General features: G+C 44.0%; 2 long non-coding RNA genes across 3 annotated transcripts; one reads left to right on the top strand and one right to left on the bottom strand.

Moving 5' to 3' along the window:
* Nucleotides 1-78,289: 78,289 nt before the first annotated feature.
* LOC120399020 lies at nucleotides 78,290-80,757 on the bottom strand. The gene is made up of 3 exons (XR_005594888.1): nucleotides 80,696-80,757; nucleotides 80,491-80,581; nucleotides 78,290-79,837 (listed from the first exon to the last, which is right to left on the bottom strand). It is a non-coding gene; the product is annotated as an uncharacterized LOC120399020 (long non-coding RNA).
* A 590-nt stretch (nucleotides 80,758-81,347) lies between these two features.
* Nucleotides 81,348-138,793, top strand: LOC120398772. Of its 2 annotated transcripts, none has more exons than XR_005594694.1 (4): nucleotides 81,348-81,389; nucleotides 85,992-86,044; nucleotides 87,871-87,966; nucleotides 138,601-138,793. It is a non-coding gene; the product is annotated as an uncharacterized LOC120398772 (long non-coding RNA). The 2 variants fall into 2 exon arrangements; XR_005594693.1 differs by lacking the exon at nucleotides 138,601-138,793 and adding an exon at nucleotides 110,472-110,581.
* The last annotated feature ends 5,386 nt before the right edge of the window (nucleotides 138,794-144,179 follow it).

Below are 144,179 nucleotides of genomic sequence, written 5' to 3'. Positions count from 1 at the left end.
TGCACCCTGGAGTGTGATATGCTGTGATTCATCACACAGGTATCCTGTGCAGAGGGGTAAGGGAGTGCCTTATGCACAATTGTTTCTTCAGAGATTGCTATAACTTGTCAGCTGCCTCAGAGCCCCCACTGCCCGGATGAGGTGGCTATGCTCTCTTTCTGAAAGGTCTACTCTCTTCACTACATTGAGCAAGAATTGCAGATGGAGGAACTTGATTTATTTTGACTACAAAGCACAGTAAAATCTAAACTATTTAAAACAATAATAAAAGCAATGAGTATCAGAAGGACAAGTCTTCACCAACCCTAATGATTACTTTAAATTACTCTCAAAATCCTAGCAGCTGGATGAAAACATCAGGGAGGGCAATAGAAATATCTCCAAGGAAAAGTTGTTTGCCTGCAATTCCAGGCATCATACTTGCATCATAGGAAACAGTAGAAAGAGAAATGTTATGCCAATCATTGTTTTCAATATCGTCCCACACAACAACTGCTTCTATTCAGGCTTCCTATTGTTAAAGCACTTATTTTATTATAAACAGATAGAACTCTTAGCAAGTCTTAGCTACTGGCACTGAAAATTGTTAGTCAAAGCAGTTCTATTAAAACTTGTTAATATTTTCTTTTCTGGCTGGCTACAGTACTCAATGAGTCAGAAACTTGGATGCTCTGAGCAGTGTTCTGACACTGCAGAGGGATAGGGAGTTAGATCTGGCTCCTAGATTCTCAGGCTGGCTCCAACCACAGGCATGGTTCAGAGGAGCTTGCAGGTTATTCTAAAAACTAGTTCAGCTTGTAATAGTTCCCAGTTGACTGTATGCCAGCAGGGCATTGGCCTCATCCCTACCCATACCCTGCATTCCCTCTTCTGGCACTAGGAAGGGGGTGTCATAGGAAGCAACTATGCACCACAGCCGAGAACCACCCCAGACAGGGGGATTCTCCACGAGCCAGATCTAGGTGTTTTCAGCCCCTTTGCAACACCCTACTTATATTATTAGAAATGAACCCAGATTTGCACACCATAAATCAGACCATGCCTGAATATGGAAAAGGTTTGGATTGGAAATTTGCAGTTTGAGCCCATCTTTAGTTTATGTAAAGTTATGGACTTAAGAGCAGTACTGGAAAGAAAATACATTCTTTAATAAATGAGGAGTTCAATGATGACTCAAAAATGCCTGAGAGACTGAGCTCCTGTTTAAGGCCTGGTCTACACTAGGACTTTAATTTGAATTTAGCAGCGTTAATTCAAATTAACCGTGCACCCGTCCACACCAGGAAGCCATTTAATTCGACATAGAGGGCTCTTTAGTTCGAATTCTGTACTCCTCCCCGACGAGGGGAGTAGCGCTAAATTCGACAGGGCTATGTCGAATTAGGCTAGGTGTGGATGCAAATCGAACTTAGTAGCTCCGGGAGCTATCCCACAGTGCACCACTCTGTTGACGCTCTGGACAGCAGTCCGAGCTTGGATGTTCTGACCAGCCACACAGGAAAAGCCCTGGGAAAATTTGAATTCCTTTTCATGTCTGGACAGTTTGTGGTTGGACATCGGGGCGAGCTCAGCAGCACTGGCAGCAATGCAGAGCTCTCCAGCAGAGGAGTTCATGTAATCTCTGAATAGAAAGAGGGACCCAGCATAGACTGACCGGGAAGTCTTGGATCTGATCGGTGTGTGGGGCGAGGAGTCTGTGCTTTCGGAGCTGCGCTCCAAAAAACGGAATGCAAAGACCTACGGGAAGGTCTCCAAAGCCATGAGAGACAGAGGATACAGGCGGGATGCAACGCAGCGCCGCGTGAAATCAAGGACCCCAGTCAAGGCTACCAAAAAATCAAAGCGGCAAACGGACGCTACGGAGCCTGCCACCACTGCCCCACCAGTGACCATGGACTTTGACGATGGGACAGTGTCGACGGCCAATTCCTCGGTGATGTTCGCGGACGGGGAAGATGAGGAAGGGTTTGTGGAGGACAAGGCAGGCGACAGCGCTTACAACGCTGGTTTCCCCGACAGCCAGGATCTCTTCATCACCCTCACGGTAGCACACCTTTCCACCCCAGGCTTTATTGAAGTTTTCTGGGAGCATTGCCTCCATAATACTGGCAGCATAGGCCCCTGCTTTGTGCTGGCTTTCACGCAGCATGCGCTCTCTATCTCCTTCAGTGACCCTCCTCAGGGCGATCTCACTCGGCGACTCTTGCATCTAATTAGGAAAATTACCGTAATGTTACGCCTGGTCCAAAGTATTTTAAAAAATCTCCGGACAGACGGCGTAGCAGAGAGTCAGCACGCTGCTGCGTGACAAGCGTAACGGAAAGCCAAAGAATCAAATGGACGCTCATGGAGGGAGGGAGTGGGGGGGGGGACTGAGGACGCAAGCTATCCCACAGTTCCCGCTGTGTCCGAAAATCATTTGCATTCTTGGCTGAGCTCCAAATGCTTCTAGGGTCAAACACAGTGTCCGCGGTGGTTCAGGGCATAGCTCGTCAATGTACAGCCACCCCCCACCCCCAGAAGGAAAAGGGAAAGAAATCGTCTCTTGACTCTTGTAAATGTCACCCTATGTGTACTGAATGCTGCTGGTAGATGCGATGCTGCGGCACGCTACGGTAGCATCCTCGCCCCCCCCCCCGCCTCATGGGTGACTGACGGTGCAAAACGACTGGTACCCGTCCTCATCATCAGCCTTGTGGTAGATGGTGTAGTGCAATAGGACTGCTACCTGTCCTCGGCATCAGCCCATAAGTAGACGGCCTGCTAACCATCTTCATCATAGCAACAGGGGGCTGAGCTCCATCAGCCCCCGCCCTTCATGTGTAAAGAAAAGATTCTGTACTGCCTGGACTATCATAGCAGCTGGAGGCTGCCTTACCCTCATTTCATTTCCCTAACAAGTCACTGTTTCTTATTCCTGCATTCCTTATTACTTCAGCATACAAATGGGGGGGACACTACAACGGCAGCCCAGGAAGGCTGGGGGAGGAGGGAAGCAACAGGTAGGGTTGTTGCAGGGGCACCCCCTCTGAATGGCATGCAGCTCGTCATTCCTGCGGGATCTGACACAGAGCGGCTGTGCTCTGTAGTTCTCTGATACACTGCAACCCTAGTACAGTTGCCCCATATTCTAGGCGGGATTGTTTCTATTTTTACATACCATAAAGGAGGGATTGACTCGGGGAGTCATTCCCAGTTTTGTCTTTTGCGCCCCCGGCTGATCTCGGCCAGGGGCACCTATGACAGCAGCAGAAGGGGTAGTGCAGTAGGACTGCTACCCGTCATCACCTTGCCAATTTACATTGGCGTGGTTGATGGTGCAATATGGCTGATAACCATCTCTGCTGTCATGCAAAAGCAAATGAATGCTGCTGTGTAGCGCTGCTGAATCGCCTCTGTCTGCGGCATCTAGTACACATACGGTGACAGTGACAAAAGGCAAAACAGGCTCCATGGTTGCCATGCTATGGCGTATGCCAGGGCAATCCAGGGAAAACGGGCTCGAAATGATTGTCTGGCGTTACTTTCCCGGAGGAAGGAATGACTGACTACATTTACCCAGAACCACCCGCGACAATGAAATTTGCACCATCAGGCACCGGGATCTCAACCCAGAAGTGCAAGGGTCGGGGGACACTGCGATGGGGTAGAACAGGGGCAGAGTTTATGCTTTCAGGATTGCCTGCTGCAGGAGTGCGGACGAGATAGGTGCTGTGCATGGTGTTGTTCACAGACACAGACTAGACTGTGTTCATTGTTCGCAAAAATGTATCTTTGCAAGGAATTCACTCCCTTTTTCCCCATCACACAGCTTCGACTGTCTCCAGACCTGCCACAGCATCCCCCTCACAGAGGCTGGCAAAGATTAGGCGGCGAAAGAACAAGACACGGGACGAGATGATCGCTGAAGTTATGGTGTGCTCCCGAGGTGGACCAGCAGAGCCAGTGGAGGGAGACCCTCTCTCTGTACCAGCGCTCACACAGCGAACGGGAGGAGAGGTGGCGTGAGGAAGACAAGCAGGCGACTCAAACGCTGCTTGGACTAATGAGGGAGCAAACGGACACGCTCCGGCGCCTTGTGGATGTTCTGCAGGACCGCAGCCAGGAGGACAGAGCCCCCCCGCAGTGTATCTGCAACCGCCCTCCCCCGCCACAAAGTCCCATACCTCCCGTCACCCAAAGTAACCAGAAGGAGTGGCGCCAGGGGCCGTGAAAACTGTCACTGCACCCCAGCAGAGTGCTCAAGTACCCAAAAGCTCTCATACCCTACTTTTTGAGAATTCCTTCCCTTCCTGACTCACCCAAGCCCCAATCCCAGTTTCATCCCCTGACTGTCTGGTTAATTATTAAAAATACTTTGCTGTTAATTACTGTTTCCATCATGCTTTTTTACACAACGCTGTGTTTGAAGGGGTGGGTGGGTAGGGAAGGGGATAGGGTATTGCATAGGACAGTCACCTTTAGTAGGGTACAGAGACAGGGGCAGGATCAGCAGCAGGTCACACACACAGTGCAGTCAGTAGGCACCCTGGTCGGTATGGGAGGTGGTTTGCAGATTCTGTGTGGGTGGGCGGGGTATGTGACTTTGTAGCGGGGGAGGAGGGTTACAGATCTCATGCAACGGTCCCTGTCCTGGATCACAGAGCCATGCAGCAGAGGAATCTGTATCCGTCCTCCCCCGCCACAAGGCCACATAGCCCCCGCACACAGAGTCCCAAAAAGGAGGGATGGCAGGCTCCGTTGAAACAAGCAGTCCGGCACTGCGGACCGCTCTGGGAGCAGGAGCCTGTCATTCCTCGAGTTTAGAGGTGGTCTTTACATCACCGCACACCCTACCCAGCACAGTCTGCGTCCCAGTTTCAACCCTTTAATGCAAAGTCATCAATAAAGAAACCTTTGTAAAGTTACAGTGGAACATGTTTAAAAATAAAATACGTGTGTTGGAAGTGGGGGAAGCGGGGTGGACGGGGTACGTAACTGCAGATGCTAGTCAACAGTAACTTGGTAAAGAAACAGGGACAGGTTCAGCTTCTCTGTAAAGAAACTGAACAGTCACAGGTCAAGCTTCTCGCTGCTCACTGGTACTTGAAGAGTTCCTTGTCGCTGTGCAAGGCGCCTGCATAGGGCTTCACGAGCCAGGGCATTAGTGGGTAGGCTGGGTCCCTGAGGATCACTATAGGCATCTGCACATCCCCAAGAGTTATTTTGTGGTCCGGGAAGAAACTACCTTCCTGCAGGCGTCTAAACAGACCAGAGTTCCTGAGAACACGCGCGTCATGAACTTTGCCTGGCCACCCGACGTTGATGCTGGTAAAACGTCCCCCATGGTCCACCAGTGCTCGCAGCACCATTGAAAAGTAGCCCGATTTCTCAGCAGCTGACTGTGGAAGAGGTGGACGATAAGGTGCGAGGAGTTGACAATGGCCATAACTGCAGCGGGCTCCGTGCTCGTAGTGCTGTGGCGCCCGCGCTGTCACTGAGCAGAAAAGTGCACAAACAGATTGCCCGCAGGCGCTTTCGGGGAGGGAGGGAGGGCGTGACTGACGGTTCAATGATGACAGTTACCCAAAACCACCCTCGACACATTTTTTCCCCCAGCATGCATTGGGGGGAAATCCCAGAATTCCAATGGGCAGCGGGGAGTGCAGGAACTGTGGGATAGCTTCCCACAGTGCACCGCTTCCAAAGTCGATGCTTGCCCCGTTACTGTGGACTCTCACAGTCGAATTAGTGTATTTAGTGTGGATACACAAATTCGACTTCATAAGGTCGATTCCACAAATTCGACTTAAGTTGATTTGAAATAGTCTTGTAGTGTAGACATACCCTAAAAATCTGTGTTTTAGTTAGAAAAATATGAAAGCAGAAGTATGGTCAATCAGTAAGGGAGACTCTGTGAAAACAACTATTGATAAAGAACAGGTAAGGGAATGCTCGAAAAATCAGAAGGCAGCAGTCCCAGACAATATGTAGTCCATAGCTAATTCCTGTAGTGCTAACTTTCTGTAACACTGATTTACTTTTGAAAGATCATGGGCACATGGGAAAGTAACAGAAAGGGGGGAAAAGCAAAACTACCACCAGTTTTCAAAGAAAGAGAATAGTAAAGCCTGGCAATAACCACACATTTTTCTTCTAGCTGTCATAAAATAATGAACTGATCCCCTGGACTACCAAAGAGGAAAAGGAGCACTGAAAGAGAGTAAGGCCACCGAAGAGAAGTTAAATGATGTTTCAGCATCTGTCTTTACCACAGAGAATGTTGGGGAGATACACTTCCCCCATACCCACTATTTTAAATAAGTGGAGGTTCCGTCAGAAACCGAGCATCAAACAGATGCTGGAAGAAACTCAGACACTGAAAAGCAACCAGTCACCAGGACCCAGTGGTATCCAGGAGTTCTGAAGGAACTTAAAAAATGAAATGCCGAGCTGCTAACATTAATATGCAGCCAATAAAATCTACTGCCGTCCAGTACTCTGGTGTTGTAGATAAAGTCATAAAGATGATGGGGGTGATCCTAGATATTACAGGCTAGCAAGCCTTGCTTCAGTAATGGGTAAATTGGTTGAAATAATAATTAAAAATAGAATTGTAAAACATTTAGAGGATTATGATAAAACAGGACAAACCAGCATGGTTCCTGTAAAGGAAAATCATGCATTTCTAATCTCCCAGACTTGCTTGAGTGTGTCGTCAAAATAGTGGACAAAAAGAGAAATGTTATATATACTTTATTCAGCCCTTCAGAAAGCTTTTGACAAAGTTGCTCATGAAGCTATGAAAGAAACTAAAGTAGCTATGCAATAACACTGGGAACTGGTCAAGGTACAGAAAGAGGAGGTATATATTTTTTTAACATAGCTTAGAGCAGTTTCAAACGTTTAGTGTGCACCAGCATGGTCTACATGGACCAATGTACAACATGTTAGTGCACTTTAGAAATTACACCCTTACAGAGGGTGCATTACAACACTGCATAGACAAGGTGTATGCCTGTATATAATATTGTGGCCCTCTGTGCCTCAAAGCAGCAACCAGGAACCCTCATATTGACCATGTTGATATAATTATATGTTGTATACAAAGTATGTCTTGTAAGGTATCATTTTAAAAGTCTTGATCTGTTGAACTTTAATATCCTGTTGGATTGTATGTGCTATCATTGCACAGGAAGTTATGAAGAAGTTTTGCTATGTATGTGTTACTGAAATATGTTGTAAGGTCAGGAACACCCATAAGGCTTTCAGGTACAACAATGGAGCATCCAGATACTAATGATGGCCCATTAAGGGGAATTCACTCTCACAAGGACTACCCCCCGGAACTGTATACAATGGAGACTTCTCAGGGAGAGCATGTAGACAATGGAAACTGCTTGACTCATGTCATAGCAAAGGATCTTTGCAGAAAGCTGGAAGAAACTATAAAAGAGGGGAAGCGATATCATCACTTGGCCTCTTTTCCCCCCACAACTCAACATCTGGAAACATGTCTGGAGGACAAAGACTGAACTGGGGAGGTGGTCTCAGTCTGAAGAAGACTTCCAGCCTGTTTATCGAAGATCTGTGACCGTTTGTATTGTCTATCAGGGTGAGACACTGCTTGATTCAAATCCTGTCTAGTCTATAGAACTCAAATTGAGATGTTACTTTTATTTCTTAGGTAACCACATTTGATCTGTATATTTACTACTTATAATCACTTAAAATCTATCTTTCTGTAGTTAATAAATCTGTTTTATGTGTTTTAAGTAAAACAGTGTGATCTGGTTGAAGTGCTTGGGAAATCTGCTCAGGAAGAAAAGCAGGTGCATATCCTTTCCACATTGAAGGAGGGGTGGGCTGTGTTATAAATGTACACTGATCGGACCTCTGATCAGGGCAGGACAGTATAGCCCTGGGGACCTAGGCTGGTGAAATTGGGTGGAGCCTCTCTATTGTTAGTTCATGAGTGGCTAGGAGAAGCATTCATGTAACACAGCGGGGTGTGACCTGTGGATGTCTATGTAAGTGCAGTATGTGGAGAGGTTTGCAGCTTGTCACAACATCACAGTGTGAGAGGGAGCCCAGATTGGTAAACCAGAGGGCTCAGTGGTACCCTAGTTCCAGATTGCACCCCAGAAACCAGTCAAATATATAATGAATGACATAGAGAAGGTAACTCATGTGTTCCTATTTATCTTTCTCTCATAATACAAGAGCAAGGGGACATCCAATGAAATTGGAAGGTAATAAATCTAAAACCTATAAATACTTTTTACCACAACTCACCGTTAACCTGTGGAATTCATGCCCCAAGATACTAGAAAGACTAAGAGCTTTGTAGGATTTTAAAAAGGATTAAACATTCATTAATTAATGGAGACAAAAGTTATATTGTACTGTCACTAACACTGGTAATTAAATTCCCTTTGTCATGAAAATATTCATTGTAGCCTTTAAAAAAGTGACACCAAAATGGTCCTTTTACACAATCTGTTTGTACTGGTTATTCTCATTATAAGGCAGGAAGCTGGTAATTGAAGGGTTATTAAGGAGTTAAAATTTGTTTCAAAATATCCTGCTCACAGAGGAGTCTTTTATTGGATTTTTTTAAATCTAGATCCCAGCTCTGATCTTTATCACTGCTGCAGTATGCTTTGTATGTGAGAGTATCTCACACTAGTACTGTTTGATTAAGTAGTTGCCAATAGACTAGATTTTTGATAGACTGTGCTTAATGAACTTAACTGGAGAAAGCTGAAGTAAAACAGTACCTTCCTTGGCCAAAACAAACCTTTGCTAAGTCTTGGAGCCCTTGCATTTGGGTTGAGGTGGCTAATGGAGACACTGCAGAAAACATTATTTCCAGGGTGTCAAATGACTAAGATGCTGAAAATATTTGGCCTGAGATTTTAAAGGGACAGATTTAATTTACTGCTTGTATTTTAAAAGTACGGATGGGCCCAAACCAAAAGTCTAAATTGGAATGTCCCTGAATTCTGGGAAAGCCTGGAGCCAGTGTCTGAGGCTCTTGCCTGTCTTTATTTAAAAATACCGTCTTTCAGTTTTCCCTTCTGTACCTTATAAATACTGTGTCTTGAACATACGCAGTGGAATAAAACTGTGTGTTCCAAAACTGCGTACACTCAGAGCCATGCTTTGTCCACAAGGCAGCAGTGCACATCCACAAAACTACAAAAGCATCCCTTAGCAGGATGCATTCTGAACATTCTTCAACTCTAATGTGGTTAATACAGTTAGCTCCTGCATGGGCATTTACATATAGGGTGTAAGAACATGAAACAGCACTCTTTGGTTAAACAACAGTGCATTATTTGCTTATTATACTACTGCTTTGGTAATGTCCTTGAGAGTGCCACTCATTCCTCTCCTATCTTGAAAGGTGAACACTTGTGGGTCATTGTCACACACACAGCCAAGTGTCACAGGATAAAACTGGCATTTATGCCTTTAGATTTGACTCTTAACATCGACAATATGAGCTTAGATTTCTTCTATCCTCAGTGCAAGTAATTATAGCCTCCCACTACTTTAAACAAAAATACATTCTTCTCTTTCAAATAGTCAGATTTTGATAACTTCTGCCCACCTTAGCTCGTGTCAGTCAGGCTTTATGTAACCATGCTGCATTTCCAGAGATGAGACCCACTCTTCAGAACAGCTATTAGTGGAAGAAGGCTTCAAAAGAAAAGCAGATCTTGATATTGTATGTCATATTCTGGCTATACACAGAATTTCATGAACAACTAAAAGGAAGATCTGGTTTGGATGGAAAACTGTGCAGCAGAGAACTACTTAGCAGTAAAGGGGATTCAGCTTTTTAGAACAAATACTGACTATGCTGGAATAAAACATTTTAAGTATTCTTTCATTCTCAGTGCACTACAGAAGAGGGCAGTGTAAACTACTTCTAAATATTTTGAGCATAGTAAATAAAATGCTTCTGTAGTCACATTAACTGATTTAAACCTCAAATCAGTGGGTCTATAAATGCACAATGGAGTGATTTATTAGACGTCTGTACCAGCCTATGTAATCTGAGGGTTCAGGTTATAAGAGATTTTCTATACTGACTCATGTCTTGGAACTCTGATTTGGTAACCTTTTTCAGTCTGTCTGTTCTGTGTGCATGGTCTTTAAGTCAAGATTTCATTTTGCCTGTGAAATAGATGCCGAAACAAAATAAGGGGGGAAATCCAGGGGTAATTGCTTAACAAGGATGATGGTAGGTAACTGCAGAACTATGCTCCCTCTTAAGGCAAGTACAGAGGAAGCCTGCATCACAGAAATGTCTTGGACAGATCTTATTCTGTTTGTGGCCTGATCCTGTAAATGCTTGAGATGAAACATCAATTGATCATAATGGGATTACATTGGTGGAGCAATTGCAGGATCAAGTTCATAATGTAACGTCTTTAACATTCAATATTTCAGCGAGAATTTAGGAGTCTAGGACAGGAGGGGGTAGGTGAGGTTCTGTGGCCTGCAATGTGCAGGAGCTCAGACTAGACGATCATTATGGTTCCTTCTGACCTTAAAGTCTATGAGTCTACATAAGTTCCTATACCACTTTCAGTGTAATATCTGAGCACCATGAAGTACCTCATTAAGTGACACAATTAACATTGAAATCAATAAATAAGTTGTGTGCAAAATGGTTTCAGTTACAGAATAGCGTTGTTTTCCTTGATTACTTTCCAAAACATTCTCCTTTTACACAAGTATCAGAGGGGTAGCCGTGTTAGTCTGGTTCTGTAGAAGCAGCAAAGAATCCTGTGGCACCTTATAGACTAACAGATATAGTCTGTTAGTCTATAAGGTGCCACAGGATTCTTTGCTGCTTCCTTTTACACAGAAATTTTCTATGCCTAATCTCTGTCCAAAAATAAACTTATCTGGGAAGTTTGAGGAAAGTCTTTTTAGTGGTTTTTGAGTTACTTGTATTTAAGTTAAAAAAAAAAGTTTTCTCTTTGGGTTGGGAAAAAAAATGGTGAAATTACTGCTCATTTTTCCAGTTAATCCACATGGCTGAATGTTGAAACTTGGCATTTAAATATTCCTCTTTGGGAAATATGTGCAAGTTTAATTTTAACAAGATAATTGGATACAATAGAAATGTAGTAGGGTTCTGTAGACTTTAGAAGTATATCCTTTTATGAACCATCTTTTAGAAATCTATATACAGTGTGACAAAGTTCCTCCTCTACCTTGGTGGGTCCTGCACTTATTGGCAGATTTGCTCACCTCAGAGATCTTTCCCTCTGGTGGAACCCACAGTCTGGGTCAATTCCTCCTGTATTTGATCAGGAGTTGGGAGGTTTGGGGGAACCCGGGCCTGCCCTCTACTCCGGGTTCCAGCCCAGGGCCCTGTGGATTGCAGCTGTCTATAGTGCCTCCTGGTACAGCTGCATGACAGCTGCAACTCCCTGGGCTACTTCCCCATGGCCTCCTCCAAACACCTTCTTTATCCTCACCACAAGACCTTCCTCCTGGTGTCTGATAATGCTTGTACTCCTCAATCCTCCAGCATCTCTCCCTCCCCTTTGCACCTCTTGCTCCCAGCTCCTCACACGCGCACCACAAACTGAAGTGAGCTCCTTTTTAAACCCAGGTGCCCTGATTAGCCTGCCTTGATTGGCTGCAGGTGTTCTAATCAGCCTGTCTGCCTTAATTGGTTCTAGCAGGTTCCTGATTACTCTAGTGCAGCCCCTGCTCTGGTCACTCAGGGAACAGAAAACTCTTTCTCCAGTGGCCAGAAGACCTCCTTTCTGCTCCTCTGCTGTGGAGGGTAGGAGGGAGAGGGCTGCTGCTGCTGTTGCTGTTCCTGCTGGGCCCTCACTGCTGCTACTGCTCCGGCTGCTCCCCTGGCTGGGCTAGACACCACCACCCACCCCCTTTCTCTGCTGTCTGCTTGCTGGCTGGCTAGTAGATTTCCCCCCCACCGCCCAGTTGCTGCTGTTGCTCCACCCACAGCCCCTTTGGGGGGGGGGCTGCTGGCCCGCTCCCCAGAGGAGGGGAGTGAGGGACCCCAGCTCCAGGCCTTGTTGCTGAGGAAGCCACCACCACCATCTTCTGGGCGGGGTCCCTCCTGCCTAGCCACCAGACCACCACCTGGAGCTGCTGTGTTAGCTGCTGTGTTAGCTGCTGGAGCCCCGAGGAGAAGGCGAATGCTGCCTGCTGCTGCTGGAGGACCTCGTAGAGACTCTGAAGGCCACCGTGGAGGGGGCACCTAAGGACTGAGTATTTTTCGGACTGTGCTCTTGTGGTGGGGGCTTGGACTGTGTCTGTTGGGACACTGGGGGTGTGGCGTGGAGCCTGCCCCCGGTCCATCTGTGTCCCCCTTCGCCCCCACCACCGTCGTTGCCCCCTCCACCGCCCCCGCTGGTTGTTTTCCATCTGCCTCATTCTCCTGCCTCTGGGACTGAGCTGCTCACCTGGCTTGCCACGCCCACCTCCACCATTTGGGCCTGCAGCAGCAGCCAGCTGCATTGACTTTTTGCACAAGTGCCCGTGGGCGCACCCCCCACCCCCACCCCCTTGGCCTGGCCCCCTCTCCTTTGCCACATTTGTCTGCCCCGCCCATTTCCTCTGTGGCCCTGACTGTCCTGCCCCAGCCCTGCAGCTAGCCCCGTGGTCCCACTGCCCTGTTCCTAGTTTGATTTTCCCCCCGGCCCTGTGATCCCCCAGCCCTGATTGGCCCCTCCCCTCGTGCGCCCATGCCCCCTCCCGTGCGCTTGTGCCGTTCCCCCATTTGAGTTTGCCCTTGTTCACTGCACCACCCCCCCAATGTTGTTAGCCCCCCTGGTCCCCTAGTGCAACTAGAGGAGCCGGAATTCCCCTCTGGGTTGGTGGCCTGCCACCCTCCCGCCCCTGGGTCCTTGCTTGCTCCCCACGCCCCTTTGGCCTTCCCTTTTTGGCACCCTCCTCCCCTGCCTGCAGCCTAGCGGGGAGGGGTGGTCGCCTCCTTTCCCTCCCCTCCCCTCGCTGTTTGTCCCCCTTCCCGCTCTCGTTATGGCGGGGGATGCGGCGGGGGAGACCCCTCGCGATGCTCCCACCACCCCTCCTCCCAAAACCCCCGTGTCCACTCCCCAAGCCTCTACCTCGACCGCCGCTGCCGGTTTACCTGCCACTGCCCCCGCTGGGGCACCGGCACCGGCGAGTATCGGGGAGACGTCCGCTGCTGCCACGTCCTTCGCCCCTTCCGATTTGGAGGGAGCCCCCCCAGCCGGTCGGAAAGGTCGGGGTGGGAAGAAGGGTAAGGGCCCAGCTATAAAGACCAGGCCCTCCATGGCGGGGACTACCCCCGCTGCCGTGGTCCCGGTACCGGCCGCGGCATCCCTCCCCGCTGTTCCCTCTACCAGCTCCGCAGGTGTCCCTCCCCCGGCCCCCAGGGCATATGCCCAGGTGGCGGCGGCCCCCCCGCCTGCCGCTACTCCTCCGCCTGCCACTTCCACTACCATCTCTAGCGGCCGGGGCCCCTTTCCCACCTTGACTAGGAAGCATGGCGTCCGTTGCCTCCTGGTGCCCGCCTCGCCCCACGTCGACACCTATGTGAGGGCGTTGGCGAGGGTAGTGGGGCCCACGGCCATTGTGGCGGCCTCCAAAATGTACGGGAAGGTGGTCTTCTTCCTGGCGTCGGAGGCCGCCGCCCAGGAAGCGGTAGAGACGGGTCTGGCGGTGGGGGGCGTGTTTGTGCCCCTGGAGCCCTTGGAAGACCTGGGGGTCCGCTTGGTCCTGACCTCCGTCCCTCCCTTCCTGCCCAATGCCGCCCTGCTGCCCGCCCTTTCTGCCCTGGGGCACCCTATTTCTGTCATCAGCCCTCTCCCGTTGGGCTGCAAGGACCCCGCCCTCCGTCACGTCCTCTCGTTCCGCCGGCAAGTGCAGCTTCAACTGCCGCCGGCGGCACGTGACGGAGAGGCGTTCGAGGGGTCCTTTGTGGTCCCCTACCAGGGAGCCCGCTACCGGGTGCATTATTCAACGGGGGAGGCCCGGTGCTACCTCTGCCGGGCGATGGGGCACGTCCGGAGGGACTGCCCCTTGGCCCGGCACGGAGGAGCGTCCGGGACCCCCGAGCCCCGGTATGGCGCCGGCCCCGTCACCGCCAATGCCCCTAGCTGCCCAGCACCTGAAGCTGCCCCTCCTCCTTCTCAGTCCACCGCTGTGGAGGAGGGTGTGGCGGAGATAACGCCGGGCGTGGGAGAGGGCCCGCCCCAGGGAGACTCCTCCCTCGTTCCTGTTGCCCCTCCATTGCCTCCCCGAGTCCCTAAGCTGCTGCCCTTGCCCCCAGACCTGACCCCTGTTAGCCAGCCCCTGGATGATGCCATGGAGGGCTGGTCCTTAGTGCAGGGGAAGCGGGGCAAGCGGAAGGCTCCGGTCCCATTACATCTTTCGGATTCGGAGGCCCCCCGGAAGAGCAGGAAGGGGGTCTCTGATGACGAGCCTTCCGCCTTGCCCCCCGACGACGCCCGTTTTGTGGTGCCGGCTGGGCGCGACGTGGCAGCACCGGACGGTGACGCTGCCCCTCCTCCAGGGTCCCTTCCTGAGGAAGCCCTCGAGGGAGCCCCCCTTGCCCGCTTGCCATCCGCAGCCTCCGCGAGGACTGAGGTGGGCGTCGCTTCGGGTGTTGGCGGGGAGGGCCCCGGGGTGGCGGACGGCGATCTCCCCTCCATCTACGAGGAGATCGAGGCCCTGGGTCTGACCCCGGTTACGCAGGGGGAGGACGACCCTTTACTAGCGGGCCTCGATCTGAGTGACCTCACCTCGGTCCCCCTGTCCCCGGTTTCCCCTCCCCTGACTGCCGCTTCTGCTCCTGCCTCTGCGGGTCCCCTGGGATCCTCCATCATCCCGGCTGCGGGTGGCACCCCGCTGACGGCCGCCGAGCCCATCGAGGCGACGGCCGATGCCCCGCTGCCCGGACCTGATTCCCAGGGGGTGTCCCTCTTGGGTGTGGGCCAACCGACCCCTTGCCCTACTCTTGTCCCCTCCACCTCCCGTGATGCCATTGCCGCCTCGGGATACTCCCCAGGGTGCGGCCTTAGTTGTTTTTCCCTGCTCTGACCCATCAGGGGCTGCTGCTCTCCTTCCGCCGCCCCCTGTTGAACTGGGGAGCGGGGCGGGCCGCGTGGCGTCGGCCCATCGGACGCCACGTCGAGGGTCTGCCCCCTGCCTGCCCGCCTTGGTGGGCCACGGGGCTGTGACGGGGGCCCCGCTGGGGGACGGTCATCGGTCCGTTACCCCGCCCCCCCATGCGCTGAGGGAGGAGCTGCGGGCGTTCCTTGAGGACGTCCGTGGCTCCCGTAACAAAGTCCAACTCGCGCTCCAGCGGTGGGGGGATTTCCATCTAATCCTCCGGGCCGCAAAGGCCCTCATAGGGGAGGGTAAGGGGACCGGGAAGCAGGCCGCGACCTACCGGCGGGTCTGCCTCTTCCGTGACTCTCTCCTCACCCACGGGTTTGGTCACGGATTGCTGCGCGGCCCGACGGAGGCCGTGGGCGTGTCTGCCAGCGAGGATCCCCCCCAGCACTCCTCATGGCGACGATCATCTTTGCCACTTTGAACGCCCGGGGCTGTAGGATGGGTCTCCGCAGGAGCCAGGTGCTCTCCTTCCTTCGGGTCGGGGGGTACTCTGTGGTTTTCCTGCAGGAGACCCATACGGATCCGGCCGCTGAAGCTAGCTGGCGGCTGGAGTGGGGGGACAGGGTCTACTTTAGCCACCTCTCGGTTCGCTCGGCGGGAGTGGCGACCCTGTTCTCCCCCGACCTACGGCCCGAGGTGCTGGGGGTCGCCGAGGCTGTGCCGGGCCGCCTGCTGGACATCCGGGTCCGGATTGAGTGGCTTGTGGTTAATCTCGCCAACGCGTCTATGCCCGACATCGGGCCCGGAGAGGTTGCGTTTTTATCGGCAGGCGTCCGCCTTCCTCGGCTCCCTGGATCCTCGTGAGTGCCTGGTCCTGGGCGGGGACTTTAACACCACCCTCGAGGAACGAGACCGCTCGGGGACCGAGCAGTGCCCGGCCGCAGCGGACGTCCTCCGGGAGATCATCGAACGCCACTCCCTGGTGGACGTCTGGCGCGACCACCACCCGGACGACGTCTCGACTTTCACCTTCGTCCGGGTGGAGGCCCATCGGTCGCGCCACTCCCGGCTGGACCGCAGTTATCTGTCACGTTTCCACCTTTCACGAGCCCACTCTCCAGCGTTCGCCGGCCCTTTTCTGATCACCACCGTGCCACCGTGACGGCCTCTCTCTGCGCGGAGAGGCCGGGGCCGGCCTACTGGCATTTTAATAATAGTTTGCTGGAGGACGTGGGCTTCTTGGCGTCCTTCCGGGAGTTCTGGCTGGCCTGGCGAGGGCAGAGACGCGCCTTTCCCTCGGCGCGGCGATGGTGGGACCTGGGGAAGGTACGCGCCTGGCTCTTCTGCCGCGACTACACCCGGGGCGCCAGCCGACGGAGGGATGCGGCGATAGAGCAGTTGGAACGGGAGGTTTTGAAGCTGGAGAGGCGTCTGGCCGCCAGCCCCGAGGATCCATCCCTCTGCGGAGCGTGCCGAGAAGCGGAGGAGCTCCGGGCCCTCGAGGATCATCGAGCCCGGGGTGCCTTTGTTCGATCCCGCATCCGCCTCCTTCGGGAGATGGATCGCGGCTCCCGCTTCTTCTACGCCCTGGAGAAAAGGAGGGGGGCCAAAAAGCACGTCACCTGCCTCCTGGCGGAGGACGGCACCCCCCTCACGGATCCGACGGGGATCTGCGGGAGGGCCAGGGCCTTCTACGGCTCTTTTCTCCCGGATCCGACCGATCCTAACGCTTGCAAAGTGCTCTGGGACGGACTCGACGGTCAGCGCGGGCGACCGGGACCGGCTAGAGCTGCCTCTCACTCTGGCCGAGTTCTCAGAAGCCCTCCGTCGCATGCCCACCAATAAATCTCCGGGCATGGACGGGCTGACCGTGGAGTTCTACCGCGTGTTCTGGGACGTCCTCGCCCAGACCTAGTCACCGTCTGGGCCGAGTCTTTGCGAGCGGGTCCTCCTCTTTCGTGCAGGCGAGCCGTGCTCGCCTTATTGCCGAAGAGGGGGGACCTCCGCGATTTACGGAATTGGCGTCCCATCTCGCTCCTCAGCACGGACTATAAAATCGTTGCGAAGGCCATTTCGATTCGGCTAGGGTCCGTGCTGGCGGACGTGGTCCACCCGGACCAGACCTACACCGCCCCGGCCGCACGATCTTTGATAACTTGTATCTGGTCCGGGACCTTCTGGAATTAGGGTGTAGGGATGGACTGTCGTTCGCCATCCTGTCCCTGGATCAGGAGAAGGCGTTCCACAGGGTGGATCACGGGTATCTCCTGGGCACTCTGCAAGCGTTAGGCTTCGGACCCCAGTTTGTGGGTTTTCTCCAGGTGCTGTACGCTTCCGCGGAGTGTCTGGTCAGGCTCAACTGGACCCTGACCGAGCCGGTCAGCTTCGGGCGAGGAGTACGGCAGGGGTGTCCCCTCTCGGGTCAGCTGTACGCTCTGGCGATCGAGCCCTTCCTCTGTCTCCTCCGTCGGAGGTTGACGGGGTTGGTGCTCCGGGAGCCGGAGCTGCGGCTGGTCCTGTCGGCGCACGACGATGTGCTCCTCGTGGTCCAGGACCCGAGCGACTTGGCGCGGGTGGAGGCTTGCCAGGCCATTTATTCGGCGGCCTCCTCCGCCCGGGTCAACTGGGTCAAGAGCTCTGGCCTGGTGGTAGGGGACGGGTGGCAGGCGAGCTCCCTCCCACCCGCGCTTCAGGCCATCCGGTGGAGCGCGGGTCCGCTGCTCTATCTCGGCGTTTACCTTTCTGCCACGCATCCGTCTCCGCCGGAGAACTGGCATGGTTTAGAGGGCGGGGTGAGGCGCGGCTCCGGAAATGGACAGGACTACTCCGGTGCCTCTCTTCGGGAGGGCGCTGGTGCTGAATCAATTAGTCCTGTCCATGCTCTGGTACCGGCTCAACACCCTGGTCCTGGCCCCGATTTCCTGGCCAACCTCCGGACGGCGGTTCTGGAGTTCTTCTGGCCAGGAACGCACTGGGTCTCTGCAGGGGTCCTCCACCTGCCCCTGGAGGAGGGGGGGCAGGGCCTGAAGTGCCTGCGCACTCAGGTCCACGTCTTCCGCCTCCAGGCCCTGCAGAGGCTCCTGTACAGTGTGGGTAGTCCGGCGTGGAGCGTATTGGCACACACCTTCCTCCGCCGCTTCCGAGGGCTCCGATACGACCGGCAGCTCTTTTCTCTCCATCCGAGAGGTCTTCCGCGAGACCTCTCTGGGCTGCCGGTCTTCTACCAAGACCTCCTCCGGACCTGGAAGCTCTTTTCAACGACCAGGTCCGTGGCGGCCACCGTGGGGTCGATCTCTCGCGAGCCCCTGCTACACAACCCCAGCTCCGTGTGCAGGTGGCGGAGTCCCCCGCGGTGCGCCAGAGGCTGGTCTTGGCAGGAGTCACCAGGGTCAGAGACCTCCTGGATTACGACCGGGGAGACTGGCTGGATCCCCTGACGCTCGCTCAGCGCATGGGGCTCTCCAGCCTTCGTACCCCCCGGCGTGTACTTCAGGAGGTGAAGGCCGCTTTACTGCCCGCTGCTCGGGTTTATCTCGACCGGGTCCTGCGAGAGGGCACGCCCCACCCACCTTCCACCCCGGGCCCTGTGGATCTTTTTATCGGGCCCCTGCCCCGTGGCCCCACTCACCCCCCTCGCCCTTTCACTGCAAGCCGGCTGCCCGATCTGCAGCCGGTTTTGTTCCAGACCGCGCCAAGGAAACATCTGTACACGCTCGTGCTCCACACACTTCACTACCTCACCCTCGCGTCCCGCCCCGATACAAAATGGCGAGACCTCCTGCCACCTCTCGAGGGTGAGGAGCCCCGGTGGGCCAGCCTGTATTCTGCCCTAGTCCCGAGGCCCGCCGGGGATGTCAGTTGGCGGCTCCTTCACGGGGCCGTGAGCACAGGCGTGTACTTGGCGCGGTTTACCCCTGTCCCCAACACCTGCCCCTTTTGCGGCGTGAAGGAGACCCTGGCGCATGTTTATTTGGAGTGTGCCAGGTTGCAGCCCCTGTTCCGGCTCCTCTTGGATCTCCTATTACGTTTTTGGTTGCACTTTTCCCCTCACCTGTTTGTCTATGCACTCCCTATCCGTGGCCCCACGGAGTCGCGGGATCTCCTTGTCAACCTCCTCTTAGTCCTGGCCAAACTGGCCATCTATAAAACCAGGGAGAGGAGGTTGGCCGATGGGATTTCCTGCGACTGTGGGGCCTATTTCCGCTCCTCCGTCCGTTCACGCATCCGGGCGGAGTTCCTCTGGGCGGCGTCCACTGGCTCCCTTGACGCCTTCGAGGAGCAGTGGGCGTTGTCCGGGGTTCTCTGCTCGGTGTCCCCATCTGGTTCCCTTCGTTTAGCCCTGTGACCTCACTCCCGCTCCTGTTTTTTTTCATTAGTTGTCCCACGTACTTAGTTAGTGTCCCGGACCTGTGGATCCTCTCCTTAGGCTGGGGGGAGGTCCTTTAGCAGTGGGCGGGCTTCACCCGCCCACTTCCTGGATACTAATAGGACCAGACTCCTGTACCCCACTGGCCTGGGTCTGTCACAACAGGGATGGTTAGAAGTATCACAACGTAATTCTCAATTACATTCTGTAGGACTTTTCCAGAGGAGGAAAATATAATTGATAAGATGTTATATTCACTCTAGATGTTTTGCAATGTTGTCTAGGTGGAATCCCGAGCTAGATTCCAAAAGCCCCCAAAGCATGGAGTGTTCAAACCTACTAATATAGTGTCCGCTCATCTTTAGCGGAAAAGTACAGTTATTTATAGATCTATAATCCTCAATTATTTCCAATATTTTCTTACTTTTATTCTTCATAAAGAAACATGTAAAAATCAGTAACTAAATAAGCTCTTTTGGATGTTAACATTGTATTCCTCAATAGATCACAGATCTGAACTCACGCTTTTCCACCATTTAAAAAAAAACAAATGAACCTGAACCTGGCCTCTTTTGAAAGCTTTTGCAATTTCTGTCTGAAAAGCTGTTCAGTAGTTGAATACTTTCAGGCTGTCATCAGAGGGCAGACTGCTGCCTCAGTGTCACCTCGTGGCCTGAGGTCTCTGAAGGCACCTTGCCTTTGTTTGCCCTCTTCTGAGCTTCTTAAGCATTCCACACTCTTAACTTTAGCAACACATTCCTGGGGCTGAATTTATTAACAACAAAATATTGAAAATAAAGGTTCTCAAAGCCCCATCAAGTCTCTAGTCTCATCCCTCCTGCTGGGGTCTCCCAGGCCTTCCTTGCAAACTCAGGATTCTCTCCTGGAGTCAATTTACTCCCAGCAGCCATTGATTCTGCTTGTGTCTCCCTACATAGTCCCCTTCTCTGCAGCTTCCTGCTGTAATTTATAGGAGAATTAGCTCCTCCATCCCCAGCTGGTTTTACTAATTACCACAGCGCTACCAGGTGTGGCAGGTAGGGCTAATTGTATGGAGTGAGCCAGCTCCAGGTCTTAAAGGGGCAGGCCACCCTGTTACACAGCCATCCCAGAGTTTCTAGGAAAAACCCTGTGTTTGGCTTGGAAATGGACAAAACAAAGCAAGAAACCGATTATTTCCAATTTCTCTCTCCTTCCCTTTCCCAGTCTGCTCGCCTCCTTTCATCTCTGTTTCTGATTTAAAAAAAAAAAAGAAGCATAGACAGATATTATAGGGGAGAGGAGTGCTAAAATAATGGTCTTATTCAGGATGGAACCCACCTTTGCAGCTAATCTGGATGTCTTTAGGCTCTCTCTTAGAAGGCATGTTGGTTAAGTACATTTCATACATGGATGAATTCTGTTATTTTTATGTTAGTTGCCTGGACATTTATTGAGCATTCTGTGCCCTTTAATTGTGCTCTTAAGTTGATTTAGGTTTGTTGCATTTCTAAATTCCTGCCCAGCCTGAACAGCTGTGTGTTTAAATAAAGAAATTTGGTCATCACCCAAACTGATCATCAAATGCCATTGTAAAACATCACCCTGACTCTGCAATATATACAGCAGAGAGAGAGATTATATTGCATTCATATTGTGTTATTGGCTGGGACAGTTGGTAACTGTACATTGGCCCCTCTATACTGCAGAGATATAGAAATACTTACAGTGTGAGTCATACAATCTATTTCAGAAAGAAGAGTTAGCATTATGTACAGCAAATTGCTCTATTCTTGAGTTTATTAGTGGCATTTTGAAAAGAGCTGTCTATTCAAATGACAATGTAACATTAGAAAACTTGCATTTAACACTGATTAAATATGATCTGTTGTTGTGCGGACAATCCTACCTTTCCCTTTATGTGTCTCCTGCGGTGGGTGCTTTCTGTTACCACTGAAGGGTGCTGGTGCTAGAGGTAGAAGCAGTGGTGTCCCCATTACCCCTACATCTTCCTGTGGCCCCTTATTTTCCAGCACCACCACCTCCCAGACCCCATAACTTAGGGAGTGAGAGATCTAAGGCAGTAGCCTCATCTATCTCAGAATAGCCTGGAAATGTGTTTTCTCCAGAAGATCCCTCTTTTCTGGAGGATAGCATGCTGGCCTCATCTCTACCATCCCCAGATTGGCTAACCTGTGCCCCATCTCAGTGAGGATGGCAACAATCCCCGACCGCATGCTTGTCCCAGTAAAATTGAGCACTATTTCTCTGTGGTAGCTTGCTGTGGGCTGCACACTAGTATTAGTGCTGCCTCTTGACAATGCCATGCTGGTGCCAATGTCAGAACTGCACTAGAACTGGTCAGGCAAACAATTTCTCTGTCCTTTATTACTGCAAATATTTTCCTCACTGTATGCTGCTGAACAGTGAGGGCCATTAGCATGTTTTATATGGGGTACTGCTGCTTAACGCGGCAGGGGGACAGAGCTCCTAAAAGCCCTGCCAGGACCCTGACACAGAAGCAATTAAATCAGCCAGAGAAATATTGGTCTGCACTCTTCCCAGCTAGGAACACTGTACGCACAATTAATTGGTGTGCATGTGAGGAGGAAGTGTTAAATGGCCTAATTTCTCTAGGAATAATGTACTAAGCAAAGCCCGAGCATTCAGAAAAAGGAAATGTAAAATTCCCTATTCTTGCTTACCAGCTCGCTTCCCTTTAATGCCCCAGTGGCTCCTAGAGCCGCCCTCCTTACTCTATGAGTGAAATGAAGCACTACCATACAAATTATCTGACCAGTCACCGCTAAACAGTTCAAGTTTTGGTTACTGAGTAGTCTGATACTCATTATTAATTACTATTCTGTATTACAGTAGCACCTAGAGAACCCACTCAGGCATTAGAGCCTTCTTGTACCAGGCACTGCACATACTTGTATTTAAAAAAAAAAAAAAGACAGTCCCTGGCCCAAAGAACTTACAATGTTAGCACATTATGAGAACTAATAAATAAATAAAAAAAGACGGGGAGGGGCAATTAGCCTAGCAAGCAGACATGTCAGCACACTATTTCGCTAACGATGGGCACACAAGTTAGGGAGTGCACAGAGCAGCAGAAGGACAATAGATGGAGAGGCAGCAGGTGGGAAGGTGACAGAAGGGGGACAAATATTTTGTTGAGTAAAAATCAAACAAGAAATAAATATGAGACGTGCAACCTGCTCTTGGATATTTTGAGCGCAGAAAAAGATCCTAACTGTGTCTGAGTAAATTATTCCCTGGGAATTATTTGTTCCTCTTTACTAATTGTGGTCCTTCCACATCAGAGTTAGGGCACATTGCTTCTTGTGTAGTTGGGGGAATTCAGATTCCAGAGTTGTCAAATCAGCATTCCCCCCACCCCGACACAATATTAAGTATTAGTTATGTTCAGCCCACACCACAGAAAACATGAGGGCAGGCTGTTAACTTTGAGAAGTAGCATTTTACAACTGAAGTATAAACTTGGTCACTAGAGGGAACCAACACTTCAGGTTTTAACAGAAATATTTCTAAAATGGCTCCAACCATATCACAAATGCAGTTCATGGAAGAAAAAAATCTCATGTTCAGAACTGGCAACTAGTAATCATTGGAAGAAGGAAAAAACTGCCAGTATTAATGGCAGTGCTTTGGAAACAAAGATAAGCTGGACTTTAAAATTGATGTTAAACAAGAAAGTGTCTAGATAACCTTCTAAATTTTAACTGCAAATGCTTATTTATTGACAACTGACAATAGAAAATAACCGATTGTGACTATAGTCATTAAAATAGGACGAGCAATATGTTTTAACTAACTATAACAGGAAGTTGCGTTGCTAAATAACAGTATAATGCTTCAGAAAAAGAATGAACAAAATAATGATCAATTAAGTGAATATGTTCTATAATACTGTCCTGGCTTCTAAGTAGCTTCAGATGTGAATGGAAACACCCTGAGATGGGTCAGGCCCTTTCTCTCAGACTGAACTCAGAAGGGTCTCACAGGTAACTGTTCCTCACCTGTACAGTCTCACAAATTTCTATCCTCTCCCCAGTTCTATTCAGCATTTCTGACACCACTGGAAGAGACAACATAGGCTGAAGTGGCAGTACTGTACAATCAGCCCACATATCCTTACCATCAGAAACAGCCCCATCTCCCAGCCAGCACAGGGATCCTGTTGGCCTACAAAGTATACAAAACAGAGCAAGAGACAGTCCCAACCCTGAAGAGCTTATGCCTGATCCAGCACCCACAGATGTCAATGCGAGTCTTAACTGATTTCACGGTGTTTTGGATCAGGCCTATAGACTCCTAAGAGGCTAGACAAAGGATCTCTCTCTCTCTCTCTCTCTCACACACACACACCACCATTGAAAATCGACATTAAATGAAAATAGCTCAGGAAATCTTGAAACGTGTCTATGGTTAAAAAAATTTAGAAAATGTACAGTGGGCAACAGGAAATGGTAGAACAATGAAATATGTACTTGTGCATTAGTTTGAAAATATATATTGAAGTAACATTTGGAGCCAGATTTTCTGAGAAGGGGAAGATCAGGCCAGCTTCTAAAAAAGCCAACAGTTTTTCACGTTCAAGTTTTTGCACATGCAGGTACCAAGATTTCTGCGTACTCTTATTTGCACCTATAGATCAGGTGCTTAGAATTCTAGTACATGAAACAGTCTATACTCCAGATTCTTATCTCATTTATACCTATATAAATATGGAATAACTCTTTGCAGTTACTCTAGATATACATTAGTGTAAGTGAGAAAAGAATCTAGCTCTACATGCACATAAGACTGTGAATGAGTGTGGGTAAAATCTGGGGTATGAAAAATTGCACATGCAGTTTTGTAGATTTTGCTGGATGCATCTATACAGATGCAATTCCCAGCGTATCCTGTGTCTGATAGAAATTGTATTTGAATGCACATGTATCCTGGCTGATTTAACTCAATGATGTATGGAGGACTGAACTCTATGGGTCTAATGCCGGTCTATTTTTGTACTGTTAACTACACTGATATTAGTCTTCATGATCTACACCAGTGCAAATTATATCTGAGCTATGATCATACAACCAAGATAGGTTATCCTGTCCTGTTTCATCTATTCCTAGAAGTTTCTCTCAGCTGTCAAGCAGGATTTGGCCATGGGTTTTGCTGCTGCACTCCTGAGTCAATGAGAGTCTCCTAGTACAATGATCTGCGCCTTTCTTAATAGGTGCTTTCTTTTTTCTACTATGGAACACTCACACATTTTCAGCCCTAAGTTTACATATGGTTGACTTGGTGCAATATTTTAGCAATTCAACACAGAATTTCAGTCATTTTGTTTAGAGCCATTGCAGTACCACATATGGACATTTGAAAACCTCTGAGCACAGTATACCCACAGGTAAAATGGCTACAGCAGTAAAGTCATCTTTCTTGCTGTCATTCCCAGAAGAAAAAACTCAAAGTCAGGATGCTTAAGAATGCAGTTACCTGAAGTTTTAGCAATGGAGAACAGGTGCTTTTGGGAATAACCATTGCAGCAGGCATGCAATCATGCAGATAGCTGTGGATAGTATATGTTTTAATACCTGTCTGCAATGGGTTACAGATAGAGCTGGAATAAATATTCATAACAAGACATGCTTTGAGTTTGCAAAGTATCTATAGAATGGGAGCAATATAACATTTTTCACTGGAGATTTGAATCGGCTACTTGGATGATGAAGAAACTTTAATATAAGTCATTGCTGTTAAAAGTAATACATATTCTTGAATTTTGGAAAGCTTTGTTAGATGTGTGGATGGTGCCCCAAAGGCATGTGATTTATCAGAATAAATATGGGACTAGATGCTAGAAAGTCCAAAATTCTGTTCTCATCTCTGCTACTATCTGCGCATAAGAGTTTGCACTTATATATAGCACTGTACAAACATACTGATACAGAGAGACTCAGGTGTCACATGACTTGCCCACAGCCACATACAAAGTCAGTGTCAGAACCAGGATTGGAATCCTGAGTCTCTCAGGATGCTGCTGTATGTACTTTACTGTCTGGAGGACATTGAGGCTGTTTTAATCATCTTGGGATTTAAACCTTACCCACTAGCATAACTATCCAGCAAACCCTCCTAGTGGAGACATTTTATTCCAGCATAATTTAAAATCAATTTCCCTGAGGCACATAAATACTGGCAAAAGCACTTTTATGCGTGTGCAAGTGCATCTACACTAGGGCTTAGACTGGTATGGCTGTTGGAATTAAAAAAAACAAACCCGCTCCTGCCCAACTTACACACTCCTAAATGCCATAGCCATGCTGATGTACATTTTAAGTATAGACCAGATACAGTTCCAGACATTTACCATAGGCAAAATCTTAAATTGAGATGGCCAGAGCCACAGGTAATCCAGGAAGGTAGTTAAATAGTTCTACTTCCATTTTCTGGACTAGACTACTAAAATACTGACATCTAGTCAACTGCTGGAGAGGCATACAGTATCCTGCTTGGTCTTTGAGACTTTCATGTGTGACTTTTTGTATATTTACATACAAAAACTGGTGTTTAGCGTTTTGGAATGCTGCTCTGTGAATAATTTCAATTCCCTCTAGTCTTTCCAGGAATCAAGATTTTGAAGGTGCAACACATGACCTTTGCAAAAAATATTCAGTTACTCTCCACTCTAGCTATCCATTTGATTCCACAATCCAAATCTGTGGTCTATTATTTGCTAATAAAGTTAGTCACTTGCTTAGGTACCTTGTTGAATCAGGGGTAAATACAGCAAGGCAACAGTTCAAAGAACATGAAAGAGGGCTTTAACTTAGATGCCTTTTTAATGCAACTCCAATTATTCTTCTCTTTAGCCTTTCTTGACACTCTAATTATGTTTTTGAAATGTATTTTTGTAGTATTAACATGCAAATGAATTTTATGTTTGTAACCATGATTTTTTATACATTTATACTGTGCCCACAGTCATCTTTGGGTTAAGATGGGAAGATCAAAAGACAAGCTAAATGAACAAATATTAGGAAAAAAAAGCCCTGAAGTTGAGAAAACAGAAAATAACTAATGGGAATTAAACTCCATTGGAGGGGGAAAAAAAAAAGGGAATCCAACAGTGGAATAGAAGAAACTTTTAGATCCTACAGTAGCAATGGGATGAAAGCTATATTTAAATTTATTCTGTGAGCTGCCTGATGGGAACATTAGGTAATTTTTGAGGTGTATGGTTTTTAAATGGCTTAATGATTGGTTAATGAATAGCTGAATTCATTGTAATGCCAGTGACCCTAAGCACCGATGTGTTCATACCCTATGCCCTACGGTATTAATCTTTGTACAAAATATGCCTTTGAGGTATCATTTGAAAAAACTAATAACTCACTGATCAATAATATTTTACATGATTTATGCACAGAGTATGTACAAAAAGTTATGAGTGTACACTAGAATTATATTCTTAAAATGTGTTTGGCAAGCAATGCATAAGCAGTCTGTCTTAGAGAAAGGAGTTTGTATTTAGTTCTGTGACCAGCCTGGTCTTCAGGCAGAGACAACGAAGATCCCTTTTTACATATCAGGTAAACAGAGCTGTCAAGCTAACAAGTGGGGGAGGAGACAGTATGGCCTCTGCACTCAGCAGGAGAGGGAAGCTTGATCTGGGTCTAACTTTAAAAAAACAACAACCCGGAAAGGTTTATTGGTCTATAAAGACGAGGGGTTGAACTTCAGCTGATTGTATACAATATTACTGTATTATAAAAATGTACAGTGAGGTCTTTTATGAGAGCCTAGGACACAATGTTGATTAACAGAGTAAAAATAAATGTAAACACTAGCACGAATTATTGATACTCATTGATATTGAACTGTACAGTCTGTGTCCAAACAAAGGGAGAAATAGGTTCCCTCCTAGACAGGAGAAAAGGCAGCTAGTTACCAGTTTCTGATGAGATTAAGCAAGATGTGACCAAAAAACCAATGGAAGCCTCATTTACATAGAAATCAGGAAGGGGACCGGAAGTCCACAGGAAGGGAAGAACAGCATGAGATCATTCTGCCACATGAAGCAAAGCATTGGTCTACACTACCAACTTATGTGGGTATAACTGCATAAGAAAATCCATATCCCTGAGTGATGTAGTTATACCATCCTAACCCCCAGGGCAGACAGCACTATGTTGACAGAAGTGCTTTTCCCATTGACATAGCTACCACCTCTCAGGGAGGTGGAGTACCTACACCAACAGGAACAGCTCAGTTAACTTAAGCTCTGATGCACTTGTGAGCCTTTAGAGAACAATTGAACCTTATTATTTCTCTGAACTGTCCAGGAGAGGGCTACATATCGCAGAGCATGCGGTTTGAGGAAAATTTGGGATGGGGAGTATGTTGGGGGTCACCTTGCTGGTTTTAACCAAGGCTGGTAGAGACCAGGGAGTGTGACTGGTGTGTTGCTGGCAGGCTGCTGGGGTCAGAGTTGCTGAAGTAGATCTGCAGCTATACACAGATATTCAGGGTGTGAGCTGCATGCTTGTTGCAGAATGTGAATGTCTCAGGCACGGCATTACAGAAGCAAAGGACTGTAAGGCACCCAGGGTTGCAGAGCAATTAGTGACAACCCCTCACTGGTCTGAATTTCATACCTGAACATTGGGACAACGCAATTCTCTTAGTTTTCCCAACATTAGTGCAAAGAAACTCCATATACTTGTAGAGAATGGAGAAGACAGTGGGGCACGAAGAGAGAGTTTAGGCAAATTTTCTCAGTAATAAAAAACATCTATGACTGGTTATCAAAAAATGGACACCTCTTAAAGTCCAAGACTTTAATGGGAAAACTAAGGGCTGTATTGTGGTTCTAAGACAACATCTGTGCAATTGAGGGGGAGTGTGAGGAGTGGCTGCATGCCGACTATAGCTCCATGAGCTATTGTACTCAAGCCAGGCATAAGAGTTCAGGGCCGCCCAGAGAATTCCGGGGGCCCGGGGGTCTTCGGCGGCGGGGGGCCCTTCCGTTCCGGGACCCGCCGCCGAAGTGCCCCGAAGACCCGCGGCGGGAGCCCCCCCCCCCGCCGCCGAATTACCGCCGAAGCAGGACCCGCCGCCGACGTGCAGCCCGGTCTTCGGGGCACTTCGGCGGCGGGTCCCGGAACGGAAGGGCCCCCCCGCCGCCGAAGACCGGGCTGCACGTCGGCGGCGGGTCCCGCTTCGGCGGTAATTCGCCGGTGGGGGGGTCCTTCCGCCCAGGAGCAGAAGGACCCCCCGCCGGCGGAGACCGGGAGCGGAAGAAGCTCCTGTGCCCTCTTGCCCCGCCCCCTCTGGGCGGCCCTGACCCTATCCACCCCCCCCAGAACACCCACAATCCAAACCCCCCCATTCCCTGCCCCCTCCCCCAACCTCTGCCCTGACTGTCTCCAGGGCTCCCTGCCCTTTAGCCAACCCCCCCGGCCCCAGCCTCTACCCCGGCTCCTCCTCACGCGCAGCCTCAGCGCCTCGGCTGAACAGCCGCAGTTTTCCCAACGGTGCCTGAGAAACTCCATATACTTGTAGAGAATGGAGAAGACAGTGGGAGCTCCAGGCCCAGCGGAAGAGCAGAGCTCAGGCAAGGGCTCCCAGTAATAAAAACATCTATGACTGGTTATCAAAAAATGGACACCTCTTAAAGTCCAAGACTTTAATGGGAAAACTAAGGGCTGTATTGTGGTTCTAAGACAAGATCTGTGCAATTGAGGGGGAGTGTGAGGAGTGGCTGCATGCCGACTATAGCTCCATGAGCTATTGTACTCAAGCCAGGCATAAGAGTTGAGGGAATGCACATGTTGGGGACATCTGTAACTTCCTTTTATAATGTGCTCTCCTCCAATTCCCCCCATGCGACTGATTTGGATGGAGGAGAGAACAAAAGCCCCACTACTTCCGTGCCACATTTGGTCTATAAGAAATCTTTGGTACATGCTGGCAGTGCTACAGTTTCCAGTTCCCCTCCATTGACCCAGAATAGCAAGTCCAGGGCTAGGACTATCCTAGACAGTGAACAGCGAAAGGAATGAACATCTTACATCATAATTTAGGATTTCACACCAGCTCCATCCAAATCAAAACGTCAGTTCTTAGCATAGCAGAGAGAGCATGAAGACAAAGTACTAGCTCAAATGATGAGCGAGCACTTGCTATAAATGAGGATTCTGAAGGACTGAATAAGTTTAAAAAGAAACTGAAGTTGGTGTATTTAAAGGCTTCAGAATGCAACTTTGTTGGAGCTTTGCACTGAAAGTACTTTGTCTTTTGCTTCATATTGGAACTGGTTACCCTCCTTGATGCTTCCTCAACTCTCCACCATGCTTCACCAGTCCATGATTATCCTCTGCATCCTTCATTCTGCCCTCAATACTGCCTAAAGGAGTTGCCTGCCATGAGAAGCTCCTAAACCCCACAGGAGTGGAGCACTTTTCTTTGGCTGTAATGCAAAAACCATTGAAATTAATAAAAACAACAAGACGTCCGGTGGCACCTTAAAGACTAACACATTTATCTGGGCATAAGCTTTCGTGGGTAAAAAAAACCCTCACTTCTTCAGATGCATGGAGTGAAAATTACAGATGCAGGCATTATATAATGACACATGAAGAGAAGGGAGTTACCTCACAAATGGAGAACCAGTGCTGACAGGACCAATTCAGTCAGGGTGGATGTAGTCCACTCCCAATAATAGATGAGGAGATGTCAATTCCAGGAGAGGCAAAGCTGCTTTTGTAATGAGCCAGCCACTCCCAGTCCCTATTCAAGCCCAAATTAATGGTGTTAAATTTGCAAATGAATTTTAGTTCTGCTGTTTCTCTTTGAAGGCTGTTTCTGAAATTTTTTTTGTTCAAGAATAGTTACTTTTAAATCTGTTATAGAATGTCCAGGGAGATTGAAATATTCACCTACTGGCTTTTGTATGTTACCATTCCTGATGTCCGATTTGTGTCCATTTATTCTTTTACATAGGGACTGTCCAGTTTGGCCAATGAATGTGGCAGAGGGGCATTGCTGGCACATGGTGGCATATATAACATTAGTAGACGTGCAGGTGAACGAGTCCTTGATGGTGCGGCTGATGTGGTTGGGTCCTCTGATGGTGTCACTAGAGTAGATATGGGGACAGAGTAGGCAACGAGATTTGCTGCAGGGATTGGTTCCTGGGGTGGTGTGGTGTGTAGTTGCTGGTGAGTATTTGCTTTAGGTTGGGGGGTTATCTGTAAGCAAGGACTGGCCTGCCTCCCAAGGTCTGTGAGAGTGAGGGATCATTTTCCACAATAGGCTGTAGATTGTTGATAATGCGCTGGAGAGGTTTTAGCTGGGGGTTGTATGTGATGGCCAGTGGTGTTCTGTTATTTTCCTTGTTGGGCCTGTCCTATAATAGATGATTTATGGGTACCTGTCTCACTCTGTCAATCTGTTTCCTCAATTCCCCAGGTGTGTATTGTAGTTTTAAGAATGCTTGATAAAGATCTTGTAGGTGTTTGTCTCTGTGTGAGGGACTGGAGCAAATTTTGTTGTATCTTAGGGCTTGGCTGTAGACAATGGATCATGTGATGTGTCCTGGATGGAAGCTGGAGGCATGTAGGTAAGTATAGCAGTCAGTAGGTTTCCGGTATAGGGTGGTGTTTATGTGCCCATCACTTATTTGTACTGTAGTGTCCAGGAAGTGGATCTCTTGTATGGATTGGTCCAGGCTGAGGTTGATGGTGGGGTGGAAATTGTTGAAATCCAGGTGGAATTCCTCCAGGGCCTTGTTCCCATGGGTCCAGATGATGAAGATGTCATCAATGTAGCGCAAGTAGAGGAGGGGCGCTAGGGGACGAGAGCTGAGGAAGCGTTGTTCTACGTCAGCCATAAAAATGTTGGCATACTGTGGGGACCATAGGAGTGCCACTGACTTGAAGGTATAAGTTGTCCCCAAATTGTTGTGAGTGAGGACAAAGTCACAAAGCTCAGCCACCAGGTGTGTTGTGGCCTCATCAGGGATACTGTTCCCGACATCTTGTAGTCCACTCTCATGTGGAATATTGGTATAAATCGCTTCTACATCCATGGTGGCCAGGATTGGTGTTTTCAGGAAGATCACCAATGCATTTTACTTTCCTCAGGAAGTCGGTGGTGTCTCAAAGATAGCTGGGAGTGCTGGTAGCATAGGGTCTGAGGAGAGAGTCCAAATAGCCAGATAATCCTGCTGTAAGAGTGCCAATGCCTGAGATGATGGGGTGTCCAGGTTTATGGATCTTGGGTAGCAGATAGAATACCCCTGGTCAGGGCTCTGGGGATGTATCCGTGTACATTTGTTCCCATGCTGTTGCAGGGAGTTTCTTGAACAAATGGTGTAGTTTCTTTTGGTACTCCTCAGAAGGATCAGAGGATAGTGGCCTGTAGAATGTGGTGTTGGAGAGTTGCCTGGCAGCCTCCTGTTCATAATCCGACCTGTTCATTATGACTACAGCACCTCCTTTGTCAGCCCCTTTGATTATAATGTCAGAGTTGTTTCTGAGGCTGTGGATGGCATTGCATTCGGTATGGCTGAGGTTATGGGGCAAGTGATGCTGTTTGTTCACAATTTCAGCCTGTGCACATCTGCAGAAGCACTCTATGTAGAGGTCCAGTCTGTCATTTTGATCGTCAGGAGGAGTCCATGCAGAGACTGTGTAGACACTGCATTACTTACATCAGCTGTTGGCTGTCTTACAAGCTTGACTTACATTTCTTGTGTAAAAAGAACAGGAGTACTTGTGGCACCTTAGAGACTAACACATTTATTTGAGCATAAGCTTTTGTGGGCTACAGCCCATTTCATCAGATGCATGCAGTGGAAAATACAGTAGGAAGATATATATATATATATATATATATATATAGACACACACACACACAGAACATGAAACAATGGGTGTTACCATACACACTCTAATGAGAGTGATCATCATTTCATGTTCTCTGTGTGTATATATATATCTTCCTACTGTATTTTCCACTGCATGCATCCGATGAAGTGGGCTGTAGCCCACGAAAGCTTATCTCAAATAAATTTGTTAGTCTCTAAGGTGCCACAATTACTCCTGTTCTTTTTGCGGGTACAGACTAACATGGTTGCTACTCTGAAACCTTTCATTATTTCTTGTGTAGAAACTGTCTAAGGCAGTCACCTCCTGTTCTGAAAACTTCCGCTTACCGACTCTCAGTCCCCTCAAAGACATGGCTTCAGGTCTTTTTGCTGCAGCCTGCCCTCCAGAGCTCCCATTTAGAAGCTGCACAGGTCGTCAGATAATTTTGTAATCAATTATAATCACATCATTCCAAGTTTTCTTAAGATTTCAGTACAACTCTACCACAAAGAGGGGAGTGGGGTGGGTGGGAGAGAAAGAGGGTGTGTCTTGCAACATATTTAGGTCTAAATGTACGGCATAGAACACGGTTTTGAATAAAGCCCATCCCCTTTGAAAATTAACACATTTCACATTGTTCTAACCTGATATCATTTGCAGCTTATTCTTCCATCCAGACTTAGTTTATTTTCACTTACATTGTAAAACTATGTGAGACCTAAAAATAGTTTGTCTTCCCTTGTATTAATAAAAGCTCAAAAGGCAGATAAAGCAAACAAAAAGGGGGGGAATGCCACAAGTTATACTGCTGTTAACTGGCAAAATCTTAGAGCATGCATGTTGAGAAATAACAGGAATTAAGAGGCCACCACTGGGTGATGAGAAACAATAAGAAGCTGCCATCCTTTATTAAGGCTTCCTAGCAGAAATGCCTCTTTTCCCCAGCCTACTTAATCTTCAACCAAACAGTACCTGCAAGAGAAATTCTGGCCCTATTTACCTTTGTTGTCCTTGATTAAAACCCTTGAGATGTACCTTAAATGGACATTGATTCATGTGGTCAGAGCTTCTGAGGACAGCAAGAAAGAGAGGCATAAATAGCAGCATTAAATCAGCAGTTGTTATGAGCCTGTCAACAAACATACTTCAGGGGTTTTCTCTTTAAGCCAGGTTCATATATAGTGGTGGTGCAGGATTTTAAGCTTTGAAATTCTATTTAAAATAGTCCACTGAGGGCTAGTCTACACTGGCAATGCTAAAGCGCTGCCATGGCAGTTCTTTAACGTAGCTTGTATGGTCACAGTGCAGCTCTAAAAAACGCACCTCCATGAGGGGCATAGCTCCCAGACCTGGGGCACTGTCTACACTGGCGCTTTACAGCGCTGAAACTTGCTGTGCTCAGGGGGGTGTTTTTTCACACACCCCAAGTGAAAAAGTTGCAGCGCTGTTAACTGCCAGTGTAGACAAGCCCTGAGTAAGAGGAAAAAAATGCGTATAATAGAACTTCCCCAGGCATCTTTCATGTTGGAGAGTTATGTAAATGCCTATTTTAGCACATCCCCACTGAGAATCATAAGAAAAAAACCCATCTGACAGGATATCACTGAGCAGATGAAACCACACTGTTGATCATTACATTGATTGCTTCAGGAAAAAAATAGACTGCAAAATGCTTAACAAACATCACATCCACCATATCATCTCTTCATCGCTGAGAGGACAGTTACACAGTCCCTGAAATCGAACTACCAGATAGTGATCAAACCAGCAGACAAATGGAGCACCATCGTAGTCCTCAACTGCGATGACTACATTAACGAGGTGAACTAATAACTCTCCAATATCATCTACTATAAAATACTCAATGATGACCCAACACCACAATTTACCCAGGAACTTAAAGATATCATCAAATCCTTCTTCAAGCAATTCCAAGAGAAACCCTACAAACTTATCCCCCATGAACCCACCCCAGGAATCTTCTATGTGCTACCTGAGATACACAAACAAAGGAACCCAGGCAGACCCATCATATCTGACCATGGCACTCTTACCAAGGAATATCAGGATTCAGAGAAATCATCCTCAAAACACTCACCACACAAAGGACCCGATTCCTCTGTGACACAGCTGACTTCCTCCACAAACTCCGCAATATTAGCCACGTTCCTCAGAACACCATCCTCACCACTTCCCTATACACCAACATCCTGCACAATGATGACATAGCTTCCTGCCTCAAATATTTACAAAACAATGGAGAACCCTCAGATAGCCACCCCAAACACATTGCCAAACTCATCCATTTCATTCTCACCCATAACAATTTAACATTCAACAACAAATACTTTGTCCAAACCATGGAAAAAGCTATGGGTACTAGAATGGCTCTCCAATATGCCAACCTCTTCATGGGCTGCCTCGAAGAAGAATTTCTGGACAAATGTACCACAAAACCAATGATATACCTGACATGCATCAATATTTTCATCCTCTGGCCCGATGACCTAAACACTCTCATAGATTTCCACCACAACTTCAGCCACCACCACCACTCCATTAAACTTTCTCTGAAGCACTTCCACACTAGCATCAACTTCCTGAATACCACAATCAGCTTCAGAAATGGAACTCTACAGATAACCATATACAAAAAAAACCCATGGATCACCACCCTACCTTCACAGATCCATGCCAAACACATCAAGAAATCTGGAGACAGGCATTCAGATACCATAGAATATGCTCCAAAGACAAAGTCCAGAATATACACCTTAACACACTTAAAACCATCTTCACTAAACAAGGACACTCCAGAGAAGTAGATCACATCATGGAATGGGGCACCCAAATACCCCAAGAGACTTGCTTCAATACAGAATCTCCCTTCCTCCCTCCAGTCATCACCTACCACCCCACACTGGAATGCATAGGAGATAACAAACAACTACAGACTCATCATACTTAATGAGGATCCCATCCTGAAAGAAATCTTTCCTGCACCCCCCACTGCTGGTCTTCAAATACCCCCACAACCCCTCCATGCTCATCATCAGAAGCAAGCTACTCAACTCAAAGCAGCACCAGACCCTACTAGAACAGGTGATGCAAAACCTGCAGATATATCTCCACTGCTACAATGGTCAATACTCCACACAACACACCTTTCAAGATCAACGGATCCTCCATATGCCTATCACAACATGTGGTGTAGCTCATCCAGTGCACTAAATGTCCCAACAACTATGTGGGTGAAACCAGACAATCACTATGCTCTTGAATGAGCAAAAAGGAAAATGGTAAAAGACAAAAAACACCCTATCACTTGCAGGTGAACATTTTTCATAAAGCGATCACTCTATATCTGACCTATCAGTCCTTGTCCTCAAAGGAAACCTGCAGAACACTTTCAAAAGACACGACTGGAAGCTTAAATTCATTACTCTGCTAGACACTAAAAATCATGGACTGAACAGAGACACTGGATTTATGGCTTATTACAATAATCTGTAGCTCACTAACCCCCTCTTTTTGTCCTAGGACTACAGAGATGTTAACAGGCCACTGTACCTTGAATGGTCCCTTATAATCTGTTCCACCTTGCATTTTGATGTGACACTTGGAATACCTTTCCCAGACCTGAAGAGCAGCTCTGTGTGGCTTGAAAGCATGTCTTTCTCACCTACAAAATTTGGTCCAATAAAAGATATTACCTCACCCACCTTGTCTCTAATATCCTGGGACTGACACAGCTACAACAACACTGCATATTTTAATCAAGTATTTGTTTGATAGTCGTTGGGTTTTGTTGACGACTCCTTGGGCAAACTTTTCACATAAAAGCCCAAGGAAAGCACTTTCATTCCTACTGGCTTGAAAACAGACTCCTCCCCCACATTATTATGCTGAGGAGCCATTTTCAAATACCTCACAGAACAGCCTAAATACAAATATTAAACTCTAGAGTGTGTCCCTCAGTTAAAATTGGTTTGAACTTTTTTCCAAGAAGACTGATGTGTTGCCAACTCTCGAGATTTTATTGTTAGTTTGGCAATAGTTACTGAATTACCTAAATCCCATGTTCCTAGCATCTTCTGATAATGAGACTCCACTTTCTTTTTTTTCCCAAGTGTAAAAAAGCCTTTGATACAGAGAAAAGCTTTAAACTGTGACCTGAGGGCATCCTAAACATTCAAAATTCAAAAGGCAAATAAAAAGCACACCTTTTTAAAAAGAAAAAAGTCATGATTTTTAAGACAGACAACCTCATGTTTGAGGGGCTTGACAATACTGAGTTTCATACTTCCCCAGAGGCTTAATATGTGGATTGAATTACATAAATTATAGCCAAGGTTACTGGGCTGTCATAGTAATGGAAAAGTGCATTGTACATAATAATAATAATATTAAAAAGATAGGTGCAATAAATTGCTAGATATGACTTTCCCAACAGGTTGAAATCATAAGCACTAGTAACCCATAAGGATTTTATATCTTAAAAGGAAATTTTAGGTGAGTTCTCCTGAGTGTTAGTAAGAAACTAAAGATTTTCAAACCTAGGTGCCTAAAGCTAGGCTTTTAAATCCATAATTAGGCTTTTAAATAAGTGGCCTGATTTTCAAAAGTGCTAAGCAACCAGCAGCTACCACTGAAGTCAATGGGATTTAGGAAGACACTTCAGTCAACCATTTTATTCAAATCTTGACCTGAAATTTTATTTCCTAGCCCCAGTCATGTAATCTGGGTCAAGGTTCGGAAGGTAAGTATGCATCACGTACCAGGGGTTACTCTTGATCACATGTTAAGCAAAGTTTACAAAAGCTTCTGTTACTTAGCACTGAGCCAAACTGGTCAAAAGGTTCCCGCACAATTTTTTTGACAGTTTCTTTTGTGCAGTTTTTATATTCTCAGAATATCACTCTCCCTGAAATGTTGGCGAGCTGAAGATTTTTCATAGACCGTCTTGCAAAATGCACTTCTTGCTCAAAACCCCGCGTCTTCAAAATGCTGAGCATTTGTGGTAGTTCATATAACATTGTACGTGTTGGTTTACAGTGATTTTGTGCACTGATCTTTTTGCACTCAGTAAAGTTTTATTTTTGGATAATAAAAGAATTTTTGTTCATTCACAACAAATATTACAGCAGTCAAGAACTGAAACATTGCTTATGAACTCACACCATAGAATTCGCAGTTAGGAAAACAAACACATAGCAGGCACCACACAATTCATAGCAGAAGGCAAAGCCCCAGGACTGGCAGTATTTATATCATTTTCAGCGGGCCCAGAATAGATACCAACAGGCAACCCCCTCAAAAATACATAATTGAAATGACACCGGACAGACACTATCTCAATACAGCAAGAGAGAACACCACTATGGATGCCTGTGAAAACAAACCTTTAAAATAGCCGTCAAACTTATAGCTCCACAGTGGGCTCTTCTAGTTGCCCTGGTGTCTGGCTGATCAAATTCAGTAGACAGCTGCTTCATCTCACCCCTCCACCCTGGCAGCAGCTTTTCCTTCTTTGCCTCACAGATCTTATACAGGACTCAATAGGCAGCAATAACCACTGGATTTGTGTGGGAAAAAAATCCCAATCTAGAGAGTGGAATGACACTGACAGCATTTAATCTATCCAAAGCACATTCCACTGTCATTCTGCACCTATTGAGTGATAGTTGAATCTTTCTCTTTTGCAGTGGAGGTGGCCAGTGTACGGTTTCATGAGCCAGAGGAGCAAAGGATAGGCTGGGTCCTCCAGAATCACTACTGGCACTTCCACATTACCAGTGGTAAATACAAGTGATAATCAGCCATTTGGGAAAATGTCCCTGCCTACAGTTTTCTGGACAGTCCCATGTTCTTAAAGATACAAGCATCATGCCCCTCCCCTAACTGACCTACACTGATATCAGTGAAGCATCACTGGTGATCCACAAGAACTTGCATAACTGTGGGAAAAAGTGTTCCTTTCTGTTGATGACCTCAATAGCAAGGTGGACTGGTGCCAAAATAGAGATGCATGCCATCTATCACCCCCCCCAGTCTTGCAACCCCATTGCTGCAAATTGACCCACACTATTTCATGCACTTTGCCAAGAGAGTTACAGCCCTGTAGAGTTATGGCCCTACACACTTGCATGACAATGACCCCACTATTGATTTGCCAACTCCAAAATGATTTCCCACTGACCAGTAGCAATCTAGAGTTACAAGCTCCCAGAGCACGTTCGCCACTCACTTCTTCACTGCCAATGCAGCTCTCATTCTGATGTCTGTGCTGAAGGGCTAGGGTGAGCTCTGTACACAGATACAGGAATGTGGCCTTTTGCATCTGAAAGTTCTGCAGCCACCGCTCATCATCCCTAACCTGCATTACAATGTGATCCCACCAGTCAGAGCTCATTTCTTGGGTCCTGACACAGTGCTCCACCATCTCCAGCTAGTTGACGAATATCACCCAGCAAAATGGAATTCCTCTCTACCCCACTATGTCCATTAACAAACTCCCCTCAAAGATATCCTCAACTTCCTCATTGTGATCTTGGTTGTTGCAGTACTTTCTGAAAGCCTGCAAATATAGGAGAATTGTGTATCCTGTATTTGCAATATTCAGGAGAACAGTGCTGAGTTCTGCAGGCTCCATGCTTCTGTCATAGGCTGACAAATGCCGTATTTTTGTGTGTGTGTAATACGTATGGGATTGTTCAGTTCTGGTCACCCCCCCCCACACACACTATATATATATACATATATACACATATATACACACACACATATATACACATATATACATACATATATATACATACATATATATATATACATATACATACATACATATACATATATATACATATATATATACATATATATATACATATATATACATACACATATATATATAAAATCTCTCTCCTCTTGGCCTTGAATGCAGGACTGTAAAGTTTATGTATAAACAGTGTGGATCATGATCAACTCCTCCTCCTATTGTATATAGAAGAAAACACACATTATTAGGACAGAAGTTATTTGATTATATATTGCATAATGTGTGCATTCTATATGAGTATGCCTTATACAGCTGTAATATATCTTATCAAATAATTACATCTTTTTTTTTTTTGAGAATCTAGTCTCAGATCAATGAGAAATTTGATTTGCTGTTTTCATGAGGTCACAATTTTCATCATTCAAAAATATATGGGCAATTGCCATATTCATGAAAGGATTTGTGAATCTTGAAATCTTTTATAATTCATACTGGAAGTGCATGGAGTTGTCATTCTCCTGAATAAAAAATGTGTTTGTTTCCTGATTGGATGAATGAAATCAAACAAATCACATATCATAAAATTGCCAACAAATAATGAACTGTGGTTATGAGCAGTTTTGAAAACTGCATATAATCTTAACTATTCAAAAACTATTGAACAAATATAGAAAATTAAATACATAGACCCCCACATAGGGCTCCATCCAGCTGAGCATTGGTCCCTGATCCAGTTTAACTTTAAATGTGAGTAGTCCCACTAATGTCAATGTTCTTTTTAAAATTCCCTTTGCTGTCCTCATCACTTTCCTCCTATTACCGAATTACGGTCTTCAGGGTAGGGTCTTATGTGTTTGTACAGTGCCTAGTACAATGGAGCCCTGATCTTGATTAGCAGCTACACAATATATATATAATTAGTCAATAATTTACATGCATGTGCATATACACACTTGCCAAGGTTGTCAAAAGTGACTAATAACTGTGGGTGTCTCAGTTTTGGGGTACTCAACTTGAGACATCTTAAAAGAGCCTGATTTTTTAGAAAGAATTGATCACCTACCCTCAGAAAATCAGGCAATCTTAAGGTAACTAATCCAAATTAGTGAATTAGTATTCACTTTGGAAGATATTTACCATCATCTATAGTTAAAAGGGTTGTTCTTTTTAAAAAAAGCCATCCAGTTTGTCTAAGATAAAGTTTTAAATGCATTTCAAACGGTTTCCCCCTCAATAATAGGTTTAGATTTTATTGATAGGGCATGCAAAGTTTCTATTATTACATGTTTTTAATGTGAAAATGGCTATTTCATGGAAATGCATGGAAACTAATTTTCTATGTTGTGAAATGGCCCAGAACAGAATCACAGAAAAATACTGTTGTTTTCATGCTGCTCTTTGAGGAATGTGTGCATGTGCTTATTAGGCAGACTGCTAATGGTGTTGCCAACTGTTACCAGTCAGCTCTGTGTTTTTGGGGAACCAGGGCGCAGTACCTGGCCTGTCTGACTCATGAGGGACACCCCCTCCCCATCTCTGCTTGAACCAAGACTGACAAGAGAAAAGGCTTGCAGAGAGCAGTGAAGGGCATTGGGAGACACACCTAGACCCCTCCTGACAAGGGTGACAAGATTAAGACATCTCCATTAGCATACAGAATGGAGAGCAGAGACAACTCCCCTAGCCTTAGCTGCATGAAAGATGGGACAGGGATTAGTATACAGAATGGAGAACAGAGAACAGCACTGAACTCTGGGATCAGAAAAGCAGGGACGTACTGCATCATGGGAATCTCTGCTCCAGGTGTTAATGCCTGCCCACACCCAGCTCAGCAGTTATCAGACCAATTCTAGTAATGAATCCCTGGTTGGTATCCAAAATACTGAAGCAGCCTAGTTGCATTGTGAGCTCCCTGAAAAAAAACACCACCCATAGCCAAGAGTGATCAGCTCCTATTGTCTAGCCTAAAGAAAACCCTTGAGTCATCAGTTTACCCATAACCAAATCTAGTGTGCTCCCTTGAACCATTGTTGTTTCTCTACAAAAAACCTTACCTATGTTCAAGTAAGTGTTCTGATGCTTAGATCCAAACTATGCATCAGTTCCACTGGGACTCCCTCTTCTCCTGACTGATTGTGCTAGGGGCTCTGCCTGTCTCCAGCACTCAATACCCTGAGATACCACCATCACCTGGGAACCTCGAAAAGTTCAAGCCTCATGGAGTGGGTAAGATCCCCCCTCTTTCTCTCTCTCTCTGTTTTCCTTTCTACCTTAGGTATTACCCTTTAATAATGTATGTTATGTTGGTTTAGCCCTCCTTGTGTAGTTATCACTAGTATTCAGTAAATAACTTGTATGGTTAAGCTGTTTGCGTCTCTCTCTCTTGCTGAGCTTTACTCTTTTGTGTTTTTAGCTTCCCCCATTTACTCTGCAGCAATGCTTCTTTTACCTAAGCTAAAGATCCCTGCAGCACCCAAAATACCGTGGGGTTTGTTCATCAGGTAGGTTACTATCAGTACAATTGTGATGCGAGAGTGGGGATAGGGATGTGCTGAATCTGGGACACACAAGGGTGGCAGCTTAAAAGGCCTGCTTGATCCAGCCCAGTGAGTCCAGGGACATATAAGGGGTCAGCTTGAAAATGCTGATTGACCCGGTTCATTCAGACTTGCTCTGTTAATGTATGTGTGGAGGTGTGTGTGTTCATCTGGTTCTGGAGCTGGAGAAACCCAGCCCTAGGGAACCTAGGTCCTGCAGGATAGCTCCATTGGGAGGGGACTTGCATAAGGGAGAAGTAGAGCTCCATATGAAAAACACACATGACACAAGCAGTGCGTTGATAGAATTACAGAACCCACCCCCATGCCGCCACCCCCCAAAGAGTAACCTGAATAAACGAGTATACCCCAAAGTAATGGGGAAATCTGGTAACACAACTCTCACAATTCTATCATTGGTCTTGTAATATTTGATTCCTTTCTTATACATTCTTATTTGATTTCAGCTGCTGGAATCAAGAGACTGCCTGAGAATCTCAGCTTTCATTTAAAATGAAGTAAGTTTTTAGACCATTCTGCTTTGAAATCTTGAATACACTGATGACACTGTCTTGTTGGCCCAGTTTGATGAATTACTGCAGTTGATGGCTGATCTGGTCACACAAGCAGCAGCATGTATTGTGTCCCGATTAATAACCAGACCAACAAAGTCCCTGGCCATTACCATGAAACAGACTTCAGCTCCAGATTACAACCAGCTCACCATTAACCTGTCAGATGGGACATCAAGCAGGTGGCAACTCTCAAATATCTGGGCAGCATCACAGATGGTGCTGGAAGCTGCTTGAAAGATGTGGACACTCATATAAACAGGAGCTACCGCTACGTTTTGGGCCCTTCAGTGGCTTCTGTGGGGATGTTGCGACACCAAGCTTGCTATGAAGCAGAGGCTTTGTAGATCCACAGTTGTACCAACGCTTTTGTGTGGAAGTGAAATGTAGATGCTGCAGAAGAGTGAAAACACACTGGATTGATGTTTTCCCATTCTCATCATATCCGTCAGCTGCTATAGACCAAGTGGAAGGACAAGATCAAAAACAAGGCTATTTGAACTTGAATGCAGCTACTGCCTCCATCAGCACTGATTCAGTTTCGGCAGCTTTCTTAATATGGACATAGCATAGGAATGGAAGACCAATGAAATCCGAAGTACATGTGCTGAGGAATACTGCTGCATAGCCAGCAATCTTGTGGGCACCAAAAGCTTCAGTGGCACAAGATTACATATTCAGTTTCTGTCCATCACTGGCAATGGCAATCAGACCATCGTAAGCACCTTCCCAGAGACGGATCTTCATGGCACTTGATTTGCAAGGCGGCCAGACTCCTTTGTGATTTGCCATAACACTTCTAACCCTTACTGCTGCAGAGAAAAATCTTGAAAGCCATAAACTAAACACACCCTAAAGGCTCAGAAACTGGAAAGCAAATACAAAGAATCCCAAATTTGTTATTTTTAAAAATTATATACTTTTTTTTAGCCAAGCATAATTCTTTGTTGCCTGACATGATTTTTGAATGGTTGGGGTTAACAAATGCTTTTTTTTAAAAACATTCAGATATGAACATAGAATAACACAAGAGGTTATATTGTTTGCAATGCTGTTGTAGCCTTATTGAACCCAGTATATTACAGAGACAAGGTGGGTGAGGTAATATCTTTTATTGGACCAACTTCTGTTGGTGAGGGAGACAAGCTTTCAAGCTACAGAGCTCTTCCTCAGGTTTGGGAAAGATAGTCAAGAGTCCCAGCTAAACACAAGGTGGAACAGATTGTTTAGCATAAGTAGCTAACACATATCCTAAGGGGTTATGCAAGGTGGAGCGACCGGTTAACATCCCCACAGTTAGAGGACAAAAAAAGGGGAGTTTTTAATCAGGCATAAATCCAGTGATTATGTTGTTGTAATATATAACCACAATTTGTTTGTTATACACATATTAAGTTGATAGTCAACAATAAAAATTACAGCCAAAATATCTTGAACTGTAAAAATTACAGATGAAATATCTAACTGATTCTACTTTGAAAATGTTTTGTAACATCCATAAAAGGTATAAAAGAACAAAATACTTTTAAAATAATAACCCACCTGGGTTATTAGATAGATTTCCTTGATCCACAATCTCCTTCTTGTGATGGAAAAAGGAACTGATTGGTGTTATCTGCTCTGCTCTGTCAAGGAGGTGCACTCACCATTTTCAAAGGTAATCTAAGAGTTCTTCCGAATTGTTCCAGGAGTAACAGCAGCAAAGAAAAGCATCTCTTCATGTACATGATTTTCTATGTGGCTGTTATTACATGTATTACAGTAATGTTTAGAAGCCCGACTCATGGATCAAAAGCCCCACAGTGTGCAGTGCTATACAGACATGGAATACAAAGACAATCCCTGCCTCAAATTGCTCACAATCTAAATTTATGACAAGGACATAACAGGGGGGTGACTGGGAGAACAAAGCAACAGTAAAGTGAGAAAGTTTTGCATAATAAGCAACAGTCTTACCCTTTTGACATCTGTGATTTGTTTATTCTGCGTGCACACACACAAAAATTGCTCACTTTGTTGTAACCTCTTTCCCACACCATCACCATACTATAGTTACCCATTCTTCCATTACCTCCGGAGTGAACATGTTCTATTTCCAGCTACCCTTGAAGATAGCCAGTATCAGACAATCTAGGAGATATTCCCTCCCTGGGCAAATTTTTCTTCATATTGTTTGGCACTCCCTGAGGCCAAGATACATTCCCATAGCACTTAACAGGCCAGGCAGGAGGACTGGCAGTAGAGCTGCAAACAGTTTAGTGGTGAAGCTCCACCATATCTTTCGAGTGGGAAAAGTGTTTCCTATTTTGCCTTTCTCCACAGAGACTAGGGGGTGGTGGTGGTGGAAGGGAGCTATTGGAGAAGGGCTACTCTCCTGAGCCTTCCCTCAGGCATAGGAGGTTCTCTCCTATGGTTAGAGATGGAGTGTTCTGAGTCAGGACTGCGTGCATTCACAGCTTGGGTACGCATCTGAAAACAGAACACTTGATTTAATGGAAACTACCCCTCCAAATGTTTGAATTCAGATCCTGATTCCAATCTCATGGGGTTTGTTTGATGCGACACACACTTGACTTCTTGGTCCTTTGTGACTGTTTGATGTTAACTGAACACCACATGTTGAAGTCACCTTTCTGTTTAAGGAACATGATTGTTGACAGGGGAGCTGGTACAAAATAGTGGGTGGTACCGAGAGCCATTGAACCAAACTGCAAACCCGGTATATAATGGAAACCATTTCAAGCCAGGCGGTGCGGCAGCACCCCTAGTTCCTGCACCTGTGATTGCTGATCTTCACTTACTGCAGTGTTCTTCCCGTACCTTTGTCATGTATTTATCGGCCCTGGCAGTTTTCATTGTGTTCTGATAATTAATTAAAGCCTCATTCGTCAAGCCAAACATTTCATTCCCACTATTTGTCTTCCAGCTGCTAGTTGACTGTCACATATTTGACACCTAGACATTACCTACCATCAGTTACATCAAAATGATTTCGGAGCACAAATGCTCTTGTAATCATATGAGTGCTTAGAATGGCAGCTAATAGGTTACAAAGATTGTTCCTCTTTAGCACTTTGGTATGAGAAGTTCTGGTACATTTTAAACCCAGTGCTTTGTCAGTAATTGGCAGGTTGCATAGGCAACCTACTTCCAGACAGCAATGTTTGTTATAGTGACTTTGAGGTAAAGTGGGACTAACATCTATTTCTGTGAACAAGTGTATGTATACTTGTCATAAACAGATAGTTAAGGGTTAATGTCTCTTTTACCTGTAAAAGGTTAAGAAGCTCAGTAAACCTGGCTGACACCTGACCAGAGGACCAATAAGGGAACAAGATACTTTCAAATCTTGGTGGAGGGAAGTCTTTTTTTGTGTTCTTTGTTGTGGGGGTTGTTCGCTCTCGGGGACTGAGAGGGACCAGACATCAATCCAGGCTCTCCAAATCTTTCTAAATCAGTCTCATGTTTCAAATTTGTAAGTACCTAGTCAGGAAGGCGGGTTAGTCTTATGTTTGTTTTCTCAACCTGTAAATGTTTCTTTTGCTGGAAGGATTTTTACCTCTGTTTGCTGTAACTTTGAACCTGAGACTAGAGGGGATTTCTCTGGCTATATAAATTTAAATACCCTGTAAGCATTTCCCATCCTGATTTTACAGAGATAAGTTTTACCTTTTCTTTTTCTTTAATTAAAAGCTTTCTTTTTAAGAACCTGATTGATTTTTCTTTGTTTTAAGATCCAGGAAATTGGGTCTGAACTCACCAGAAGTTGGTGGGGGGGGAAGGAGGGGGGATGGTTAATTCCTCTTTGTTTTAAGATCCAAGGAGTTTGGATCTGTGTGAAGCCTCTCAAGGCAACCCAGGGAGGGGAAAGTCTGGGGGGAAAAGGAGTGGGAATGGTTATTTTCTCCTTGTGTTAAGATCTAAGGGATTTAGATCTGTGTTCCCCAGGGAAGGTTTTGGGGGGACAGGGAGTGTGCCAGACATTAACTTCTGGCTGGTGGCAGTGTACCAGATCTAAGCTAGTAAATTAAGCTTAGAAGTGTCCATGCAGGTTCCCACATCTGTACCCTAAAGTTCAGAGTGGGGAACAAACCTTGACAATACTTCAAGTAGAACACGAAGTCAGAGGCTTGCAGAAAAATCTTCCTCTGTCACTTTCAAGTCTGAGCTGCCTAAATTGGTTGCTGGAGCCTTTATACCATGATCATTAGCCTAGGTACTGTTAAAACTGTGCCTGGCACTGGAAATAGTGTTTGAGCATTTCTGTGACGTGCATCAGGTTTAGAAATCTATTGTTTTGACCACAGTTTCATAGACCCATGCTGGCACCAACCAGCCCTTGCTATTATTAAAGAATCAGGGAGTCAGCAAAGAGGGGACCTTGAATTTATGGCTGCTTCCCAGCACTCTTACTAATAGGTAGACACCATTGTTGTCCCACATGGTTGTTTAAAAAAAAAAAAAAAAGAAGTAGTAACTGCTGCTTTCAAACTTGAGGAAAGGAGTGGAAAGAGGTTTTGAGGCAGCACCTCACCCCTCTCTGAGGAGACAGCGTAGCTACTGCAGGAAGCGCTGGAAAGTAATAATACAAACGTGACATGCATTAGAGGTTTTCCTTCTGCACTTCCATTGGCTTCTCATGCCCAGTGGCCGTGCTTGCTGCGTGACTTTCTGCATGCATGGAGATATTTAAATTGACATGGACATTCCCCCTTTGAACTGATCCTAAACTGATGCCAAAAGCCCATGATAGATTCCTTGTGCCATCCTGAAAAACAGGCTGAAATATAGCACCTTTAAACCAAACGTAAGGGTAAACAATACAGCCTGTACTCTGGTTCATAAACAGTCTTCATTATTACAAAAGGCATTTCAAACGCAGACTTGACCTTAAAAGCTATAGACAATCTAGCAGTGCACAGACGGTTTCTTAAAGTACAATCACTTCCTGGAATTCTTGGGGCAGCACAGCCGGAGCCGTGCAAATCCTGTTTTCCTTGCATTGTTTCCTGCATGTGAATATCATCAGTCTAGCGAGGCTTGTAACCATGGCACTTGTTAAACAGTAGAGGGGAGACTTCTGATAAAGTCATCCACAGCTAGGACTTCAAGGATTTTCATGAAAACAATCTTGATCTGGCAATAGTAGGCATCAGCCTTCATTTTAATTTTTTTTTCTTAACAGTTACTGGTAAAAGTCTGTCAGATAAAAGTTATGTGTCTGTAAAAATGGCAGGAGTACTTGAGAATTCTGTCCTTATTGTGAGGTCAATTTCTGGCCTATGAGCATAATGCTGTCTTTACTTTAGGGGTCTATACCAGGATAGAGCGTGAAGGGTTTCAGGCACATGCCCTGCATGAGAGCTATGCTGCGGACTGCAACTTATGCATGACTTGGGTTGAGGGTTGCTCATGTGCTCGTCTGGGAGACCACTCTGTGATGCTGTACCCCATAATGCTTTATGGGAATATGATATAACTGGAATATGTTTTGTGCTGCCTGTGCCATGTAACATATCTCCGTAAAGGTTATGTTCTACTATATCTATTCATCCTATTGGTACACATATATCATTTTCTACTTGAGGTTAAGAATATGGGCTGTATACTTGCTTGATTTCTAAGTAAGCTTTGTGAGGCATTTGGTCAACTTCTTTAGGAAGGAATTCACAAGGTTAAGTACCCGATCAGGAAGCACTTGGGGAACAATGCATCTTGGAATGCTCCAATCCACATAAGAAGTCTTCCTGGAGACATACAAGATACCATGTGGGCAATGGCTTCTGCCTGTAAGGACTGTGAGTCATGCATGGATATGTGACTTGCCCAGGTGACTCCAGAACTCCATCTTGGAGCTGGACTTTGCATAGGAGTGAGGAGGGGGTCTCCACCCACAAGAAAAAGTCTATTTAAACCCCTGAGAGACCCCTCCATTTTGTCTTCAGCTGGCTAAAGAGAGCGCCTCTCCATCCCTTGCCCCCAGGATACCTGAAAGAAATTGGAACAAAGGACAGTGACTGCAAGGGGTGTGAGTGATTGCTGGACCCAGGCTAAAAGGAGATTAGTCTGTAAAAGGGAGCATTCTGGAACTGGTGAGGATCTTATCTGTATTCAGTTTGATTAGATATAGATTTGCGCGTTTTATTTTATTCTGCTTGGTGACTTACTTTGTTCTGTCTGTTACTACTTGGAACCACTTAAATCCTACTTTCTGTATTTAATAAAATCAATTTTTTACTTATTAACTCAGAGTATGTATTAATACCTGGGTGAGCAAACAACTGTGCATATCTCTCTATCAGTGTTATAGAGGGTGAACAATTTATGAGTTTACCCTGTGTAAGCTTTATACAGGGTAAAATGGATTTATTTGGGTTTAGACCCCATTGGGAGTTGGGCATCTGAGTGTTAAAGACAGGAACACTTCTGTTAGCTGCTTTCAGGTAAACCTGCAGCTTTGGGGAAAATAATTCAGATCTTGGGTCTGTGTTGGAGCAGATGGGAGTGTCTGGCTCAGCAAGACAGGGAGCTGGAGTCCTGAGCTGGCAGGGAAAGCAGGGGTAGAAGTAATCTGGGAACATCAGGTGGCAGCTCCCAGGGGGTTTCTGTGATCCAGCTCGTCACACACTCCCCCTTGAGGCTAAAGTGCATGGGTTGGTATAGTAGCCATGCCCTGTTCCTAACATTCTCTGCAGCATCCATCCTTACATGGGGGTGAGGGGAAGAGGAGGCATTCTACAACCTCTGCCCCAGGGCAAGATCTACTTCAGTATGAGTGGTAGGGTGACCAGACAGCAAGTGTGAAAAATCAGGACAGGGGTGGGGTTAATAGGAGCCTATTTAAGAAAAAGACTCAGAAATCAGGACTGTCCCTATAAAATTGGGACATCCGGTCACCCTAATGAGTGGTTCAATAGATATCATCATCACCATCATTTCTACTGCAGTAGCACTTGTGATCCCAAGTCCCCTTGTACTGGGTATGTGTCCAAGGCCATGCAGGAAGTCTGTGGCAGAGTAGGAAATTAAACCTGGGTCTCCAGATCTCAAGCTAATGCCCTAACCACTAGACTATTCTTCCCTCACTTCTCTTCCTCTTGTTCACACTGAGCTTCAGTCACCTCACTCATCCATTCACCTTTCTTAAGTACTAGGAAAGCACTTTCAATTCTTGAAATCAAGGAAGTCAATGAAATTTCCAGCCCATACTTAGATTTGAAATGTCACTGAAAAGCTAAAGGAAAAGGAGCTAAGATTTGCTTTTTCTTTAAAATATGTATACATGTCTAAAACAGATCAGTGTTACAAAACTTTCTCTGAATACAACATATTAAGAATGCAGTGTGTAATAAGATTCACTGAAATTAGTCAACTTTCAACTTACAAGTATACCACAAGTTATGGTTATATTCTATTGCTGCAACATAATCTATTGCACCATTCCATAAACGTGTGTGTGTGTGTGTGTATACACACACATACATACACACACTCACATTATTATATGTGGCACTGATTGGGCAATGAGACCGGGACAGAGAGCTGGGGTGGGCAGAGACTGGGATCTGGTTGGTGGGGGGGCAGGGAGGGAAGACACTAAAATTGGATGAGGAGCTAGTGGCAGGGGCGGGAGACTGGAACTAGGAACCGCATGAGGGAGAATGGGACATAGGGAAGACAGGCTGTGGAAGAAAGAATTGGCACTGGCTGAGCAAAGAGACTGGGTGAATTTAAGAACGCAGGGTAATTTTATTTACCCATATTTCGATGAATGGCTAGTGAAGGCCTCTTCTGTTAGAGAGCAGGGACAAGCAGCCAGGAATAGGGAAGAGACAGAACCAGGGCAGGTTAGAGGGGACAGGGAAGAAGGGGAACAGGACCAAACAATTCCAGGGTGGATATTTCATTTCAAATTGTAGGTACAAGGGAAATAACAATCACTGCATGTAGCGAGTCGGTGTGGCTCCCCTCCGGTCCAGCAGAGGGAGCTCCTTGCCAGACGCCCGAGTGGGCTGAGACACCACTTCCTGTCCCCGCCCCCCGGAAGTCAAGGGGCGGGACAGGAAGTATAAAAGGAAGACGCCAGAGCTCAGTCAGGAGCCAGCAGCCGCCGGGAGCAGACGTGCCGGCGGGAGCTCCTGACCGGGAGCCTTCTGGGAACCAAGGCAGCTGCCCAGACTGGCCTCCGCTTCCCCGCGCCCACTACGAGGAGGAGGAGCCGCCCGAGCCGCCCCATGACAGGTACTGGGACCACCCGCCGGACCGCCCCTGCGCCCCCCCCCCCCCGAAGAGGAGCCGCCGGGGCTTCCCCGGCCCTGCTTCCCGGAGGAACCGCCGGAGCAGGCCTGGCCGGACTTTCCGGAGGCACTACCAGACCTCCCCCCAAGCCCAGACCCGGAGGAGCCGAGGACCTTTGGCTGGCCCGAACCGGATACAAGTGTGCAGGTAGGCCCCGAGGGGGATATGGAGTGTAGCCCGGGGATAGCCGACCCTTGTCAGGCTACGGACAGTGAGGTACCCATGTCGGTGTGTTTCGGTCTGGACCCCACCGACCAGCAGCCGTGAGAGCCGCTAATAGGGCCCCGGGCTGGAACACAGTGGAGTGGGCGGGCCTGTGTTCCCCCTGCCACCCCATGCACGGGTGGCAGTCTCCCCCTCACCCCAGCGCTCAGGCTTAGGCCTACCTGAACTACTGCTCAGCCCTGCCTAAGGGTCTGAGCCCTCTGTTTGTTGCTGGAACTGCTGCTCAGCCCTGCCTAAGGGTCTGAGCCCTCTGTTTGTTGCCGCCCAGCCCCTGCTCCAGAGGCCTGGGCCTATATTGACTCTGCGGTTGCCCAGCCCCTGCTCCAGAGGCCTGGGCTTATATTGACTCTGCGGTTGCCCAGCCCCTGCTCCAGAGGCCTGGGCTTATATTGACTCTGCTGTTGCCCAGCCCCTGCTCCAGAGGCCTGGGCTTATATTGACTCTGCTGTTGCCCAGCCCCTGCTCCAGAGGCCTGGGCTTATATTGACTCTGCTGTTGCCCAGCCCCTGCTCCAGAGGCCTGGGCTTATATTGTCGCTGCTGTTGCCCAGCCCCTGCTCCAGAGGCCTGGGCCTATATTGTCGCTGCTGTTGCCCAGCCCCTGCTCCAGAGGCCTGGGCCTGTATTGACTTTGCTGTTGCCCAGCCCCCGCTCCAGAGGCCTGGGCTTATACTGACTGTGTGGGTGCCCGGCCCCTGCTATAAGGGTCTGCGCCCAAGGACTGCTGTCCGGCTGCCCGCCCTAACTGAGGGCCGGGGCGTATACTTAGTGACTGTGCCTGGTGCGGCCCCTGCCTGAGGGTCTGAACCTGGACCTACATCGAGACTGATTGTTGTTATCCAGCCCCCCTGCTCCAGAGGGCCTGGATCTATATTGAGACTGATTGCTGTTATCCAGCCCCTCTGCTCCAGAGGGACTGGACTTATATTGAGATTGATTGCTGTTATCCAGCCCCCCCTGCTCCAGAGGGCCTGGACTTCCCACGTAGAGGGGACAAGGGGCGAGTCGGTGTGGCTCCCCTCCGGTCTGCAGGAGGGTTGAGCCCCGACGCGCCAGATTACACTGCAATAAGAAGAAATTAATGCTACTAAAGTGGTGTCAACAACTACAAACATACTACGTTCAGCCCTGGACTCCAACTATGGTTGGAATATAGTTACAGTGTCAGCGGTGAAAAATTATAAACGAGTTAAACCCAAGGCTCTATCAGCTCTGTGCTGCAGCCTCAGGGTACATCAACATTGCAGCTAGAAGCACACTTCCCAGCATGCTTAAACAGGCATGCGCTAGCTCTGCTCCAGCTTGTGCTCTAAAAATCCCGGTGTAGCTGGGGTAACACAGATGGCAGCTCAGGCTAGTCACCCAAGCACATACCCGGTGGAGGAGTGCAGCAGAGCTAGCATGTGTCCGTCTACCCACTCCGGGAAGCTCACGCCTAGCTGCAGTTTACACATAGCCTCTGGGTTATAGCTGAATGCAGCAACATCCTGTGCATCAATGCACTTACATGACTGCCATCATCAGTGTCTGACCACCACACAGAAACATTACATTTATTCTCCTAACACTCCTATGAGGTGGGAAATTTAACTGGAACTGTGGCTTTCCCAAGCTCACACAGGAAGTCTATGGTTGATTCAGGAACAGAGCCAAATTTCTGCAGCCTTGGGTGCAGTGACTTAAGCACGAAATTATCTAAACTGGGTAATGGAATATTTGCTGGAACATTGTGCCATGAAATAGGGCAGCACTGAAGGTTCATATTGCCCTACATAGCAAGTAAATTAAGCAACAATAAACTAGTTAATTAAATGCAGATAATCTGTACTATACCTTGCATGGTCCTCAAAAGGTATCTTTTAATATAATTACAATATGCCTCTTAATATGATTACAACTTTGCATTATTTTATTAGGAACACCCGACCAGGCAAGTTAAAGAAGTATGGGCTGGATGAATGGACTAGAAGGTGGATAGAAATCTGGCTAGATTGGCCGGCTCAACGGGTAGTGATCAATGGCTCAGTGTCTAGTTGGCAGCCGGTTTCAAGCGGAGTGCCCCAAGGGTCAGTCCTGGGGCCGGTTTTGTTCAATATCTTCATTAATGATCTGGAGGATGGTGTGGATTGCTGTCTCAGCAAGTTTGCAGATGACACTAAACTGGGAGGAGTTATAGATATGCTGGAGGGGTAGGGATAGGATATAGAGGGATCTAGACAAATTAGAGGATTGGGCCAAAAGAAACCTGATGAGGTTCAACAAGAACAAATGCATAGTCCTGCACTTGGATGGAAGAATCCCATGCACTGCTACAGACTAGGGACCAAATGGCTAGGAAGCAGTTCTGCAGAAAAAGACCTAGGGGTTACAGTAGACCAGAAGCTGGATATGAGTTAACAGTGTGCCCTTGTTGCCAAGAAGGCTAACGGCATTTTGGGCTGTATAAGTAGGGGCATTGCCAGCAGATCAAGGGACGTGATCATTCCCCTCTATTTGACATTGGTGAAGCCTCAATTGGAGTACTGTGTCCAGTTTTGGGCCCCACACTACAAGAAGGATGTGGAAAAATTGGAAGGAGTCCAGCGGAGGGCAACAAAAGTGATTAGGGATCTGGAGCACATGACTTATGAGGAGAGGCTGAGGGAACTGGGATTGTTTAGTCTGCAGAAGAGAAGGATGAGGGGGGGATTTGATATCTGCTTTCAACTACCTGAAAGGGGGGTCCAAAGAGGATGGATCTAGACTGTTCTCAGTGGTAGCAGATGACAGAACAAGGAGTAATGGTCTCAAGTTGCAGTGGGGGAGGTTTAGGTTGGATATTAAGAAAAACTCTTTCACTAGGAGGGTGGTGAAGCACTGGAATGGGTTTACCTAGGGAGGTGGTGGAATCTCCTTCCTTAGGAGTTTTTAAGGTCAGGCTTGACAAAGCCCTGGCTGGGATGATTTAGTTGCAGATTGGTCCTGCTTTGGGCAGGGGGTTGGACTAGATGACCCCTGAAGTCCCTTTTCACCCTGATATTCTATGATTCTATATAACAGCTCTAAAGGCGTGGGCTTGTCTACACTGGGAAATGTGGACACTATTCTGGAATCGTTATTCTAGAACAAAAGACTACTCACAAAGCAGAGTAGTTTTCAAGAACCCCCCCCCAAAAAAAACCAACCAAAAACCACTTTTATTCTGGAATAGTGTCCATGTGGGGACATTATTCTGGATTGGTATGCCAGACAATCTCCCCCATTTAGGCAAGACTACAGAAACTACTGACCATTGAAGTGGTAATTAACCACAGGAGGCAAGACTGTCCTGTGCTCTGGAGGGAAAGCAGAAGGCATCACTGGACCCCCAAGTGTAATTCTGACTAAGCCCTGCAAATATCAAAGGCTTGCTTGACTTCTTTCCAAAACATTACCAGAAATTTCATTTTCTTTTTAAAGTAAAAAAATGTTGCTGCTTTATTTCTAGTGAGACGTTCATTTTTTCTTTAAAAGCTGCTTAGGTTTTCGTACCAGCATACTGATATGCATTCAAGTATTTTCCCAGAAGCTTAACCCAAACTCTCAGACACACACAGTTCCACTGGAAAGGTTTCAAACTGTAAGATACAGTTCCTTCGTTATTTCTCCAGTAGAAAGTCCACTAATTTCTGATTAAATCTCTGATGTGCATGAATGGTTATTTTTGTTACTAACAATAATAATTCTTAATAGTTTCTAGAGGCTTGTCCGTGGTCAGGTCCCATTGTGATAGGCATGGTACAAACCTATAGTAAGTGGTAGCCCCTACCCCAGGAAGCTTACCATCTAAAAGACAAGATGTAACAGGGTAAGTAAGTGTGGTGAGAGGGAAGAAGGGTTCCAATAATAGGATGCTTTAATATGGGCTAGCTCTGCACACAATTCATAGCCAATCAGCAGCAAAATTCAAGTCTTGCCACCCCTCTAGCTGTTGTCAGATACCAATCTTCTGGCTTTCAGCAGAGATGAGTTTTGAGGAGGGATTTGGAGAAACAGAAGATAGTGGCTTACTGGCTTTTTGGATTTTGACAAAGAAATAACTTAGATATTTTTCTATATTCTGCAGCTTTAAATGGAGAGAAGCCTCTCTCCTGACTCTAGTGACAGGTAGACATTGTGTGTGCTCAGATGCAGCTTTGCTCGAGAAAGAGACATACATAAAGTGAAAACACAAGGAGTCCTTGTGGCACCTTAGAGACTAAAATTTATTTGGGCATAAATTTCATGGAATATAACGCACTTCATCAGATGCATGGGGTGGAAAATACAGTAAGCAGGTATAAATATACAGCACATGAAAAGATGGGAGTTTCCTTACAAAGTTGGGGGGTCAGTGCTAATGTGGCCAATTAGATCAGGGTGGATGTGGCCTATTCTCAACAGTTGACAAGAAGGGGTGAATATCATTGGAGGGGAAATTATTTTTTGTAGTGACCAGCCACTCCCAGTCTTTATTCAGGCCTAATTCATGGTGTCAAGTTTGCAAATTAATTCCAGTTCTGCAGTTTCTCGTTGAAGTCTGTTTTTGAAGTTTTTGTTGTTGTTGAAGAATGGCGACTTAAGACAGTTATTGAGTGTCCAGGGAGATTGAAGTGCTTTCCTACCTGTTTTTGAACATTTCAATTCTTGATGTCTGATTTGTGTCCATCTATTCTTTTGTGCAGAGATTGTCCAGTTTGGCCAATGAACATGGCAGAAGGGCATTGAAGTGCTCTCTCATGGGGGTTTTGCTATCACTTTTTCTTGTTCTCTCAGTAAAATAAAGGCCATTCACATGGAGTATGTGGTTGCTCTTGATGGGAGGTGGGGAACAAAACACTTCAGATTTCTCTGTTGATCGCTACCAGAGCCCTAACAGCATGTAGGCCAACAGCTCTGTTCTAAAACCTAGTTGCCAAAAGGGAGCAAGTGAAAAATGTATAAATGGAATTTCCAAGTTGTCTCAATAAAGTATGAAAAGACATCAGGAGAAGTCAAGTTAAAAATTCAGACGACAACAATAATGACTGTTTCCCTTCCTTTTTTGAAAAATAGAATGACTATTTTGTATGATTGTGTTTGTTAAATGACAGTGCACTGACTTTGTAATGACATTTGGATTAGCTTTTTGTTTGCTCCAGGCTATTTTCATGTTTACACTAAGCCTGAATGGTCAGTGAGCTTCTGGACATTTTTTCAAGTAATAATGGCTGTATCTGTCTGTAGCTCAGCCAAGGTATCCTCTACTTTCCTTAACTAAATTAGCTAGTCCCTCTGACTTGTAGGTTAAGATTCCAAGGAGTGCATTAGACTCAGTAATGCAAAGTAGATGAAAGGGAATCTTGCAGTCCATGAGACTTTTCCTTGCACCATATCAGATGAGGGGCCATGTTGATGGTGTTTGTCCCAAATTCCTTCAAGTCACCGAAGACTTTTGACAGATTAATCACAATGCTGAGGCCTGTCACTCAGAGCCACAGGTGTTCCCTGCAGCAAGATGTCTATTTCACTTCAGGATGGCAGCGCCAGAGAAACATGCTCACTGACTTTGAAAGATGTCAGCAGTTTGCATGCCTTAAAAAGTACACGTTAAATAAATATGCAGGTCCTCAGGCAGTGAGAACAAGGGGATAAAAACCCTCTCATTGCATTTGATATATTGCTGGGTTGAGGAGATTAGAAAAATATGAACAAGGGAGGATCAAGGTAAGGGGGGAAATGTCAGAAACAAAAGCAGTCAACCTACTGAGAAAAAAAATAGCTACTAGCAGACTGATATCCCACTAAGTTTTCTATTGCTATTACTAATACTAATAAGATGGTCACTGATGGCTGCCAAAATCACCTGCAACATCCCTGCACTGTCAGTTTTTTTACCAGTCACTGAGCAGTTCTTTGGGATACACCGGAAGCATGAAAGATGCTGTATTAAAAAATAAATAAAATCAGAGATGGGCTAGACTTAAACCCCAATCCAAACAACCTCATGCTTGGTGGATATCTGATCTTGATCCAGACATCTTTGATGAATCTCATATCTATGACTGGGCCAAAACCCGAGACCCAAACACCCCTGGGCCCTGAAGAAGCTGGGATGCAGGCTGCACAGTTCAGTTTGGCATCTGGGAACCCCTCTATACAGAACCCAACCACTCCTTACAGAAGAGCCTCACTAATTCTTACCTGGGTACCCCCAAAAACACTAGAGCTGATGATCCCACAAAGCCCCTTGATTTGGAGTCACTCGGGGGGGAAAAAGCTTTTTATATCAAGCAAGTTCCTAGATGTGACTGGTAGAAATTTCACATTTTGCATTCCCCACCCCCAATATTTGAGACATTTCCCAGCACCATTTTTACCAACTATATTTCTAGACTTTTCTGCGTTTCTCTCCCCCTCCAGCCCCCTCTCTTTATTTTCTTGTGAAAATGGTCTTGAAAATGCAAACCAGTTGCTAGTGCTGAAAGGGCTCTCCTTCAGCAGAAGGGAAAAATTTAAAGAGGCACACACCTCTTATGTAGAATGAATCTTTTATGTTTAGGGTATATCACAAAGAATCATCTTACTTATTGTCCTCAGTATCCTGGGGTTGACTCTGTGCAATAAAAGTGACAGGTATCTGTTATACTTGGGTCATTCCCTGCCCACCACCCAAAAATGTTTAGCCCAACCCAGGCCATAACTAATCAACACAAACAAAAATCCAACTGCCACTCAATAGATTCGCTCTAGTTCTTAGAAGTTTAATAGCAGATGACGACAGTCTCATATGCTACTGTAAGTGTCAGTGCTTTTCCTATATCTGCAACAGTGCTGACAGTAGTGCATTATCATGTAACAAAATTACATACACGCATTATTAATTTGTGAGATGCAATTTTTCTGTTTCAATTAACTGTTTCTTTTCCTACTTTCAAATCCTCAGAATGTATCTTATTATTATAGGCCTATCGCTCATTAATGCACATTGGTTCTATTGTGGTCCATTTTATAAGATACAGCACAGTGAGACTTTTCTAGTGTGTGTTTCTGTGGACCAATATAAAGTAATCACATGAGAGGATCTGCATTTGACAGTCACTGGACACCTATATTGGATTCATTGAGGCACAGCACCAGAACAAAACTGCCAGCTCACTTAGTCCCAACGAGTTGGCCTATGGGAAAGCTGACTCAAAGAGGAAGAACCCATGTTTAGATATCTCTGACAGCCCATAGCAATACATCAAAAAAAACCAAACCAATTTCAAACCAATACCTAAATTTAGACCCCTTTTCATAGAAGCCTAAGGGTCCGCTTTAGTGCCTAAATAGTTGGTTTGATTTTCAGAGGTTCTCTGAACCAACAATAGTCACTTCAGTCAGTGGGAGCTGTAGGTGCTCAGCACCTCTGAAAATGTAGCTGCTTATTTTGGTCCCTATTTGTGGATTTAGGTGCTTAAATTGAGGCAACCAAGTTTGAAAAGGTTGATACAAGTGCCTACATACTACAGTGATGGGTGCTTTACAAATACCCACATTTATTTCTTTCATTATTATCAACATTGAGAATCCACTAATTGAATAAGTTATTTAGTATTTGTGTTGTGATTGCATCCAGTGACTCCAGTCAGGGACCAGGGCCCACTGTGCTCGGTGCTGTACAGACAAACAACAAAGACAACAGTTCCTGCTGAATAGCTATGCAGACGAACACCTGTCAGGGATGGTCTAGATAATACATAGTCCTGCCCTGAGTGCAGGGGACTGGACAAGATGACTTCTCTAGGACCCTTCCAGTCCTGCGAGTCTATATGCATTATGAAAACAATCTGTAAGTTGCATAAGAACTTTTTTCAGGAGATGTTTTATTCCAAGATATCAACAGGGGATACGTACTCTCCTCAACATGTCTGGGATTTACACATGCAAGCCAAACAAGTAAACAAATCTCAGCTTTTAACTGCTTTGCTATGTGTGGAGCCTGACTGAGTGGATTAACAAAACACATTAATAATTAATTCTTATAAGACGTTATTGGACTTTCACCGCCACTGATTTCTCTCCCAGACTCATTTTAACAGATCTAGTTTCCAGAGCTACCACTTCTCTACAACTAAGTCACATGCCACCTAGTGACAGACTGTGGAGTTATAACTTAGTTAAGAATAATATATGTTGAGAGGGGCAAAAATAACATGCATTTTTCATAGATTGTAGGTCTGGAAGGGACCTCGAGAGGTCATCGAGTCCAGTCCCCTGCCCTCATGTCAGGACCAAATACTGTCTAGACCATCCCTGATAGACATTTATCTAACCTACTCTTAAATATCTCCAGAGATGGAGATTCCGCAACCTCCCTAAGCAGTTTATTCCAGTGTTTAACCACCCTGACAGTTAGGAACTTTTTCCTAATGTCCAACCTAAACCTCCCTTGCTGCAGTTTAAGCCCATTGCTTCTTGTTCTATCCTTAGAGGCTAAGGTGAACAAGTTTTCTCCCTCCTCCTTATGACACCCTTTTAGATACCTGAAAACTGCTATCATGTCCCCTCTCAGTCTTCTCTTTTCCAAACTAAACAAACCCAATTCTTTCAGCCGTAACATTAGCGTCTCTTCTTAATGAGTTTCTGTTACAGGTGAGTGAACAGTGTACAAAATGACAAATAGATGCATGTTATTTATCCCCAGAAGTGAAGAAAACATGACAACAACCTATCAAACCTATAAGTCTCCTGAGAGTCTTCGTCAAGCGGTGTTTTAATGTATTCTGGGATCCACTGGCCCTTGGCGTTGCACAAATTTTATTACACAGGGGAGCCATACTGGAATTTACAGTCTACCCCACATCCACATTCTTGGCTGTTGGAAGACAGGGAATCTCATTACTATTTGCACAATGTAGTGTATTATTTCCATAGGAGAACAATGGCTGTCTACCTAAGCATGGACACAAAAGAATCCTATCGAACAGTGAGCTGTGTTAGTTATGCACCCAAACAAGGGATTTGGAAAATCCAGGGATTCCCTGCATACTTGTCCTATGAGTCATTTAAAAAGAAAAAAAATATATATGAGTAATTTCATCTTATGAATTTTAGTCCCCATTCATTTCTATTTCCTATGGTTTTCTTATCAGAGAAACTTTCAGAGTTCTGTGATTGTATTATCTTTCTTAGATAAGAGAATACAAAGTAGCTCACCATTTTAGACAAAAAAAAAGAGTCACTGTTCTATAAATGCATGGCTTGAAAACCTTGTAAATGAAAAACTACAAAATAACATCTGAGAGTGAGAAATCGGTTTACTGCAGGTTAAGGTTCCAATTTGTCAAGATGCTCAATTATGTGCCTAACTTTAAGCACATGAGCAGTCCCACTGCGGTGCACGTGTTATTTTGCAGTTATTTATCTCCAGAAGTGAAGTAAGCAATGTGACATATATGTGAAAACCTGTTCAGAGTCTTTTTCTAGGTCTGATTAGTCCTATTAACTTCAAAACATGTTTACAGGCAAGCTTACTTTCCTCAGCAAAGAATAAGAGCAGAGTAAAGGTGGTGTTACCGGTAAGGATTAAAGTGCAATGGTAGAGCTCCGTGGGGTAGACTGGAAAGGACATCCTGGATCAGTGAGTCCAGTCCCCTATTGCAGGCAACCTCATCATATATTAAATATATCAGTTATGGAAACTTAAAATTCTACCCAATCTCATTATTAACCAATCAAATTCACTCTGCAGAACCGGAGAATTTTCAAGTGCCTTGTACTCCAAAAAGTGACCATTATGAAAACAGCACCTCAACAGATTAGCTCCCTAAATGTATTCAAATGCATATCTGCTAAACATGGTGCCAAAATCATTTTAAAATTCTCTTAGTCCTTCAGAGACAACACAGTTAAGAGTGTAAGAGCTTCTATTGCATTTTGCACAGAATAGGGTGACCAGATGTCCCGATTTTATAGGGACAGTCCCGATTTTTGGGTCTTTTTCTTATATAGGCTCCTATTACCCCCAATCCCTGTCCCAATTTTTCACACTTGCTGTCTGGTCACTCTAGCACAGAATCAACCGGCAGAATGGTTTACTAAATTTCAAGCCATCACACCTGTGCAGTCCCACTGAAAACAATGTGTCTGCACAAGCATAATGAGGGCCTAATTAAAGACAAACACATGTCACTGATAGTAGAATTTGGCCTGTAGAATCAGGCCATCTCCATGTTAATGTAAACAGGTTTACTGATAAACCCTCCTGACTGTAGTCAACTTATACCACTGAGAAAACGCTTTTGCCAGTACAGCTTATACCAGTTCCCTAAATGAAGTTACTAAGCAACACCAGCAACAGCACTTTATTTTTTTTTTTTGCCAGCATAACTGCATCTACATGCAGGTTTTTGCCAGTATATATCACACCCCAAACTGATATTCCTGTACTAGCAAAAGTTTCTAGTGTTGACTCAGTTACTTGCAAATCTGTGGAAGAGACACCTTGAGGAGTCTCCAATCTCACCTGCCAAGCACCCTTCTAACTAAATCCCTTCTTACATTACACGTCCTCCAGCAATACCTCCTCACCTCCCACTATTCATAATGCTCGCAGCTGCTCTCTCTTGAGCTAGCATCCCAAGCCTCATCTTTTCTTCACCTAGATCATGGGTTCTCAAACTGGGGGTCAGGACCCCTTAGGGGGTCATGAAGTTATTATGGGGGTGGGGGTCATGAGCTGTTAGCCTCCACCCCAAACCCCGCTTTGCCTCCAGCATTTATAATAGTGTTAAATATATAAACAAGTGTTTTTAATTTATAAAGGGGGGTCACACTCAGAGGCTTGCTATGCGAAAGGGGTCACCAGTACAAAAGTTTGAGAACCACTGACCTAGACTGACACAAGGCCTTGTCTTGTGAGATGCTGGCCACTTTCATTTCCCACTGACTCCCAATGGGAGCGAAGGGTACTCAGTACCTCACATGATCAGCCCCTTAAATTGTGAGCCCTTTGGTACGGGGAACACATCAAGCTCTGGACCAAACCTGGAACGTAGGAACTGACATACTGCATTAGATCCAAGGCCCATCTAGTCCTGTATCCTGTCTCTGAGAGCAGCCAGCACCAGATACTTCAGAGAAAGGTGTTAAGAACCCTATGGTAGGCAGATGTGGGATATAACCTGCCCCTGTAAGCCCTTTAAAGTTATAAAGATCAGCTTAAGACCTGGAGCACAAAATTCTTTTATAGTGTTAGATATTATAACTTTGGATATTGTTGTTAAGCCATATCAATGTCTAATCACTTTTTAAATCTTGCTAAATTCTTGGCTTCAGCGACATCCTATGGGAACAAGTTCCACAATCTACTTATTCATTGTGGGAAAAATATTTCCTTTTGTTATGTTTGAAGTTGCCACCTTTTGATTTAATCAGGTGTCCCTTTATCATGTCTCCTCCTAGTCATCTCCTTCATAGAGTAAACAATCCCAATCTTTTCATTCTCCTGATATGCCCCAAATCATTTTTGTTGCCCTTCTCTAAAATCCCTTTAATTTTATATATTCTTTTTGAGGTACAGTCACCCAAAAATCATCAGCAAAAAACTCTCACTGACTTCAGTGGGAGCAGTAGCAGACTCCTGCAGCTTGCAAAGAACTGTGCAGATTTATGACACTGATATTTTCATTAATAATAACCATTAACATGATGTTGTAGACTCACCATTCTGGAGCACTTCCTTGTGGAAAGACCTAGCAACAGAGGCCCTCTGTCTCACCCTCCTCCTCCGGACTTCTGTGTGGTGACTTGGCCCTCCAGCCAAGGTGTGATTCCCAGCTCATATAAACATGCCTGCTTGAGCTAGCTAAAAATAGCAGCTTGTCCACAGCAGCACGGGCGGCTGCTCAGGCTAGCCACCTGAGCATGTATCCAGTGTGTTGGGCAGGGCTGTACTTAGGGCAGCTAGCCCAAGCAGCCCCCTGGGCTGCTTCAGGGACACTGCTGTTTTGAGATGGTAGCTTGAGCAGAGCTAGTGCAGCTACATCTAAACAAACTGGGGATCACACCTCACAGCTCAAACGTAGACATGCCTTAAGATTTCCACCCCTTCTCAGGTAAATGTCAAAATTCAGTGGAACAAAAACTCTTTCACACTTCCCAGGCTCTATTCTCCACAGATTCATCACCCCTCCCCCAGGTCTTGCAGAGTTTACGGTACTGCCTCCCAGGGCTTTCTCCCTGTAGGTACCACTCCTCCCAAGTGGCTGACCCTCAGGGATTCTTCTCTAGTCTCTCTTCTTCCAGGCCCACTTTAGGAGTCTCCTTCTCCCCAGCTGCCCTGTCCCTTCAGGGAGAGTCCCAAGGTGCAGAGTCTTCTGTAATACCTTTCCCCAAGAGAGAAATCTCCCAACTAACTCTCTCTCTCACAGTCTTTCCTCTCTCCAAACCACCCAGTCTGGTTCACCCCAGCTGGATCTAATCCTTAATTACCTATCTCCTGTCCAGCTGTCACAGAATGAGCTAATTGGGCACACTGGCTCCTCTTCACCCTGTCCCTGCCAGTATGGGTCTATGCACAGTGTGCAGCAAGCATTTCTGGAGTGTAGCAGTGTGCAGTATCTGGCAGCCTTTCCAAAGCCTCTCTGCTTCCCTTTTGGTATGAAAACTGTAGCTATCCCAGGAACCTAGTATGGGGAAAATGGCTGTTTGGGTTAGAATTTCTAACTCACTTTTCTACTCAAGAAAGAGAAGTTCATTCTGTCAGACTGGACAGGACTAGAATGGAGGTGTTGAACTTCCCTTTCTGCCGAGTCCCAGAGAGTCTAATGCTGGCCTGCTTGGTGGCCCCCCTGAAACCTGCTCACAGCCCCCTAAGGGGCCCCGGATCCCTTATTGAGAACCACTGTTTTAAGGTACCTTTTAGCTTGGTTTGGGGCAATCACTCCAAAATACAGAAGTCTCCCTACACAAAAACAACGCTCCCCCAATCTCTTCCCCCCTGTTTTTTTATTTGTTTTCCTTTTCCTTTGTCATCCTGCTTTTGAAACTCACTGTGAGACTGAACTAAGCAAACATTTGAGGCACAGCCCCTCATCCCCTGACCTTGTGGTCAAACTGAAGAGCAACATGTAAAATTCATACCTTTCATATTAGACATTGTCATACTATACTTTCAAACTGCACTCGAGGAAGAGGAAGAGAAACATGCCAGAGATAGGAACATGTTGCTCAGGAACAGTATATGAAAAATTAACAAAGTTAAGTGGGGGACAAGTGACCAGGTGAAAGAGGAAATTAGAGAAACTTCAGCACAGAGAAGATGCCTCCTAGAACTCTTAAAACACTGGAGACAAAATAAGAAAAGCCATAGATGCGATTTGTAACTCATCCCTCCTTCATTTGTTTTGGTTTACAACAAATTGGATTGAGCTTCAGCCAGCTCTCTCTCACCCACACTAAATACCACCAAACACTGGGTGGACTGGATGGGGAGAGGCTCAGAAATTTGCCATGGGGACACTCTTAACAAGAAGCCCGTGACAAGTGTGCAAGCTTTTCTCAATGTTTTCATAGAACTATCCATGTTAGGGGCTGGAAAAACAAAGTCTGAATCATCTTGCCAGTCACCTGCAACATGACGGATATTTCCCTAAATTATTCCCACTAGCCGCTCATCCTATCTATTCTTGTCCACCCAAGATGTTGCCTTCACTACCTCTTTTGATGGTCTATTATCTATTTCAAGGCCTATCATTCTCAAGGTTAAAAGATTTTTCCTAATGTCTAGTCTGATTTTTTCCCATTTTTAATTTTAGGCCATTATTCCTTGTTTGACCACTTTCTAAATTACCCAAATAATGCTCTTCCTCTCTTTGATGTGATTTCCTTTAATGTATTTGTATCGCTATCATCATGCCACCATCACTCAATTTATTTTTTCCCCAAATGCTATAGACCGAGCTCTCTGTTCTTCTTCCAGTATACTCTTGAATTCTTCTATCATTTTAAGTTCACTTTGAATATTTTCTAGCTTTATTTCACATATCTATATTGGTTTTAACTTTTGTGAAGCATTTGGAAAGGGATCATTTCCAATAGCATCAACTTTCATTATTTAGTATTATGATCTAAGAAATATTCTTAATATGCTTTCCATCAAGGTTTTCCTTTTCCTTTTCCCCCTTTATGCAGTTCTTTCCTATCTTTGTCCTTGTGCACATTATGATGTTTATAGCAATAGAAGGATTACCAGCTGTTTGCAAAACAAAGGGTCAGACTGTGTCTGACACTTGCATGAGTACATCAATGGGAAGAGGGTGGAAGGAGCCATTCTTGAGCATGCGGGCTGTTCAGTGGGGCAATGTCACTTGAGGCAGTAACCTCTCCAATGAGGGAGGGGCTATGATGTGCGCGCGCGTGTGTGCACGCACACACGCACACACACACACACACACACGAGCTGGCTGGGTGCAGAAAAGTATTTCAGGTACAAAAGCTCCTGATGGGGCAATGTGCCTCTGATATAGTTCAGTTCCTTAAAGGAGCCATGGAGGTCACGTGAGACATGTTCTCCTTGCCCTTTACAGCTGGCAGTCTAATGCCGCCATTTTGCAAACTCTCCTCATCCTGAACTCCCACAGAAGAGAATGGTAATTTCATGCATGACACACTTATAGGATCTGCTCTTAACTCAAAGAAAATTGACCCAAGGATCACCACGAGCTCCAGCAGGAGGAGGTACAGTAATTGCATTGAGGAGCACCATAACATAAGATTTTTGAAAGGAGGAGAGAGAGCGCATAGGAAGTGGAAGGTCATTTTATCTGTGAAAGGAGCAGAAGCTAAGAGTGTAAGAAAAGGATCCAGAGATCAGATAGGGATGAGAATATGGAGGAGTGTAGGGCAGGGGCAGCTCTAGCCATTTCGCCACCCCAAGCAGGCGTGCCTGCGGGAGGTCCACCGGAGCCGCGGGACCGGCGGACCCTCTGCAGGCACACCTGTGGGAGGTCCACCGGAGCCGCCTGCCACCCTCCCGGTGACCGGCAGAGCACCCCAAGCACACGCTTGGCATGCTGGGGTCTGGAGCCGCCCCTGGTGTAGAGCGTAAGAGAGGCTGTAGGATGAAATGGGAACAGAGAAAAGCATTTTAGGGGAGAATTTCAAAGGCACAACTAGGAATCAGGCATCCAACTCATCGGCTTTCAGTGGAATTTAAGCATGTACCTGACTTTGGGGCCTTTGAATATCTCCCTTTGTATAGAAACTATTATTTTTTGCCTTCATCAGATGAATTATATTACATTATATTATATTTATATTAGGTGTAAAACAGTTCTTTTTTATAGTGGCATATTTAAAAAACCAAGACGCGTTGGGAACCTGTCACCAGCTGCTACTGTACCTCAGCTCCCTCTGAACACTGCCTTACTGAGAGCCAAAAATCTGCTTCCTGCCATCTTTGCACATATCTACTCACAGATTGAACACAGGCATAATCACACCATTTTTTTTATATCACCATATAGTATCTTGCACCTCCACCTGAAAAAACAATTTATTTTTTATTTTTTTTAATTGGCTCAGTCTTGTTTAAATTGGGGTCTTTTTTAAAAAGTATTATTAAGTTAACAAACATCTTGTTTTCCATATCCTACTTTCAAATAAATGACACTTATGCAAACATTTCCCTCTAACAACTTGCATTGATTCTAATTCTCTGTGTGCCTCACTAGTTAGAATTCAGTTTTTAACTCAATTCTGTAGGCATTTAGAGATTGCTTTTGCTCCCATTGATTTCAGTGGTACAGATTTGGGCCCTTAAGAATAGATTTTTCAAAAGCATAAATGCTAGCTAGGGACCTATGTCCCACTGAATGTCATTGGAAAGTTGGGGATCTTAACCTCCAATATACTTTTCTTAAAGTTTTTTTCAATCTACAACATTAAAATGAAAAATCCAGTTTGCTGTCTAACAATTGAATTCTGGGTGGCATTGCTAGATACAATGTGAAGTCATTGGAAATGGTGATTAATCACTGGCACAATATGCAAGGGAAGTGGTGGCTTCTTCAGAAGATGAAAATAACCACTTCCCTTGTAATTTGTTTCCAGGATTAATCACAATTTCCACTGACTTAATATTGCATCTAGTAATCATCTTTATCTCAAGTCTTCAAATCAAGAATGGATGCCTTTCTGGAATAGATGCATTAGTCAAACAAGCTATTGGGCTCAATACGGTGGACACTGGATGAGATTCTGTGGTTTGTGGTATACAGGAGGTCAGACTAGATGATCTGGTAGCCCCTTCTGGCCTTGTAATCTATGAAACAGCCTATTAATTTATGCTATTACTTGATTCTCCTAGTGACTATTTAATATTTTTCTTGCAATGTATTTTCTACCGATCCTTGAGAATGATAATTAAAGAATCCAATGTAGGAATTTTTAGAAATGACTCTTGGATAAGTCATTTGCGTTATCTTTTGCGTTATCATTTGCGTTATCTTCTCCTTTGCTACTTGCCCCACTATCAGAACAAGGGTAGGTTTGAAACATCCACTTCTCCTCTTGATTTTGGCATCTCTCTAGTAGGAAGTCATTCACCTTTATCCTCTCTTAACTCCTCTGAGAAAATAGAGGAAATTGGCTTATGCCAGTTTGAGCTGCCCACTGACTGCTAGGGTTAACTAAAAGGAAGGAGTATCACTCCTCCTACTTAGAAGTGTGGAAGTCAAAAGTCCTGGGCCCCATTCCCAGTTCTGGCACTCCCTTGCTGTGTAGTCTTGAGCAGTCACTTTGTGCAACCTCTCTGTATATCATTATAGCCAACTAACAGAAAAAAAAGGGAGTCAATACTTACTTCAAAGGAAACACTAGATACAGCTGCAAAATGAAAAATCCCTAAGACTGATGGAAAGGCAGGAGTGTTGAGATGCTTAAATGAATGAATGTTTATAAAACTCTGAGAGCCTCAACTGAAAGGGCCTATAGTTCTGAGGTCATTAGGCTTAAACTCACCAAACCCTTTTCAGGTGATAGGTTACAAGAATTAGTGTCATAGTCCTGGAGATAAAAGATCTGGTCCCCTCTTGCCTCCTACGTCTCTCTGGAATCCAGCAGAATCAGATCAGTCTCAGTAACTCCATTCTAAATCCTATTACACCTCTGGGGTAGACACTAACAAAAGCCAGTAAAAGCAAAGGATTAGAACAAGATTTCCAAATTGATAAGAGGGAAGGCTCTCTCCTAATTATGGTCAGTAATGTCACCATCTTAGAAGCCTTGAAATCTTCAGCCCATGCATACAGGGGTAGGCATAAGGACTGATGAGGAAATATTGGATTTTCCATAGAAGAATTATTACAGGAAAAATGGGTCAGTGAGTCAAGAAACCGATTAACGAATGGGGAATACTATCCAAGGAAAAAACAAATATCAGCATTTTCCCTCAGTAGCTGTTGATAATTTGAAGCTGTTTCAATAATGATATCCAAAACTGATGACAATATTTCCTCCCACCCTCCAACTCTATCCTGTTGTTTTGTGTTTTATAGGGTTGTCAGTCAAGCAGAAATTGAGAAAGAAAGAGAAACAATACAGGACAGGATATGAAGGACTGTTGCACAGCCAAGTCAATGCTTTCAAATGTACAGACACTTCACGTAGGAAACTTGGAGCCTGATCCTGAAAATCCTCACTAGATGCAAGTAGTCTCAATGAAGCCAATAAAACTGCATGCATAAGGGCTACTCATGTAAGCAGGGACTGGAATGCTCCAGTTCCGGTAGATGTTTCTGTGCTACCAATTCAGTATAGACCAGTTAGCAGTATGTATTGAATGTCAAATATCCAACTAGTGGATCAAGTAGTGACAAAACTTCAGTGTTTTATTAATGTTAAATACCAAAACAATAAGCAAATATTTTCAGAATTTGCTCCTTTTCTGCCCCCCCTCTTTGGTAAATATTGAGTACATTTTCAGAGAAGAAAATACTGACAGACTTCTTCATTCTGCTGAGCCACATTTTCTCTCAAAAGTTCCCCTTGTACAGTGGCATTGTCAGAGTTTGTAGCAGAAGCAGCTGAAGAGCACTAACTCTGTGGAGGAAATTAACGTACATGTCAGTAAACAAAAAAACCTGTTCAGATATACCCTGGAGAAAAATATGCCTAGTAACACTCAGAACTGTAAAGTAGGTGTCCAGATCAGTGCCTGAAAAACTGTGCCCTTTATTCTGAGAAACGACTTTTATGTGTGTCTCTGAGGAACAGAGGTGCTGGAACAATTTTTATAGTGGGGGTGCTCAGAGCCATTGAACCAAACTGCAAACCCTGTATATAATGGAAACCACTTCAAGCCAAGGGAGTGCAGCAGCACCCCTAGTTCCAGCACCTATGCTGAGGAATATGGGAAGGACCTGATTCACAACTAGAGAACAACTTAATCTTCCTGGACATTCACAGGGAATACGAACGGCAAAGTAAGTAGTGGTAATGTAACCCACAGTCAATGTGTGTGTTACAAGTCATCTGTACATGATTCCCAGAAGTTATGAATCTGTTACAGTTTTTAGCTTGAGTCTGGTTTGTAAATCTCTAGAGACTTGTGCATTTAGCTCCAGATATTCATGGCTCAACTTGTTAGCCAGGATGCATATTATGTGGGAGTTTGTCCAGGATTTGACCTGTGCTAGGCCTCATACTGAGTTTCTTTTTATGGCTGATCCACAGCAGATGAGAGTTTGTACAGCCCCTAGGTTCGGAGCCTACCTCTTAAGCTGTACAGACTCATCCAGAGTTGCCCATGCTGGAAGCCAGCACAATAACAGAATTCAATACTAAGGGCTTCAGCTTTTAAAAACATTTGCTTCATGGTGTGTGAGCATTATAATTATGTAATCACATTGTTTCTGATATGTACTTTGCTGCAAATGCTCCCATACATTCCTGTTCTATTTTTAATCTCCTACTCCAAAGGTCTCCCTTCATTCATTCCTCCTTTCTTCTTCTCTCTACCTATTTATTCCTGTCTTTGTCCATTCACTCTGCCTCCTGTCTCCCCCTTCACCCTAAGCCACACCTTCATAGCCAGCTCCATGCCTATTCCTCAGCTCCTTCACCAGAGCTAAAATCTTCCTCCAAGCTGATAGGAACTTGTTCTAGTCCTACTCAGCCATCTGCCCTGTACCAGGAATAAGGGAGACACAGCTCAACGGTGACTGGAGTAATAGAAGAGTAACAGGTCCCTCTTCATCCCTGACCATCAGGGCTTTCATGGAGCAGATGCAAACTTCTGATCCCTGTGAGCAGTGGTGATCCACTGCAGCTCTGACTGAACTCTGGGGGCGGGGGAGGGGAGGAGGAGGAAAGAAGGGTAGGAACTGCCTTGAACCTCAGTTCCTTTGAGTGCCAATCTTGCCTACCCAGAGCCACAACAATAGCCATGATTATCCTCTCTGATTACAGCCCACCACAGCCACTTCAAAGACCCATTCAGGAGAAGAAATAAAGCATGTGTGTCAATTTAAAACCCAAGGAGGGATTTAAAGTGGGCAGAACATAATTACCTTAGCTGAATCTGAGCAGAACAGTGGGCCATGGGACCGTTAATCATCAGCTTCATCAGGATCTGAGTTTGGCATCCCATACAATATACAGTACCTCCGGCAACACAGCACTCTCTAACACCACGCTGGGACACTGCTTCAGTACAGACTCAGAGAGCGGCAGGTCACCTACAGCCATGCCACTTCCTGAAGCACCTGTGTTTTCCCTGCTTCTGAGCAGGGATAAAAAAAGTTTAAAACTACTATCGAGAGATTCAGAGAACTGATTCTGTTCCAGATTAAATTTGCAAGGAGTATCCGTGTATCTCCCTTATGGAGCAGCTCATTGTTTAATCAAACATCAGAGCTATTCCTCCCAGGAAAATAAAGGCAACATGTCAAAAAATAGTGCCCTTCACATAGCTTAAGCATTTGTACTGTTGTTAGAGTCCAGCTAAAGTGAAGCAATTGTCCCACTACAGACAGACTTGCAAAGGAAGGTGGGCTTCTGAAATTCAGAGAAAGCCACGTTCTACAGCAGCTCTGGATGCTTTGATGATAAAAGATTAAGGCTGAGCGTCTTAAAGTCCATAGGCAGAAAACTGTTAAGGGTCAGTGGGGAGAGTGGCCGTGGAAGTAATCTGCACTGTTTAACATCCCAAAGCGGCCCAGCTGCATTGTTCTTCACAGTTAAAGGAGCCAGAACAAAAGGGCAACTTCATGAGAGGAATGGACCACACACACCTGGTATATCATAATGGGTGCCAGGACAGGAGGAAGCAAATCCTACACTTTGGAGAACTAAGGTATTGCTTAGATTTTTAAATGTCTAGAAAAGAAGCTGTTTAGTCCAAACCACAAGCTTATCTTTGCTGTGATCCCTGCAGAGCACTTGACCATAGCAAGGCAGCAGGTATGCTGAGTCTGCTGCTTGTTGCCATAAGCAGCATTGTGTCACAGAAACTTTTTCTCTCCCACCACCCTCCCATTTGTTTTATTCACCTGTCCCATCAGATGCTATGACTGCAAACTCTCTTGGGCAAGAAACATCTTTTTTATTGCATATGTACAGCACTCTGCACAACGGGGCCCCTGCTCCCTAATCAGGTACTAATGTAACACCTGCCAAAAGAGGCGATTATTAACATGTCCCCACGCTGCTGTAGCTAGAGATGGGCCTGAGACACACCATTCAGATCATATCCAAACAACTCCAAAGTCCCTGTGTACTTGAATCCAGGATTCTGGTTTGGGCCCCTCTTTTGCTACTATAGCGCATCATTTCAACATAGAACACTTTGCTTCAATAGGAAACAGTAGAATTTATTCCCTGGCTAGAAATGTTTCTAGATGAAACCTGGTTAATAATCTCTGACTTCAGGATGCCAGTATGCTGAAATGCTATCTCTTGCCACCACTGGAGAGCTCAAAATGTTTGACCGCAAACTTTACTTTCCAGCGCTATTGACCTTTTTAAACAAGGGAGATGTCAACTCACTCATAACATCAACTTTTAAGAGGCTGAGCAAAAATGGGCATGAATTTCCTTTTCATTTCATTGGAATAACTACTGACAAGAGGCAGCCCCAGTACTTATTTTCCCTCATCTGCTCGAACGTAACGTGTGGCGTGCCTCTGATGGCACTATCCCCCTGACCCAGATGTCCCTCCATAGGGACTCTGTGTGGCATAAGGTGTCGCCTACCCTGCTAACCTAGATAGCTGAGTGGCTATTCTTGCAAGGAATCCTCAGTGGTATTGTTGAGAAGCTACAGGATGATGACTTACAATAGTAACACTTCTGTGTGGAGAAAGGCCAGCAGAGCTTCTGCATCTGTGGGACCACAAGCCTTTTCTATCTACCAAATCCAAGGATTCTTAAACTCTCAAGGGAACAATTTACAGTGAACTGTGAGATCACCCTCACTGAGAGATTCCTTGGCCCTCTGGCTCCCTCCCATAGGTTTCCCCATGGAAGAATGTGACTTAACCTTATAATTACACAAGATAAACTGAATTATAGCACTGTCAGCTTTGGCATTTTTTATGTACCTGTAAATTGGCTGCCATTAACATGCACAACAATAATAAAAAAATACAGTTAACCGAAAGAAAATTTAATAAGGTGCGGGAGCATTCCTGTTTATGATTCTGGGAGAGAGTGTGTCTTTAACGCAAGCCCATGCTTCCTCCAAAAGCGCTGTTGCTTGTCAGCAAAATGACATGTCCCCAAGTCACGATGAGTCAAATTTTGACTAAAATTATGCTCATGTAATCCCAAAGAGACTAAAGGAAGTTGCACTGGCTGCAGGTCAGTATGGTATTTGGCTCTATGTATTCCTGATCCCCCATATCTCATTTGTCCTGAGGGGATCTGCCGTGGAGAAGGTACCTCTTATCAAGGCAGACAACACCATCTGGCAGCTGGTGAGGAAGTGGATGTTTCTTCCCCAGAGAGCCAGCAATGAACTGGTGTACATTTCACACAGGCAGGGTGGTGCCAATGTCCCTCGAATGGGTGATCTGTGTGATATTACTGTCATCACTCAAGCCTTCCACCTTCTGATGTGCCCGGACACCATGGTGAGGAACATCATGGAGAATGTTCTGCAGGATGCCGTCAGGAAGTGAATCGCCAGGACCCCCTCCAACCAAGATGTTGCTACCTACCTGAGCAGCTCGCTGGAAGGTGAATTTGGAAGAGAGGGAGAAGACTTTGCTTCGCTCTGGACTTGTGCCCGCAATGCTACACAATGACTGGAGAAGCGTATTGACCACCACTGGATGTGGTGCAAGGAAGGCCAGGAAATGGGAGTCCTGGTGCCACAGGTGAAGAACACGGAGCACACAATCGTCACTCCAAGAGCCAGTACCAAGCTGGAGAGGTCCCTGAAGGATGCCATCTACTGTCAATACATGGAAAACATGAAATGGAAGCTGGACCAGGGCAAGGCTTTCGAGGTGATGTGCAAGTGGGATGCCAGCAAACACTTCTTCCCCGGGGGCAGCTTCACCTGATTTGCCAACTGGATGTTCATCCACTGGGCCCAGCTCAACTGTGTCCTGCTGAACATAGCTGTCTGCCACGGGAATTGGGACAAGCGATGCAGGAAGTTCAACTATGCCAATGAGACACTACCCCACGTCTTGTGTAGCTGCAAGCCCCATTCCAGAGCCTGCCAGCTGCGACACAACACCATCCAGGATTGCCTGGTCAAAGCCATCCTCCCATCTATGGGGAAGGTAGCTGTGAACTCCACCATCCGCAGAACCGACAGCCAACTGTGACCAGACATCATCATCAACGAGGACCGGAAGAAGATCATCATGGTGGACGTCACAGTGCCCTTCAAAAACAGGACCCCGGCTTTCCACGATGCCCAATCTCGAAAGCTGGAGAAATGCGCCCCTCTGGCCGAAACCTTGAGAGCTAAGGGTTACCAGGTTCAGACACACGCACTGATCATCGGAGCTCTGGGTGCATGGGACCCCAGTAACAAGCGAGTGCTGAAAGAATGTGGAGTTGGTCAATGCTATGCTTGGCTGATGTGGAAACTCATGATGTCGGATGCCATCGGGTGGTTGAGGGACATCTACATAGAACACATCACCGGACATCGGCAATACCAGGAGAGATGAGCTGGAGTGCCAATGAGAAGTTCAATCGGGAAAGTAACTCAAATACTTTCCTGATGGACTGTTTTTTCTCTAAATGGACAACTTACCCTAAATTCTCAATTACTGAGGGACAGTCTTCACTCGTTGATATATTTTGCTTTCTGCCACCAACTCTCTGTATAACTTTTTTCATGAGTAATGGACCCAAATGCATGGATGCTAAATATCTAAACTGTATTCTTAAATTCATTTACCTAAATTTGGGTTATTGCTGATTATGCACAATGTGTAACTTATGACTTTAAAAACAAACTTTTATTTGTGGATAATTTAAGCACCATATCCCAATGTACAGACGCTCTTTTCTCAACCTACGTATGATATAACTTTTTTACCATTAGCTTTAATATAATGTTTAAATTTGCCTGCCAAGTAGTGGGTGGAGGTGAATTAATGAGAAAAAGGAAAGTAAGTTGTGCTCAGTGTGTTAATAAATTGTGCCAGGGAGCTTCAAACCAATTCAGTCCTGTAGAAATATTAGGGATATACAGCACAGCTGCGCTTTTCAAAGAAGTCTAGGGGATTTAGACACAAGGTAAGTGGAAGATGTGAGTCCAATGCCCCTAAAGTGCTTTGAAAATCTCCATCCACAGTTTTCTACATTTAAATTAAAATGGGGATAAAGGACACTTTTTAAAAAAACAAAGTCTACATTTTAAAACCTCATATGTACTCTACTACATTGGCTATTGCAGCTAAGATCTCTGGATGCCTGACTTTTAACGAAACAGGTTTATATAACACCACACATAGATTTTGTCTTTATTCTGTAGTATTACATTGCCATATCTTGCTGAAAAAAGTTCAGTGAAAGTCAAGTGACAATAAGTATGGACAGTCCCAGAAATGGTGATGATGTGCTGCAAAAGATTCATTGTGAGGACTCCATCTACCTCTGATATGGTTCCTGAAAGGACATTCTTTAGTTCCTTTCTGCAAAGGGGCATAAGCATTCTGCATTTTTAACTCAAAACATACAATGTTATCTGCTTCTAGTCTCTTGTGTAACTTCACAGGAATGTGGAAAGACTTTCCGGGCTCTGGGAGGTTAGGGGTTGGTGGTGGTGGGGGTGTGTATGTGTTGGAATCAGGACCGTCATAAGCATTGGCTTTTTGGGACATGAAGTTATTGCAATTAAGATATAAGCCGGATGTGTGGGCTAAAGAACCCTGCTGATATCAGAGGCATTTATTGATAATCCAAATTCTGTTGAAGAGATCTGGGGAATTGTTGTCTTTCAGGCTTTTCTATGCAAGTGAACAAACCATATGGATTTATCAAAAAAACACAACACTTTATCTAAGTCGGGAGAAAGTGTACAGTGTTTATTTTACTGCAGAGGAATGTTCCTCTCAGATTTTTAGAGACAATAGTCTGGGCTACTACCTTATATTGCATGGCTTACTATAAACATAGTGCCTTGGCTCAGTCAATACTGGTTTAAACTTTACATGATTTATTATGTGCATTACTGTATCACCCAGGAACCTCCCATCATGTGAGGTGCTATGCTAATACAGAACAAAAAGATGGCCCCTGCCCCAAGTAGCTGAGCTAAGGGCTGGTCTATATGAAAATTTAGTGTGTGGCAAGCTGGGGTGTCCATTTACCCTATAAAACCCTGGTATGCATTAAGAGGCTGTGTGGATCTTGCCGCTGTGCATTAAAAATGTTCTAGTGCACGTCAATCTACTCGCATTTCAAAGCAGGGTAGATCAACACAAATGATGGAACTTTTAGTGTGCAGCAACAGGGTCACCATGGCCACTTAGTCTGTGGCAGGTAGTGCAGGGTAGGGTCATAGCACACCTTGCTGCAAACTAAGGATACGTTCTGACAAGCCCCCAGCAATGTTCAAATGAAAGTGCCTAAATCTATTATAGAAAGGAGCAAAGTGTGGTCTGGTGGTTAAAGCAGAAGCCTGCAATCTTTCTTCCCCCCTATTACTATGTGATCATGAGCCAATAACTTTTCTAGGCCAAAATTTGCCCAGATGTACCCATAATATTGTCTGTTAAAAATAATTGTGTTGGGAAATGGAGATCACACATTAATAAGGTCTTATTGATAGGAATGACCCAGGAAAGGCGGCAGAGAAATAAAGGATAGTGGAGGGACCGTGCTTTGCAGCATGCTCTGCTCTAGAGGCAGTGAATGCTCACACAGATGTTCCATATGTAAGTAGATGCTGCTTGACACAACATTAACTCAGCCACTATACCTGTAACCCTTCTCAGAGCGCATGTAGAAGTAAACCAACCCCCAAACAAAACAGCATTCCCACACTGAATTTCTGTAAGTAGATTAAAATAAAAGCTGAAAGGTACTTCCATGATCATAAATATGGTCCAAAAATCTTCACAGGCTATGCGTGAGTGACATTTCTTCTGGCCTGTGTACAATGTGGGAGACTGCCGTTTGCCTATTTTGGGCCCTTTTTGCTCCAAATTGAAGACAATGACACAACTCCCATTGATATCAGTTGGAGCATGGTTGCTCTCTACTGCTTCCTGGGAGACAGCTGCATCAGAGAGACTGTGAGTAAAAATATCCCAGTCTCAGTGTGTGGGCCTTGATGGCTCTTTGGGCTTGATCCTAAAGGGTGCTGAGCACTCCAGCCCCAATCCAGCATGCAGCTGCTTAAGTGATTCACTGGCTCAGGACCTACAGGCTCAGCACCTTGCAGGATCGAGCCTTTGTTGGTCGAGGGTTTAGTTGGGTCAGTGCTGTAGATGAAGCAGCTGCTAGCCCACCCGCTTCCCACACCTTTCTGTGCAGGGCCAGATTAACTCTCCTGTGGGCCTGGGGCTATTAGATTTTGTGGAGCCCCTGGGGGTTTGGAGTGCAGGAGTGGGCTCAGGGCTGGGGCAGGGGATTAGGGTGTGGGAGGGAGTGCAGCTCCAGCTGGGTGGGGGCAGGGATGGGACAGGAGGTTGGGGTGTGACAGGAGGTTCGGGGTGCAGGCTCTGGGTGGGAGTTTGGGTGCAAGAGGGGGCTCTAGGCTGGGGTAAGGGGTTGGGGTGCAGGGTGTAGGCTCTGGCTGGGAGGTGCTTACCTCGGGCGGCTCCTGGTTGGTGGTGCAGCGGGTCTAAGGCAGGATCCCTGCCTGTCCTGGCTCCACGCTGCTCTTCTCCCTGAGGTGGCCAGCATGTCCAACTCCTAGGTAGAGGGGCCAGGCCGCTCTGTGCAGTGCACGCTGCCCATGCCCACAGGCACTGCCCCCACAGCTCCCATTGGCCATGGTACCCAGCCAGAGATTCCCTGAATGCCCCTCATCTGCTGGGGGGGCTGAGGCTCAGGGAACGGTGTCTGGCCCAGGGCACGGCACGGACATGGCTGGCTGAAAAGAAGCAGTGGGCCGCAACTGGCCCATGGGCCTGCGGGGGCCCCCTTAGCCCGAGGCCCTGGGCGGCAGCCCCTAAAGCCCCTGCAATTAATCCGGTCCTGTTTGTGTGCACATCTCCTCTAGAGAAACGCATCGTGCAGGGTCAGATCATTGCTAAGTTTCTTCACTTATGTGCCCCAGTATGTCAGAGTGATTCATGGCTCCACAAATGAAATTCTGTCTTTCCAATAAAATATCTTAAATTCCAGTAGCGTGAAGTAAAGCAATACCCATGCGCTTTGTAGGGTCAAGTAAAGTCATGGGAGTCAGTGTACTAAGTAGAGTTCATAAGAAGTGTATTTTCATGCTTCCGGATTTTGTGTTCTAAGATATTTTTCTGTTTCAGTAACATTTCAACTCTGTCTAGTTTTTGATGTTCTCCAGGTGGAGACTGACTGAGTCATTTCTATCTGAGCTGTGAGGATAACCATTAGCAGGCAGTGTTACGGAAAATGAAGCAAATAACAAACTAGGCTTAGGACAATTTTATGGATCATTGATGTAAAACCTGTGCTGGCTTCTTGAATTATATGAAATATTTCATGCTGTGTTAATCACATGGAGAAGTGAGTTAACAGAATGATGTGGATGTGTATATTAAATGGTCCAAGACAACAGAGCTCAGCTTCATTGTTTGAGACCTTTGAGGTAGAATACTGGGGCCAGACAAGATGTTTCCCTGACTTGGGCCAAAATGTACCAACAAAATGCCAGTGTAAATGAAACCTGAACAGACAGAGACTCACATGAGCTGGTACCTTTGGAAAACTGGTGATGAGACACTTGTCATGGGACATGTGGAAGCCCTTCTGCACTTTGTCTACAGATTTGAGGCTGAAAGGACTTTGAGGTGGCTGCATGCCTGACTATAGTTTGCAGAACTGTAATAAATAGTTCTAGTACAGTATCTAAATGTACATAAGTATTCCAAAAGACCGGCATTGCAGTAATTAGCAGCTGCACAACAGTACTGGAAACACAAACACTTGTTTTAGATTTCTTTATTTTATCACATTATGGCAATTTTAGTTGGAAGATTAAAAACTTTAAAACAAAGAGCCGGAATGACCTTGTGTTTTGTTCATCATTGTTGCTGTAGTAATAAAGTTAGTTCAGGAGTGGCTCTGGGTTTGTGTGTTTGATGACACAGCTTCTCCTCAAGGAAGCTTAGGTATGCCACACTGATAATTTTGCTTGCATGTTGTAAGCATTTCCTCTATCCCTTGTCTGTTTTTGTCTTTTTAGATTGTGAAAAACTCTTTTTGGCAAAAATTCCATATATGATTAGTGAATTTTGGGTGCTATTGTAATCTTAACAAATATAATCATAATAATTTTACCCTTATAAGTGGGCATTTCTTGTCTGAGTAGCTTATGGCACACTATCATTAATTCAGAGCAGTTTGTCCTTGCAGATAAGAAATGTAAATTAAAATGTAAGTTTTGCAAGGCATAGATAACATAGTTTCATACATAAATTCCACAAAGTTTGATAGCTTATTTTTATAGCAGTTAGTGGTGAATGAAAGTAATGTGCAGGAACTGACTCAGCATACTGTATATACACACCAAATAACATCAAAATGCCAATGTTATCTTATCAAAGTAGAGCATACTTTTATATGTAAATGTTACGTACCTACAATAAATAGCATTTACAGTGAGAAACACGGTGTATTCCAGTTCTCTAGCTACTATATTTGGTTTTACAGTACTGTTTTAAACTTACACAAATTTGTGTATGGGTTGATAGTTTACTTTTCTTATTGTTTAGCTTGTTGTTTGCATACTGAATACATAAGAGTGAGCCTTAAAGGGGCTGAAATGGGCCAGATCCTCAAAGGTCTTTAGGTTCCCAACTCCCACTATCATCAATGCAAAATTATTTAACTGGAAATTAGGAGCCTAGATACCTTTGAGGATCTAGGTCAATATGCCCACCTGACATGAGTTGGTGTCAGTTTAGTTTCTGTTGAATACATGAAATTCACACATGGAAAGGTTGCAAAATCAGGACTCTGAGTGACATATTTTTATAATTATCCTCATCAGATACCAGAACTTCTCGTTTTCTCTGCTGTCATAGCATTTGGATTCATAATTATTTTTAAACAGAGGTTATTTAGCACTGAGAAATCAATTGCATACTCAACTGAAAGAGCAAAAACATGTGGGCATGGACATCTCTTTGATGAAGACATTGGATTCCCAGTACAATTAGGGGTACAAAATTGTGGTTCTAGATTTTTTTATGGATTTGCACTCCAAAAATTCCATGTTTGCTTCTATTTAATAAAAAAGGTCATCTTAACTGGCCTAATCCCCCTGAAGTCAGTGGGATCACACCAGGGTTGGCAACTATGTTAATACTATGTTAATACTGAGAGACCATTTATAATCTGAATGCTATTAAGAGGGTTATCTTTTTTCTGGGAAATGTGGCTCTTCTTAGTAGGATCCCATTGTAACCTCTTAAATACTTCGTTTAGAAGAATGTCATTTTGTGATGGGTCATTTCATTTCCTCCTCAATTCCTGAAACAAAATAAATGAATATAAGATACTATGTCCAGGAAAACCATTACTCTAATTGTAAAAATAGGAAAAAAGGTCAACAAATTTAAACAACAGAATTCTGGTAACTATTTGGAAAAAGCTTCGTGCTGCAATGAAGCTGGCTGCTTTCTTAACAATGTGGTTGTGACATTCCCCTGGTGTTATCTGGACTGGTGATCTGCTAGGTCACTCCAATCCTTGACTGGGAGCCAGCCTTACCTGCTCTGTTAGAACCCCCACTCCTGGGCTGTTCACGCACAGCCTCTGGCATGGTAGCTGCTCCCAGCTACTTGCAACTGAATGACACTAGCCAATATCTCCAGTCCCAGACACAACCCTAGGAACCTCCATCTTGCAGTGTCCAGTTATGCCTGCTGGACACTGCAAGCTTATATGAGTTTGTCAATTTAACAAAGAAATAAGATATGTACCAGGCTTGTTATCCCAAGGGGAGTCTCTGACACGCTTCAAACAAAGTACACTGCTTCAGGTAGAATAAACAAACACATGTATTAACTATGAAAGATAGATTTTAAGTGATTATAAGTCAAAGCATAACAAGTTGGATTTGGTCAAATGAAATAAAAGCAAAATGCATTCTAAGCTGATCTTAACACTTTCAATGCTCTTACAAACTTAGATACTTCTCTCCACAGGCTGGCTGGTTGCCCTTCAGCCAGGCTCTCCCCTTTGATCAGCGCCTCAGTCGCTTAGTAGTGGTGTCTGTAGAAGTAGATGGAAGAGAGAGGAAGAGCATGGCAAACATCTCTTCCTTTTGTCATGTCCTTTCTTCCCTCTTGGCTTTGCCCCCCGCCTTCATACTTAGGTGAGCATTACCTCATCGCAGTCCCAAACTGACCAAAGGAAGGGGGGTGACTCACTGGAGAGTCCAACAGATCCTTTGTTGTTGCCTAGGCCAGTGTCCTTTGTTCCTGTGAGGCTGGGCTGGGTTTGTCCCATACATGCCCTGATGAGGTGTGAACTGCCCCTCTGCTTCTGGAGAGTTTTTGCCTGGGCTTGTTTTAAGCCATGAGGACACATTTTCAGCCTCATAACTATATACATGAAAATACAACCTATAACATTACTTTAACAACGATTACTATAACATTACCATAACAACAATGCTCAGTACATCATGAGCCTTCTGAAGACACGTGACAAACTTTGCATTAGATCACACAATCATATGATAAGGATGAACATGGGGGTGCTGGGTGTTCCCTGAGATAGAGAACGTCACAGTGCTATGTACAGAAACAATCCCCAGAGTATAAAGAATGTGGATCAGTCAATATTGTGGTAGCAGTCATTAGAGCACAATTCACTACTGATTATTAATAACTCCCAGGTGCTGCTGCTACTGTCCTTCATGCAGAGTTATACTGCTTTGTTTAAAAATTGAAATGGCTTCAACACTACATTTTTCAAGTGTTCCATGTGGAATTAATGTTAATGGTTGTGATGCAGCTAAGTTCTAGAACACTGCTTTTGAGTTAAAGTGTGCTAAGCCACCGAGTACATCTTTGAGGTATATTTACTTCTACATTTTGACAGAATGATCCATAAACAATTTATATCTGATAGCTGGGGTCAAAGAAGAAGAGGAAGGGCAATCTTGTGGTTTAAGCACAGGACTGGAAGTCAGGACACATGGGGTCTTAGTCTCCATTGTGTTGAGCTTTTTATAATTATTTACACTAGGACAAAGTTGGTGTAAAATGTTACTAAGCTAGCAGGGTCACACACTTAATAGCTTGTGGAGGTGAAGCCCACTTTACATACCACGTACTCCCCTTGAATCCCTCCATTCCCTCCCACAGGCTACCTGTGTGCTCTCATCATGCTCTATTTCCAGAGCTAATCAGAAGGGGGGCCAGGAGGGCCATTTGGCCTGGGCCTCAAGCTCAAAAAGGGGGGGGGGTGTCATATTTAGGCACTTGTTAATTTTTTGTCCTTTGATAAGTTTCACAACCTGTTTTTATGTGCATCCCTATTGGACCAAAATGTGACACACACTCTCAGCTTAGAGCTGCAAATTTAAGCAAATAAGAGATGTGATTTGGTAAAAGACATTTTTTTTTGTTAACTGATATAGATTTTGTCATATTAAAGAGTTAAAAATATTCATAAATATTAATACAAATATATTGGTTTTGATGGGACAAGATTAGACCGTGATGAACGTGTCCTCTCAGATCAGTTGATTATATAAATAAACCACTAGTAGTGGCTGGTGCTGGATTAAGTGTGTGTTGAAAGGGAGAGAATTGTTACATTTTAGTGTCTTTATAGTTTTACGTCTAGTTGACTAAGGAATTATTTATGTGTGAGAATTGCTCATTATTATCTTCATGTGGTAGCTAAAAGAGGTGGCTGGTTGGTTGGTTGGTTGGTTGGTTGGTTGAGCCCTAGCTTGGTATCTTGGCCATTGTCATAGGCTTTCGTAGTCTATAGGCCCAGATTCAAGGTGAAAATTTGTGAGGACAAGCTTGTACAGTGAGTTTCGTGAGGACACATGTTTGAAATTTTTGGACATTATCCCTCTGTCTGTATCCGTGTCTGTGTTTACTGTATATATGTCATCCCTTTGTCTTCAGCTCAGCCTGTTATATTATACCCAGGGGCGGCTCTAGACCCCAGCGCGCCAAGCAGCGCGTGGGGGGCCCTTTCGGGGGCGCGGCGGCGCTCTGGTGGACCTGCCGCCAGGCGTCTGGCGCGCGGCCTGCCCGCGCCCCTCCTTGAGCTCCCGCAGTGCCAGCGCCGCGGTCCACACGGCCACGCGGCGGACCCGGCACCCGCCACAGTCAGCGCCAGCAGCCAGCTCGCTGCGCTCCAGGCTCCAGTGGACCGCAGCCATGCGGCGAGCGGAGCGGGGGGAGCCGCTGGGAGGGGGGACCAGCCGGACGGGCGGGCGGGGCAGCGGCGCGCCGCACGCTAGAGCAGCCTACTTTCCCTGAGCTCTAGAGATTATACCTTGTGTGCTTGAGTTTTGATTCAATGATAAGGATAATAACCTGTCTGACTCTTTCATTTTGTGTTCTTAATTAGTATTCCTTTGTTTTAAGTCTTTTCAGCATTTGTGTGCCATTCAGCATTTGTGTACGTTTACAGTAGAAGATTTCAAGTGTAGATAAACTACTTGTTTACAGCCAAATATTTCAAGTGTGGATAGGCTACATATTGACCAGATAGATCACTATGAAGAGGAGATTTGAAAGTGGTGCCAGCAAGAGACGGCAAAAACAACTGAGTGAAGCAGCAGCTAAGAGCTCAAAGCCAATAATTTCATTTCTCAAACCACTGGAAAACACACCTTACCCAGCAAACAACGCTACAGATAATGAAAACTCCACAACTGCCATTACCTGAACAAATGCTGATTCCTGAACATGAGGACAGTAGTCAAGAAGGAGATGTGCCAACGGTAACAGATGCAGCAGAAGATCCTGTGTACGATCAAGAAACTCAACAGCAACAGGTAGATATAGATCTTACACAGCAAGAGCAATTCATGAGTACTACAGGTTTGACTGTGACTGACATTGGAATTATTGACAAGAGTAATGCTGCCCAAATGCAATCTTTTCTTCAAATTAGTTGTTTTGAAATTCCAAGTAACATTCCACGAGATGCTGATAATCATGCTGTCCCTACTTGTCCACTGACAAAAACTCTTCCAAATGGTGAGACCTGCACAAGAAACTGGTTATGCTGGAATATGAAAAAACAATCTCTGTACTGGGCACCCTGCTTCATTTTGAACAAAAGTGCTGCAAATGCATCAGTTCTCTCTAATCAATCAGGACGGAGCACCAACAGAGATTGGAGGAAGTTGAAAGACCGAATACCATCACATGAGAGTTCAATGTCACACAAAGAAAACTATGTTGCATGGAAATCAGCCAATAGTGTAGCATCAGCTGAAAGTTCAGTTGAGAATTTACTCTTGACTGAACTCTGTACAGAAACTAATAACTGGAAAAAAACTTCTTGAGCGCATCCTGAATGTCATCTTTTTTCTTTCTGACCGGAGATTGGCTCTCTTTGGTTCCAGTCAACATATTGGTGATTGTGCAAATGGAAACTTTCTAGGCAAAGTTGAGCTCCTCAGCAAATATGAACCCCTTTTATCAGAGCATGTTAAATGTGTTCAAGAATTGCAAGAGAGTCAAAAGCATATGCAAGTCCATTATCTTGCCATACACAGACAAAACGAGTTTATTGAGCTATGTGGGTCATTCATACAAACAACAATTCTTGATGAGATTTGAAATGCCAAGTATTTTTCTAATATTGTTGATGCCACACCAGATTGTTCTAACAAGGAATAGACTACTATGGTTATTTGATATATTAAGATTGTAGACAGCTCAACATTTTCAATTATTTTGTTTGATAATTTCATGAGAAAAACTGAAAAAGAAATTGCTGCTCGAGTACTTGCAATTCTAGAAGGTTTTAAGTTAGATTTTCAAGTCTGCACTGGTCAAGCCTATGACAATGGATCTAATATGGCTGGGAAGTACAAAGATGTACAAGCAGTTCTGCTTGAGCATAATTCAAACTGGATTTTCTCCAGCTAAACCTTGTAGGTGTTGACTGTGCTGAATCATGCAAGAAGGTAATTACTTACTTTGGAACCATTCAGCAATGTACAATCTCTTCAGTAGCAGTCCACAAAAGTGGGAAATTCTGAAGCAATATCTTCCTGTTTCAATGCCTGGGATGTACAACACTAGATGGTCTGCACGGATTGATGGTGTTCAACCAGTTGCGCAGCATTTGAATTCAGTGAGAAAGGCTTTAAAGGAGCTTGAATCTCTCAATCTCACTGCACAGGCTACAGACTGAACCTCAGTCTATTCAGAAGCACATGTCCAAATTTGAATGCATTCTGATGTCATCTTTGTGGATGAAGCTACTTACAATGATCCACCAAACTAATCTGGTAATTGAAGCACACAATGCTACACTTGATGATGAGAGGGATAACATTGAAAGTCTTATCAATGACATTCAATAGATTTGTGAACAGTGGGATGTGATCCTGACTAAATCCAAATTAGTAACACAGAATATTGGCATTTCATTTGAGTTCTCCACCAATCGCCACTTGCCTACTGAATCCGATGCTGAGCAGCATTATAGGGTCAATGTCTTCCTTGTCATCATTGACTCTATTCATTCAGATCTTCATGTAGATTTGAGTCACTGCAACTAATTTATACCCTTTTTGGGTTTCTTTGGCAGTTCAACAGACTGAGCAATGAAGATCTACTTTCAGCAACAGTACAACAAAGAAATCTCAAAAGGTCTCAGTGATGAGGTCATCTTCCTCAAACAAATATATTCCATGAACTTTAAATTGGATTGCAAGCCAAAGGAATTGCTTCAAGAAATACTCGAATTTGGACTCTCTGGGGTGTTTCCTAATATCACAATTGCATTGCGTATTTTTGTCAGTTTGCCTGCATCAGTGGCTTCAGGTGAACTTACCTTCAACCTGTTGAAGCAGGTAAAGAACTATCACCATTCGTCTATGGGACAAGAGTGTTTGAATGGGCTCACCATGCTTAATATTAACTGTGACATTGCACAAAAGCTAGATTTTCCCTCAATAATTAGTGCATTTGCACAGAAAAAGGCTAGAAAAGCATTTGTTAAATAAAAAAAATTCAAATTATATCTCACCCTTTTTTTGGTGCCTTATTTTGTTTTCATGTGTCGTCATTTTTTATTTTTATTATGGCTAGAGCCTTCAAAAGCTGGAAGTGGCCCGGGCCTCTCTGGACCTATGAGAGGGCCTGCCTATTTCAGGGACCTGATGGAATCCTCCCACACCCCCTACCTCATGCTAGGGTTTCTGTGTGCCCCCCGCATCCCACCTCCTCCCATACTGGAGTCTCCCAGTCTCTCCTCCATGCTGTGGGCTCTGGGTACAACCTTATTCCCCACATGCACTAGCCCCGCCCTGGCCACAGGATCCACCCACTGCCCCCCAGTTTGCTCCATTCTCTGGTCCACCAGATGCTCTATGTGCCTCCCTTTGTTCCCATGCAAGAGGCTCCGTATGCACCCCCATGTCTCCTCAATCCCTCCTACCATTCTTATTCTCCGTTTTCTCTTACAGGGTGTCAACCTTTTAAAACTATATTGGGAGGATGAGCAGAGCTAAAAGAAGAGGTATTGATATAATCAAAGGTGTTAACAGCTACCATCAAAATGGTTCTTTGATTTATAAACAGTTACAGAGATGGTTGAAGCTGTGGCTTTGGTAACCAGATGCCAGGGGCTGTGTCCCCTATTTCCTCCTTTCAGTTTTTCTAATTTCCCCCCAAATCAATAGGATTCTGCCCATTGACATCCAAAACATTCCCTGAAATTTTAGAATTGATAGGATGTAGTGTTCAAAAGTTATTGCATTACATTCAAACAGAGAATAGCTATCTAGCTGAGTATATGGCCTCGCTTGGCCAATCAGAATGATAGGTCTGGTCTACACTACAGACCTATATCAATATAACTACATTGTTCAGGGGTGTGAAAAATCCATAGCCTTGAGCAACATAGTTATACTGACCTAACCCCCTATATAGCCAGCGCTATGTCAGCGGGAGAGCTTCTCCCAGGACATAACTACTGCCTCTCAGGGAGGTGGATTAACTATGCTCACAGGAGAGCTCTTCTTTAAAGCACTGTGCCAATGCAGCATTTTAAGTATAGACATGCTCATAGTGTTTGCACTCACTTTGCAGGCTGTCATAAATATAAAGGGAAGGATAACAACCTTTATTGTATGCAGTAACATAAAATCCCTCCTGGCCAGAGGTACAGAATCACATTAACCTAGTTGGCACCTACCCAGAAGAACCAATGGGGAAAGAAGATACTTTCAAATCTGGGGGGGCAGGGAGAGGGTTCTTTGTGCTCTCTCAGGACAGAGAGAGAGACCAAGAGGTAAACCAGCTCCTAAAAAGATACCTGAAATGATATATATAAAATTACAGAAATTGTAAGTAAATGCAAGGAAATGCGTTAGATTATCTTTTGTTTTAGCTTGTGAATTTTCCCTATGCTAAGAGGTAGTTTATTCCTGTTTTTAGAACTGTGAAGCTAAGTCCAGAAGGGAGTCCTCTGTGTTTTAAATCTTTTTATCACCCTGTAAAGTTACCTTCCATCCTGATTTTACAGAGGTGCTTCTTTTATTTTTTTCTTTATAATAAAGTTCTTCTTTTAAGAACCTGATTGATTTTTAGTGTCCTAAAAACCCAAGGGTTTGGTCTGTGCTCACTTTGTTAACCTATTGGTTAGTATATTATTCTCAAGCCTCCCCAGGAAAGAGAGTGAAGTGGCTTGTGGGAATATTTTTGGGAAATAGGGACTCCAAGTGGTCTTTTTCCTGAATCTTTGTCTAAATCACTTGGTGATGGCAGCAATACCATCCAAGCACAAGGAAAGGATTTGTGCCTTGGGAAAGTTTTTAACCTAAGCTGGTACTTATAAGCTTAGGGAGTCTTTCATGCGAGTCCCCACATCTGTACCCCAGAGTTCAGAGTGGGGAGGAAACCCTGACACAGGCATATAAATGACTACACAAGATGCTAGGCAATGGAATAGCAGGCTCTTGGTTTCTACTACTGGCTCTGCTACCATCTGACCTTTAACAACTTCTCTGTGACTCTGTTTAATCATCTGTAAAATGTAAGGCTCCATTCACTGAAGTTTGTAAATTGTTTTGAAATCCCTGGATGCACCAGAGAACTGGAGATGTCAAAGTAATTTACTTTATTTTACAATACTTAGATGCTTAAACTCAATGGGTAGATTGCAAAACTTAACACATTTAAAAACCTTGCTGTTAGGTACTAGCATCTGTAATACTATGATATATGCCAACATCAGTCCTCCAGGGGATAATGGACAATACTTATGTAAAAACAGTGAATTTGGTAAAAGGCAAGATTGATTGTTGTGGAAATAGTTTTGTGAGTTGGTTCATTACTTCATAGGAAAACAGTTGAGATGTCAGCTAAAGAACACGCTGAAGCAATATCATTTGAAAGGAAGATTGATGTACTAACTGCATGCAGATCAACAGGTATTGTGTAAGTATTCTTACGTGACATAGTAATTAATAGCTACACAGGTTTCACTTGGTAATAAACATGTAATCACACAGCAATTATGTGTTCCTTATGTTATCACTTGTAGATCCAAAAGTAGTTACCATGCACGCTGCAGCTTGGTTTACAAACAAGAAAAAAAAATCCATTGCCTGTGTATTTGCATGGCACTTTCCTGGTCAATACCCTCCACACTACCTTGGAAGTACAGCACCTGATTCTCCACTTCTTTACACTGGTGGAAAGCTGGTGTAATTCCACTGATTTCAATGGAGTTACACTGGTGTGAAACTAGTGCAACAGAGTGATGATTCGCAGGGGTGGCAGGTTTGTATAATTTTTGGAGGTACCCAGAACAGGTCCAAGTCCTGTCCCCCCCGCACCTGCCTTGTAACCAATATATATTTTTTTAAATAATGTAAAAATGTGAGGGCTCTGGCATGGGGCTGGTGATAAGGGGTTTGGGGTGTAAGAGGCAGAAGGTTGGGCTGTGGGGGTGAGGGCTGCGGGGTGAGGCCGGGGATGAGGGGTTCATGTTGCAGGACAGGGCTCAGGGCTGGAGCAGAGGGTTGAGATGCAGGGGATGAGGGCTCTGGCTGGGGGTGCAGGCTCTCGGGTGAGGTGGGGCCAGGGATGAGGTGTTTGGGATGCAGGCAGGCTGCCCTGGGGCTGGGGCCTGCCATCATGCGTGCACCTCCTCTCCTGCTGCTGCCCCTCACTATAGCCTCACTCGGGGTGGGGGATGGGGCTGCCCCTTGCCCAGCTTGGGACAGGAGTGGTGACTGTGTGTGGGGAGGCCCCCTGTGCTGGTGGAGGGTCCTGCCGGAAAAGGGAAGGGTCCATCTGTCTGAGGCGGAAGGGCAAGGTCAGGGTCAGCCTGCCCTGGCACTAGTGGTTGAGGGACGCTAGGACCCTGTGATGGCAGCTGATGCTGGGAGCCGTCAGCACACAGCGCAGCGTGGAGCTGCAGGGGGCAGCTGCCCACTGCCTATGGCACAGGCAGGAACGCTTGGGGGAGTTGCGCGGAGGCAGGGGAGAGACCAAGCCCCAAACATTGGTGGAGCCAGGCCCCCCAGGCCCTAAATATTGCTGGAGCCCAAGCACCACAGGCCCATATAACTCGCTGCCTTGTCTGCCTTGTACACCTAGAGGTGTATTGGGTGGCAATGGTAGGGAGCAGTGATGATTAGTGCCTGGAGGCATCGTGCCTGCACTGGCCACAGACAGGCAAGATGCACCAGGGTCACTGGGGAAGTGTATGCCTAGATGTGCAGTGTGCATTTTCCCAGTGGCAGCCTATGGGCACCAGCAGGTTCGTAAAGTGAGGTGGGTCAGAACCACCACCCAGCTACCCATCAGTTTACACTCCCTTTGGGTTGTAACAGCCTCCCCAGCAGCGTCAGTCACCCCCACAACCCATCATGCTCAATGAAGGCTAACTGCAGCACTACGGCTGATTTCCACATGGCTGCACTGGGAGCTCCTATGCCCTCTTCTCCTCTCTAGCACTTTTGCCCATGGGGGCAGTGTATTTACTGCCCTTCTGGGGCATTCTTCCCTTCTAAAATACAGCATCACCACCACAAAATCCAAACAAACCGTTCAAGGAGCAATGTTTGGCAAGATGAATTTACTGTCTTTTAGCTGCTCTGAGCTTCAAATTCATATATTTTCAGGCCAGAAGGGACTACCATGATCCTTTAGTCCAACCCGTTGTAGAACACAGGCACATAGAACCCAGTAATTCCTGCATCAAGCCCCAAACTTCTGGATGAGCTGGAGAATATCTGCTAGAAAGATATCCAGTCCTGATTTCAAGACTTTAAGTGATAGAGAATCCAACACATCCCTAGGAAAATCGTTCCTATTGTTAATTAGACTCACTCTAGTCCCCACTTCTGATCCTTTATAATGTCTTTCTTTTCCTTCCCCCTCCCTCAGACACCCAATGGGAGGGTTCTTCAAGCAAATAAACCAAATAAAAGTCCTCTGCCCTCTTCCTTCTCTTATGAGAGAGGGGAGTCTGTAGGAAAACAAAGAGAGGCACCAGAAACCTGGATATCAGGCAGTCTTTCTGGTTCAGCCCATTGGGCTCATTCCACAGTGGGGTGTGGGGTCTACCTCCAGCCCCTCCTCTTCGGGTATACTGCTTTGCAGCGGGGTCATGCAGCTTTGGGAGCAGGGCGCTAGACCCCCCGCGCGCCAGGCGCTGCGCCGCCGGGCGGCCGGCGCCTGGGGCATCTGGGGGGAGCTCGCCGGCATGCCTGCGGTAGGTCCACGCTCGGAGCGAGCGGACCCTGCCGCAGGCATGGGCGGCGGGCGTCCGCTTCGTCCGCTGGCTCGCTCGGTTGAGCCGCGCCTCTGCGCCTCCGGCAGGTCCGCTGTTCGGGCGCCGGTGGCCAGCCCGCCGGCATGAGGCAGGAGCTCGGAGAAGACGGGAAGGGGGGACCCGCCGCCGCGGCGGCGGCGGCCGCGCCGGCGCTCGCCATTTCTCAGCCGCCCCTGTTTGGGAGCAGCAGTGTCTGCCCCGGTCTCCCTCTCAATGGGCCTGTCTCTACTGTCTGAGGCAGGGCAGCCTTCACCCTCGCAGGTTTTCCCTTTTAAGCTTCCCCCTCTCCTGCCAGAACAAGCCTTACAGGTGCACCTTGTTGGTGTTGAACAGGCCCAGAGGAGTTCTTTTGTCTCCTCTGGGCCAGAGTGAGGGCATGTCCCTTAACACACGCTGTTAAAGAAGTGTGGCTCATTTCTCATTTGGATTTGCCTAGCTTCAGCATCCACTTGTTAGATCTTGATACACCTTTGTCTGCTAGATTAAAGCAGTGGTTCTCAACCATGGTTACGTGTACCCCTGGAGGTACACAGAGGACTTCCAGGGGCAAATCAACTCATCTAGAGATTTGCCTAGTTTTACAACAGGCTACATAAAAAGCACTAGCAAAGTCAGTACAAACTAAAATTTCATACAATGACTTGCTTATACTGCTCTATATACTATACACCGAAATGTAAGTACAATATTTATATTCCAGTTGATTTATTTTATAATTATATGGTAAAAATGAGAAAGTCAGCAATTTTTCAGTAATAGTGAGCTGAGACGCCTTTGTATTTTTATGTCTGGTTTTGTAAGCAAGTAGTTTTTAAATGAGGTGAAACTTGGGGGTTCATAAGACAAATCAGACTCCTGAAAGGGGTACAGCAGTCTAGAAAGGTTGAGAGCCATTGGATTAAAGAACTATTGCTCTTCACATTTATACATCACTTGTGCATTTAGAGTGCATTAGAAAATGTCCATTCATCACAGTCCTGTTTAGTAACTTGTGGACCACAGTAAAGCCTAGCCATTTGTAGTGATTCCCAAACCTGAGCCGACTTTTGTAGGTGACAAATCTGAGGAACTGTCACAGATTGAAGTGTCACTAGAGGAGGTTTTGGAATTAATTGATAAACTCAACATTAACAAGTCACCGGGACCAGATGGCATTCACCCAAGAGTTCTGAAAGAACTCAAATGTGAAGTTGCGGAACTATTAACTAAAGATTGTAACCTGTACTTTAAATTGGCTTCGGTACCCAATGACTGGAAGTTAGCTAATGTAATGCCAATATTTAAAAAGGGCTCTAGAGGTGATCCCGGCAATTACAGATCAGTAAGTCTAACGTTGGTACGGGGCAAATTGGTCGAAACAATAGTTAAGAATAAAATTGTCAGACACAGAGAAAAACATAAACTGTTGAGCAATAGTCAACATGGTTTCTGTAAAGGGAAATCATGTCTTACTAATCTATTAGAGTTCTTTGAAGGGGTCAACAAACATGTGGACAAGGGGGATCCAGTGGACATAGTGTACTTAGATTTCCAGAAAGCCTTTGATAAGGTCCCTAAGCAAAGGCTCTTGCGTAAATTAAGCTGTCATGGGATAAAAGGGAAGGTCCTTTCATGGATTGAGAACTGGTTAAAAGACAGGGAACCAAGGGTAGGAATTAGTAGTAAATTCTCAGAATGGAGAGGGGTAACTAGTGGTGTTCCCCAAGGGTCAGTCCTAGGACCAATCCTATTCAATTTATTCATAAATGATCTGGAGAAAGGGGTAAACAGTAAGGTGGCAAAGTTTGCAGATGATACTAAATTACTCAAGATAGTTAAGACCAAAGCAGATTGTGAAGAACTTCAAAAAGATCTCACAAAACTAAGTGATTTGGGCAACAAAATGGCAAATGAAATTTAAAGTGGATAAATATAAAGTAATGCACATTGGAAAAAATAACCCCAACTATACATACAATATGATGGGGGCTAATTTAGCTACAATGGGTCAGGAAAAAGATCTTGGAGTCATTGTGGATAGTTCTCTGAAGATGTCCATGCAGTGTGCAGAGGCAGTCAAAAAAGCAAACAGGATGTTAGGAATCATTAAAAAGGGGATAGAGAATAAGACTGAAAATATATTATTGCCCTTATATAAATCCATGGTACACCCACATCTTAAATACTGTGTACAGATGTGGTCTCCTCACCTCAAAAAAGATATTCTAGCACTAGAAAAGGTTCGGAAAAGGGCAACTAAAATGATTAGGGGTTTGGAGAGGGTCCCATATGAGGAAAGATTAAAGAGGCTAGGACTCTTCAGCTTGGAAAAGAGGAGACTAAGGGGGGATATGATAGAGGTATATAAAATCATGAGTGATGTTGAGAAAGTGGATAAGGAAAAGTTATTTACTTATTCCCATAATACAAGAACTAGGGGTCACCAAATGAAATTAATAGGCAGCAGGTTTAAAACAAATAAAAGGAAGTTCTTCTTCACGCAGTGCACGGTCAACTTGTGGAACTCCTTACCTGAGGAGGTTGTGAAGGCTAGGACTATAACAGTGTTTAAAAGAGAACTGGATAAATTCATGGTGGTTAAGTCCATAAATGGCTATTAGCCAGGATGGGTAAAGAATGGTGTCCCTAGCCTCTGTTCGCCGGAGGATGGAGATGGATGGCAGGAGAGAGATCACTTGATCATTGCCTGTTAGGTTCACTCCCTCTGGGGCACCTGGCATTGGCCACTGTCGGTAGACAGATACTGGGCTAGATGGACCTTTGGTCTGACCCAGTACGGCTGTTCTTATGTTCTTATGTTCTTATGAGTGACAGCCAGAACTTGCCAAGGCACCATTTTGTAGTGTTGGATGATGAAATCTAACATCTGACCCATTTTAGTAGAGATGGGCCTGAACCAATACCTCAGATCTGAACATCCACAAATGTAAGAAAGCTTGGATCCGGATCCCATTGTATGTATATCATACTTATCTCTCTATTTTGGACTCTTACATCCTGTCTACACTAGCAAATTGGCCTATTTCTGACAATTGAGCTACTGCTGAAAACTGTTTGTTTGGGCACAAGAACTTTTTTCAGTGTCATTACAGAACGCATGATTGAAAATGATTGTACATAGGATTGTATGCACCTTTGGGCACTCCACAAATAACAATACACAGGGATGTATTGGATTCACTTCAACGGGCATTGAAATGCACCTCCATCGGGTCTGAAACACAGCAGTAGTAGCAGCACTGAGGTGCCGGAGGGAGCTTTTGGGAGCTCCTGGTAGGCCTTTATTCAAATTTTGCCACCAAATATAAGGGAGAATTATGCTGATTTCCCTGCTCTTGGATTCATTTCTCCCCTAACGTGACTTCTGGCTCCCTAGGAAAGATGACTTCTCTGTTTCCTGGAGCGGCAGAAAAATCCTTCCGAGAAGCAAATGCAAGTATTTTCCAGAAAAAACATCCTGGGAAACTCCCTCAACTTTATAAATACATATTCTGAACCCTGTGCTGCACTATTAGTCCATTTTTCAAGAACGAAGTCTAAACATTCACCACGTACGTTTAACAGATGTCTATTTGCTGGAAGGTGGATCACTTTGGCTATGAGAAAAGTGGTTTTGCCTGAGAGAAAACAAGCCAGTCCTGCAACCCTTCCCTCTGCGAGCACACTTGACCCTTGCAATAGGTTGTTATCACAGGCTAAGGGGTACATTTGTGTGGAAGCTCTGTTAAAATGTTGGTATAGTGTTATTGCGCAGCAGCTAAATAGTGCGTCCTATTCAACATTTTAGGACAGGACAAGAAAAATACTGTATCCCATTCAAATGTCATATCCTTGACAGAACAAGGAGTAATGGTCTCAAGTTGCAGTGGGGGAGGTTTAGGTTGGATATTAGGAAAAGCTTTTTCATGAGGAGGGTGGTGAAGCACTGGAATGGGTTACCTAGGGAGGTGGTGGAATCTCCATCCTTAGCGGTTTTTAAGGTCAGGCTTGACAAAGCCCTGGCTGGGATGATTTAGTTGGGAATTGGTCCTGCTTTGAACAGGGGGTTGGACTAGATGACCTCCTGAGGTCCCTTCCAACCCTGATATTCTATGATTCTATGATCATCTACCATAAATTTGACAGACCAGTATGTTTTTATTTGGGTTTCCCTTTACTGAGAAAGTTCATTATCATCCATCTCAGTATATAAAACCAACTCCTTACAGACAGCTCCAGTGTTAAACTCACAAGGGGTGAAATCCTGATCACAATAAGTCAACAGCAAAATTCCCATTGACTGTGATGGGCCGGGATTTCACCCCAGGTATTTGCTTATTATGGAGACAACAGTTAATTAATCTGCTCTTTCAAATGTCTCCTGACTTTACTGAAAGCTTTTCATGTACAACATTCATTTTGCTTTCTGGAGGTGACGTGCTTTAGCTTAGGATCAGCATTTAATAATATGTTTCCTGCACATTCCACCTTGATGCTGTTGAGGCAAGCCTTCCTTCTAATTACACACATGAGCCAGAGTGCCAGGGAAGAAAATGACATCATAGATCCCCAGCTACACTTACAGCTCAAGAGACTGATCAGAGCTCATAGTCATTTCCAGTGATTTTCATGGTCCCATAGAAGAGAGACTTCTCAAATCCAAAATATCAAATACAGGTTCTTGGTTATTTTCCCATTGGCAGGTGGAGCCAACCAACCAGCCAGACCCACTATTGTCTTTCCTACTGTTTGGGAAAGTCCTGTAGAATCTAATAGGAAATTATAACCTTTCTATAGAGATGTTCAACCATGCTATAGAATTAATTAATAAAGAATTATATCCCTACTGTATCAGAGGGGTAGCCGTGTTAGTCTGGATCTGTAAAAGCAACAAAGAATCCTGTGCCACCTTATAGACTAACAGACGTTCTGCAGCATGAGCTTTCGTGGGTGAATACCCACTTCTTCAGATGCAAACAACTGTAGTCCCCTACTGTAGAGGACTAAAGGATTTTTCCAAATGCCTATGGGAAAGATATCATTCTGTGTACAGTTCTGTTTTCAGAGTAATTTCTATTACATTTCTGTAAGGAAGGGGTGTCATGAGGTTTAATCAATTAACATTTGGTAAGCACTTTGAGATCCTTGATAAAATGGTGTATATATACAACTACAAAATATTAAGTATATTCCTCTCCCTCCCAATTCCTTTTCTCATCTTTTCCTTACTTTGAAGCATAATACATATTAAACAAAACAAAAAACACCTGTTTATTAAACATGCTGGAAAATTTGAATAAAACTGATAATGGGTAAAATTTTCAGAAGCCCCTGGTTCACTTAGGCGCTTATGTCTGGTTGAAAGTCAATGGGAATTAGACTCCTAAGTGCCTTTTGAAAATAGTAAGCTACTGGGTCATTTGGTCAATTTTGAAAATGTTACCGTACTTAATATGCATAACTAGTTATGGTTATGGTCTTTTGGACAATGAAAATACTTTAATAGAAAATGTATTCTTGCCCATCTGAATATATATTTGGCACTAACAGAATGCCTGTGTCATGCATGAAATATGCTGAGTATCCATGGATCATTATTTTGGGGGTTGATCAGATCAATCTACAGTGCATTTTTTCTTCTTGCTAAGATGAAAACATTTTCAAGATAGCTGCAAGACAGGGAAGCAAAGTATGCTCCCAAAGAAAAACCCTAAGAGAAAAACCAGACTTTTTTATATGTTTATAAAATTGTCGGGCTTTTGGTGCCTGCATGTGATTCACTATACAAGCACTCAGGACACAGCTCCTCTGTGGTTTACAGAGCAAAATTTCATGTTTCTTCCAGTAATATGTGTTCCTACTGATGATAACTTGAAATTATCTTGCCACGATGTCATCTAAAGTCATGTTCAGATCTGACATGGACTCTTAACAATCAGAGACAAATTATAGGGTGAGAGAATGCCATTTCTTGTGGGGAGGTGAGTATGAACTCACTTAGCATCAGTACAGGTGTTGAGATCACAATAGGATTAACATTAGAGATGGGTAATCCTTGAAAGGTTCAGAGGTTTGGTTTAGATAAAGATCTAAACTTTTGGATGCTTATCTGAAACCTTATCCCAGTAATCCAAATTCCTGGGGCCCGAACATCCCATCAGTTGCACACGTACAACTGACAGGGTAATTGGGCTCCTTGTGTCTGCACACTGAAGGCCTGATCCTGCCCTCTTTGAATGGACAAAATCTCTCATTAATATCAACCTGCCCCTGAGCTGGACATATTGCAACAGGAAGTTTCCTTTTGACTAAGGCTGGTTGAAAATGGTCAGTCAAAATTGTTTTGTTGAAAAAACTGGGTTTTCGACAAAACAAATTCAAAACGCTTCTGCTTTCTGTGGAAATTTTAAATTTTTGGTTGAAAAATTTAACAGCTGAAAACCATTTTTTCTTTCTTTGTTTTTGGCAGAAAACTAAAATATTTCAGTCAAAGCCAAAACTATTTTGATTCAGAAAGGCTTCCATGGTGCCCTATGGGAGTTGTTGTAGTTTGAACATTCTTTTCTATGACTCAGGCTCCCCAGCCAGACTTCATCTTCCATGAGGAACTGCCTCCCCTTCCGACAAGGGAGGCTGTGGTGCACCATGGGACATGTAATCTGACACAGTTCAGGCTGTAGAGGAGAATGGGAGCATGCAGCACTTGAACTACAATTCTTACGATAAAAGGTAATGGCATTTCAGTATTGAAACGTTTTGGATATTTCAGATTTTGTCCTCCTCCACCCCCCAGCTTTTTTTCTAAATTTGAAATGTTACTGACATTCAAAAAAATTTCACCAGCGGGTGAAAAATGAGGGATGGGAAGAGAATTTGTGCATATTTTGTGGAAAATTTCCCCCATTTCCTTCATCAACATTTGAAAAATTTCAGTCAGTTCTAATGTTATGGATGTGCTCTCTTTCACAGGGCACCGATACAGAATGTGCAGGTGCGTGTGTGAAGTATGTGTATTACTAGACATGGAGTCTATGCATAGCTCCTGTACATGTGATTCAAAACTGTAAGACTAGGAGCCAAGCAACTGGCTGCTTCCAGCTACTTTCCACTGTACCCAGAAGAAGCTGGAAACATCACCAGCTGCACAGGTTCCCTCTACTTATCAGCAACAAGAAGCTGGCCTGTTGGAGGGAAAGGAGAGTGCAGCAGGAGAGGAAAGATGTTTCAGTGGTAAATGACACCAGCCTGACTCTTAGGAGACCTAGCTTCAGTCCCCCACTTTACCACAGACTTTTTCAATGACCTTCAACACGTCACTAATGGTATGTCCATAGGGCACAGAGGGAACGTTGTCAATATTCATATCACGTTAAACAAAACTATCATTGCTTCACAACATTTTAGGGGCACTGCACACACACACACACACACACACACACACACACACACACACACACACACACACACACACAAAACCCCAACCCCATGGCAGCTAATCTCAGATCCCAGGCTTACAGGTTTGGGCTGTGGTGCGAAAGGTAGCTATGTAGACGTTCCAGTTTGGGCTGAATCCCACCCCTATCCCTGGACTTCAGAGACCGAGCTGGGACATCTACGTTGCTATTTTTAGTGCCATAGCACATGCCCTGTGAGCCCAAGTCTGCAGACATGGGCTCTGAGATTCACTGCTGCTGGGTTTTTGTTTTTTTTGCAGTGTAAACATACACTTAGTCTATCTGCCTCAGTTCCCCACCTGTAAAATATGGATAATAGTACTATCCTATCCCACAGAGATGTTGTGATGATAGACACATTGAAGACTGTGAAGATACTACAATAATAGAGGCCATATAAGTACCCTGAACAAGGAATATAAAGCCCTGAAATCAACTACCTTTGACAAAAGGGCAAACTTACTTTATCAAAGACTGGGTCCTGGGGCAATATTGCAGTTCACAGAGTGAACTATCTCAATATTCATATGATATTAAGCAAAGAGCTAGAATTGCTTCACAATATTTTTGGGGTAGGGAAGATAATTCCAAATACTTCCCATTCAAAACTACTATGGTATTGAACTCCCCTCCCCTCAACTTGCCAGATACAGTCTAACGTTAACAGGGGTAATTCTGTCATTTTTATACCACTGTGATTGTCTGCATAGCTACCACATAGTTCTTACTTTCTACTCTTTCTTTGGGAATGAAAAAAATGCACTTGTTTGTTTTGGCATATCTGTATGGCAACAAGATTAATGGTCATTAACTAAAAATAAGTTAGTAGGACTCTTTTTTGATACAGAAATTTCAAGCTGATATCCTGAAACAAAGTGCTATTCAGAGTTTACAGAGTATTTTTTCCTATCCACATGGGTTGTCTTTTTGATAATGACAGGAAGTATGTATGTTTGCGGGGGGGAATATGGGGAAAATGTTTTACTCTATATAATTATATTCTGAAGCCAAAAAGCATCTTTCTTTTAACTGCTTGGTAGAAAATAAATATAGGTCTCATATCATTTTCATGGACCATTGTGTTTCTTAATAACAATTATTTTGGTCATATTTCTCTATTCAAGCTTCCCCCCTTCCTAGTTAACTACACTGCATATCTTCAGCTGTTGTTTGTCAGCATTGCTTCCTGTTTTGAATGAAAACACTAATTTAGCTCATGTAGAATAAGATTTAGTCATTTTGTTAACAGTCTGCCTAGCTGTACCCAGTTTCTAATAGGCCAAACAGCACTGTATTTTATAATACAGGTGAGTAACTGTGTAGTCATATTCAAAGGCTACTCTGAAATGTATGATTTGGGTCTGGTTCCTGGGGGAGTAAAAGGGAGGGAGAAATAAAAAAAAAAAGGCACAAAAACACAGTTACCAATGATAACGAGGGCCATATAAGTATCCAGATAGACAGACTAAGCCTTCCTTTCCCCACAGTTGTGCACCACGTGCAGGGACCAGAGGTGAAAGGGATGAGACAGTTATGTTTTGGAAAGTGATGAGTATTTGGAAACAGAAGGTTATACTGGAATCTGTTCTTTAACTACTTGTCCTGAATGTATGTGTGTGTTTGTGTATGAACTAGAGTCCTATTATTACTACTTATTTGTTTTGTGGTAGCATCTAGAGGCCAGGGCTCTGTCGTGCTAGGTACTGGACAAACATATGACAAAGTGTTGATCCCTGCTCCAAAGAGCTTACTAGTAATAATGTCTCTGTTTGCCTCTCTTCAATCTTCACTCACAAACATTATGAATTGGATTCACTATTGTCCTGAATCTTCCATAGTTGTTTAAACTAGTGCAAAGCCAGAGTAAAGTATGACCATTCTGATCTGGTACTGTTTTTACACCCATGTTGCACTGATTAAAATGACTCCACCAAGTGTCAGAGACGGTTAATAGGGGCCTAAGTTTGTAGCAATACCATGGGCTTTGCTGTGATGAACAAGAACTGCAGGCTGTGAAATGTGTTGGAAACACATTTGTGATCTATGACTCGATACCAAAGGCAGGATTCACATCCACCCCCTATGAACTGAGCCACTGGGTTTCATACAGCTTTGTTCACAGTCACTGAAGCTTGTGGCACCGCCTCTCAAAGGCATGCATCCCACAACTATAGGGGCCTGCCTGCAGTTTTCTTTGCTTGCCTTCAATGGTTTGAGGAAAATTCTTTCAGGGTGCTTAATGTTATTCACATAATCCTCTCTCACATTTAAACTCTATACAGTACATTACAAAAGCTTTTGATGGTATATTCATAAATAATTGCTTTATCTGGGCTGCTTGTTACTTGGAGTGTGCAGTCAACTCCTGGATGTTGTGGATAACATTGCTCACCATTGTAACCACTGGTGGCAGTTTTATTCCATCTTGTGCATCACCTACAGAACTGTTCATTAAGTTCCAATCAGTTCTATCTGTGCAAACCCACTGAAGGCAAGGAGGTTGCACAGGTGTCAGTGAGGGCATCATTCAAAGACAGTGCTCAGCTGTTACAGAGCAGGAATGATATATTATCTTTTTTATTAATGGTAAATCGTTATATTATAGTAGCACCCACAGGCCTCAGTTTGGATCGGGGCTATTATGCTGAGAGATGTACAGTGAATTTTGGACATTATGCAAATCCCTACATACTCATTGGCTACTTAATGTAAATTTGTTTCAGTAACCATACTGCATTCAAATCTTTGAACTCTGATTTGCTACTTCATGCCTGAGCTCACTGTCCATATGCCTACAAACATGGGTCTCTCACTGGCCAAAGTTTCAAGCTTTGCTTCCACTTACAAAACTATAGCTTGCCCAATTATGTCTCAAATTTATTTAATTATGAAGGTGTTTCACAAGAAAATAAAAAGAAAAACTAAAACTGGATAGTGGATATGCTCTACTTCTTCCCTCTACAGGATGGAATTAGAACTGCTCAGCTGTGTGTCACAGATCCTATTCTGCTACCCTCTACTAGAGATTAGGGTGACCAGATGTCCCGAATTTATAGGGACAGTCCTGATTTTCGGGTCTTTTTCTGATATAGGCTCCTATTACCCCCCACCCCCATGCTGAATTTTCACACTTGCTGTCTGGTCACCCTACTAGAGATACACCATCGGTTCAAGTAGTAGGGACCCAGGTTCTACAGAAAGCAGCTTTGAGGGCTAGCTCCAGGAGCGGCGCCAGGGTTTCTGGCACCCTAGGCAGAATTCGTGGGGCCGCATTTTGTGCGCTCCCTACGGGGCGTGTGGAGCTTCCGTTTCCACTCCCATCGTGCCACTGAAGAAGGACCCTCCACCAAAATGCCGCAGGTGACAGCAGCAGTCATTGAGCTGCTCAATTGCCTGCCGCTGTTTTCCGTGGCACGTCGGCAGAAGGTCCTTCTTCGGCGGTGCGACGGGAGCAGAACCAGAAGCTCCCGTGCGCCCCATGGGGAGCGCACAAAATGCGGCCCCCCCCGAATCCTGGCGCCCTAGGCGACCGCCTAGGGTCACCTAATGGAAGCGCCGGTCCTGGCTAGCTCATTGTCACTGAAGTTCTAATGGTCACGGCATTAAGCACAGTGTTAAGTTCTAAGTGTCCACAAATTTGCTACACTAATAATTATTAATAATGAGGGTGGCTGCTATCTGTTCCATTATATCTAAGTGGGGTGTTTTCCCATGGTTTATTAGGTATTAGGTACATTTTACCCCATTGGTATGATATCACAGCCAGTGAAGACATATTCCCAAATAGGAGATGCTATGATAGAGAGGAAAGCTGCAGAGGAAACTGGGATGGCATTCATCAGGGAAAGATGGCTGAAGAAACAGCAGCCAGCAATGAGGAGCGGGGACACAGAAAATCCAGACATATTTACTGTGTTTTTTTTTTTTTAAGCAGTAGCACAATACACACAGGGTGAAATCCTGGCCTTATTGAAGTCAGTGGGAGTTTTCCAAGAAGAGGTGGACTAATGCTATTATGTAAAGATGTGCAGACTGACTCAATGTGTGTGAGCCAGCAAAGATACTGGCAATGCAACCCAGCCCAAAGGAAAGGAAGGGGTGCAGTACTACATGTGAATGATTTAAATAAGGCTCTCAGATTCTGCCTAATTTATGTCCTTAAAACAGTCTTAAACACCATAATCTGGTGTGATTGGGCCTTTTGGTGAGAAATATACACTCTGTTTCTTAGATTGTGGCAGGGACCTTGTAGTCACATGTATTTATACAATGACCCCTATTTGTGTCCTCTTAATGTTACCCTAACACAGTGGTTTTCAAACTGGGGTACCCCTGGGGGTGTGCGAGCTCGCCTCAGGGGGAACATGCTAAAAAATCCCGTAATGGCGGACAATGCACTTTATTTAGTTGCCCATTTTAATTACTCCATTTCATACTTAATTCACTAAAGTCTTCCTCCATTATTCATCTGGAATGCTGTCATGAAGCCCAAGGATCCCACACACACAGGGAAATCCCTGGGTGATGCAAAGCTGGCATGGCGAGGTCCAAGTCACTCATCCCTTCTCATTCTCATAAGGGACATGCCAATGTTGTAATAGAGGGTCCTAGGCCAGATTGCTGCTGTAAGTGGTGTAACTTGGAGCAGCCCTGAGGCTGATATAAATTTTGCTGGAGCAGAAAGATGGCTAAAGGCTACCTTTCCCCCACCCTCTCTTCACTTGCGCAAAGTGTAAACCGGGCACTGCTCAGGCATTGAGCACCCTGTGAATTAGAAAGGCATGCAATTTAATTTTCTTTAGTAGCATTTGCCATTAGTTATAAAACAAATAAACTACAATTCAGCTCTTATCTGGCGAGTTCCGTATATATGTATCTTGTTTCCTGTTATTCCAGCGCTAGTAGAAATAGTGAAATGCTCTTGATTTCTTTTTCCAAGGAAGTTTTCTGGTTTAAACAATAAGTATGAGAGTGAACAGAGGAAAAAATCCCCATGCATATTTCACAGATTTCCAGTAACGTTGGACCTGTGTGTATTGTTTTAGGTCTTACTGAGATGAAGGCTTGATTATGTTAATGCCAACCAGCCACTTCATTTGTTTCACTTACAGATGCTTTCACTACAAACTTTACTGAAGCTTGTGTGCCAGATTCAGTTCTCAACTGTAGCAAAACGCTGCCAATATTTTAACAAGGGGCTCCCCTATATTTTTTCTTTAGCCTATGACAAACCCCCATGCAACTGGTGTACAAGTGCTCATAAAGATGAGGGATGAGGGACTGGGGAACCAATTTGGTTTTCTATTTAAAGAAAACCCCTTTCTCATAACCATAACTAAGGTAAATAAACTGATATTGCGTGCTACTCTCCGGAAATGTTTAGACTTTGTTACTGAACTGCATAGGACTATACTGATAATATAGCACAGTGTTTAACCTATGGCATTTGAATGGGATGTGTGTCAAGGCAATGTTTGTGGTCAGGGCCGGCTCCAGGCACCAGCATTCCAAGCAGGTGCTTGGGGTGGCAATCTGCAAGGGGGGGCAATCCATGTGTTTTTGCCCCCAAGCAGCGTGCCGAATTGCCGCCGCGGACGGCGGGGGCAGTCTGTGTGCTGTTAGGGCGGCACGCGTGTTTCCACGGCAGCAGCAATTCGGTGGCAGCTTCTATGTTCAGCTGGCAGTGGCGCAGCTTCTGTTTTCCGGCCGAAGACAGAAGCTGCCACCGAATTGCCGCCGCCGCGAAAACGCGTGTGCTGCCCTAACGGCACATGGACTGCCCCCGCCATCCATGGCGGCAATTCGGCGCGCTGCTTGGGGTGGCAAAAACAGTAGAGCTGGCCCTGTATGTGGTTCAGGGATGTTCTCTCACAGGGGTATTTTTGGAAGATACTATTTCCCTTCCGAAGTATTTGAGTCACAGAGATAAGTCCTCTCTGGGAAAGATGCTTGAGCAGTGCCAAGAGAAAGAGGGAATTCCATCAAATCCAGGGACTTTCCTGAGCTCCCCCTCCAATGTGGTGGAGGAACCTGAAGAAATTCCTTTTGGAAGCCACTCTAGTACATTATACCTGTGCAGTCCCATCGATGTTACGGGCGTAAATGGGATCAAAATTTTACCACAAGATTTGAATGCTAGGCTTTAAGATGGGCACATGCAACAAAATTCGGGTTTGGATTTCACCCTTCCCCCCCTCAAAGTTTGGGGTTCAGATCCAGAGTTTTGTCTTGGACCACTGTAGAAATCCCAGTTGCCAAAAATGGACCTGGGATTGAAGTTCCTAACAAGTTTGAAGCTTTTCAGAACTGGGGCAACAGTTCAGATTCAATTATTTATTATTAATTTTATTAAAACTAGAGGGGCCTCTGGATTTGTTTCTACCCTTTATTTGGTATTTAATTATTAATAGGAAAAGCACAGGACTGTGGCTGCTTCTGGCATAGATCTTCAGAAAGGTGAAAGCATCAGTCAAATCATTAGTCCAACCCCTAATCACCTGTCTGCTCTTCCTTCTGAGGCTCTACATTGTGTAGCTTGTCTACATCTCTGACCTGCTATCCTTTCATATTTTCCGCTGCTCCTATCGAGAAACCAGCTTTGACACCCCCTTTATCTCACAGGCATCTCTGGACCTTCTTCCACACTGCCCCTTGTATATGCCCTGCCAAACCCAACAACCTTGCCACATCCAAATCCCTCCTAACGTATCCCTTCTAGCATGTCGTCAATGACGTGTGGGTGAGGAAAATTAAGGTGGGAAAAAAGATATCTACGAGCCTTAGTGCCTGGGCGATCTTGGCAACAGTGGCTGTTTGGAGCTGCTGAAGGGATTGGAATGGTAGAATAATTTCTAGAGGGGATGGATTAGTAGGTAGACAGCAGGGAAGGTAGTCAAACATTGATGGCAAAACCTTTATCATCATGGCTGTGCAATTTATCACAAGGATACTACCTGCATATGTGCAGTAGGTAAGGGCTTGTCTACACTACCGAGTGCTTGCAGGTCTAGCTATGCCCCTAGTGGAGATGCAGAGTAAGCCAACAGAAGGAGTTTTGCCAGCATAGCTAAACCACCTTCCGGAACAACATTAGCTAAGCCAACAGACACACTCTTCTGTCAGCATAGCTGCATCTGCGCCAGGGGCTTTTGCAGCATGGCAATGTGGGCTAAGAGGCATGATATTTTCATACTCCTAGCCAGCATAGCTATGCCAGCAGAACTTCATAGTGTGTACCTAATATAGCTGATGAGGAGCATTGTTGTCTCACCTGCCAATACTAGTAGACAGAGTCGACCAAGATGCTGTCAACTGGCCACTTCCTCACCAGCCGGAGGAATTATCAGTCACATCCAGATTGGTCTTTAGCCCTTGCCTCCAGGCTCTATTTTTATTGTCCAAACAACCAAAAAACTCACAAATGAAAAACAAAATTTCCAGAGGGGGCTTTCTGCCCAGCCACAATGCCTAGGGCTTCCCAGCTGGCATCTCCCTTCAACAGGGACTACTGCAGGAGCCAGTGCCTTCCGCTAGCTTCTCACTGCAGGCATTCTTAGTCAGTGTCTCTCTCTCTCTCTCTCTCTCCCCCCCCACGCTTCTTTAGAGGGAACACTGGTCCCTTTCTCAGCTGCATCTGATAAGAGAACAGGGCTGGCTGGTCCCAGGTCTCTGGCCCTTAAAGACACAGGCCACCCTGTTAAAGATGCCCTTTTGTAAATATTCTTTACACTCAAAGACATCCCAGAAGGTGGCTGCAGACAATTGACCTTTTGCCCCAAGGGTGGAATCACATGGGGCTTTGTCTGTCCTCTCATGCAATGTGTATATAGGGATGTGTTCGTGAGGTAAATGAGAAGGCATGGGTACTTAGTCACCTAAATTTAGGACCCCTAAAAACCTTTGAGAATCTGGGTCTATAGTGTCTTCATTATGCAAATAGCGCTAAGGTCTATATTTGTCTCACCTGACTCAGCCAGTGCTGTTGAATGTCTTGCTTAGAGTTTGGTCTAATAGAATAGATGAGGGCTGGTTGACTGATGATTATTGCAGATAAGATGGAAGCAGTACTGATAGGATAGGGGGAAGCAACAAGAAAATATGAAATGGTTGTATTTGCCCAATTAGTTAAGAGTGTTTGCTTGTAATTTGCTATTAGGGTTCATAATATGGATATTGTTAGATCCCAAGCTGCTGTATTTTCCACTGCATGCATCCGATGAAGTGGGCTGTAGCCCATGAAAGCTTATGCTCAAATAAATTTGTTAGTCTCTAAGGTGCCACAAGTACTCCTGTTCTTTTTGTGGATACAGACTAACATGGCTGCTACTCTGAAAAATGCCAAGATGGTTTTCTTTCATCTATGTCTGGCCAGTAATCTGTAACCATTTCTTCTGGATACACATCATGCTACTACAATCCATGCCTTTTAACTTTGATATCAGACTATTGTGTGGGGCCCCTACATCGGGTCGCAACTTAAATCACCTTGGAAACTGAAGTTAGCCAAGAAGTTGGTAACCACTGGTTAAATGGATTTTCTTATCAGGAATATGTGACATCAGAGCTTTGTAGTTTGCCTGTGGTTTTCTGGGTGGAATGTTTTTTTATAATAAAATTTTAAGAGGCTTGGAACCTGCCTACTTTAGATGCCTTCTCTCTCCCCTTGTGTTACTGACACAGTTGCACTCAGCAGGTTTAGTCAAGGAAGAATTTGGAAGAAGTCACCTTCCTGGACCATTGGTAATCTTTGATTATCCTGATGTTTCAGATGCCTCCTCAGACTTTTTGATAGCTGAGTTTGAACTCTTGTTTCTTTAATACAATACCTTGGTTGCAGTGTCCATCCTAGTGTATGCATTAAGAGATTGGAGAATAGAATCATAGAAGATTAGGGTTGGAAGAGACCTCAGGAGGTCATCTAGTCCAACCCCCTGCTCAAAGCACGACCAAACCCAACTAAATCATCCCAGCCAGGGCTTTGTCAAGCCGGGCCTTAAAAACCTCTAAGGATGGAGATTCCACCACCTCCCTAGGTAACCCATTCCAGTGCTTCACCACCCTGCTAGTGAAATAGTTTTTCCCTAATAGCCAACTTAGACGTTCCCCACTGCAACTTGAGCCAATTGCTCCTTGTCAGTGGAGATTGACCATTGATACTAAGCATTAAGGACTTGATCCAACTCCCATTAATCTCAATGGGAGTTCAACGAGGCTCCAAAAGAGGCCATTTTGAGTCTAAAGATCAATCAGGAAGGAAAACTTGTGTTCTGAGCTGCCCTATTGCTGCCTATGCTTTCAGATTGGGCTGTGAACTGTTGAAAAAGTGAATGATATCCTGATTACAAAGCATAATTAGTATCTATTCTGTATAAAAATAGTTTCCAGATCTTAGGAGACACACATCAGGGCTGATTTCTTTATTTTAAATCTTATCAGAACTGAGTGAACAGCCTGATTTATTTACATATGTGGAGATATTTAGGGATGGAATTGTCTGCTTGAAGAAATCATTCCCCTTGCCTCTTTGTTTTTTTAAAAATAAATATCTTGTATCTTGCTTTACTTTGTGTTTATTTTACATTTCAGGAATGCAAAACAACTGCATGATAAATCACAGCAAGAATGTGCGTGAGGGTTGTTAGTCATGGTTATAAATACATGAACTTCAGCAGTATTTGATAGAAGGGAGAGAGAGTTCACAATTCAGGAGAGCTGGCAAAAAACAAAACAAGACTTTAGCCCTCCAATAACAAATCTCATTAGACTGGATCGCAACCCTTTGGAAAGGCTGTATCAAGAAACAGGCAATGGGTTGTGCAAGCTGGCATCTGGATGCTTTGGGAAAGGTGCAAAACCAATATAATGCATCTACAGGGTAATATATTACACCAAGCAGGGGGTTGGAGATGCTCGGGAGCTATGAAAATTGGGCCTCTTTTAATTATACTCCTACACAGGTATTTTGAGGCCTAACTTTAGGCATTAGGCTTGAAAATCCATTAATAAGAAGGATCCAGAGGATAAAATTAGAGCACAAGCCTGAACCCTATACAAGAAATGAACAAAAGAGCTCTTTGTGAGGTGGGTATACAGTCGAAGTACAACATAAAATGTGCCTCTGTTTCACTGCAACACAAAGGCCTTGATTCAGTGAAGCACTTGCAATTTGCCCCAGGCCCCGGGCCCGGCAGGGGGCACCACAAGAGTTTTTCAGGGGCCCTGGAGCGGGGTCCTTCACTTGCTCCAGGGGCCCTGGAAAACTCTCAGGTCCGCCCCGGACCCCCCGCCGCCGAATTACCACCGAAGCGGGACCCGCCACAGAAGTGCCATGTCTTCAGCGGTAATTCGGCGGCGGGGGGGTCCTTCCACTTTGGGACCCACCGACGAAGTGCCCCAAAGACCCGCGGCAGGGGTCCCCCGCTGCCGAATTACTGCCGAAGACCCGGCTGCACTTCGGCGGCGGGTCCCACTTCAGCGGTAATTCGGCGGTGGGGGCCGCCCGCCGCGGGTCTTCGGGGCACTTCGGCGGCGGGTACTGGAATGGAAGGACCCCCCCCGCCGCCGAATTACCGCCAAAGCGGGGGGCCCTCGCCACCGAAGACCCCAGGCCCCCTGAGTCCTCTGGGTGGCCCTATCAAATTCCCAATGTAAACATTAGAGGGACATTGATTCTTACTGGGCCTCTGAGAGCTATAATTCACAGTTCATTTCAATTTCTTCAAATTGTCCCTTTAGTTCATACTTTATAAGTTCAGTGTGAAGTGCAGGTGCGATGCTCAGCAACTCTGAAAATCAGGATATAATTATAGTCCCTGATGCAACTGTTAGTGGTAGATTTGTCAAATGTCTTTGTTTAGCTAATTAACAGCATATTCCCAATTGTTTCTGCATGAATTAATGTTGTTTTGATTGTGTTTTTTTTAAGTTTATTTGAATATTTGCTAAGAACTATGTCTTGGAAATCTGGACTGCAGTCACCTACATTCTGAGAGAAAAGAGAAACAAAAGATTAATTTGAATTTTTTAGAGCTAAGGCTATATCTTAAACTGATTTCATATGGATACTATGGTGTAGTGAAAATAGTGTAAAAATTACAAGCTGTCATTTTAAAATCCTAAGGGGTTTTCTTGGTCCTGTTTACAGGCTAGGGGGGTCTGTAGGGAAGTGTGTGATCAAAGTCAGTTCTGCAGAAAACCAACCTAGAGTAAGGAAGGGGTTGATTTGTGCCTCCCTCTTTTTTAGGGAGCAGCCTGATTTGTCTCTCTCCATTTTTGGATTCTTGTATTTTATTGTTCTGAATTCTAAGAAATAAAGTTGTTAATTTACAACCTACCAGCAAGAGTATTTCAGGTTTTTATCTAACTTCTCTGTATGCTGTAAACATAACAGATCTTATTGCACTGAAGGCCCAGAACAGAAAAAGCAATAGATAAGGCTGGTTTCTAAAAAGGGAGGCAATTTAAGTAGATAATTTAAAACACACGGGTATCTAAATTGTTACATGTGTAAGGTGTCCATCGTCATGGTATCTGGGTGCAATTTTACTTTGATAAATCTCCAATTACCACTCAGTAGGCTCAAGCTGTGAAAAAGCAACAAGGCAATTCTTAAAGTGTGAGACCATGAATCAAATGAACAACATTACATTGGCAAATAGCAGAACTAACAGTTCTTGTAGACAGATATCTAAAGTGCTGTTATCTGCCAAATAAATAAATAAATAAATAAAAATTTGAATAGTAAACAGTAGTTACTATCTATCTATTTCAGTAATATCTGAGGTGCCCATCACAGTAGCATCTAGGCACTAGGAACAATAATAGCAGTTATTTGAAATGACAGCTTCTTTCCAAAGAGAGCATATTACCATATTACCAAAGGCTAGAAGATGTATGTGTGATGTGGTTTGAAACAGGAACACATTAACATGCTTTAAATGCTTAGGTCCTGATAGATGCACATGGGTTAGAGCTGGAGATAGTTAGGCAAAGAGAACAGAGAGCTCTATTGGAAGCAGAGGTGTGGGTCTTTGTGGAATAGACAGGGTCCTGTGGAAATGGGAATGAGTCTTAGGGCCTGATATGCAGAGGAGGGTAATATCAGAATCAGAGGATATTTGTATAAAGGAGCCTGTTTCCTAAATAATAGAGCCTTCAGAGGGCAAATATCCTTCTGAGTCTGAAAAATGGATCACTGTCACCAATTAGATATACAGAAGGCCTCTTTAGTAGTCAGCAACCTACTATAAAGCTATTACTAGTCAATATTAGTGAAAAGGTCAATGCCTGAAAGTCAAAGACCCAGTGTCTACTGTCCAATTGTATTTGCACTCATTCGAATCTTGAAGAGAACATACCATCCCTTCTGATGAAGGGCTGAAGTATAGTAAGCATACAGGCAATTCTTTATGGAGTTTCTGGGCACACACAGGCCTTAGCTCACTCTGAATCGCTAGCCCACAGACAGATACAGTATGTACAGCACAAGCTAAGTCCTAAAGCAGATAAATCATGGAGTAGATTTCTTAGTAGATGAAGGATGATGCATAGCTGACAATTACAAATTTTCTACCAGCCTGAAAAATGAAACATGAGCCAAACTCCTTAAGAGAAGGGTTGCCAAGAAACCTTCATGGTGCTGTATCTGCCCAAACAGGCAAAGATGGAAAGAGGTTTCCAATTCTATGACAACATCTCAAATATTATCTACTCTGATTCTTTTCAAGGGAGATTTACAACACAAGAGAGAGCTTGGTGGAGGAGACTCTGTTACTGAAATAACAAAGGCAGGTGCAGATCATGCTACTGCAGAACACCTGGAGATTATCAAGACAGCAGAAACTATTGAATAACTGTTGATATTTCACTATAGAACGTCTTCTTTATTATTATTATCTTTAGAATCTTTCCCTGCCCCACTGCTTTTTCCTCACTACACAATATTTGGACCCCTGGAATGAAATGAAGCTTTCTGATGGGCTGTCACCACAGCCATAAAGGGCCAGTGAGCTCCCCGATTAGCACCCAGGTATATCAACTTTGCTCTGTTTGTCTTACAATTCCTATTAAGACTAGAATCACAAAGCCAAATTTTTATGGACAGGCGCTGAAGGTATCAGCGAAGCATGAGTGGAAAGTGGTGGAACCGTAGTGGAATGCTGCATACAGCTATCCACATCCCATATGGTATCATGTTTGATACTGGCTTGAGTGCATTTGCACTGCTAGTTCTGGGCAGGTAAGCAGGGATGATCGCGGGAAGCAATTCAGCTTCCTCAAAGTGCACATTTGGGTGGTGGGACTTGTGGTCTCTGCTTCCCCATGGTAGGTCTATGGAACTGAGCAGATCTATAGGGAGTGGGACAAAAGAGGAGGTTTGGCCCCTCAAGGCCTTTTTTTCCCAACAAGGCGTTCACGCTTCCAGTGAAAACAAGGATTAAAAATCCTTTGGGGCAAAGAATGCTGGCAGTTATAGTTTATATATTTAAATATGCACTCAGCATCTCTGGGCAACGCTAGGGAATGCATCTACAAGCTTAAAACTACCTGATGCAAAATAAACTATTCACACTATTCATAGCACAGACAACGTAACAGGCCATTTATAAAAAATGTAATAACATTTAATAGCAACAAATCTATTTTAAAAACCGATAGGAGCATATTGTCTCCCTCTCTCCCCAGTGCAGCACAGGGTGGACCAGAAGACCCTTCACCCTTCTGTGGAAGGTATATGACCTGATTGGGCATGGCGACTTATATTCTTCCAAAAACCAAAACACTTGCTAAGTGACAACAGTGCAGTGACAGAATGGGAGCTCCATGCATTTGGCTGGGGGAGGGGAGGGAGGAGCGGAAAGGAATGATCCTCAAGTGTTAAGATTCCAAAGCCAAAATGCCTCCCAGCCAGCTCGCTGAAACTGTGCACCTGAATTTCATTTACATCACTCTGGCGCTGAAAAAGAGCTTTTAAGTGGGAGTAAATTAGGTTTACACCCACTCTGAGGCTCCTTTAGACTATTAGCATGATGTAGATTGGCTTTAGCATAAATGAGAATCAGTCTATATATGTCATAGTTATTGCAGTAATAGAAATAGGCTAACACCCCTATAAGCCATTTGTGAGCCCTCTAGTGGTGCTTACTGTGTTCTACATTGCAGAAGGTGCCAGAAACCAGTCAAAGCAGCAGCATGTATCTAAGTATGTCTTGCATGTTTGTGCATATTCAGTAAGCCCGAGTACTTGGACCCCACCGTGTGCATATGGTTTCCTCATATTGTTTGTTGTTTGAAGAGGAAAAGACAAATTAATTATACCTTCTGAAATATGGGACTAATTATAATGCTTTGCACTTATATCATGTTTTTGCAGCACAGAAGTGGGTAAGTATTATTGGACCCACTTTACACTTTGAAAAGAGACTCAAAACACTTTGTATGAGGTGGTCTAGAAAAAATGAGCTGGGTCTACCACCAAGGTACAGGCTACCTGTGTTTACTGATTAGCTCCGATTGGTCACAATTCACATGGCATTGTTACTGCTCTTTGGTTGGAGGACAGTAAATTGCGAAAGCAATTTTAAAATGTACATCCTGTTAACTTTCTTACTAGCAAAATTCAACACATGGAAATTCAGGACAGCAAACTTAGCCAGAGGAATCGGTTAAAAATTCAAATCAATAGTCACAGAAAATACTTCGTAATATGCACCCAGCATTGTTTTACAACTTTTCATAGGCACATTACTTTTCAACAGGCATTCTCTCAGCTGTTGGCAATATTTAAATAACCGCAACAGATTAAGTCATATTATTGACTAATCACTTGCCAAGCCTCATATGCCAAGTTGCTGCCTGCAGCGAATTGTTATGCTTAATTTAGGAACAACTGACAGTAATGGCTTATATTGGCAACTGCAATTCAACTGTAAATGTAACAGTTCAAATGTAGAAGTGCATTGTTTTCTTGCTGCCCTCATTTTTGGCAGTCGCACTGTGGACTGAATTATCTTTTCATTTATACCAGTGCAATTCCGCTGAAGTCAATGGTGCACCAGAGAACAGAGATGTCTGAGGGAAACCCTAGTTTTCCGAGGAAAATTCAACTATATCAGAATCAGTTGGTGACATAATCTTGGGTATGAATTAACAGAAGAGTGAAGATACAGAGCCTGACACTAGTGCAAGAACACTGACTTCAACAGATTTTTACTTTGGGGAAAGAGGGAGGAGAATCAAGCCAATAAATTAGAAGTGTACAATTATTTATTTTCTTACCCTCATGAATATATTGCCATTCATGGATGTAGCTGCTAGATTTTCTATGACGCAACATCAAACTCAGATGGGGGAAGATGGTTCCACTCGTGTGTTAAGATGCTGTATGAAACTGTTATGTTTCCTAACTTCGCTTCCTTCTCTTTCCCTCTCTCCAGTGCACAATGGGAAAGAAATTAAGATTACCCTCAAGTCAGTAGTAGTTAGATTTTGAGGGGACATCCACATTTGGAGATACCTCAAGCTTCCAGCAGATATCTGGTGTTTTTACCAAGTCTTGCAATATTTAGTGATCTTAAAGTCTCAGGTCCTGGCGTCATGATGTTCCATGTCAACTTTCAATTTAAAACAAAAATTAAGTTCCTAGCCCTCATGATTACAGAGAAAAGCTTGAAAACATGACCTGAGTGTTTCCCTAAAGACTCAGAAACCAGAAGGCAAACAAAAAGCACTGAAAAGGCCTTATTTGTTTTTAAACCTTAAGATTTTTAAATGAGGGGTTGGCAATAATGGATACCTTCTCGATATCTTTAACAAGATTCAGTATATAGTGTAATCTCTCTCATGGGAGAGAAGAGACAGATCTCATTTGGAATGAATATTAAGGAGATTCTTTACCGAGGTTATTGGACTACAGCCCTGTAGTTGTCTGGTTCTCTAGCTTCTGGATTAACTAAAACACGGCTTCTGTACTTACTGTCACCAAATAGGGTCTCCCTGTGCTGTGACCAGGGTGAACAAGTCACCAAAGAGCTGTTGACTATAGTTGGTCAGATCAACTTTGACAGAATCATTTTCCATCAAAATCTAAATGCTTCATGGAATCAGGACCTTCATGGGACCTGAAGAAGAGCTCTGCCTAAGCTGGAAAACTTGTCTCTCTCCCCAACAGAAGTTGGTTCAGTAAAGATATTACCTCACCCATCTTGTCTCATGGAATAGTCTCGATTTTGCTAAAATTTTGTTTCAGAGAGAAACAGAAAAATGTTCTGACAGTGTTAAAATGTCTCGTTTTGACATTTTTGGAAATAATTTTTTTTTAAAACTACTTTTCATTTGACATTGTCTGGAGTGACTCATGACTGAGAATACCAACCTTAGGGCAGATTTAAGAACCAGGGCACAGACCCAAAACTGGTTGTGAATTCTATACTCAGTTTTCACCAACCAAATAAATAGTGTAAACTCCTCAGGCACTACACAGCTTTAACATGGAGTCACAAACATTACCCTTGAACAGTCTGATCTATCTTGCTACCCTGGCTAGCTTGACTCTATGATAGGTGGTCACTTTACACCAAACATTACAAAATATTCAGATTGTTCCCAGTCACTTACCCCAGGTCAATTTACACCTTAAATTTCACACCAAAGTCAATGCTTATAGCCAATCCTATAGCAAACTAACTAAGGATTTATTAACTAGGAAAAAGAAATAGAGTTAATTACAAGATTAAAACAGATAAACATACGCACACAAACGAGGTGCAGTCTTAGGTTTCAGATAATGATAGAGCTGCTAAATATGCCAACTCTATATGCCCATTAGGGTTAACCCAAGTTAGTCTGGGGAATCTCTTGCTTATGTTTAGGAAGCTTTGCCCCTTACAGCCCAAAAAGCATAAAAAGACCTTAATTCCTTCTGGTCAGGGATTTTTATCCCCATCTCCCTACAGATCAAGCTGATGGAATGAGTGCTTTTGCATGTAACCTGGGGGTGGGGAGCAATTGACAAAATCTTTGTACCTCACCAAATAGGGAAAAAAAATTATCCGAATGCAAAATGCTGGTTTCCTACAGAAGGTGTTCTCCTGCCTAACAGGGAGGACTATTGAATCCAAATGGGCCACCATGGAAGAGAGATTCAGAACAAATATATTATGTTATAGCATGGGATACAGCTATTCTAAGTAAGATGAATACATGCAGCATCCTACAAGCATTCCATAAAATCTAAACACTAAACACATTCTTCTAACCCTAATATCTATTTTAACAGTACTAATACACAAGTGAGTCAGACTGGTTTCCAGCTATGCATTTGTCAGCATTCAGTGATGCCTGGGGGCCTTGGCATGAGCTGGCACCTGGTCTGCCAGCAACACAAAAAGAAAGTGAAGATCAAAATGAAATGTTTCAATTGACCCAGAATGAAGCTGTTTGGAATGTTCCCTTGCAGAGAATTTTGAAATATTCAGGTTTTGTTCTGATTCAGAACAAAGAAACCGTGCCTGCCATACAATATAGAGACCTCTCTTCAGGTCTCTTAAAAATCTGTCCTCTGTATTTTTTTTCTGAGAATAGCATGTCTTAATTGTAAAAGACTATGACTTTCCCCCTCTTATTGTTCATCTTTTGCTGATGCTTGCAGAGCAGTGTTAGTGCCAATTTTCACGTGAGTCTTCAACAATAGAATCAAATTACACTTTATTTTTAATCATACCTCAGCAGTAGGTAGGGCCCTGGTGCAACTGCCAGGGCCTGTCAGTAGAGATTGTCAGATAACCTCCATCTTCAATTAATAGACTGTTGAAATAAAGCGTATCAGAACAGGAAAATTACAAAAATAAAGAGACAAACAGCAGTTACCACCCAACTGCTTGTTAACACGGGAATCTTAAGGGGGTTTTCAAAGGTCACTATCACTGTCCTCATTTCACAAATGGAGAAACTGAAGCACAGAGAGGTGAAGTGACTTGCCCAAGGTCATCCAGCAGGCCAATGCAGGGCCTCCCAGAGGGGGGGGCAAGAGGGGCAATTTGCCCCAGGCCCCGAGCCCCACGGGGGCCCCCACCAGAGTTTTTCGGGGCCCCCGCAGTGGGGTCCTTCACTCCCTCCGGGGGGCCCGGCAAACTCTTGTGCGGCCAGCGCAGGAGCTTCTGCCGCTCCCGGTCTTCGCCGGCGGGGGGTCCTTCCGCTCCGGGGCGGAACGACCCCCCGCTGGCGAATTACCGCCGAAGACGGAGCGGGACCCACCGCCGAAGTTCAGTCCGGTCTTCGGCGGTAATTCGGCGGCGGGGGGCCCTTCCGTTCTGGGACCCGCCGCCGAAGTGCCCCAAGACCCGCGGCGGGGACCCCCTCCGCCGAATTACCACCGAAGACCGGGCTGCACTTCGGCGGCGGGTCCCGCTTCGGCGGTAATTCGGCGGCGGGAGCCCCCGCCGCGGGTCTTCGGGGCACTTCGGCGGCGGGTCCCGGAACGGAAGGGCCTCCCGCCGCCGAAGACCCCAGGCCCCCGGAATCCTCTGGGCGGCCCTGGGCCAATGGCAGAGCCAGAAACAGAACGCAGATCTCTTGAGTCTCACTCACTGGGAGTAGAATCCAGGACTCCTGAATTCCAGTCCACTACTCTATCTACTAGAGTATACTACTATTATTAATTATAATTTCACTTACATTATGTCTATATCATTTATATTGTACTAGTGCCCAAGACCAGCATCTAGGAGACAATTATTTCCTCTTACCTAATCAAAATTTGCTTTCCATGACTATTCTGCAATATTCACTTAAGTTTCACTATTCTGGTGAACATTCTTGCCTCGAAACTCAGTGTCAAAAAGTTCTGCAAACACAGTCAATGCAAATTCATTTGAGGAGTCAAATTAATATGAATGAAAAAATTTGTTTTACAGTGTTCACCACTATTATATAAAGATAGTTGGGAAGGGAATCTAGCCTTTAAACTGTGATTCATTCATGTTACCACAGTGCACACTATAGAAGAAAAGGCTGATCCCTCAGCAAAATTCTCTTCTGCAATCATCGTTGGAGAAATCTTATCTTTAGGATGATTTCTGCTGCATATTCTGCACTGGTCTCACACATGCAGTAGTTGTATGAGAAACAGTTGCAAAATTTGCAATTGAGATCCACAGTGGATGGAAGCAGAGAATTTTTCTCCAGAGATTAGATCCTATTTCTAGTCCCTCTCTGGGAAGTTTTAATTATCATATTTCTCTCATTCAATGCTTGAATGTACATCTTCCCTAAAAAGCAATTGTGTAGGAGGACCTCTGATAACAGATGTATCCCTGACAAAATGAGGAAAAGAAGCCAGTGAAACAAAAATCATGAAAGTTTCACTTTGATCTTATTTATTTTTGGCAATGATGAGTTATTGTCTAGCCTGTAGCAACAATAACAAATAAGACATGTCTGTCAACCCACTTTCTTTCTTGTTGTGGATTACTGTATTAACATAGGTTTTGGATCAGATGACAGATGGAAAAAAATTAAAGGTGTAGTTTACAGAGTGTATTTAAACAGCCAAGGGCTTCTTTAGCTTGAAGAGCCATTGACTAACCTTTTATCACTGCTGTTAATAATTAAATTATGCTTACAGACTAATTACTAATTTGATTATCTGCTGCTAGAGGGAGTTGTCAGCTCACCTGTGCAGCACCACTCTGTTGGAAATGATCGCTCACGATAAGAGATTCTGAACGTGGTTCTTCTTGAGAGTTTGGTTATGCAAGGTTTTGTTTCTCTGTGCAATTAAGCGCACATCGTAACAGCATATAACCCTGTCCGTCTGCCTGGCACCTGAAAGTAATCCAGAGAACAGACTTTACAGAGAGGATAATTATTGCACCAGAAATGCTGATTCGCTGTCACGAGCTTTAATTTGTGGTTGTACCATGTATAAGAAGATGCAGGTGCAGGACTGCTCCAAGGCAAATGATAATAGTGCTGTGGATTAGGTAAATATTATGGCTGGGCTCATTCAAGTACCGTGGACAACTGCTTCCATGTTAGGAGGCACTAGGAATGTTCAGGCATGTACCAGTGTTTATAACTCAAACCCAAATATGTTCATAAAACCTGTTCATGAACAATTACAAATAATGAACAAATTAATACAAATCAAGCTCAGTGTACAGACAAATTTTTGAACAAAACAGAGTGCCAGACCCAGTGAATAAATTCTTTGTAATAACTAGCTTGGCAGACTCTATTGCTTACAACCCACTATGATCCGTTTTCATTCTCCAAAGTGCACATAGCACCCAGTTTCCTGATGAAGGCTCTGGGTGGTGTAGTCCATTAGGCATTTTCTGAACTAAGAAATACTGTAATGACAGTGACCTCTAAAGGGCATTGAAAACATACATTTTCAGAAGTGCTGAGTACCCACAGCACCCAAGGAAGTCTATTGGCCCTTAGGTGAACATGTTAAATTACACAGCACCCATACTTCTCATTTCTAGAACTTTTTATATCTATTCTATGAACACCAGTAGATGGGGTTCTGTTATTAATTTTAATATCTCACGGTACTGGACTCTTTGTTTTCAAACATGGTGGCTTAATAGGACATCTAAACACTGCTTTTGGATACTAAGATTAACACATAGGAATATAAATGCCCACTTGAAGTGACATTTGTGTGGCTGAATGCGAGATTGGGGCATCCTATTAAGATATCCATGTATCTCCAAATTGGCCATCAGTGAGAAATTAGATATCCCATGCAGAGCAACCACATTTATTAAAAAAAGCTCTGTGTTGTATGTATACTATTCGTGGAGATTGTCATAGAAACAGTTCTGGAGGCTAACCTAAAGGGTGTGTGTCTTTCTTTAGTTATGCAAGTAGTAGAAAGCTTTTCTCCCCTTTACCGTTTAGCAAAAATGATTAATGACTACAGATTGTATGATGTCCCATGGAGACAAAACAAACAACCTAAACTCATGACTGTGGTTTTTGCCTTATGCTCCAATGTTTTGTATTACTTTGTTTGGTCAAGATGTACTGTAGGCATTACTTGGAGTGACAATTCAGTGAGGGTTGTGCCTATGTAACTGAGGCCAGAATTTGGCCTTTAGTGATTTGAATCTCATAGTAATAGGTTACTCATGAGTGAGGAAATTCATACTCAACACTTTTTATATGCTATTTATGCAAAGTTCCAGGAAACATCATAGCAGTGTTCACAACCTTACACACACACCCTGCTCTCCTAACACAAACCATCATTCTCAGATCTCCTCCTTTGTTTAACAACAGCATTCCTTTTTAGTACCTTTACCCTATTATCCCTGTTACAGTCTTTTTGCAGTTTACTAACCAGATTAAAGAAAACTCAGTTCATTTGGTTTGTCTGTTTGTGTGGACAAATGTTAACTTGTGGGATTTTGCTCACGTATACACTGTTTTGTTGTTTTCTAGATGCACCCAGATTTTTTTTGTTTTACTTATTTCTCCAGTATTATAATTTACCTTAAATGGACAAATGTTAGCATATCACCTATATACCAAACAAAGATTTTTTACAACCTGCTATTAGCTGAAAGATCAATGTAAATAATGCAGCATTTATAACACAATGCAGTAGGGTTCAGGATGCAGGCCAAAGAGTTTATGGAGGGGCACATTCTGAACTGCAAGACTTTTCTTCTTATAAAATCTGGACATTTTAAGGTTTGAATCACAGTCTGGAACATCTCTGTCATTCTAACCAAAAAGCTATTATTAAAAAGAGCTGAGTTATACAGTTTGCACAAAGGCCCTGTCAACACTAGCTTGGGAAGTCTTATTAACACTTTGCCAGCAAACTGTGCTTAACTATGGTGCTAGAATGCTTCTAACACCATTTATCCTGCCAGTGTTGAAAGTCTAAACAAACAATAAACCGTCACACTTCATAGCCAGGTTTGTAGCTAGTTTATTGATCACAAGAACCATGCTTACACCTTTGGAAGAACTGTATTTAAATGCTGTGACATTGCACTTTATATGATTTTATAAAAATATGCTAATGAGTGTGAATATAATGTAACTAGAATATGCTTCATGAAAAAGGTGTCTTGTAAGGTATCATTACAAAGCTTATAATCTACGGAGTGTGGTCATCCTATTTGTATAAATGTACCACTCTTGTATCAGAAACTAGAAATATAGCTCTAAGGGCCTATTGTAATTATGCAAAGTGTGGGCCATTAATGGTGGTTTGGAATCTTGATGGCTCTCATTAACCAGGACAATTCTTGCATGGGAGTGAATTGCACTACACTGTTATTCTATTATCCATAATAATAATATGATTTGCAGCATTGTATCCACTATCTCCAGACATGAAATTGTTACACTGAGTTCTCACTTGCAAAGTTCTCACTTGCTTTATCCCGGTGATCTTATCTCCTATCTCTTCACTAAAGAGTCTCATTTTTTTTTTCACACTTAATCTGGGAAGATGTTTAACTGTAGATGGCTCTGTTTTATTTGTAAGTCTTCCTGTATACCTGTGTGCTGGCAAGTGGGTAATGAAGTCTTGCAGTGACATGTGATCATGTCACCTGAACTGGAATCCATCTTTAACCTGGTGCTTTTCCATTGAGAAGGCGGGGGTGGGAACCCAGAGAGGGACAAAGGATTCCCGCCTTATGCAAAAGATATATAAGTGGGTGGAACAGAACAAAGGGGGGGCAGCCATCATGAGAAATCCCCTAGCTACCACCTGAGCTTGGACAAGGGCTGTACCAGGGGAAAGGATTGTGCCCAGACTAGGAAGGCATCCAGTCTGTGAAAGAAACTTATTGAAACATCTCTGAGGGTGACATTCAGTTTTATTACTGTATTAGGTTTAGATTTGTGTGTTTTATTTTATTTTACTAGTCATTTAATTCACTTTGTTCTGTCTGTTACTACTGGAACCACTTAAATCCTACTTTCTATATTTAATAAAATCACTTTTTACTTATTAATTAACCCAGATTATGTATTAATACCAGGCGCACGGGGGCAAACAGCTGTGCATATCTCTCTATCAGTGTTATAGAGGGCGAACAATTTATGAGTTTACCCTGTGTAAGCTTTATACAGGGTAAAACGGATTTATGTGGGTTTAGACCCCATTGGGAGTTGGGCATCTGAGTGTTAAAGACAGGGACACTTCTGTTAGATGCTTTCAGGTAAACCTGCAGCTTTGGGGCAAGTAATTCAGACCCTGGCTCTGTGTTGGAGCAGACTGGCATGTTGGGCTCAGTAAGACAGGGTGCTGGACTCCCAAGTTGGCAGGGAAAGCAGAGGCAGAATTAGTCTTGGCACATCAGCTGGCAGTTCCCAAGGGGGTTTCTGTGACCCAGCCCGTCACATATGTATTGTGCTAAAACTATGTGTGACAAATACTAATCCCAAACCAATCAGCGTGGCATATCACAAATTTTCTAAGAGTTTTTGCTGCCAGCACATTACCCTCATATTAAGTGTTAAAAGCAGAGAGTCATCTTCCTGGAGTAGTATGCTCCAACGAGAAGACTCTGTTTTCCTCACTTTTCCTCCTCATCTAATACTTTAGTTAAGTAACAGTAGTAACAACAAGGTACAGGAAAAAATGGATTTAAAGTATTTCTGGAGAACAGTTATTCAGCACTCTCATAAGAGCAGGCCCATTGAAGATCTCAAGTTGGGCATCCAAAAATTGAGAAAAACAAAAGCACTAGTCATTTTATAAAATATTGGCCTTGGGGTTTAACCTTAACAATGGACTAAATGGGTTGATATTTCATTACATTTGGTTTTGTATTTTTTTAAAGGAAAAACAAGGCCAGGGAAGGGGAGAGGAGAAACCAAAACCCAGCACTATTCAGGTTGCAATGAGTGCAAGCTCTGCTCGAAAACTTGTAATCCTCTTTCTCCGCAGCTACTCACTTTGTGATATTTATATGTGCTGCTGGCTTTGTTTCTGGAATTTATAAGCCTTGTAGTAAGCTTGCAAACTACTTAATGTAGAGCTATTCAGCTAGTGGAGCTTATGACTTCTGCTGCCTTTAGCAATAAATGTGCAGTTACAGTAGCTACCTGTATGCACAGGATGATGTATTTCAGTGTCCACCAAGAAAGAAAATATTCCATCGCATGCCCTCAGTGTGCAGTTTTCAAACAGACCAACCTTTGTTAATACCAAACATTTTACAAATCAAAGCCAATAAAGACACTGCTGTTCAGTGAGGGCTATTTCCACATGAAGTTTCACGATCCTGCATTATTGCTACATGTGAGGGTGTGCTACCTTTCTGTGATGGGTCGTGCTCACCACCTCCTGCTGGTTGCTCCAGGAATTAGCTCTGTCTATCAGCAGGGCACACTCCTCTTGTGGTGTCTCACTCTCTGTCACTGCTTCTCCACCATCTCCGCTGTCTGTGGGGACTTGCATCGCTCCCAGACTGCATCGTCATCTTCAGGGCACAGACTAGGGTGACCAGATGTCCTGATTTTATAAGGAAAGTCCCAATGTTTGGGTCTTTTTCTCACATAGGCACCTATTACATCCCACCTCCTGTCCTGATTTTTGACACTTGCTATCTGGTCAGCCTAGCATGGCCCTATGGCTGTGAACTGTCAGTCCTCTGCCCGGCCTCTTGCCGCATGGCGAACTACAACCCCTAGTCCAGCCCCTCGCTCAGGGGCAAACTGCAGTCCTTTGCCCGGCCTCTTCCCTTGATGGCCAGTGGGGAAAGGTGGGGGCAGGCCCACCTGCTACTCGGGGCCTCGACCCAGCAACCCTATAGCTGGCAGCAGCTCACTGGCTCTCCTTCCCCTCTGCTGCTACCTGCTTTCCCTGGGCCACTTCCCCGTAGCCCCAGCACCTACTTGGCCCTTGTATCAAGGCCACAGTCTGGAGCCAGCCAGGCTGGAGCGCCACTTGCTCCCCTGACCCTGCCCAGCACTGCTCTGCTCTGTCCCAGGTACTTCTTATAGGGCCCAGCCTGGCCCTGATTGGCTGCTTCTAAGCCTTCCTCTGGTTCGCTGCTATTAACCTTTTGCCAGCCAATGAGGGGGCAGCTGTCCCGTCACACTTCCCAAGAGTGAAAGGGAAACCAAACAAAATATTAAGTAACTGAAAAGAAGGAGCGGTCTGTCCTACTGCACTCAGTTACAAAATAGTTACTTCAGGGCTAGAGATGCATCTCTTTCTCCCAAATTGAATGGGTCTGCCTCAAGAGAAGTACTGGCCTAACAAATGACCTCCTGTAAAAGAAGTCAAAATATTAGTAGTGCTGGCTAATGTGTAATAAAAAGGCTGTTTCTGGGTTAATAATATGTGTACTGCCCTAAGATTTTTACTGCCTAGTCTTTCATGTATTTTGGGATACTCATCTCCATGTGTTATTGTGTTTGGATAGGGTGTTACGTTCATCTAGTAAAAATCTGGATGTCTTTTTGACATTGTCTGCTACTTGTCTTGAAGTATACTTCCACAGCTTCAGATTGTAGCTGTATTCAAAATAGTGGGGTTGAAAGAGGGCCATGTTTTTTAATCACACAAAGTGGGTGAACATTCCCCTCCCTCATCCTTTTTTTGGTTACTCCAAAATTGATGAAGGATTGTGCTCAAATTTTCCACTTTGATTAAAGACCAAACATAGTCTCTGATCCTGTCAACACTTTAAGCATGTAGGCTGTCCCATTTACTTCAGTGAGGCTCCTCACATGCTTTAAGTTAAACGTGTGTAAAGGTTTACAGGATCGGGACCATAGAAAATGTCATTCCCAAAGATGAAATGAATATGTGCTGTTTTCCCACCATACAATGGCAATAATTGTATCTGCCTTTCTCGGGTATTGTGAGTATTTATTAGTTAATGGACCAAAGTCACTCCTGGCTTAAGGAGATCCAACTCTACTGAAGTCAATGCAATGTCACTGACTTATACCAGTGGGGAATTTCATCCATTGTTTGTCAAATGCTTTGGAATCATAATGTACAGAGCAAATATAATTTTAAAAAAATCACTGTCTATTGTAGACTTGTGCTGTTTCCATAGTCTGAGGTAGTCACTGGGTAGCCATGGCTAAACAGTCAAATTCTGTTAGAATTTAGCCAAGATCTACATGTTACATCAAGTCCCAAACTTTACCAGTGTTATAATGCTAGTGCCCTGATACTAGACAGAGCATGCATATCTGCCCAAGCATCATACCTAGTAGAGCTTAACATCTAGGACAGTAATGTAGTGAAGGGACAGGAGAGAAGGGTGAATAAATGGGCTTAAATTGCAGCAAGGGAGGTTTAGGTTGGACATTAGGAAAAACTTCTTAGCTGTCAGGGTAGTTAAACACTGGAACAAATTGCCTAGGAACAAATTGCCATCCCCGCATCACTTCCTGCAGCTCCAATTGGCCAGGATGGGTGAACCGCAGCCACTGGGAGCTGCGGGCGGCCGTGCCTGCAGACAGTCAATGTAAACAAACTGTCTCGCGTCCCACCAGCAGATTACCCTGACAGGCCACGTGTGGTCCATGGACCGCAGGTTGCCCACCACTGCTCTAGCCCCACTAAAGTGTCTGCTGCTTGTACCACAGAGGACAACTCCTTTCTTGTTTTCTCCATCTTTGATTCATTTTCAGCATTATCTAGGGTAGGATCCGAAGGATCATCCTCTTTGAGTGGTGTTCTTGCTTGTATGGTGGATAAGAATGTGTTCAACAAGCTTGCCAGGGGTTCACTCTCTGACTGCTTTCTTGGCCTTCTCTGGCCTCTGATGTAATTTTAGTGTTAATGTTCTATTCTGGTAGATACCAGAGATATTCAAGATTAACTGTGTTATCAACGTTTTTGTTCAGATATCATTGGTAAAATAATTTTCCTTCAGTAAAATATGGTTTGCTCTCTTCTGAATACCTAAGACTTGAGGAATAATGCATAGTTTTACCTCCAGACAGCATGGATCTGCTCTCTGAGGGATCTGTTTGGCCAACATACCACAACCTCCCAGCAAGGAAGGATGGTCCCATGGTTAAGGCACTGGCATGAAACTCAGGAGATCTGGGACTGAGGAGGTATGCCTCTACCACAGACTTCCTCTGTGACCTATGTCAAGTCACTAAAGACCTGATCCTTTGTCCACTGAAGTCAATGGCAATGTTCCTGTCAATGGCCATTAATCTCCCTGTGCCGCAATTCCCCATCTGGAAAATGGGAATAACAATACTTTCCTTTCCCCCATCCTTCATCTACCTTATCTGTTTAGTGTGTGAGCTCTTTCAAGCAGGGACTATCTCTTACTATATGTACTTAGAGTGCCTTGTATGATGATACCGATATGTCCTATTGTAATGCAAATCATAATGATATTGTTCCTGAAAGAGGTGTAATTAAGATGACCAAAATACTATCGTTGAAAAACTGAGAACATACGTTTGGATCACTTCAACTAACCAACACAAATGGACACTAGCTAAATCAGCGTTACTTTCAGGATACCTGAAAAAGCTCATCCTTTTCCCTAAGCATTTGAAAATGGGGGGCAAATGTAACTGTAAAGGTGAAGTATTCTTTGGGGGTAGGGGGCTCTAAGTTTTTAAACTCCCTGGTTTACTGGTGGTTGGTAGGTCAAATTGTATTGCTTTATTTAGGGTGTGTTTTTATGCTACATCTAGGGCACCTAGAGAATATGGACACCCACTTTAACATTTCTAGAGATAGTTTTAATAATAATAACAATAATAATAATAATGAAGAACTGTCTAATTTTAGATAGCTACCTTATAATCCCCCCTTCTTCATCCTATACTCTTTTTTCTTTGCATGTGGAACCCAATTTAAAATTGCTTGTATAACTTCTATTTCAGTTGTTTGATTGTTTAGTTTTTTATTTTAAATAAAAAATGTCAGTGAAAAAGACGATAATGAAACAAAACACTTCAGTCATTTACCATAATTAGCAGCAATGGACTTTGGGCTAGCCATGTAGAACTCCACCCCTTCTTGTTTTTTCTAATTTGCTCTCAATTTTTTTTCTTTTACTGAGATGGCTAATAAAACACATAGCAGACTTTAATGGCAGATAAGTGAGAATTTTTATTACCTCTGCAATATAACGTAGAGTAAATAGTACAAATAAATGCTTGCCAAATTTGAAACAAATAATAACCTGCTTTGCAGAGGCCATTTCACCTTTCAGTTTCTATAGTCTTTAAATTAGTATTACTGAACCTTGGGTTAAGGGGTTTCTTCTAAGAACAGTTTTAATAGTTTAACTCAAATACAATGCACACAATGATGGGAACAGATTCTTCAGTCATTACTCTATCTTCAATTCCCATTGAAGATAGCAGCAATTTTGCCTAAATAAGAACTATAGAGATTGTCAGAACATAAGAATGGTCATATTGGGTCAGACCAATGGTCCATCTAGACAGTATCCTGTCTCTGATGGTGGCCAGTGCCAGATTCTTCTGGCAGTTGGAAGTTTAAGGACATCTGGAGCATGGGATTGCATCCCTGACCATCTTGATTAGTAATCATTGATGGACCTATCCTCCATGAACTTATCTAACTCTTCTTCTAACCCAGTCATACTTTTGGTCTTCATGACATCCCACGGCAATGAGTTCCACAGGTTGACTGTGCATTATGTGAAGATACTTTTCCTTTTGTTTATTTTAAACCTGGTACCTATTAATTTAATCAGGTGACTCCCTAGTTCTTGTGTTATATGAAGGGGTAAATAACAGTTCCCAATTCACTTTCTCCACACCATTCATAATTTTATAGACCTCTATCATATCCCCCCTTAGTCATCTCTTTTATAAGCTGAGCAGTCCCAGTCTTCTAAATTTCTCCTCATATGGAATCTGTTCTATACCCCCAAATCATTTTTGTTGCCATTCTCTGCACCTTTTCCAATTCTAATATATCTTTTTTTGACATGGGGCAACCAGAACTTCATGCAATATTCAAGGTGCAGGCGTACCATGGATTTATATAGTAGCATTATGTTATTTTCTGTTTTATTATCTGTCCATTTCCTTATTGTACCTAACATTCTGTTAGCTTTTTGGACTGCCACTACACATTGACTGGATGTTTTCAGAGAACTATCCCTGATGACTCAAAGCTCTCTTTCTTGAGTGGTAACAGCTAATTTAGATCCCATCATTCTGTCTGTATAAGTGAGATTATTTTTTCCAGGGTGCATTACTTTGCATTTATCAACAATGAATTTTATCTGCCGTTTTGTTGTCCAGTCACCTAGTTTAGTGAGAACCCTTTGTAACTCTGTGCAGTCAGCTTTGGACTTAACTATCTTGAGTAATCTTGTATCCGTTGCAAATTTTGCCACCTCCTTTTCCAGATCATTTATGAACATGTTGAACAGCACAGGTCCCAGTACAGATCCTTGGGGAACCCCACTATTTACCTCACTCCGTTGTCAAATCTGACCAATTATTCCTACCCTTTGTTTACTTCTTAACCAATTACTGAGTTATAAAAGGACCTTCCCTATTATCCCATGACTGCTTAGTTTGCTTAAGAGCCTTTGGTTTGGGACCTCGTCAAAGGCTTTCTGAAAGCCCAAGTACGCTATATCAACTGGATCACACTTGTCCGCATGCTGTTGATGCCCTCAAAGAATTCTAATAGATTGGTGAGATATGATTTCCTCTTTACAAAAGCCATGTTAATTCATCTCCAACATATCGTGTTCATCTATATGTCTCATAATTTTGTTCTTTACTATAGTTTGAACCAATTTTCCTGATACTGAAGTTAGTCTCACTGACCTGTAGTTGCCAGGATCATCTCTGGAGCCTTTTTTTTAAAAAATAGGTGTTACATTAGCTACCCTCCAGTCATCTGGTACAGAGGTTGATTTAAGCAATAGAGGCTGATTTAAGCAACATACCACACTTAGTACTTCTGTAATTTCATATCTGAGTTCCTTCAAAACTCTTGGGTGAATAACATCTGATTCTGGTAACTTATTACTGTTTAATTTATCCTCTAATGACACCTCAATCTGGGACAGTTCCTCAGATTGGTCACCTAAAGTGAATGGCTTGGATTTTGGATCTCCCCCACATCCTCTGCAGAGAAGACTGATGCAAAGAGTTCAGTTTGCATCTCTTCAGTGGCCTTGTCTTCTTAGAGTACTCCACTGACTGTTTGGCAGGCTTCCTGCTTCTGATGCATTGGGCCTGATTCTCTCTTCCAGCCTGCTGTAGGAAGTTCTGAAGCAGTAGCCATTTTGTGGTTTGGTTTAGATGAAGCATGTTGCAGAATGAGTTGCTGTTTCCTCTCCCTCAAAGAGCCTTTATAGTTAGTCTTTCTTTTTAGATTGTTTTCCTTTATTGGAAATGGAAGCCACCTAGACTGTAAACTACATAGACTATCAGGGTTGGAAGGGACCTCAGGAGGTCATCTAGTCCAACCCCTTTAGTTGGGGATTGGTCAAAGCAGGACCAATCCCCAACTGGCCCTCTCAAGGACTGAACTCACAACCCTGGGTTTAGCAGGCCAATGTGCAAACCACTGAGCTGTCCCTACCCCTTTGAGCTATATGTCTGAGGGCCCAGAGAAGTCAAATATCACACAGAAAGCCAGTGCCATAGTTGGAAGCTGAAATATGATCTTTAGTCATGGATGTCAATATCAGCATTTGCATGTTTCCATGTGATTGTTTCCCTTAGACATACTTATTTACTTAACCCCAAGTAAATACATAATTGTCCTCATTTCCCTAATTTCCTAACATTAATTTTAACAAACATGGAGCCAGATTGTCCCTTATGAAGAAAAAAAAAGCCACAAAAGGAGAGGATCCACAACAAGTTCCATTTGCAGAGCTTTCCTCAATTGTCCTATAATGATGGTGGAGTTTGCCTTTTTGTGGACCAGTCTTTCAAACTTACGGATCTCCCACAGGCCCCATATTTCTGTCCCCACTTGGTCCCATTTCAGCATGGCTCCTCTGGAAACAGCTATCCTGCACTCTCCTAGTTATCTGCTACCCCTGAACCACGCTTCTTGGAGTATTCATTGTGCAGTGCCCCAGACCATGCAAGGTAATGCTGACTGTGTCTGGATTACTGTACACTGAGATGTCCCGCAGGATTAACCTAAACAATGTTTTGCGATCTGTAAATTTTGCCACCTCATTGTACATCCCCCTTTCACCAGAGTGTTAATAAATATATTCATCAACACTGCTTCTGGTATGGTTCCTTGAATCTTAGCACCCCACTTTTAACATTTTGCCATTATGATAATTGGCCATTCATTTTCTTCATTTAACCAGTCTCTAATCCATGATAGAACTTTACCACTAAGCTATGATTGCTTAGTTGCCTTAAAACTAATTTTTGGAAATGAGGAAGGGAGTTTACATTTCTTTATCCATCACCGATGGCTTTATTGTCCTCAATTAATAGTTGCACTACACTAGGTAAACCTAAGCCTACATACTCATTAATGAAAATGTAATTATACTATAATTTTTTTCACAGCAACGTGGTTTACATACATTTTTAATTGTCACTGTCTGAAGCAGCCTATTGCAACAATATTTACAATTTCCAGGCAAGTTATTCATTAACTCCCTGATCAATTGATTTCAGTGGGACTAATTGTGACAGATATGACAACATCCTTAAGAGAACTCATTGAATTAATTTTAGTATTTTTGTGAACCATTGAATTAAATGACTGGTTTATGTACTATTGTGGGACAGGATTTCATGTAACCTATCTAGGGGGAAATGTGACATGAGGTCTGGGACTTCAATGGACTATACTGAAAATGTGCCAGACAAGAAAGGACTTTTGGTGCAATATGTGTTAAGTGGATTTCCTGGGGAATACCTCGGAGGAGGTTAATGCAAATTCCCCTCCCCGATTATGCAAAAACCGAGTCTTTTAAAGCTACACCCTGAGGAGAAGGTGTTTGTCTGCTGATTACCAGTTCCAGAGACTGGAAATCAAAGACCTGAGCTGTATGAAGAAATGGCTGAACTACCCATCCTGTATTCTGGTTCTGAATCTGAGACAGTTGTGAACTTATAACCACAGGAAAAATTCAGTTGTGGGTTTTGAAGGTCTGATATCTACCAGAGCCCTTGTTGGAATTGGGGCGTGAACTCTGGTAAGCTTTTTCACATGTATTTTCACAGGTTCTTGCATTGTTTTAATATGTTTTCTCTGTAAGGCTTTCACATTTACAATAAATGTGCTTGCTTATAAAGAGCTATGCAGTAATTTTGACTGCTACCAAATGCACTGTTCATAGCCTTTGGAAAGAAAGAAAAGCTCAGACACTGGCCTCTTTAGGCACTCTGGCTTGCTGGGAATATCACAGTGCGAGCAGGGAACTCTGGAGCCTTAGAAAGCCCTGGTCAGGAGGAAGAGAGACATGGGTCTCCACCCAAGAGGTGATGCCAGGGAGTCAGGAGCCTAAAGTGTGTGGCTTTGGTGGGCCACAGAGGGAAGAGTTACCCTGAAACTGTGACTCTACCCATTGTAGTAAAGTTAAGCACGTGTATGTTTACAGGATCACGGCTTAGATGACAGACTCTGCATTTTATGGACTTTAATACCATCCAGACTATTCCACAATAACCAAAGTGAATGAAGAAACTATTGGACAGTCAAATAGCCAGAAATTTATCCTGAAAATATGAAGAAAAAAAAAAAGAGAGAGAGAGAAATACAACCAAGTGGAGGACTACGCAGCACATTACCTGAAAGCAATCTATTGCAACATGGGTATTTATTACCCAGAGAATTACAAGAAACACAGTTTCCTTTGCAATGAGCAATACCACTGTGGATTGACAGACACTTTAACTGTAACAGAGTTTGGTAAGTCATAACTGACAGGAATCTATATTTCCCAGCCTGCCCTCATCTGGCTCTAAAAGAAAGAGAGACTGAGGCCAGTTGGAACAGCCAAAAGCCAGCCTGAAAGGTGAGTTCTAGCTCACCTTGCTCATGGAAGTCCGGCTTCAAAACCCTAAAGCCAGGATGAGCAGCTCTGGCTTCTTTACAAACCCCTGACTACTTTCTCCTGTCCTGAGGTACTTTTTATAAGCAAACCCAAAGTGTGTCAGTACTGTCCCAGGAGTGTAACTCTAATAAAGCTCAAAGGGCTGCAAACCCCGTAATGGCAACACTTCCAGTGATGATGTCATCACATCATCAAGCTACAAATAAGCTACATTTTCTGCCATCACTCTTTATTGGGGCCATGCTTCCATATGTGCAATCAGTGGGACTGATGGGAGAGACACGTCCCCCCCTACACACCTGTGGTGAGGATGAGGCAAGAGAGAAGCAGAAGAGGAAACAGTTTGGCTGACTGATGTGAAAGGCAGAGGCAGCACCAAATTCAGCCAGCCAGGGGAGTCAGAGGGAAGAGTACATGTTGCTGTTAACAATGTCTCCTCTCCCAGGGATGTGGGGCGGGGAGGTCCCTCCCCATAGGCCTGTAGCGTGTGGGAGAAGGCAGCGGACACCTGTACAACCTCTCTCACAAAGCTATGGTGGGTGGTTCGGAAGTTACAGGTGGGAGATACTCCTGCTGGGAAGACTGGACCCAACAGGGGTAGAGAGAATATAAATCCTGGTGGGAAGCATAGGACACTTGGACACAGAGAGCATTATACACATGTACACACACACACACGATCATGCACACGAACACACTGAGACTTTTCGTACTGGGGTCAATCATGTCCCTCAGATTTTCTACCGAGTGGTGTGGCTGCATGCGACGAAAGGATGGTCAGCAAGTGCAATTGAAAGGTGCTCGGTAGAACTCCTCTGAGTCTTTATCAGTTGTCTATTAAAGCATACAGATTTAGTCACCACACTCGCAGATAAAAACTTTAACTTCAGATAAAACCTGACTTCAAAGCCAGGCCTTGTTTTCAAGGTCTGATTCAGGCTGATAAAATTTAGGTTTCCTGTTATCAATACCTCCTAACCAATAACAATCCAGTTTGAGATGATCACATTCAGAACAAGAAGACACAGACTTGAGTGTTTTATACAGAAAAGGTGTGAAATGCTTTAAAAATGAATAATACATATAAAATAATAAATACTAATGATAAATGTTGAATTGAAGTTCTCTGCCTGGTTTCAGAGTGGTAGAGTGGTAGCCATGTTAGTCTGTATCAGCAAAAAGAACAGGAGTACTTGTGTCACCTTAGAGACTAACACATTTATTTGGGCATCAGCTTTCATGGGCTAAAACCCACTTCATCGGATGCATGCAGTGCATCTCTGCCTCTCAGCCAAGGGCTCAAAAGGTTTTTACAACACTATTGGTGCCTCACAAGCTACTTTGAAAGGCGAGGGCATGACAGAAGGGCACCACTCATATCAGGCTGTACAATGAAGGCACTGTGCATATGGGAGATTCACATCATATGAGTTGGTGTAGGGATTAAGCGGAGACAGCCTGTGTCTCTCCTATTCAGGAAATACCAGAGGGTCAAACCAGTTCCCTGTGCAGACTATAGAAGCCCTGAGGGCTGGCATAACTCACATCCCCCACTGGGAATTGCTGGGGCACAGGACCATCCTACCGCCTCTCACACCCAGCCCACCATGAACACCTTAACAAACCCTCTGCACCACGAGCTCTGTGTCTGGTCAAAATGCCCCCGGCAGCGGTGCTGTTCACCGGCCTTCAGGAGCTTTCACCCTGCCAGCTGGCCCCTTTGCACATTAGAGCAATGGTGGAATTTGGATCACAGAGTCTAATCCTCTGCTGGTAAACTCTATCACTCAAATGTTTGGAGAAAAACAAAAGGGGCACGAAGAGGGTGAAAATGTAAATGAATCTTCACAGAAAGTTGTTTGCTTTTATCCACTCAGGTCTGAATGTGACTCACAATCATTATTAAGGGAACTTTTAAATATTCATCTCTTAACGTGGGCACACTTTAAGCACTGTCACTTTCAAACAGAATTTTTATGAAAAGATTAACCTAATCAATGAGTGGCTTTACAGGGTTATTGCAAAGAGCACACATCACAGAGAAAACCAATAAATCCAAAGGTCCTGGGGATTTCAGGGGGAAAGTGTCTATTTCATGAGGATTTGGTGGAAGAGATTGGGAAGAAATTATAGAGATTTGATAGAATTCCTCAAATCTGTTCTGGTGATGAAAAAGACACGGGTCCCTCCCCGAGAGGCTCTCATTTTATTAGCTATGAACAAAACCAATTAAGTGACTCACGTGAGAAAGATGAAGCAAAACTTTTCATTATCTCTTTTCCTGGTAATAATTCTTTGTCATACAAACATGTAAATGGTTTGCTATTTCCTAATGATTAGACAGAAGAAAATAGATTGTTTTTTACCTTCAATATCACTGGTGTAAATCCTCAGTAACACCATGAAAGATGTCGGAGTCACTGTGGATTTACACTGCTGTAATTGAGAGCAGATTTTAGCCTGATAGTATGGTAGTTTATTACCTCATTCATTTCCTAAAGCCTAGGGAATGATATACAGTCAAGTGTCACAATGGTACAGGGAAATACCTGCCTGTACAAACAGCGAGACTCTGACTCATTGAGGAATACCAGCAGTTGGTGTCACTGCTGATCCACATCATTTTAATACCCTGCTTGATGCAAATGCTGGGGCTGATACTACATTCCAAATCAAATCTATAGATCAATCGCATCATCTGGCGCTTCGGGTTGACATTTAAATCTGGAAAATTTAAAAAAGCAAAACCAGCTTTCAGACGGAACGACAATAACTGTGGTCTTCCTTTATGGAACACATTAGCGTAATATAACGACCGGTGAAATCAGCCCATCATTGTACTGAATACACAGTGCCTGGTTAGAACAAAAAAGACCAGTTGATCTTAGCTGTCAAACCTGAGATCATCATCAAGCTTTTACTTATCATCTCCTCTGTCAACAGTACCCCTCTAGAGAAAAGAAATGGCAGCAGCAGCCAAAATAGCAGCCTGCAGCGCATGAGAGGCTTATGGCCTCAGCAACCTGATGGTCCTTAAAAACATACCATTCTAAATGGGAATGTGTGTGTCACTGTACAAGGGAGGTACCTGGTAGTTTTCAGCAACTGGATTACAGTGAATTACTCACAAGACAAAAGACCTGGTGATATAATGCTGTTGCATTCAGCATTTACAGTCTATCTGTCTCCTGATCTGACAGAAGGAGAAAGCCCGTGACTTTAGATGAGGAGTTTGTTTGACCGATGTGTTTGTGCTGCTGCAACAGCAATACAAATAGAGATTTTTTTAAAAATACACATTCTACATTAATGGATTATTATAATTGAAATCTAAACCAACAAAAAGAAGAAAATTCCGTGACAAGCTTTCCTCACTTCCCCCATCTCAGTCCTACTCATGCTTGCCAGGCCACTTTTGTCTTTGACCCTCTGTATCTCACCAATAGGATATACCTTTCATTGCTTGAATACATAACATTGGGCAATGGAACATGCCCCTGGACAAATACTCTATAGGGAAGCATGTGATCTGGGCCTAGCAGAGTCATCCTGCAGATAGCCTGGCTCGAGAAAGGTGGGGGTGACTTGTGCCTCTTTGTTTTAGGAAGCAGTCTGCTTTGTCTCTCTCTGTTTCTGGGTTCCTGTGTGTTATCATTCTGAATTCTAAGAAATATATTGTAACTTTCCAGCAAGAGTATTTTATGTTTCTATCTAACTTCTCCATGTGTATGCCATGAACATAACACTTTTCAGGTTGACTTATAAGACGTGTTTGCAAGGATGCTGAGATAGGCGTTACTCACCCATGCATCCATCCATGAATTTTTAACGTATTCATCACCATGACATAAAGGTGCATAGAGAAGTTTGAGGTAAGAAAGACAGAGACCAGAGGCACACAACATGATCTGGAGCATCTTTGAGAGAAAAATACCAGAGGGTGCTAAATCTGGGGTAGTGGAGATCTACTGGGCCCCATGATGGAATCATCAATGAGGGAGGGGATTGTGTGCCTGACAAAAGGTCATGGAGGACATGTTCCTGTTGGTCTGGAGAGAGAGTCATGACCTTGATAGGTAGCCATGGAACTGTAGTTTGCAGGACAGTCTTTAAAGATTGAGCAGCAGCACTATGGGGCTGAGGAAAGGAGAGAAAAGAGAACACTTCACTATATTTGGGGGGCTGAAGACAGATACTTCATTGAACAAAAGAGTCTCTGATACTTTAAAGCTTTACTCCTCACTATGCTGAATCAGAACTTCTTAACCCACTACTTTGTTACTAAACTGTTCATTACCTAACCCACTTTGTCTCTCTAATATCCTGGCACCAACACAGCAACAACTACACTGTGTATAGCCCATCCCATGTCTGTCCTGATTACTGTATCTACCCACCTATTTCAGTAAAATGATTTCAATACACAGAATTGTTGCCAGTGGCAGCATTATAGTAGTTACACTTCCTGGACCTGATCTCCACTCCAAGAATTCAAAAGTGATGTAATTACCTTGGGTGAAATCCTAGTCCCATTAAAGACTCTGGGAGTTTTGCCATTGACTTCCGTGATGCCTGGAGGACTTCAATGAAGTTACAACAGTGTCATGGAGTAGAAAATCAATCCCTCTGATTTATTGCATCCATTCTTGGCTTTATCCAGGCATTTTAGGATCTAGAGGGTTTAAGTTAAGTAGCAAGCACACTTTTAGTATGTGTCTAAACAATGTTCCTGCCTGGTTCATCTGATTATTAGTCAATAAAAAAATTGATTTGGATTAATGGGCTATGGAGATATAAATGAGTGCTTAGTTCTGACCTGACATTTACCTTCATGAAGAGGAGAGAGATGATAGCTTACCAGGGACTTTATTTGCTTGTACCCACTGAAAGCATCAACACCTGAAGGTAAAGGAAATAACTTGGAATGAAGCAGCAAGTTGTCAAAAATGAAAGGGATTTAAATGGATGTTAGTAAAGTCAAATCAGGAATGTGTGATTTAAAGAAGGATTTTTAATATTAAAAAATAAATCACAGGTAAAAACATACAGTATGACATATAGAGGTATCGTCTACATCTTCTACATAGGAACAAACAATGTGGGCCATATTTACAGAATGGCCACTCTATACAGGGAAGTAGTGACTCTAAAAAGGATTGTGGGGTGTGGTGGATAATCAGCTGAACATGAGCTCCCAGTGTGATGCTGTGGCCAAAAGAGTTAATGAGATCTTGGGATGCAAGCGTACAGAGGTTATTTTACCTCTTGTTTGGCACTGGTGTGACCACTACTGGAATACTGTGACCTGATCTGGTGCCCACAATTCAAGGATGTTGATAAATTGAGGAGGGTTCAGAAAAGAGCTGCAAGAATGATTAAAGGATTAGAAAACACGCCTTATAGTGACAGACTCACAGAGCTCAAGCTATTTATTTTACAAAGGGAAGGTTAAGGGGTGATTTGATTACAATCTATAAGTATCTACAGGGGGAACAAATATCTAATAATGGGCTCTTCAATCTAGAAAAGAAAGGTGTAACATGATCCCAGGTTTGGGAGTTGAAACTAGACAAATTCACACTGGAAATAAATTTGTGACAGTGAGGGTAATTAACCATTAGAACAATTTACCAAGAGTTGTGGTGCGAGATTCTCTATCAATGACAATTTTTAAATCAAGATTTTTTTTTTCTAACAGAGATGCTCTAGGAATTATTTTGGGGAAGTTCTATGGGTTTTGTTATACAAGAGTCAGATTAGATTCTCACAATGATCCCTTCTGGCCTTGGAATCTATGAATCTATTAATCTTTTTGGATACTAATATTTCCTCTCTCTTTTATAGGCTTTCTTACTGAGTTTCAAATAGTTTTTCTATAGCAAGCCTAACTACTTGATCCTACTCATTCACAACTCACATTGGCATCTGTGAAACTTATGTTGGCAAAGTATCTGCATGATTTCAGATCAGTTAATATATTTACTTTTTTCAAACTGATAATCAAGTTTAGGCACTTTTAAAAAATTTAGTTCATTATAAAAGAAGAATGTAAAAGAATAGGAAACTGAGTTTAAAGTTCATATTTTAATGTTAATGTGGCTTTTGCCTTTAAACTTTAGCTAAGTGATTTGTTGTACTAGTAGATTTATTTCTGAGACAGAGTAACCCAACATGATCCAAATGGTACACAAATGATCATGTTCGCACAATAAAGGGATCACTCCTACAAACACATTATTTTTGGCCAGCTGTTCAAAAATGTCCAACAAGCTCCCCTTTAAGCTCCTAAGTGTCTGGATTTAAAAAAAAGAGCACAGCTACCATGTAGGGCCCTGAATAAGGTGGCTAAATTTTCAATGGAAGTTGGGGCTGTGGGATGCTTTTGAAAACAAGGCCCTGTATTTAATATATTAACAGATCTGCTATTTCATGAGAGATAGATCCCGATGGCTAGTCACATTTTAAAACAATATATTCCTTTTCTATATAACAATATTCTTCATACCTTCCTAAAGAGAATTTGAGACTAAGACTCAGGTGATCTGGATCATAGTCTGAGCTCTCGATGTTTTAAGATGAGACTTGTCAAGAGGAAGTGACTCAGTATTGTCGAGGGAGGAATGGAACACATGAAAGCGAACCCCCTATGAGAAGTACTAGTCAAGACAGAAAGACCAGGATCAGGTTGAAGGAGTGGAATGAGTGGGCGGGGACTTAGCTGGACATGAGATCAGAGAGGTAGTGCAGGGTGAGTCAATTGAGAGTTTTGTAAAATAGGAGGGCAATTACTGTATGAAGTAGACCAATAAGACCAAGGCCAAAAAATTGGTGCTAGGACAGTGGAAGGATGGAGTTAGTGGTACTTAAATACGCTCCCTCTTCCTGGAGAAATTGAATAGTCTGGAAAAAGCATTTTGGACCGCTTCAGAGTAGAAATTAAAGAAAACCATAATAGAGGAAATAACAGAATTCAAGATGGAGACAGATAAGAATTTCACAGAGTCAGTGTCAAGGAAAGGACAAATTATGGCATCATGCCAGAAGCTATGATAGGCAGACAGTCTTACAGAAAAGGGAGACATAGGAAACAATAGAAACACGTGAAGTTTTTAATCACAGTTAAGGAGAGTGATCTTGATCTGGAGGAAAGGTTAGAGTTAGGGGAAAGAGGAAGGAAGGGTGGGTCCATCGTTAATGAAGATAATGAGGCTTCAGGAGACTTTGTTTCTATTCCTGGCTGTGTCACAGCCATATGTGATTTTAAGCAAATTGTTATTCTTGCTGTGCTTCAGTTTACCAATCTGTGGCATGTGAATGATAATACATCCTTCACAGGGATGTTGTAAGGGTAAAATTCTGTATTATTTAAAGATGTTTGGTTAGAAAGCTCTCCTGAGGTGCAAGGTATTATTATTATTTACCTGAAGCACTTTGCTAATGAATAGTGGCATAGCCAGGGGCTGACCAAATCAAGACAGCAGATAGACAGGAGACAGTGGGATTAGAGAAAGGGATGAGGAATTAATGTCATCTGTGTGGAAGTGATTTCTGTCTCTAGGTAAATCTACTCATCTATGTACCTATATTGTGTTCATCACCGTAGTTTGTGAATGCTTATATCCAAGGCTGAAGTTAACAATAAGAGGTTCCAGGGAAAAGATAGCGCATGAAGAAAGCACACAAAGGGGATACTCATTGTTCCTTCACCATGCCAGAAAAAATGTACTATTCATGGCTTTCTTCTCGCCAAGGCCTTTTATAGATAGTGCTGTAAAAATCACTATTTTTAGGTGTTGAGTATCCTTACAAAGACATGTATCAACTCTATTAATGTCTCTCTTTCTTGTAGATACTGTATCAGTCAAAGGTGTTGACGCAGAAGGGGACTGTGGTTGGACATACAGTACATACCATTCTCTTCACACAGTTAAATTTACTCAGCACTGGCTTTCTGAGCCACAACCTGAACACTGCAAATAGAGCAAATGGCACATAAAACCTGTGAATTCTGTGGCCATTTTTTTCAACCCCGGACACATTTGTGGTGGATGGCAAACAACTTCCTAAAATGTGACTTTCAGCCAGATAACGATACAACTTGTTGGCACTCTGTTTTAGTCAACACTGGGCATTGTGGTCAAATCAAAGGGCTTGGAGACCTTAGGTAGATTACTCGCTCTGCCACAGATCTCCTGTGTGACTTCCGGAAGGTCACTTGACCTCTCAGCAACTTAGTTCCCCATCAATAGAATGAGGATAATAATGGTTTCTTTCTCCCACCTTTTCTCTGTCTTGTGTATTTAAATTGGGAGCTGACTGGGGCAGGGACTGTCTCTTACTGTGGGTATAGCACAGTGCTTAGCACAACATGTCTCTAATCTCAGCTGGGGCCCTTAAGTGCTACAGTAAGGTAAATCAATAATGCTGACCTGACCTGGATTTGAAGAGGTAACCTACAGATATAAGAGGCTCACTATTTCCATTACCAATCCACATAGCCATGAAGTTCCTTGACCTGCACACTCTTTGAAGATGCAATTGTTATCTGGAAGAACTCTTGGTTTTTTTTAGGGAAAAAAAACTGGAAGGGACCTTGAAAGGTCATTGAGTCCAGCCCCCTGCCTTCACTAGCAGGACCAATTTTTGCCCCAGATCCCTAAGTGGCCTCCTCAAGGATTGAGCTCACAATGCTGGGTTTAGCAAGTCAATACTCAAACCACTGAGCTATCCCTCCCCCCTAGAGCTTGTCAGCATGGGAAGTTCACAGGGAAGTTCACAGGAAAGTTAGGGCTAAATAGCTAGGGTGTTGATTTAGCTAGAGTGAGGGATAGCTCAGTGGTTTGAGCATTGGCCTGCTAAACCCAGGGTTGTGAGTTCAATCCTTGAGGAGGCCACTTAGGGATCTGGGGTAAAAAAAATTGCTGCTAGTGAGGGGGGGGGCTGGATTAGACTTCCTTTTCCCTTCCTTCCAGTTCTAGGAGATTGGTATATCTCCAATTATTACCTTTAATAGCTATTTTGCATTAGCCCCCTGCATGTGGACATTCTTATTGCATTGAGTGCCCATAAATGAGCAATAAGTATTGCTGAACAGTGTATGTACAGTAGAAGATGTGGAAAGGTACCTGCCCAACTTAAATAAGCATTGATTTGCTCTAAGTATCAAACAACATATGATTACGAAACAAACAATGTTTTTTTCCCCAAAACCTGCATGCATCAGGATGGAAAAAAGCAACAGGCATTTTCTGCTACTTTGATATTTTAGCATGAGTGATTCTGCAGGTGATTTTTAGAAATGTCACTTCACCAATTATGGGTCCAGTTTTCCACCGCCTGGTTCCTTTTATTAACAGCTGTGCAAAATAAATTTCAGGTCAGGGTGAAATGCTACCACAACAGTGTCAATGAATGGAGAATTCTAATTCTGTAGATTTTACACCCACTTTGCATTCACTGGCTCTGATTGTGTGTGAATGTGATCCTCTCTCAGCACAGGAAAGGAACAGTGAGGAGCAGAGGTGGCCTTAAGCCACCACTGTGATCCCTGTATTCTGGGGCAGCTGGGTGGGGAGGGGAGGATGTGTGCTCCTATGTAAATTAGATCAGCGTCAAGGTTTTTCTAACTTATGCTTTGCTTCCCATGGTTCCCTACTGGCCATAAGAAGCAGCAAATAGCTATAGTGCACTGCACTTTGGCCGAGCCCCCTTCTTCCCATTCCAATGTCTTGAGCTAGGAGGGGGGCCAGCTTAGTGCCCTTACACAAGTCCCCCTGCACTATCCCCTTAGTCAAGCACTCAGGAAGAATATTGCAATGGAGATTGACGATCACTTTCCACAGATGTAAATTACTACCCAAGGTGGAAGGCAGGGGGGAAATCAGCTCATTCATTTTACTACTATCTGGAGGAAGGAATTCATTTTACAAAAACTCTTTGAGCCCATTCTCTAAGTGCATTTCTGAGGACTGTATTTGCAATCAATGTGTATTCCCAAAATAGCTCTAATAACCCATTATGTTATTTTTGTTCCATCTGAGAAATACATCCAGTCTCACTTAATCCAAGCATTAGTTGTGCTTTTAAGAAAGACAGGAGCTCTTAAAATGGATATATGCATGAAACTCAAACAAAGGCTTTCTTACAATGCAAATAAATGAAGCCACCCAGTGAACAAATACAGTAATTTACAATTCTAATAAATCCTTTTAGCCAGATTTAATTGCAGCTGCAGTGAAGAAAACCACCTGCCGCACCAAAGAAGTCATCACATGGGTCTGATCCTCAGATGATGTAAATTGGTGTCACTATATAGACTTCAATTACATTAGTTATGGACTTCAGTGAAGCTATGCCAATGTACAGTAGCTGAGGATCTGGCCCTGCAGTCTGGCATCAAATTTCTCTCAGACATCAGCAGAATTCCCCAAGCTGCAAACATGTTGGTCTTTATTAAAGTAATAAAATGAAGAGATATATAAAACAGAAGAGGTTGTTCTAGATAGAGGACTTGATTCTCCTCCCACTTACAGCAGTTTTACATTGGTGTCAATCCACTGATCGCAGTGGAGTGACTCTTGATTTATACTGGTATTCTTGAAAGGAGACACAAACCCAGAAATTATGTGAATTTTTGGGATGACACAATTATCTGGAAAGACTGAAGATGGATGTTAATTTCTAAATGAAGTAACGTGCTGGCAAATAAAATCCTCACTGTGTTCTATGGGGCTCCTCTTCTGAGCAAACTTAGACACACGCTTGAGTGTTAGCGGACTCCTGGCTCCTTTTATGACCAATCATCAGTTCTGTGCAACATTCTCTTAAATAAAATAGCTTTCATTCATTTGTTTATTTTAATTTTTCATGAAAAAATGTAAAAGGGGTTGATTTGTCCATTTAAGACCCAATATGCAGAGCAAGGAAGCTCCACTTTTTTCCACTGCTGCCTTAGATTCAATCTCACAAAACCGAATTTATATTAAAATAACGTATTAAGTTTCGATGGATTACTTTTTAATAAAGAGCAGTAGGTAACGCTTTGAAGTCCCAAGGCTGTCACTCTAGATCGGGGATGTCAACAAACTCTAATCACTCAAGAGCAAGTTCGGGTGTGTGGTTAGCAAGGTGCTAACTGGTAAAAGAGGCAGGAAGCAAGGATAGCCAGGTGTTGTGCTTTGTTGTGACTCTCTGGTGCTTATGACTTGAAATAAAGTCAAGCTGAGCCCAGAGGGAATCTCTGTTCTGCTCCATGTGCTTTTGCATAACCTTCCCTGATTTTAATATGCTTCTAGTCTTTGTTGCAGTCACCGTGTAAGTGGTCAGGTTGGCAGACATATCATTCTTAGATGCTGATGGTCTGGCAACGCTCTTCATTTGCCAAGAGAGACAAAATGTCTCCATTGCTGCTCTGCATTAGTAAATTAAGGCACGTGGGGCTGAGGTCTTAGTAAGAGGTAAGTGTTGTTATTCCTGTGACAATTTCATTTAGAGAGCTAGGCCCGGCTAACCAGATGAGGAGAAATAAGAGCCACACTCTCACCTATATCCATTTCTAGGATCAGGTCCTCCTGTATGCTGGGAACTACTCTGTGCCGCTTGATGTAATGGCAGCCCAAAAGCAGGCTTACAGGCCACTTGAGGGTTCCTCAGGGAGTGTAGAGTCAATGTTGCAGTTCCTACTCCACCCCTCTTGGCCCCTAGTCTGTCTATTTAGATTTTTATACCACACTTATCACCATATTATCTGAGCATCTTTCAGTGGCGCATTAAGTGATGTGACTAACATCTGGCACGTTTATTGTTTTTCTCTTCCCAAGGGGAGAAGTGTGCTCAATGGGGTGTTTAGTTTTTGAAGTTTAAAAATTACACACAGACACACAGAAATCAGTGTGTGTGTGTGCATGTTATAGAAGGCAAGGTCAAAGACAGGTGCTGGGCACTTGGAGTAGAAGGTGGTGATGGACCATAGTTTCTGGAAAACAATTTCATAGTCTTGAGCTAGCCTCTGCAGCAGCTCTGTCTCCTGTCTCAGGGCCTACAGCCGGGGATAAGGGAGCAATTTTATGACCTGGCAATCCCCAGTTTCTGGAACAGCCCTCTTGAGGCAATGGATAGCTGGTGTAAAACAGAGCAGTCCTATGGCTGTTATAATTTATGCTGAGATCAGCCTGGCAGTGAATTAGCTCTAGGATCAAGGGGCCTTCTACCCACTCCTCAGGAGCACTGGCCACAGCTCAGGGCCTAGACCAGTGGTTCTCAACTATGGTAAGGGTAAGTAGTGGTCTTCCAGGTGGCACATCAGCTCATCTAGAGATTTGTCTAGTTTTACAACAGACTACATAAAAAGCACTAGCGAAGTCAGTACAAACTAAAATTTCATACAGACAAAATGAGAACGTAAGCAATTTTTCAGTAATAGTGTGCTGTGACACTTTTGTATTTTTATGTCTGATTTTGCAACCAAGTTGTTTTTAAATTGAGATGAAACTTGGGGTTATGCAAGACAAATCAGACTCCTGAAAGAGGTACAGTACTCTGGAAAGGTTGAGAGCCACTGCTTTAGCTTTCAGTGATCAGATTTTATCCCCTGTCCCTTCTGGTTTCTGGCCCACACCAGAAGTGCTGAAATTTATCATAGAACTATAATCACCACGTATGGTAAGTAATATCGATGGGGAATGCAGGATGGTGTAATGTGAAATAAAGGCTTTATCTGCATGTGTTTTGGGATTGGTTCAGCAGATCATCTCAAATGAGTTTTGATAACTGCAATGGTTTACAAAAACCTGGTGAGAAAGCTATAGTAATTTCAAAGAGATGTTTCAAACAATAAGCACTCTCCCTGACAGATCTCTCAGACCTGTCTTGAGCAACACATAGAATCCTTTATTGAGTCTCCGGTATCACTTTATAAATGTATACTTCACATTAACTAAATTAAGATAATCAGGTCTGTTTAGAACCTTATACAACCTAAAACAGAGACTTGCAATAGTGGCATTGTTCTTTCACCAGTTGCCAAAACAATTTGAAAAAAACAACAACATTATTTCTGAACTGGCTAGAACATGATTCCCGCTAGCCTCTTTGCCTACTGTCTCTGAGACTTCCTTCAAATGCCTCTCCGATATCCTCATAAAACAATATGTGCCGTAGCCATAGTCTGCATGGAGACTGTTAAAAGCCGACTGGTGGAGAGGTGCTGAGAACAATCACTGGAAAAATATGTGGAATCTTCAGGTACCATGGCCACATCCGTTCCAATGGACACCAGCTGGCTCCATATTTATAATCATTCAGATGTTCCCTTTCAGTTCTAACGTGTCGTATTCAACATGAGAGCACATTGTCTTAAAGCAGTGCCTTGCTGCTGTGTTGTGCTCTGACAGGAAACTTTTCAATGCATTCCACTGTAGGATCTTCTGA

The sequence above is a fragment of the Mauremys reevesii genome, linkage group 2, assembly GCF_016161935.1.
Source record: "Mauremys reevesii isolate NIE-2019 linkage group 2, ASM1616193v1, whole genome shotgun sequence".
Lineage (NCBI taxonomy): Eukaryota > Metazoa > Chordata > Testudines > Geoemydidae > Mauremys > Mauremys reevesii.
This window is presented reverse-complemented; position numbering and strand designations above follow the sequence as displayed.